General features: G+C 36.4%; 1 protein-coding gene across 2 annotated transcripts; it reads left to right on the forward strand.

Annotated features, from left to right (window-relative positions):
- Positions 1-22,760: 22,760 nt before the first annotated feature.
- Positions 22,761-79,263, forward strand: LOC141399556 (G-protein coupled receptor moody). Of its 2 annotated transcripts, none has more exons than XM_073978538.1 (6): positions 22,761-23,325; positions 58,942-59,126; positions 59,200-59,438; positions 59,501-60,038; positions 78,588-78,652; positions 78,723-79,263. In XM_073978538.1, the coding sequence occupies exons 2-6, from the start codon at positions 58,947-58,949 to the stop codon at positions 79,126-79,128; spliced, it is 1,428 nt and encodes a 475-aa protein (XP_073834639.1). In that variant the 5' UTR covers positions 22,761-23,325; positions 58,942-58,946; the 3' UTR covers positions 79,129-79,263. The 2 variants fall into 2 exon arrangements, with proteins under 2 accessions (XP_073834639.1, XP_073834640.1); XM_073978539.1 differs by lacking the exon at positions 22,761-23,325 and adding an exon at positions 57,731-58,399.
- Positions 79,264-110,505: the final 31,242 nt, after the last annotated feature.

Raw genomic sequence — 110,505 nt, forward strand, 5'->3', positions numbered from 1 at the left:
TACCAACAAAATGCTTGTTTCTTTTAATTGTTTTTTTATTCGCTCTTTCTCTCGTTGGTTATAGCCAACACTTAGTGTTGCCAGTAGTTTTGTGCATCGCCCACCAAAGTTCGGATTTATTTATCCCAAAAATTAAATCAAACACTGTTATGTGTCCTGGGGCTGGATTCTTGTTCTATGAAAATTAGAAATGAAAAATATTTTCTTTATAAAACTTTTCATTTGACATTTTTTGCATTTATAAATGTTTTCATTTCACATTTTCATAGAAACAGAATTGAGCCCCTGTATTCTTTTTTGTTATTTTAGACATAACCTGAAAAAAAGAGTAAAATAATAGATACTGCAGATTGGATACTATTTAATATATCTGAAAAAGAAACGCCAACTAAATAATTTCGCAACACCAAAAGAACGAACTGGGAGAAGTTTAAGAGCTTTGTTCCCGTACTTTTAAATAGTAAAACTCGTAAAAGAGAGAAAGAGAGAAAAATTGTTGTCACACAAAAGTTTCTTCAAAAAGTTCGGGAACGCAAAAATGAAAAAAAAACGTCAAAAAATCTGGAACAAATGTCAAAGTCGGCGTACCAGCCAATCAGACGCCGGCATCCATGTTACTATTTTTTACACGCTCAAATTTGTCGAGTAAGAAGTTTTTAAAGAGAGCGTCAATCAGCGCCATTTTGGTTAAAAGAGAAGTGAACATTTTACAACTTTTTTGTGTACGGGAACGGGTTTTCGGGTAAAATGTGTAAAAGTCGTAAATTGTAAAAACTTTTTAGTTCTGGAACAAAGCTAAGGTTTTAAAAGATCAAATACCCAGCATTCCACACAAAGGCGACACTACGGCATTTATTGACAAAGCTGTATCCATTCTGGAGAAATTCCTAGATGCAGCTTTTAAAGTATCATGCCCAATGACGCGATCGACAAAGCACTAACCACCATGGTGGACATCCAAGCTCTCTAAACTGCGTAAACAGTCGCGGAAAGTCTTCAGCGCCAGCTACCAAAGCGGATACTGACAGCCTTATAAGGATAAGCTAAAGGAGTACAAACAGCCAGAGCAAAAGAGCAATCATGAATTGATTTTTGCGGTTCGTCAGAAAGCACCAATGATACAGACAGACTAAGCAAAATTTATTATACCCTATACCACAATGTGGAAAAGGGTATTATAAGTTTGTTTTGATAAAAATTCATGTAACACCGCGAAATATTCGTCGGAGACCCCCAATGTGGTATACCAATCTTCATATTTCGACGAGATAAAGCGATTTTGAGATGTGTGTCCGTCCGTCTGTCCATTATAAATTGTAAACACGCTCCAGCCCGCAATTATGGACCGATCGTCACGAAATTTTATATGGAGGTCGGGTTCAGATCAGAATAGATCCATATTCTTATTGGTGATGATCGTGAATTATTTAGCGGGGGAAATGGACCAAAAACTTAATATTTATCCAATTTTCTAGCGGCTCTGTAGGTCTCAATAATAGTCCGATCAACGCGTAATTTGTAATAAGAGGAGAAGCTTGCAATTTGAGATGGCGATCGGATAATATTTAGGGGGTTAAATGGACCAAAACTTTTGTGTGAAAATTGTAAAAAAAATTATAATATACAGCTTATATCTTAATTCCTGGAAGTGACATTCCGGACAAGTGAGATATACTTGAAAGTGGAACGCTTGACCTTTCAATTGATGCCAATTATGTTGGTGTGCATGATCAGATAACAGAGTTACAGCTTAATATATTCCGTTATTTGTTTGTAGTGTAATAATAAACTCGCTAGAAGTCGCAATTATACATCAATAGTCACGAAATTTTGCACCGGGTAAGAGTATAGGTCGAAAAAGATGTCTACAATTTTGAATGATGATCTGATATTCTTTAGCGGGTGAAATGGACCATTACTTTTGTATGAAAAATATAAAAATTATATTTTTGGTCGATATTTTAATTCCTTGAGGACATATATATTTCGCAAAGTAGCCTACATATGGAAAAAACTACTGACCTTTCCTCTGATGTAAATTGCAATAAAGTGTTTGCTAGATAACGGGCCCACTGAATAATATATAATGGGTTCTGTGTAGAGAACCACATTTTTATCTCATGCTACATATTGACTCTCCAGAAGTTTATGTAACACCACGAAATATTCGTTCTAGACCCCTTATTTGGTATGCCAAAATTCATATCTCGACGAGATAAAGCGATTAAGCGATGTGTGTCCGTCCATTAAAAATTTTAAACAAGCTTAAGGCCGCAATTATGGAACGTTTGTAACGAATTTTTTAAGGAGGTTGGGTTCGGGCCAGAATAGAAATGATTAGGTTTTGGTGATGATCGTGAAATGTTCAGGGGATGAAATCGACCAAAAACAAAATTTTAACCAATTTTGTAGCGGCTCTGTAGGTCAAAATAAAAACCCGCAAAATTTTAAACAAATTTTGAGTTTATGATGAAGAAGAAGCGTACAAACCAACGTGAAGATCAGATAATACTTAGCGGGTTAAATGGACTGAAACTTTTGTGTGAAATTGGTAAAAATTTCAATAACGTAGCGGTTAAACAACGGAAGTAGTAGTTCTACATAAGTGGGTTTCATTACATTTTAGTTTGTGTGAACTAAATTTTCCTTTCCTGCTACAAAAATGTCTTTGTCATGCTAGATAACTTTTTGGTTTTGGTCATAAGTATTATACATTACATCTCTGATATTTGATAATTAAATTTTCACAATCATTGAAAAGAAGTTCCGTGGAGAGCGATTGTCCAGGGATAGTGGTATAGGGTATCCCATGGTCGGCTCCGTCCGAGTATAGACTTTTCTTACTTGTTTATTTATATCTTTATTGTTGGAAAACACAAAAATAAGGAATTCAGAATTCAATAAACAAAAGTTAAAATTCAAAAAGCATTTTAGGTCGCAAATATAAGCGGACAAAACTAAAGCACCCCCCATTTGAGGTACAACAAAAAGTATTGAAATCAATATTTCTTTGCGTATCCTCTATTCTGGATGAGGATAATAAATTATTAATTATTGCAGGGGAAATAATTGATTTAGCTTAAATCCTAAAAATACTGAAAATCGGGAGTTACCGTTATATGGGGGTTATACCCAAAAGTGGACCCATGTCCACAATTTTTGGTGGAAATATTTTGTGACCACTATAAACCCTAAGTACCAAATTACACCTGATTTAGTAGGAAAATGTGGCTTAGATACTCAAAATACCGAAGATCGGAAAGTACCGCTATGTGGGGGCTATACCAAAACATTAGCCGATATTGTTCATATTCATCCAAAAATTATGCTACAGCCTCTTCTGGTCAAATACAAAATCGCTTAGACTGAAAAATTAGCTAAAGAACAATTTACAGAAGAACGCTAGACGACGGCTTATTCAGTCGACGACCAGCAAAAAAACTTTCATCTTGACAAAAAATGAAGGAGCCGGACTAGAATTCTCCAAGACCCATCTGAAGTGGGGTATCCAAAAATGGAGGACTGTGCTGTTTTCCGATGAATCTAAGTTGTTTTTAAAGGATTCGGATGGCTTAAGGAATATATCAAATGAGCAACGGTTAAATCCTAAATATTGTAAGGGCACTGTATAACATGGAGGCAGAACACAATGGTCTGGGATTTTTTTATCCAATCCCTTGGACCAATTCATAAAATTAATGGAATTATGGATCGTTTCAAGTATCGTAACGTATTAAAAGGCGTGACGTTGCCTTACGCTGAAGAAGAGATGCCACTTAGATGGATACTCCAGGAAGATATCGAGCCAAACATGTACCGAAAGTATTTAAGGAGTTATTCCAAAATAATTAGACAGAAGTTCTCCATTGGCCCACCAATCACATGATCTTAGCTCTCAATTGGGGCTTGTGGGAGATCGTTAACTTAAAAATCATCCGAAAAAAATTGAAAAACCAAAGAAAATTTATTTGAAACCGCAAAAATAGCCTGGGAAGCAAATCGCCTGTAATAATTAATTATTTGATATCCTCTAGCCTAAACGATGTGCTTGCGTCATCCAGAATAAAGGATACACAACGAAATATTGATTTCAATAGCTTTTGTTGTACCTCGAATTGGGGGTGCTTTAGTTTGGTCCGCTTATACTTGCGACTTAAAATGTTTTTTGAATTTTAACTTTTGTTTATTAAATTCTGAATTCCTTGTTTTTGTACTTACCAATAATAAAGATATAAAATAAATAAAAAGGAAAACACAACAACAATTTTTCAACTTTCTTTTCTCAAAAAAATTACCATTTTAAAAAAATGTGCTGAGGGGGTGCTTTAGTTTTGGCCAACACTGTACATCACTTAACTCCGTTGCAATGTGTTGGAGACAGATAAATGTTGTCTTCATACCCAAAGCAGGAAAGCGTAGTCATGAAAATGCTAAAGACTTCAGGCCATCATTTCTACTTAAGACGCTCGAAAGACTCATCGACGTGCATATTCAAGAAAAGACGGACAACTCGAACATTATATCTTCTAGCTTATATAAAAGGGTGCTCCGCAGATACAGTCATACACGAAGTCGTTAGGACTATTGAGAAGTCCTTAGAGCACAAAAAATTTACCTTAGCTGCTTTCCTGGACATAGAAGGCGCTCTCAACAACGTTAGTACTACAGCAATAAAACAAGCTCTAGATAACTTCGGCGTGGAACCATTCATCGGTTGCTGGATAACTACCATGCTGCAAAGTAGAGTTATTAATGTCACACTGGGAAATAGTACGCTGTCAAAGCACGTAAACAGAAGAACTCCACAGGGAGGAGTTATCTCGCAAATACTTTGACTCCATGTCATTAATGAAATCTTTAATAAACTTGACCATATAGGGATTAAGGTGGTTGTCTACGACGACGTGGTAATACTCGTCTCTGGTTTGTTTCCGTCCGTGATAAGTGATATTATGAACGGAGCCCTGAAATAACTAGATACTTGAGACACTAGCTGTGGCCTGGGAGTGAACCCAGGGAAACTGAGTGCTATTCACTACGAAGTACAAATATGCAATCCCCAATCTACCACGAATACGAGGTCAAGGAATACCACCAACAGATCACGCCAAATACGTATCCTTGACTTAAATCTGGAAACGTAACATGGAACATCGCGCTCATAAAGCAACCGTTGCGTACTACATATGACCACTGGGAACCTCAAATGTCAAAATAATGTTAGTTCGATCCACCCTTGTCGCTAAACTCCTAACAATTGGCAATTTTTGGAGGAAAGTTTGTGTGACCACTTTGAACGTCCAATGTCAAATAACAGGTGGTTCGGACCAGGGACGTAGCCAGGATTTCATTTCGGGGGGGGGGGGGGGGGGCCCACATGACAAAAATTTTGAAAGTTCATGTTAGCGAAAATTTCTTATTTAGCAATGATGTAAACCTTATTTTAGACATATATTACCGATGAAAAAATTTGCATTACCATTTTTTAATTAAAATGACGTAAGACTTCTTGGCCAATTTACCCTTGTTTTCAGAACTTTTTTAACAATATAATAATATGTTCAAAACAATGGATATATTAATAATCGCATATATTTTTGGGTGCATCATTTATCAAATAACTCACGACTACAGTGAATGTTATGTAATTCAGTGAAGAAAGATTATATTATAAGAAAATCTTAGAAATATCTTAGCATTTCTTTTTTTGTTTACATGGAATGTTGAGAACATTTCCTCTGTTTCCTACTTCACAAAAGTTCAAAATCACGGCTTCAATTTTCCACTTCAAATTTTATTGAGTAATTTATAGATGGAAAATGGGATTAGTAGAGAATTTATTTATGCAGAGGAAACGTTGGATATCATGGCGTTATCCACTAGTATTTTTCATATTTACAGGTAGAATTTAGAATTTAGGCGCATGTCTTCTTTTTTTGGTCTCCTATCACGCTGCGATGTCAGAATATGCTCAATTTTTCAATTGGTGTCAGGTGCTCAATCGTTGTTATTGTCATAAAGAAATTGTAGTTATTTCCCTAAAGATATTTTGGTGTCCAAACGTAGATCTTATCACAAAGAATTTCTGAAGGCGATAGTGGTTTTCTCGATAGAGAAATAATGCTGAGCAATAGGGAATGTATCTATGATGAAATTTTAGCAACCAATCGCGAGTATGTAAATGACAAATTCTGTCGCCCAATCGTGCATCTGTCAATAGACTAATTTCGGCGTCCAATCGTCGGACTTCTCTTATAGAAATTCAGATTTCCTCTTGAAATTGATCAGGAACTAGGAAAACTCTGACAAACAGTCTTGAATTCTTTTAAACTGAAATTCTGGCGCTCAATCCAAGTTCTATACATGTATACATTCTTTTAGCAAAAATCCACTAACACAATTTTTTCCAATCTACATTTTTTATACTCTCAACCTTTAGTCCTCATCGAAATAATGGTTTTAGGGCCAAAGTGTTTTTGGAGGAAATCTATTTCAGAACCCTTGGAGTCGACTTAGCTATGTTCGTCGGTCTGGGTGGCAGCCTGGAGAACACGTAATTCTCGAACATATCAACCGATTCGGTCCAAAATTTGGCGATCGTGATATTTTGTCAAAATGTTGATCAATTTCGATCGACTATCGATCCACTCTTTCGGTAACCTTCCACAGAGTATTTCAAAATTTTTCAGAGAAGTGCAGTTTAAGACGTCTCTGGATAATTAGTAAATATATCTGTGTAAGCTTAAGACCTCAGTAGCCATGGCTTCACTTCCTTTATGCTAATAATTTAGTATAAGTAGAAATATGAAATAAATAAATTAATAAATAAAAATACCTCTCTGGAAAGGCTTTGCTTTTTTGCAACAAGTGTTCTCGGGGCCTCTATTACTATAGTACTATAGTTTTTTCAGGGGCAACTATAGTTTTTGTCAGGGACAAGTCCATACTTCCAGAGAAAATGGCCCGAAAGCTGTAAAGAACACCTACGGCCATCATGTGTAGTAGCTGGTGCGCACGACAACGTTCAAACCGGATACTGCGTTGGTCCAAACTTTGTTTATCACAATATTTCTGCGAGCCTTATATAAAGTTCGAAGATGGTGATTTTCCCCCAAATTTCAAGAATTTTAGTGAAAGTGGTATATGCGATTTTTCTTGAACGGAGCAACAGATTTGGTCCAAACTTTGGATTTAGTAATTTTTGTCCAGACTTAGTTTTAGCTTGAAAATGGACCATACTGTGTACATCCCTAATGTAATGTAGTTTAAGGTATGTGCGAGGATCCTTAGAAATTGTTACTGTTATTGTGTTTAGAGCGGTATTATGTTTTTCGTGGGTAAGTCCATATTTCCTGAAAAAACTGAAAATGAAACGTGACGAACTGAAATGACTGCTGGGCGCAATATCTTCTAAGAGGAATGATTCCCAAAATAAGATCTACTTCCGAAATGAACTATGTCGGTCCGGTCCATTTCTTCGGGTATCTCCACAGCAGCACTTGTGGTCAATGATAAAATCCATATTTTGTTGGCAAGTTCATACGTCCGAAAATGACTAAACAATTCTGAAAATCTCCTAATAGATAGCTATGGGTTAAAGAATTTTGGTTGTGTAGCCGCTATTCGATCTGTCCATAGTTGAAAGTTTCAATTCACACAGGCTCAGGGTATATTCCCGTCCGTAAAGACGACTGATACTTGTTGAGATTTTGACGAAGACGAATCTGTTTCTATAAGCTTTTTTTTTTTTTTTGTCGTCGCAAAGTCCTTTGCCGAAGAAGGCAAAAGGAACATTTCTAGAAATGTGCATCCATTGAAATTACTTCCCAAAATACAACTCAAAGAGTAATCGACAGAAAAATCCCTGAAGATGAAATTCAATGTTATTTCGAAATATTAGAAATAAATAAAATATAAACATTGACCTCAATCTCAATAACCATGATTTTATCAACATTCGAAAGGTCGAACAAAACATAGACATTTACTAATTTGTAGCAAGAAACCACTTTCAAATAATCTCAACGGACGACACTGCGTTGGAACAGAAATTATATCATAAAAAAAAGGTTGATATAGTTTTTTTTTTGCAAATTTCAAACATAATAAAGAATTTGTAATTGTTATGATGTTCAAAATAGTTCATTACAAAAACGTGTTAGAGACTCTATACAAAAGTATAAAACCACAAAGATTAAGCAACGATCTTTTATTGGTCTTATCAAAAATTTCAAAAGCCAAAGATCGGAAGAATTTTTTTCCAGATGTTGTTTTTAAGCCAAAGTATTGGACGTAATATGCTGCAAACGTTCAATAAATACAAATAAACGTCTTGTTCTGAACTCAGTAACACTTACAGTCAGCCTAAAATTACGATTGAACGCTTAAACAACACCTTAAAACTTAAAAACAACTATGCAGAAAATTGCTCAAAAAGCCTAACGTGTTCCTTATTTTTATACTTTCAAATATTTTGGACAATAATGTACACCAATGTAGTTAAATAATTCTCCGTAATACTTCCTCCAAATACTTTACATATTTCTTTAAAAATTTAAAATAGTTTATCATTTTACTCAAAAATTAAAAAAATGTGTAAGATAAGCTAATATCCTATGGGAACGAAAATCATTTCGGCTACGTCGGTGGTTCGGACAAAAAGTAGTTAAAATTCTCAAAATACCGAAACATAGACTTATGTTGACAATTTTTGGTGGAGATTCTTTGTGACCTCTGGGAACCTCAAACGTCAAATTACAGGTAGTTGGGTCAAAAAATGTTCCTAAAACCCTCCTGAAAATCGGGAGGTATCATTATATGGGGCATACCGCGACATGGAAGTATGTAGACAATTTTTGGTTGAGATATTTTGTGACCTCTGAGAACCTCAATCGTAAAATTACAAGTAGTTCGGTCAAAAAATGTAGCTAATATCCTCAAAATACCGAAAATCGGGAGCTACTTGGCCCGATGTAGCCCATCCTCAAACTTGACCTGCCGATGGAAAAAAGACACTCAGGTGCAAAAATACATCCTTCTAGCTCAATTATTGCGGAAGCTAGAGCGAAAAAACAAACATACTATGGTGGAGGGTATAAAAAGCTATACAGCATACAAAGATCCGTATGTGTCGGGGTAACAGGGGAAATGTGGATATGTCTGGCGAAAGCGCTCAATACAATGATACATATTCTGTCATATAAGATATACACATCAATAGAAATCGGATTTTGCATATTTTTTAATAATAAAGATAAGAAGATTCTGATTGGATCAAAATTCGTTTCAAAGAAATCTGAATTCAATAACAGGGTCATATTTTGTATTTTTGTTGCATATTTTCCATGTGCACAAAATATGCAAAATATGCAAACAGTTTTTGGCCGAAAATCGACATAAAAGTCGGAATATTTACAATTAAAGTTGAAAAAATAATCAAAAAAAAAAAAAAAAAATACTTCACCGTTTGACGTCGTTTTTTAGCAGATTATTATGTTATTGAAACCCCTTACCACCCTGTGGTGTAGGGTATAAAAATATGGTTATATGGTTTATTATTAAACTATTAAAAAATATAAATTTTGTTAAATTGTAATTTTTATGTTATTATTTGTAGGTAAGTCAAGCTTAATCTCATATTTGTTGTTTTCATAGTCTTACAGAATTACAAACAAATATATTTATTGAGGTGTAGACATCGGATTTTCGCATGTTTTTTATTTATTATCCGATTGGACTCAAATTTTGGATCTAGTCGTTTTAAGGGTAAATTTTTTAATATATGGGGCCATATCGAAAATATGCAAAATATGAAAACAGTTTTTGTCCAAAAATCGTCATAAAAGTCGTAAAATTGTCAATTAAATTTGGAAAAATCATCAAAAATCTTTAAAGTGTTCTAAGTTAAGATTGTTGGCCATTTAACGTCGATTTTTTTAGCAGATTATTGTGTTATTGAGACCTCTTACGACAGTGTGGTGTAGGGTATAAAAATATGGTATTATAATAACATTTTTTATTATTAAACTATGCAAAAATATAAAATTTGATAAAATTTCAAACATTTTATGTAAAATTCAATATTTTCTTTGTCTTAATTTGTAGCATTAGGCTGGTTTTAACTCAAAGGGAAGTAATCGATGTCGGATTTTTTAGGCGGGGTGCCGCCTAAACTTTTTAGTTAAATTAGATTTTAGATAGATTTTAAGATTAAGATTGCCAATTGAGCACAATTGGAATAAGTTAACACGTGCTACTGGGGCCTCGAAGTTATGAAAATTGGTTGTTTGACGACTTCGGCGATCCACATCTGTGGAACGGTTAAAGCTATTTGCCCGTATTATGCATTAAGTTAAAGCCTATTCTGTTCATTTTATGTTCAAAATGTAGAAAGTCAGTGCCCAGAAAAACTTGCCCAGAAGGTACGCCTTAAGGTGAGAACACAGTCAGCTCTTAGCTTAATTTTCCCGCTTAGCTTATTTCTTCACTAGGCCGCTTATTTCTTGGTATCACACATCGAAGCGTAAAATTCATGGGCGCAATAAACATAATTATTTCAATATATCAAAAAAAAAATAAGCAACAAAAATCCATTGTGTTCTCACCTTTAGCGCGAAAATGGAGCCTATCTGGGTACACCCGACTACTTGGAGAACGCATTGTTTTAGTTGTTCGTTCTTTGCACTTAATTGCTTGTAATCTGTGGTGAGCTCGACTCGGAGTTAATGTTTAATCTCTTGAGCAACAATAAGTCCCACTTTTACTTACGCCAGGTAGACCTTTTTTAGGAATTTCGGCAGTTGTTATTTTGTAAGTTTGGGTCGAATATTTCTGAAGAAATTTCCATCTTCGATTTGTTAAGATTTTTGTCGCCATTTGCCTCTTTACGGTGGTTTGCAATATCAGATCTAACAATGCCAAGCGAACAATTTCAGGAGTAAGATACCACAGGCGATTTATTATTTTGTTATTTCATTTTTCTGATACTTGTTTATCTATGTTTTCGTATTACAGTCGATTTTCAATGAGGTCTAGATCTTGTTTTGAGGCTAAACGCTTCGTAGAATCTGAAGAACCATCTGTCCCGAAAATAATCAACTCCTAACCATCAAATAGTCATTGCTGCTGGACCCCTGTAAAGTGTCCTATAGGAACGTTACTCGTATTATTTTGGCTACAGTAGAAGCTCTCGGAGAGGATCCCAACAAATATAACATCTCTAGAAGCTTTACCCGTGAACAGCGCAGAATAAATCCTGATAAATACACGCAACAACTTCAAGGAACGAGGCTATTTGCCTGCACTATTACCATATATTCCCAAAACAAATATAACATCTCTAGAAGCTTTATCCGTTTATTCCGGAAAATAAACAGTGAAAAATACTCGCAACAACTTCAAGGATATTAATATTAAACGACAAGCGTTTTATTTGAGAAAATCCATCATTAAAAATTATTTTCTAGTTTTAAGTGCTTTTTTAAAGAATTATTTTTTATTTCTTCCCATATTATCAATTTTTGGGAATGAAAACGAATTTCTTTTACATTTTGTTCATATTTAAATTTATTTAAGGGGCTGACATAATGTGGCTTTGGAGTCATCTGGGTAAAAATGACTAATTTGTGATGAACTAGACTCCTTGCTCTGCTATATCGTTCACAACTTTCAAGTTGTTTACCACCCTTTACCCCTCCTGGTTATATATGTTCTGTGGCCAATTTGCAGGATCTTTTTCAAGAAATTCGGAGTTAATACTTAATCTCTTGAACAACAAGCATGTATCCCTTGTAATTACGTCTGGTAGATTTTTACTAGGAATTTCGGCAGCTGTTCTTTTGTTAGTTTGGTTTTTCCATCTTCTTCTGCTTGCTTTGTTAAGATTTTTGTCGCATTTGGCTCTTTACGGTGGTTTCCGCTATCAGATCAAACAATGCCAGGCCAACAAGTTCAGAACCAAGGTACCACAGATGATTTATCATTTTGTTATTTCCTTTATCTGATATTTATTTGTAAATGCCTTTCGTATTTCAATAAATCTTCAATGCGGTTTAGGTGTTGTTTTGGACCTAAACAATATTTCTGAATTTCGTTTTCACTATTTTTTGTATTAAACTCAATCTAGCGTCTCTAATCCTTTTTAACCTATTGATTATGTTTACCCAATCTATCTTATATTATATCTATATAACATTATCTTGTTCATTATACTTTTTATAAAATCAGTAACCCACACGCTCTTTTTAACACTCAATTGATACCATGGCACAATTACCCAGGTAGTGGTATCGTAAAATTTTGAATGTGTTATGTCAACATTTTCTTTTCTTTATAAATAAACAAAATAAAAAAACGTTATGGGGGCGTTAAACCAGGCTCGAAAGATGAAAACACAAAGTGCTTCTACACTCTAAACTTTTTCTGCGACACAAAAATGCGTAATTTTCTACAGCTTTGTTATTGTAAGATTTTACGCAAAATGTGTTTAAAATTTACGCATTTTGAATTGCGATTTTAGACAAAATTTATTGTAATTTTACGCCCTTTTTTGAAAATGTATGCAAAAGTAGCCAAATAATTTCTGAATGTGTTTATTAAAACTATATTTTGTATACGGAGGAAAAATTGTTTTATTTATATAAAAACATAACTTATTTAACTTATTTAATTAAAATAATATAAATAAATTCAATTAATTCTGGTTACATGCTTCTAAACTTTAATTAAAATTATTTATGACACTAAAATATGTTTTACAGCTTTTTCGACTTTTAAGCACTTTAATAAAATTTTTATTGTCTTTTTATGTACTTCTTATTTTAATTGTCATTAAAAAACAAATTTCTTCACAATCTTTCTTACTTCTAATAAGTCTAAGTACGCAGGTATCAAAGTTCTCGACCTAACATCTGCTCAAGCTGATGAGACCCCATTAATCTAGGCATTCGTACACTGCTATGTCTTGTTTCTCCACGGAGCTACTGTCAGTTTTAGCAACGCCTAGGAGATGTTCTTTTCCCCATATCAGATGATAGCAGAACAGCAATCCATTCTTTCTGCTCTGTTTTGAGAATACCTGGCAATAGTTTTCCATTTCAATGCACGCAAATAGCGTTGTTTTTGGGTATCTTAACCCTTCCTTGAAGTTGTTGCGAGTATTTTTCACTGTTTATTTTCCGGAATAAACGGATAAAGCTTCTAGAGATGTTATATTTGTTTTGGGAATATATGGTAATAGTGCAGGCAAATAGCCTCGTTCCTTGAAGTTGTTGCGTGTATTTATCAGGATTTATTCTGCGCTGTTCACGGGTAAAGCTTCTAGAGATGTTATATTTGTTGGGATCCTCTCCGAGAGCTTCTACTGTAGCCAAAATAATACGAGTAACGTTCCTATAGGACACTTTACAGGGGTCCAGCAGCAATGACTATTTGATGGTTAGGAGTTCTTGTTGAAGCCGCGCTTGATTATTTTCGGGACAGATGGTTCTTCAGATTCTACGAAGCGTTTAGCCTCAAAACAAGATCTAGACCTCATTGAAAATCGACTGTAATACGAAAACATAGATAAACAAGTATCAGAAAAATGAAATAACAAAATAATAAATCGCCTGTGGTATCTTACTCCTGAAATTGTTCGCTTGGCATTGTTAGATCTGATATTGCAAACCACCGTAAAGAGGCAAATGGCGACAAAAATCTTAACAAATCGAAGATGGAAATTTCTTCAGAAATATTCGACCCAAACTTACAAAATAACAACTGCCGAAATTCCTAAAAAAGGTCTACCTGGCGTAAGTAAAAGTGGGACTTATTGTTGCTCAAGAGATTAAACATTAACTCCGAGTCGAGCTCACCACAGATTACAAGCAATTAAGTGCAAAGAACGAACAACTAAAACAATGCGTTCTCCAAGTAGTCGGGTGTACCCAGATAGGCTCCATTTTCGCGCTAAAGGTGAGAACACAATGGATTTTTGTTGCTTATTTTTTTTTTGATATATTGAAATAATTATGTTTATTGCGCCCATGAATTTTACGCTTCGATGTGTGATACCAAGAAATAAGCGGCCTAGTGAAGAAATAAGCTAAGCGGGAAAATTAAGCTAAGAGCTGACTGTGTTCTCACCTTAAGGCGTACCTTCTGGGCAAGTTTTTCTGGGCACTGACTTTCTACATTTTGAACATAAAATGAACAGAATAGGCTTTAACTTAATGCATAATACGGGCAAATAGCTTTAACCGTTCCACAGATGTGGATCGCCGAAGTCGTCAAACAACCAATTTTCATAACTTCGAGGCCCCAGTAGCACGTGTTAACTTATTCCAATTGTGCTCAATTGGCAATCTTAATCTTAAAATCTATCTAAAATCTAATTTAACTAAAAAGTTTAGGCGGCACCCCGCCTAAAAAATCCGACATCGATTACTTCCCTTTGAGTTAAAACCAGCCTAATGCTACAAATTAAGACAAAGAAAATATTGAATTTTACATAAAATGTTTGAAATTTTATCAAATTTTATATTTTTGCATAGTTTAATAATAAAAAATGTTATTATAATACCATATTTTTATACCCTACACCACACTGTCGTAAGAGGTCTCAATAACACAATAATCTGCTAAAAAAAATCGACGTTAAATGGCCAACAATCTTAACTTAGAACACTTTAAAGATTTTTGATGATTTTTCCAAATTTAATTGACAATTTTACGACTTTTATGACGATTTTTGGACAAAAACTGTTTTCATATTTTGCATATTTTCGATATGGCCCCATATATTAAAAAATTTACCCTTAAAACGACTAGATCCAAAATTTGAGTCCAATCGGATAATAAATAAAAAACATGCGAAAATCCGATGTCTACACCTCAATAAATATATTTGTTTGTAATTCTGTAAGACTATGTGTTATAGGAATGTGTGCAGATACGGACATGCGTGGTTCAAAAACTACCGAAAGAAATAGCAATTACTACTGATTATTGCGCTCCTGCAATGACTTTTAATCAGCCTTTTGTAGTCGAAATTCCAAGCAGAAAATAATGGAATAATGGATCGCCACTGACAGGTTATGACACTAAAGTACACACAGATGGCTCCAAAATTAAATGTGGAGTCGGATCGTCTCGGAAGAGCTAAACATATCTATATCCACAAAGTTACCTGAGGATTGCTGTGTTTTTCAATCGGAGATACTAGCCATAAAAGACCTGTACTAAAATCTTACAGCATCACACAACAAACTCAATAGGAATCTTCGTCGACAGTCAAGCCGCTCTCCTTGCACTAAAATCTAACTCTGTCACATCAAAGCTAGTGAAGGATTGTGAAGAAGAATTTGCCAAACCAGGGCGTCTGTCAAGAGTAGTTCTCACTTGGATTCCAGGCCATAAGGGACTTGTTGGGAAAGAAAAAGCAGACGTGCTAGCTAGAGCAGGTCCCGTCTCTAACGAACTCCCAAAGGCGACGTCGCAACACCAATGGGAATAGTTAAAGGGGATATCTTCAAATACTATCTATCATTGGCTGAAAGTAGATGGCCAAATATCAAAATCTACATAGCCGCAATACAACGCCAAACGCATAATGTTCCTGATCAGCCAAAATCTACGGAACCTGGCAAGACTTATTGCACTGTTAACCGCTCACTGGGCAATTTGTAACCATGCAAAACGCTTAAATCTACTACACAATGACCATTGTGGAAACTGTTGAGCACCTCCTCTGTTTCTGCCCTGCACAAATGCAACGACGATTCAAAGCTCTTGGACAACCGTTCCTTAATGATATCACCGAGATAACCGAAGTACGTCTAGGAGACCTTCTGCGATTCCTAAATCCATCAGGCTGGTTTAACTACCAACACGTTACAATGAAATAGCAATCTCTGAACGAGTGGTGTGGTTTTCAAAACTGTATTTCTTACATGCTAATTGAGGCTATAAAGTATAGCCACCACGTGAACCAACCAAGATCCTCCAGATCCTAAAGTCGAAGAATTTAAATACATTTCTGTAAAATCGGCTATAGAAAGAATCATATCATTGAATAAAAAGTTAGATCGAGTTGACTTCCATAGACATATGTATATATAAGAATACATGTCCTCAAAATGCAATATTGTCAAAGGTGCATTAAATGCTCTGAAATATCGCGATTTGATAACAAATTGGTACAGAATGGTTTGATGTTGAATTTAAAATACATAGATTAAAGCTATTAATGTTATTGCGAAAATCGTATACGTCATTATAACAAACAAAATCAATTAATTCAATACTGAACATCAATGGTTGGTGCGCGATAGAGAAAAAATGACACCGTATTTCGTAGTAGTTTTTCATGCTATATACGGCTATGCGGTGGTATTTTTGATATTTGCAAAAATTGTAGAAAAGTTATAACCCTAATGTACATACATACATATATAGTTCTGAAGACTATGTACTGAAAATGTATTTTAACAAATTAAATTTTTGTAGGAAATATTTACAAATTTTGTTGTTTAAAACTTTAGTATAATCTGAATTACTTCTTTATGCCATGTCATTATATTATCAAATAATAAAGGAACACGGAATTTCTTAATGAATATACTCTATATTTGTTATGACATATTTGAGCTATATAAAGGTCTCGAGGCTTTACACTCATCCTGTATTTAACGAAATTACGAGTTCAATATTGTACAAATGGAAACAAATTAGAAATTTGTTGCACTTCCTTCACCAAAATTTTGGTATTCTATTTTAGACACATTTTCTGCTAAACAGTTGGAGAAAATAATGAAGAAAAGTAATGGTTGTGCCCAAAAAGATGGCCCAATTCTTCGCGACACCTCACTAAAAAGCTTTAAAATACATCGCTAAATTGTTGCACATACTAACTTTGGTTCAAATCGATTTCTTGCAGAAATATATAAGGGGCCTAATTATGTGATTCGATATCGAGTTGTTTCGACATGAGTACTCAATGTTGGGATGACAACACTCGTTATCGAGTAAAATTATCGAATAATTGAGCATAAATTTGCGAGTAATTTCTCGAGGCCAAATTGCCTATCGTAAACAAATAAAATGAAAGATTTTTTATTGTCTTTTTGTTTAAAATGTAAAAATTATTGTTTGTTGTCGTTTTATAGAAGAAAAACGATGTTAGTAAATAATTGGCAGCATTTTTTAGACAATATAACATGAGAAATTGCGAAAAGTCCTTTGTAGTCGTTTTTAGAAATTGTGATAAATTTAGAATCAAAATGCAAGCAATCATTAACCATTAGTTTTGCAGTCATTAAAAAAGTTGAAAAATAAGCATTTTTGCAAAACAGAAAAAAATATTTAATATTAATAGCCTTTATTTTGTAAGTGAAGTACATTATAAACATTTCATCCCCCGTTGTTTACCAAAGGAAATATTCTCTCAGAGAGGCTAATGCAAAACACCCACCAAACTCTCTCTCATTTATTTTGAGAGAGGATTATTAAGGTAGATGTACTAGCAATCTGTTACTACAATGTCAAAAAGATTTTGCAAGAATTAATCATTTTCTTTTTTTCTTAGCACAACTTCATTCAGAAATTATTATTCAATGCATTGTTAAACAAACATTTACATTTTTCATTCATAATTTTGTTTTTATAGTTCTTGCTTTCAAACAAACACCATTTTTTACATCTACCTTCATAATATTCCCTATAGTCGAATCTCGTCATGCCGCTTTTTTATCGTGTCGAAATCTTTTTCACGAGCAAATACTCGATCGAATCGAATCACGTAATTAGGCCCAAGGTTTGAATAAGGATTATATCTCCGCCAAAGACGGTCTCAAGCAAAAGGAGGAGGGATCGTCACGAGGCCAGGAGGTGGACTGATTATTTCACTGTTCACAAGTGTCTAAAGAAGTCTGGTCACTAGGAATTCCCCCTCAACTAAAACGAAAGCCCTTGGTTGCAGTCTGGCAACATCTAGCCAGGAGCTGGTAGGCAACTAAGTGCAGTCAGTTCTGACACACTTCATCAATAAATTACAGAGACAGCAACTCCGACCATCAATGAGAATGGTTAACCTAGGCAAGCCAACAAAAAAGGCCATCCGACAATCGAAAGGCAAACTTTATTCTCGGCAAAACAAAAATCGTTGTGGAATACGAGAAAGCCAAAACCTCTTAAAACGATGATCGTTCACTTTCCTCCAAACGAGAACGCTCCCGGACAGAGGACAATAAGCCAGCTAAGAGGAAAATACTAAAGCATAACATCATGGCCTCTTCAACAATAAAACGTTTCTTCAATGAAGTCGTGAAGGAGAAAGCTGTTCCCTATCACCACTGCTGCAGAATGGGGCATATTAGAAACTAAGTTGTCTGAACAAGTTCTGGAACTGTGCATCTTCTACTTTCGACTCTAGTGAGGTGCATCGTGGTAACAGGGTAATCAAATGCGTGGGCGAGTTCTCAAAGGGATTGTTGGAAAAATGCATTGTAACGATAAGCGACAGCCTGCAGCTGAACCTAGCCCAAGAAATCCCAATAAGACCAGGGTTAGTTGCCCAAGATAGATTGCAACTACCCTAAACTACTGCAAGGTCTGGTGAAGATCAACAAGGATGTTCCAATATATTATGGATCCGTAATCACTACTGAACCACAGTTACAGCATAAGTTTGGTTATCTCGATAAAAGAGGCTGGAGTGGAGGCAATGGAGTGACTCAAAAACAAGCTATTCTTTAGCGTACGTAGAAAACGTCGACGATGCCTAAACGCTCTCTCTCTCTCCGACCCGAGGCAATTATTAGTGTTCTTAAGACCCGACCACGCCCACTTTCTTTTAAATATGTCATATCTCCAAAACTTCCAAACCGATTTCCATGTACATTTCAGATGATGTACAGCGATAGCCCTTGGTGGAAATTGGCTATACATATTGATGAATTTCGGAGGAGGGGTTATCCCCTGTGGCTTACGAACGTGCTCGTTTCCCCGACCCTGGGAACATATTTTAGGCATAAGACCCGACCCCACCCACTTTCTTAAATATGCTGCAAATCAATGGAAATGCAAGATATTATTATGCTTTGATCTTATTGAAAATCATGTGTTTAAATTAGAAGGCAACATATCACAGTCGGCCCTAAAGTTGCAACTGGGCATTCATTTGAATGAGAGGCACACATGCAATATTAAATAGAAGTTATCTGGGACGAACGTAGAAGCTTTAGATCGATTCTTGAAGGATTTAAGAAGCAATTCACGTTTACATTACAGGCAAACACATCCAGATATGCTATTGCAGCAGATGGAATAAATGCGTACCTCAAGTCATCAGTTCTTTGGCAACTGTTTGCTGTGCCGATATGTTATCGGGACGAAGAAGAATGGTTTGATTAAGCATTTGGGCTAGTTGAGTGGGCCATACTTTGTTACTGTAGTGTTATTTTAGGTGTGTTCGTTTACTCAACAATTTGTAAAAATTTGTACAACTCCAGTAACTTCTTGTAATCCACTAAGCTCTTTTGCATTTTACTGTAGAGTAAACGAACAACATCCAGTAACAATTTGTACAAATTTAGAGTAAACGAACACACATTTTATCAGAACGGGTGGAATATGCTGTTGCTGTGGGTATCTGTTGTGATTGCAGCTTACCGATATCCAAATTTCGTGTTGTGCCTGTTCGTATTTTATTTGCTACGTTTAACCGGGAACGTACCTTTGCTGCAAGAAGGTGGTGGTCCGAGTCCATGTTTGCTCCTCCGAACGAATGTACATCCAACACGCTCGATGAATGTCTTCCATCTATCACAACGTGATCAATTTGATTTCTTGTTTTTTTTTTGATCTGGAGACAGCCAAGTGCCCTTATGAGTGTCGACATGTTTAAATTTGATACTGATAACTACCATGTTTTTTGCCGCTGCGAAGTGTTTCAGCCTAATTTCATTGTCGGATGTTTTACTGTGGAGACTGAATTTTCGAACTTTGGCATTAAAATCGCCTAGAATAATTTTAATGCCATGGGCAGGGCAACGGTGATGTGTTTCTTCGAAGCGCTAGTAAAATATATCTTTCGTCTGTTCGCACCTGTCTTCAGTGGGAGCATGAGCGCAAATAAAGCTTATATTGAAGAATTTTGTTTTTATCCGTATTGCAGCAAGTCTTTCACTCACTAGGGTGAAACTGGAGACTAAATGTTTTAACATCCGACCAACTACAAATCCGTCACCAAACTCATCCTTTATGTCATGACAGCTATAATACAGTGTTGTTGTGACGCCTTTCCAAATCCATCGTATTTCCGGTATGACAGTACTGTCGGCCTTTTACTTTTCAAGTACATCTGTCAATGCGTAAACTACACCTTCTCTATAAAGAGTGCGAACATTCCAGGTGCAGATTTGCAGACCATGGTCCTTAAAACGTTTGAGGGGGTCGTCAGCTTTAGAGGGGCCTGTTTTCTTTTCTTTGTTTTTTCATAGTAGGATGCTGTTTTCTAGGGGAGGGTTACTAATTCGTCGCCCAAACCTAAGTTTTCATCGTTCTTATGGGCAAACGCGCGGCACATGTCGGGTGTTAAAGGCAGCTCCCACTGAGAGAGGGACCAAAATAAATCCTGAGCTTTGACATGTTATAGTTAGTACAAAGTTACAGATTAGCCAAAATTGACGGAACCTGGCAAGATTAATTGCGGTGTTAACCGGTCACTGGGCTATCTACTGGTAACCATGAAAGCGTGTTTCACACAACGACTACTGCCGCCAGGGAGACCAATGTGGCTAAAAGCTTTAAAATAGTGAACATCGAAAGGAACCGTTCTTTGAGGGCAAAATCAGAAAGTGGTCATTATCGATGGGAATGTTTTAGACCGCCCAAGGGAGACTAAATACCAAATTTTAACCATTTCAGTTAAATAGCGTGGCTAAAAGCTTAAAAATACCGAACATCGGGAGTTACTGTTCTACGGCGACTATAGCAAAATGTAGACCTATACCTACAATTCTCTATGAATGTTTCAAATCCCGATTTGAAGTAATAAAAAAGTTTGGTTTTTATGAGCTTTATACCTATTTAATGCGTTGAGAATATAAGATGTCCAATCCACAAACCTCTATTATTTACCTAATATTCCTTTTTACAGAAACTCGAAACTATGATTCCTCAGTCACAATGTACGTATTAACATCATACATATACATACATAAATACATACAGTTTGACAACAAATGTATTGCAAAGACCAAATTTGTAAAAAATTTCATATTAATTTTTCCCAAATACAATATTCCATTTAAATATGTAAACTTTATTTGCGATTTATAAAAATACGGTCAAAAATAAGAATTAACTGCTATTTGGGGGTGACAATAAATGTATTGCAATGGGAAAGTCATCATGGAGGGTCTTCAGATATGTAAAAAATGTATGAGACCATATTAACAATAAACTATGACGAATCGGCCACAGACAAGTATGCAAAGAATGAATATTTGACTCAATATGTATTGTCGGATAATGGACCAATGCAAAACAGTCCGATTTTGACTTTGAATACATACAGAGCTCGATTTCCTCTCCCAATACTATTGGAATGACTTAATTTTTACTAAATGGATAGATATTATACTCTGCTATCATAGTAAATCCCAAAAAGTGTACCAAATCTAATAAAACCCATCAAATATAGAAATTATACATCTTCTAGAAAAACTGGAATACCGAATTTTTGGGTACTATATTTTTTACCAAGCAAAAAGGTATGCAAAATCGGGTTCACGGACATAATAATGATTGGGAAGACATCCCCACTGACATCATTAGGAAATATGTATTTAATAGTCATTATTCTGAAAGTCGGTAAAACGGGCCCAAAAAGCTCAAACACGTTCAACTACCACCATTCCAAAGGCCAGATCATGACATATTAATCTTATTTGTGTAAGTTGCTAATGTAATATAACAACACTAAACTGATAAATACCTCGGGCCAAAATCCTGATATCAAGCATATAATTTGTTAGGGTCCAGTTTAAGAAAAAACTCGAAAATGGTCCTCCAACGAAGATCAAGATTTAATACCCTTAGAGTGCAACATGCCGAGCCTTAATTTTTGGTCTAACAAAGCTCATTAATGCCCCAATGAATGTCCAAACTCATTAAGGAACACACCTTTGGTAATTCTCCAAGAAGCAATCGATTTGGTAATTTTTGCCCCCCAAATAGTAGTTAATTCTTATTTTTGACCGTATTTTTATAAATCGGAAATAAACTCTGCATACCTACTTTAACGGAATATTGTTTTGGCGACCAGTAGCCAGAGATTTGCATAAAACCCGTATAGTTTTTACATAATTTGTTGCCATAAACGAACAATTAATGTGCATTTTTTACAATGTTGGCCTGTGCAATACATTTGTTGTCAAACTGTATTTAGATTACACTTTTAGCACGATTCCCTAGCAATTCCTATATGTTTTGTTTGGTTGCTATTCCAAAATAAAGCAGCAACAGCAACAATACAAATAAATGTATCAGCGCCATAGAACCACCAAAAACAATACAATATCGAAAATGTAAACAAATCCAATTCAAAATTACCCGATAAAGTCAATTGTTGTTATTGTATTCAATCGTTTCGCCTCTGATGCTCTTTGGGAAAATTGGGTAAGGAGGTGGGAAAATGAGGAAGAATTTCTCACTCTTGCCTCATTGCTCCCATTGAGACTTCATCTGTTTTCGTTGTTTTTGTTCTTTTCGAAACTTTTTCACTTTTTAGTCCAATTCAGATGTTTCGAGCGTTAATATATAAAAGTACAATTTTCCGATCGTAACGCCGCCGCGTTTAATTTGTTATACTTATGTATGTACTTACATAACACCCAACAATAGTAATTACAGAGAGAGTTTTTCCTATTGTCAATCCTTTGACATCGCGTTTTGAATACCGAAATTGACCATCGTAAAGTGTGGCGCGAAACTTATTGGTGACAGTCTCATTCGTAATGAAATCAAATGAACTTCATAAGAGTGAAAAACCATCACAGTGCTCTAATAGCAGAATAGTGGACTTCTCGTAAAAAAGATGCATCATCTAACGTGTAGCAATAATTCGAAAGTCCGTCCAGCCGCCGACGCAGAGTGACGAGCAAAAGAACAATCGATCGATCGAACCAAAAAAAATCAAAAGAAAAACACGCACAAAGTTCAATTTGAAAGAATTTCCCAATTTCTTTTGTGGATTCCGAGCAATCGACCGACCGACCGACCAACAGACATACAAACATACATATTTATAAACAAACTCGTCGTTTTTATATTTAATTTAATTTAGTAAGTGAATGAGATATAATCTCACGTACATACTAATGTATACATATGTATGTATGTACATATGTGTAAAAAACATACATACATATGTACCTCTGTATGTACATATTCCGCAACATTTATACGTATATAACAAAATAACAACAACAATTATATCGATCATAAATCATTACATTCCACAATGTATGTATGTACGTTTTCGAATGAAGAACAAATGCATGGTATCAATGAATTTCAATATTTTTGGAAGATACCATGGAAGTGTCAACTGAGTGAAAAATAGAACATGAGTGTCCAGGGTTCAATAACCATTTAACGATTTTGGATATAATTTCAATTTTAATCAACTGTTTTGATGTGTTTCGTATGTTTTAATATCCCATTTATATTATAGCTTTTTTCCGGGCTAACCTCCTTCGTGAGAATTTAATTCTTTAATCCGGTCAACTTTTTTTTTTAATCCGGCATAACTTCACATAAACTCTACCCAAAAAGTTACATCAGGTCTGTACGATAACTCAAAAGTTTGTACAAATTTGTACAAACTTTTACAAAATGCTGTTCGATGACAAACTTGTTCAATAAAAGAGAAATGAGAAGTACTTGCAAATACTTTTTATTTGCGAAGTTATCGAACAGGCCTAACAGTTTCTATGGGTTGTCCGTTAGATTTTGCGTTTTAATATACAGTGTTGGTCACACAATTAGCACACCCCACTACCAACATTTATTTTGCCTAAAAATACCATCAAAAGTAGTTGTATTTAATAAAGTATTTGTACTAATATATTCTCAGTAGTATGCTTAAAGAATACAACGTAATACAGAAACTGAATCATAACTGTCAATTTGAATAACCTCCAAAAATGTAAAAAATTTCCTAAATTCACTGGACACGTAATTAGCACACCTTAAAAGAATCACTAATATTGTGAATAGTTTCAATATTTTAGTCCATATTCAGTTTTAAATCCCTTTCGTTTGGGAATAAGTTCCAGTCTGCTAGTTATACTCTCCACCAGTCTCCGAAATTTCAGTGTCAGAAGGTAGTTATATGGGGTACACCTTGGGTCCCAAGGACTGATGGAAATTTAATTTTTTTAGTGTTTTTTATTGATTTTCTCACATGTAAACAAGTTCATTGAGGCAAGTAGTTCATAGAAACATCAAATAAAACATCATATTCTTGTTCATCTTTGTACATTTTGCGAATAGTGGGATGTACCCACCAGCAGTTTGCATCTGCAAAGTCCGTTTGACACAAAAATTTTCATTAAAAAACTGGAATATGATGCTTTGAGCTATTGATTTTATAAATACTTATCCATCTGGACTGAATTTTACCGATATGCTGTGGTGTATGCCACGATAAACCTGTGTTCATCTCTATGGTACCTACGCAAATTTCAATAATTTTCTAAACAAAAGGCAAATGGGAGATAGTCTAGTGAGACCGCAAGAACATATGTTTCCCGGAGCTTAAACCGATTAAATTTAAAATCAATAATCCAGAAAACATTTATCTTGAAGAGTATATGCCTACTTTCAGGGATTTTAACCAATTTCAGCAAACCTCAAAATCCTTTATGGTCAGAAAGGGGTTATACCATTAAACATACCCATGTGCTACGTGTTCATCTAGTGCTTGGTTGGCTGTTTTGTAATGATAGGTCCTTGGTGTTATTCAGACGTGTAATTTTGAATTACAAATGGTGTTATAAGTCGATCCTTCTTCACATAAGTGTGCATTTTATTGATCTTTTTTCTATAAACCCCATACAAATCGAAAATTTTCTTGAATGAATCATCGACCTTAAACACTTTTTGAAAAGTTTTTGTACTTTATATTTAAATTTCGGTAATCGGTTAACAATTCCAATAATTTCAGATCCTATTGTACATTTGTTTTTAAAGTTTCGGCGACTTTCTGACGTTTAAGTGTTCATTACGAAAAATGGTCCGCTATTGGGATATATTTTGAGATTCCGGGGTGATAAATTATTTTTTCTTTCAAAAAATGATTTGTTCAATACGTTTTGAATATGAATTAACTTCAATATAAATTATTTTTTGTATATTAATTGAACTAAATTAAAAATCTAAGGGTGTGCTAATTATATGTCCCCTTGATAATTTGGGCGTCTTCACAAAACTTTTATTTTCAAAAAACCACTGATAATACTATCCACTTATATCATTAAATATGTTAAATACATTATAGAAAAGGATTTTGTTTACGAAAATATTTCAATTTGACCTATCAAAACTCTTAGCCGACTGAAATCATTTTGCCCCAACGGGGTGTGCTAATTCTGTGACCAACACTGTACATATGTACATAAACAAGTAAAACATTGTTTTGCAGAGAATGAATGACATAAAAGGAAGGAACTTATGGGAACTTTACACGATATGTTATTTTACATATGAGTAGTCACTTTGCATATACATTTTGTATATAAATGATGAAAATGATTTGGATTCTCCTCCACAGCCGTAAATTTAATTAGGACATACTTAAGTGACCGCTTGCAGTCCGTTTGCATAGGCAACGTTAAATCCATGCCTTTGGTAGTTCCGAAGGGTGTTCCCCAAGGATCAATCAATGGGCCTTTACTTTTCTCACTATACGCTAATGATCTACCAACCCAAATTGTCAATAGCAACGTCGTTATGTATGCTGATGATGTTCAAGTCTATGCAAGTGGGTCTGTTGATAGAGTTGGCGAATGCATAAGTAAACTTAATGAAGATCTTTCCAGTGTGTACAGATGGGCTACAGGAAACGGTCTTTTATTAAATCCTCAAAAATCAAAGTGCCTCGTCATACATAAAAATAAAAATTTTTCCTTGCCAAACCTTAATATTGTTATTAATAATCAGAACATTGATATTGTTCCTAATGCCAAGAATTTAGGAGTAGTATTCAACAATACTTTAAGTTGGTCCAACCACGTGAATGCTGTTGTCGGGCAAACGTATGCTAAACTGCGAGCTTTATGGGTTACACAGTCGTTCACACCAATCAATATCCGCATACTTCTGGCGAAGAGTTTCCTAATTCCCGGGTTAATTTATGGATGCGAACTTTTCGCTAGCTGCGATTCATCCAGCCTGCGAAAATTGAACGTAGCCTTCAATAATATTATACGCTATGTTTATGGATTGAAACGAAACCAGCACATTTCTCACCTTACTAAAACTCTTTACGGTGTTAGTTTTAATCATCTTCTCAAGATAAGATCGTTAATATTTCTTCACAAAATTATTGAAGTAAAAAAACCAGAACATCTTTTTAAAAGAATAAAATTCACACGATCTGAGAGAGGCATAATCTTAATTCCATTAAAACAACGAAATCTATTATCTGATAGACACTTTTTTATAAATTCCATACGTCTTTGGAACTCTCTTCCCCATGAAGTTCAAACGATCAGCAACGCGTTTATCTTTAAAAAGCATATTTTCAAATTATATACAACTGAATCAAATAATCAATAATTTTCCTTTATTTATTTCTAATAAATTGCTTTATATTATTCTCTTTTATTATTGTAATAATTCTATTTTTTATCATTGTAACTCTTCCTCTTTTATTTCATTTTGTATTTAAATTTTTAAATGGATAATTCATAAAAACCAAACCTGTACTGTAATTATAAGATTTTTGTCTTGTTGTGCAGGTATTCATAAATAAATAAATAAAATAAATAAAATAAATAAATATAAAAATATGTCGAAAGAATTATGGTTTCACACATTTTCTTCGATAAAGTTAATAAATAAAAATAATATATGGGGATTTCTGAGTGAAATCGGACACTTTTTCAAGATGAGGTTTTTGATTTGCTTTATTTTTTGCTGTGGTGATGCTGCTGATTAACAAAACATTTTAGTATATTTTCAAATTTTTTTGACTAACGGTTCCAGAGATATCGCGCCTTGAAAAAGTCAAATTCTGTAAAAACTACATGCAAAGAAATACTCATAATTTCTTTAATATTTGTCCAAATGGGACCATCTTTTTTTTGATTTGTTTGTTTTTTTATCAGCTATCGAAAGAAATATATAAAAGAAAATTGCACAGTGGGCTTCAATGCAATTTTCGGGATTTAATATTTAAAATCAATTTTTAAACATGATTGCACCCTTCGATTTTTTCAAACAAATTATATGTTAAACTACGTTCAATTACAAAAATTTTAAGCCCTATGTGGTAATGGGATTCGGACGATTACTATTTTTTCTGAATTTTTTAAAATTTGTCAATACAATTTTTCCTTAATACCTTTGTCCAAAATTTGTATTTCCTGTATTTTTGAAGCTAAGAGTACATATTTATCACTATCTATATATATAAATGAGCTTGGTGATAAGTGATTGTCTGACTGACTGATTCATCATCAACGCCCAGCCAAAACGGCTAAAGCTAGGAGCTTGAAATTTTACCAGTGGGTCACTGTTGATGCAAATGTGCGAGATAAGGCCGGGTTTTAGAAAATTCGTTCTGGAACCACAAAAAATAACAACAACAAAAATCCTTATTTTTCATTATTATTACGTACTTATTCACTTAGTTGGCCCTCTGCAAGACATGTGTCAAATTAACAATGCTATAATTTCATGATACCGTAAACGACCACACATAATTTCAAATTTTGTAGTTTACTTCTAGGCGCACTTATGTTATTGTAAACCACTAAAAAATAGAAAGACAAGACATTTGTTATCTTCCATTGCAACAGATGTCGCAGTTGGTGATTATGGTATAAACATCAATTACGTGAAAAATACAAACCGATCCTGATTTAGTTTTCACATAACAGGTGTCGCACAAAAGATTTTCATTCGTTAAAATACAGTTAGAAAAGATGATTACAAACGATGCATTTGTAAAAATTTTGATTTTCAATTTAAAATTAAAACAAAAATTCTTTCAATATAAGATGTTGGGTTTGTTGAACAAATGAGTTGCTGTTGAAGACAACATTAGGGGAATAAATTCAGAAATCGGCCAGAAATAACAACAACTAAAAACTGTATGGACCTCACTTTTTGGTAATAACTAAATATTTGCAAATCAATGAAAGTGCAATAAAATTGTGCATATTACCACGATTTCTTTGCAATTAAGAATTTTATCGTATATGGAGATGTACAGTCATAACTATTCAATTTCAAAATCTGTAATTTGAAGAAATCGCTAAATAATTAATGAAATCAATAATAGGCTCCAGGAATATAGGAATTTGGTATGGAAATCAAGGTTGGGAAGTTGTACTGCTAAAAAGAAATGGTTTGGAAAATTACCAATCATGTGTACGAAAAGTACTAAATGGTACTAAATTTAGTACAATTTAGATTTGGGTGAACGTAAAGAGCTGGAAACCTGAAATTCGGAATTAAGGTTACTGTTGTAGTGTAGGATTGAGATATGAGGGTAGTTTTGGAAATTCGTGCTTATGTGTACGAAAAGTACTAAATAGTACTAAATTTGGTACAATAGGGATTTGGGTGAACGGATAGAGCTGGAATCCTGATATTTAGAATTGAGATTACTGTTGGAGTGTAGGATTGAAGAACTTTTGGAAATTCGTACTTATGTGTAGTAAAAGTACTAAATGGTACTAAATTTGATACAATGGGGATTTGGGTGAACGGATAAAAGCTGGAATCTCGAAATTTGGAATTGAGATTACTGGTGGGGTGTAGGATTGAGGTAGTTTTGAAAATTCGTACTTATGCGTACGAAAAGCACTAAATGGTACTAAATATATTACCATTTGGATTTGAATGAACGGAAAGAGCTGGAAACCTGAAATTTGGAATTAATATTACTGTTGAAGTGTAGGATTGAGATATGAGGGTGGTTTTGGAAATTAGTACTTATGTGTACGGAAAGTACTAAATGGAACTAAATTTTGTATAATGGGTATTTGGGGAACGGATAGCTCTGGAATCTCGAAATTTGGAACTGAGATTACTGGTGGAGTTTAGTATTGTGGAAGTTTTGGAAATTCGTACATAGGGTACGAAAAATACTAAATAGCACTAAATTTGGTACAGTTTCGATTTGGGTGAACGGATAGAGTTTGATTCCTCAAATTTGGACTGAGGATCACTGATGAAGAGTAAGAAAGATGCACCAAAGGGTTTTTGGAAACTTGAGTGTACGAAAAGTACTAAATGGTACTAAATTTAGTACAATTTGGATTTGGGTGAACGGATAGAGCTGGATTCCTGAAATTTGGAATTGATATTACTGTTGGAGTGTAGGACTGGGGAAGTTTTGGAAATTCTTACTTATGTGAATGAAAAGTACTAAATAGTACTAAATTTGGGACAATGGGGATTTGGGTGAACGGATATAGTTGGAATCTCGAAATTTGGAATTGAGATTACTGGTGGGGTGTAGAATTGAGGTAGTTTTGAAAATTCGTACTTATGGGTACGAAAAGTACTAAATGGTACTAAATTTAGTACAATTTGGATTTGGGTGAACGTATGTATGTAGCTGGAAACCTGAAATTTGGAATTAAGATTACTGTGAAGTGTAGGACTGAGATATGAGGGTGGTTTTGGAAATTCGTACTTATGTGTTCGAAAAGTACTAAATTTGGCACAATAGGGATTCGAGTGAACGGACAGAGCTGGAATCCTGAAATTTGAAATTGAGATTATTGTTGGAGCATAGGATTGGGGAAATTTTGGAAATTCGTATTTATGTGTACGAAAAGTACTAAATGGTACTAAATTTATTACAATTTGGATTTGGGTGAACGGATAGAACTGGAATCCTGAATTTTAAGATTTTAATTTTATTTATTTTAATTTAAAGTATGAATTTTAGTAAACGGAAAGAGTTAGAATTTGCTACCCGTTCGCGGTGGGCTATAGAGGTAGAATTTGGATTTGGGTGACGGATAGTGTTTGAGTCCTGAAATTTGAAATTAGGATAACTATTGGAGTGTATGACTGAGGTAGTAAGGGTACGAAAATTACTAAGTGGTACTACCTATGGTACAATTTGGATTTGGGGGAACGGATAGAGCTGGATTCCTGGAATTCGGTCAGATTGCTGTTGGAGGATAAGATTGAGATGGATGTAGTTTTTGAAATTCGTACTTATGGGTACGAAAGGTACCAAATGGTACAACTTGGATTTGAGTGCACGGATAGCGCTGGAATCCTGTTATTTGGAATTATGGTTACTGTTGAAGTGAAGAATTAAGGTTGTTTTGGAAAATCGAATTGTACAGAATTTGGTACAATTTGTTTTTGTGTAAAGGGGTTTTTGGAAATTCGTCGTAGAAAGGTACGAAAAGTGCTAAAGTGTACTAAATATGGAATCCATTGAATTAGGCAAACGCGAAGAGCTAGAATTCTAAAATTTTGAACGAGTGGTCATTGATGGAGAGTTAGGAAGATGTACCAAAGGGTATTTAGAAACTCGACCTATAAGTGTACGAAAAGTACTAAAAGTTTCTAAATTTGGTACCAATTGCATATTTTTAATGGATAAAGCCAGAATCTTCAAATTTGGTATGGGAATCAAGGTTGGGAAATGGCGTTGAAATAAGGATATGGTTTTGGAAGTTCGTATTTATGATTACGAGCAGTAATAAATTTGGATTTGGGTGAACGGATAGAGGTGGAATCCTAAAGTTTTGAATTAAGATTACTGTAGGGGTGTAGGATTGAGATAGTTTTGGAAATTCGTACCTTTGGATTCGGGTGAATTAATAGAGCTGGAATCCTGAAATTTGGAATTACGATTACAGTCGAAGAGTAGGATTCAGGTTGTTTTGAAAAAGCAAACTTATGGTACTAAATTTAATACAATTTGTATGTAGGTGAACGGATAGCGGTGGAATCCTGCAATTTGAAAGTATGATTATTGTAGCCCTGTTGCGTTGAGGAAGTTTTGAAAATTGGTACGAAAATTCTAAACTGTTCTAAATTTAGTAAAATTTTTATTTGGTTTAACGGATAGAGTTTGAATCCTGAAATTTGGAAGTAAGATTACTACTAAAGTGAAGGATTGAGGTAGTTTTGGAAAATCTTACTTATGGGTACGAAGAGTTCGACTTGATACTAAGTTTGGTACAATTTGGAATTGGACGAACGGATACAGCTGGAATCTTGAGATTTGGAATTACTGTAATTATTATGGAATTTACTGTAATTATTTTGTATTAATGTCCGTGTATGGCTGAGATATGTCGTCGAAATACGTACCATAAGTTTACGAAAATTACTTAATGGTACTCAATTTGTTTTTGGGTGTAGGGACAGTGCTGGAATTTTTATTTTTTGGAGTTAGGGTGTGTATCAGAGGTCCGCAAAATGCATATAAAAGGCACACTCTATTGCCTTTTCCCAAAAGCGAATAGTGCAGTGCCTTGCATATAAAAAATATGAATGTGCAATAAGCAGATTCACCCCAAAAAATGATTCACTGCTTTAGTGCATGCTTGCTTGCTTTTACATTTGTATTCACACGATTCGCAAATGCAGTATGCACAATACTGCATGCCACCACACAGTATCGTACCATCTTCTGTTTGAATAAATGAATACATTTGCCAAATTTCGCTTTTTCTTTGAGTTTCTTTAATAATAGGATACACTAAACTAGTAATTGTTTTTATTGTCTCAACATTAGTTTTTTATGTTTATTAACATGTAAATTTGACCAGAAATATCTACTGCTTTTTGTAATGCAACGTGCTTTTTCGAAGGCAGCGTGCAAAAAAAAGGCAACGACCTCTTGCAGTGTGTTGTGTGTGTGCAATTGGCACACACTCATGAAAGTAAAGGCAAAGCAAGCAATAGCATTAAACAGAGATGGCAATAGCAAGCAATGAAAAAAGCACGAAATCGCGAATATGCATTAAAAGCGAGTGGCATTTTCCGGACCTCTGGTGTGTATTGGTGTGCAACGTTGATCTCGCTGTTAATGTGTAAGGGTGAGATACGGCTGATCTTTTTGAAAATCGAACTTAAGGGGTACGTACAGTACTAAGATAAAAGTAAATATTGATTAAAATTGGTATTAGTGCGACCAAATTTTCAGTGTTTGTCATTTCCATATTATATATTATATATATTGTTTATTTGTTTTTTATATCCTTTCCGCATACGAAGTAGCGGGCATTTTGCTAGTATTATATATTTATCATAAAAAAATAGAAAAAAATCCACAGTGGACATAAATGGAATTTTCGCTGATGCATTTTCAAAATCGAAAAACGACGCAGTTTTTAAGATGTTTGAGATAAATTCATAAATATAAAATCAAAACAAATATTTATAAATGAAACTTTTAACTTTTTTAATAAAATAATAAATTTTGGACAAAGGTATAAAGGAAAAATTGTATTGACAAATTTTAAAAAAATCAGAAAAAATAGTAATCGTCCGAATCCCATTATCATATAGGGCTTAAAATTTTTGTAATTGAACGTAGTTTAACATATAATTTGTTTGAAAAAATCGAAGGGTGCAATCATGTTTAAAAATTGATTTTAAATATTAAATCCCGAAAATTGCATTGAAGCCCACTGTGCATTTTTCTTTTAAATATTTCTTTCGATAGCTGATAAAAAAACAAACAAATCAAAAAAAGATGGTCCCATTTGGACCAATATTAAAGAAGTTATGAGTATTTATTTGAACATAGTTCTTTAAAAATGCGATAATTTCAATAGGCGATATCTCTGTACCGGTGGTCAAAAAATAATTTTAAAATATACTAAAATGTTCTGTTGGCTAGGAGCATAAATTGAACCAAAAACAATTGAAATCAAAAATTAGTTTTCTCCGAACTGTCCGATTTCACTTGGAATTCCCCATATACATATTTAAATGATATACAAATTATTTAAACAAAAATCATCGGACTTCCACATTAATCCTCTCAATGGTATATGCAAACAGCGCAGTATGAAGATTAATCACAGGATCTATTAAACCCAATGGGTTAATTTTTATAAGTGCAAACAAGCTATTACGACGACCGTTACAATTCTTCCGCTTCATGAGTTTACCTCCGAATTAGCAAATATGTATGTCTTACGTATTATATTTTACAAAATACGAGGGGCACTAGGCTACAAGCAGTGTCGGTAGGCGTCATTTCGTCGGTGTCATGCTTAAGTGTTCCATACGCCATTTTTGACATTTTGAGATAAAGGTACCTTACAAGGTTTTGAACCATGCTATTTCAGATTTTTTGGTCGGTTTTTCTCTATCTCTTATAGTTTCTGAGATATTCAGATGCCAGTATGATCCATATCCGCTTTGTGACCCAAAAAATCTTGTCGTTTTGTTCCATATCCATAAAACCTGGCCTATGGAACAAAACAACTTTGAACTTTTTAGTTCCATATCCATGTCGTTTGGCATATGGAACAAAAAGAGACAAAAACGAATTGTTCCGCACCAAAAATGATAGCGTTTGGAACAAAAAATTGCCCATTTTTGCCAAGTTACGGAAAAGTGTGGCGTATGGAACAAATTGTTTTAAAGGACTTGGTTTAAAAACTGAAGAATAATAGTTTCTAAATCCAAATATTGTTGAATATCGTATTGTTATATGAAAACGAGAATGTATCAATCGTTTAAACAAAAAATCCATAGTTTAAAGACAAAATTTTGATGTAAGTCCACAAAAATATACGCAAAAACGTCCATTTGACTTGAAGCTAACCGACTACAAAAATTGTATTATAAGAAAATCGCGTTTAAATGCTTTATGTTACCTTAGAAATGCAAAATATCAATCCGTTTTGTCCGATCGAAATTTTTACCACAAAAAATAGTGATAAGTGGGGGAAATCCCTTAAATAAATGTTTTAATAAACCTATAATAATGGTCCTTATTGTATTTATATGAGAAAAATAAATGTTTCATTTAAAGTCCTGATTTTTAAACTCCACAGTAGCACTTCATATAAGGGAGGTGGAACACGATTGATAAAAAGTGTTTTGGTTGAAATGTGACAAAACGTGTTCCATGTGACACAAACTGCCAAAAACATGAAAAAAAGATTCCATGGAACAATTCATCAACTTTTTGTAATTATAAAAATTTGCCACAACTTCTAGAGTATCACAGATATCTGACTAAAATAAACTACTGAAATATTCTTTGAGTTTAGTTACGTAGAACTGAGCTCTTAAAGTATTGGATTATTGCACCATTTTTATCCTGTATGGCCTTAAACATTAACTTGAGTTTTTCTCGAATCAGGCAAATGGCGTATGGAACACTTAAGCATGACACCGACGATTTGACTTTTGTTTTTGAAAGTTTGACAGTTTTTAGTCTAAGCGTACTCAGAACAGTTTGACCATGTGTTGGATTGTTTACAGTGATTAATTGAGACACCTCCAAAACATGGCTTTTGAACGCTTTTACCAGAGTACGTAAAAATACTTTAAATAAAATTTCCAATCGTTTCGTATTTTCCATAGGAACAATACAAAACGAAACATAACCCTCGTTGGCCGAGCTCGCTGTTTAGTTTCGTTTTGTTTACATTCGTGAGTACGAACAAAACGAAAAGCGAAAAGTACTCAACTCCACAACACAGATAGAAAACTAAATAGTACTTAACACATGTGAATAAATCAAAAACGTTTGGTGGTTGATAAAATTCACTGTGGTATGCTGATGCTAACTTATAGGGTTGTTAAGCAATCACATGTGTATGTGTGTGTGTGTGTCTGAGTGTGTCATTGACCATAACGCATGGCAAACGTTTCCCAAAAATACTTGTCGTTTCGGTGGTGAATGAAACAACTCGGCAAAGCATAGCCGAAGTTACATTTCACCAATCGTACGGTTTCCATCTTTTTACGTTGAAAAGTTTGTGTTTTTGTTTTGGTTGTGAGAATGAAACGATTCAGAGAAGCTGAAAAGTTTGTGGCTTTGTGTGATTGGTACGGGAATCGTTTTGTTTCTTTCCGTTCATTGGCTTTTACAGCATCTTCTGGCGATTGCTGCTATTTTTCGGATTCATACGCATAGTTCCATGATTTATCACCTGGATCCATCTTACAAACGTCTTTTGAAGCAACGCGATCGAATATTTTCGAAATTTATTGCACCGATCACCACGGGATCCAACGAGAAAAACCCAATTTTTGCCGCCAAGTAAGTGTTCATGCAATATCAAATGTTAGTTGGTGGAATAAATGCCCAAGGATGCCTCTATCTCACGGTATATAACATGGCGGCGATGCATTATCCGTTCATACACGGCTTATTTTTTCTGGCACAACGGCCGTTTTTGGACAACTCTCACGAACTTCGTTTTGCGGCGGCCACGATTGAATTCATTAAACCAGTTTTTCATAGTGCTATAGGATGGTCCTTTATCGACATACAAAGATTTAATTTGATCGATGCACTCTTGTCGTGATTATCCACGTCGAAAGTTGTAAAAATTATCGGACGATGACGCATGGCACCACTGCCTAGGTCAGAAAGTTTTCTAGTCACCTCGTATAACTAAACACAAAAACTCATCTAAAGCTGAAAAAACATACAACGTTTGAGTAAAGTTTTGTGTCGTTTTGGCCGTTTTTACACTGTTGGGCATGATGCCGAAAAATTCAAATTCATTTGAAATATATGCCGGCAAACACATCAACGCCGGAATTTGATGTCGGCGTCGCCCTGTTGTTGTTTTTTTGTCAACGCCCAACGCAAAACTTTACTCAAACGTTGTATGTGCTTTCAGCTTAAGAACATATGTATGTGTCGTACCAACATCGTATCGAAATCGGTACGAAATTCGGAAGCTACGTCCGATGTCGAATTCGAAATCGTAACGATATCCTAACGAAAGTTGTATGAAGTGGTTGACATAATTTCGGAACGAAATGTCGGATCGATTTTGAAACGAAATCTGAAGAAAATCCTTGGAAAATTCGGAAAGGAAATTTTTTCTTCCGAATCTTCGGAAATCGGATGTACCTTCCGAATTTTCGTACAGATTTCTTAACGATTTCGGAATAATTTCGTATGAATATCGAAGAAAAAGATTCTTCTCTGACGCCATTCTTATTGACCAATTTTTCTTTATTATGTTTTTTTATTGGAAGATTACAATTTCAAACGTTTCTAATGATTTGCACTGTTGTTATCATTTTGTAGTTATGGTAGAACTTTGTGAACGAATATGTTGAACCCATTAGGACTGGTTGAATTATTATATTTAAAAATTATATATGCGAATTTTATAACCAACCACTTTGTTTTTGATAACAAACAAATAAAATTAACCCCTTGTTGTTGTTAGTTGTTAGATACATACTAGACTGGTTTTAACTCAAAGGGATAAAATCAGTGTCAGATTTTTTTATGCGGCACCCCCTAAAGTGTTTAGTTTTGTAAGATTTTATGATTGCCAAAGCTTGAGCACAATCGGAATTCTATGGTGAATTTTCACGAAACTGCTGTAAAGTCCACATTTATTGTCCAATCGATTAGAAAATTTTACCAGTTCATTGCTGTGGCTGGAAAAAAATCCTACAAAAATTTATGAAAATCGGGTACGATTTTGATATTGCGCCAATAGTATATTTGTCCAATTGGGGCCCTATAATATAGCCTTATATTAAAATCCAGCCGATTTTAACAAGTTTTTGTAGGATTACGAGGGCGGTTCGGAAACTTCTTCGCCTATGCATGAAAGAGAATAGTTCGTTTTTCAAAAATATTTTTATTTTTCAATATAATCTCCTGAAACTTCAATACACTTAGTCCAACGCTATTCTAGCAATTCCATCCCTTGATTAAAATAGTTATCCTCAAGGTCTTCAAAATAGTGGTTTACAACTGTAATTGCATCTTCATTTGAGGCAAAAAGCTTGCCTGTAAGGATTTTTTTAGGTTTGGGAACAAGTAAAAGTCACTGGGAGCTAAATCAGGAGAATAAGGTGGGTGGTCAAGCAACTCGTACTTTAATTCGTTGATTTTAGCCATTGTTAAAACACTTATGTGCGCTGGTGCGTTGCCTTGATGAAAAATTATTTTTTGTGTTGTAAGCCAGGACGTTTTTCTCGAATTTGTACATTTAATTGATCCAAAAGGTTGCAATAGTACTCTGAATTTATTGTTTTACCCTTTTGCAGATAGTCAATCAATAAAATACCTTTGAAGTCCCAAAAAACCGTTGCCATAAGCTTACCAGCCGATTGAATTGTTTTTGCCTTCTTTGGGGCACTTCCTACAGCTTCAGTCCATTGTTTGGATTGTTCTTTTGTCTCTGGAGTATAGTGGTGGATCCATGTCTCATCAACAGTTATGAAACGGCGCTTAAAATCCATTTTATTTCGCTTAAAACGATCCAAACAAGCTTGAGAAATGTTCATTCTTATGCGTTTTTGATCGACTGTTAACAAATGCGGCACCCATCTTGCAGAAAGCTTTTTCATCTGTAGTTCTTCATGCAAAATTAAATGGACTCGATCATTTGAGATGCCCATGATATTAGCAATTTCACGCACTTTTATTCGTCGATCATTTAATACCATATCATGCACTTTGGCTACAATTTCTGTTGTTGTTGCTGTTTTTGGACGTCCACTACGTGGTTCATCTTCAATGCTTGTACGACCACGTTTAAATTCAGCAACCCAATTTTTTACTGTTGCATATGAAGGAGCAATTTCACCTAACACATTCTCCATATCATTATGAATTTCTTGTCCCGATAAACCTTTTTATGTAAATATTTAATGATTTCTAATTTTTCCATTGTAAAAAAATTGAGGATGCGTTTTTTTGAACACCTGTTTCTATATGAAGGAGTTGCCAGATCGGAACAAAATTTAACATGTGTTCTTAACAGAGATGGAAGTTTCCAAAACAGTTAACTGTTTTCTGTTTATACCGCGCTTTTTGTGCTAGGCTAAGAGGGTTCCGAACTGCCCTCGTACTTGTTTAGTCACGGAAATGAACTATTAAAAATTTCTCTTCGATTGGGCAATAAATTTGGCCTTTAGAGCAATTTCGTGAAAATTCACATTTTGCTCCATACAAATTACTATGGAAACTTGGAGGCCTCAGTGGAACGTGTTAACATATACCGATTGGCAAACTTTGGCAATCATAAAATCTTACAAAAGTAAACGTTTTAGGGGGATGCCGCATAACAAAAAATCAGACATCGATTTTTTTTAAAAGCGGCATAATACATACACAAAGTGACGGTATACCGACAACGCACAGTGGCAAAAAATGTAGATCTAGCGTGCAGAAAATAAAAGTCTATGTTTCATTGTATGTTTATACATAATTATGATAAGAATAGCCTTAGATTGGCATTTTACTTCATTTATTGATATATTGGTTCGATTTGTATTTTTATATATATATTGGTATAACTCCCATGATGATTTTAGCCACATTATGCAACTGAAATGGCTGAAATTTGGTTTTAGTCTTCGTTGAGGGTATAAAATATTGCGACAGAGAATTGCCGGTACAAGTCCACTTTTTGATATAGCCCCCATAAGAAGGTACCGCCCGATTTTGCTAATTTCGAAGATTTTAGCCGAATTGTCCAACTGAAATGGCTGAAATTTGGAATTTGTCTACGACAGAGAATTATCGGTACAGGTCCACTTTTAAATATAGCCCCCATAGAATGGTACCACCCGATTTACGGTATTTTTAAAATTTCACCCACATCATCCAACCAAAATGGCTGAAATCTGATTTGAATATACACAATTTATGGTGGAGGGTGTAATAAGAGGACGGACTTTTTCATTTTGTAATTTCTTATCTGCTATGCTGTGAATAATTCCAATTGCTATCTGATCTTATTTATCAAAATATTTCCCATAATCGTAGTTTTATTTGAACAAAACTTAAAAATAACATCCTTTCCGAATTGGCATATTTCCTAAAAATTGCTATAAAACCAAAAGTCGCAGGTAAACATTTAAGACATTATTCTAGACAAGATACATAAAAAATTAAAAAAAAAAGAATTAAAGCTAAACTCGACTAGTTCCAAACATCTATTTTAATTGAAGAATTTAAGAGAAGTGGACCTTGCATTTATTTACTCAGAAACGTCTAAATTAAAACAACTTATGGGTTACAAAACTATTTAATTTATTTAAATACCATTACGTTATATCAAAAATACAAAAGATTCTGCAATAATATATTCACAAAATTCGCACGTCTATCGCAATTTTACAGCTAAAAAAGTTCATCGTTAACATTGTTAAAAATATCAATTTTAAATGTACCGTTATTCCGTTCTGACTATTTCTAATTATTAGATATGCCATTGAGTACAGTCGACACTCTAGTTCAATACTGTACAAGTGTTCCATAGTTCCCTTTAAGTCCATTTTTTGATTTTCTGCACGCTAGATCGGTACTTTTTCCTACTGTGCAACGGTGGTAGTTATTGTGAACAATTTTGCTTTGTCACAATTTACATTAGGCAAGTTTACTTGCGGCAAGTCTCTGTTTGTAGGAGAGACACGTAAGGGGAATGGAAATGGAAAAAAATTGCTCGTACCGGCAATTTTCAGGCAATTCCTTTTATATTTTACGTATTTGACATTATTTTTATTGTTTTGAAAACAAAACTTGTCGGAACAGAATTGCTCTTTATAAATGCAAGAGGCAAGTTTAAAAAGGAACGAGCAAAATTGCCGCAAGTAAACTCGCCTAATGTAAATAGGGACATTGGGTAAATACGTTCAAGGCAAAGTGTGCCAAAGTAGAAAACAAAAAGTAAAAAAACAAGTAAAAAAGTATCAGTCGGCTTTGCCGACAGAGATATACCCTCAGCCTGTGCAAATTGAAAAACTTTTTTCACAAAAAACTTATGTATTTAGGGGGTTTCAAAATTTTCGTCGTATGAACCGACAAAAATGTTGATTAGGATTAAAGTTCAAAAATTTTGCGGAAAAGGTACTTAAAGGAATGGACCGACATAGACCATGGGGTGCCATAGGGGGTTTATACACCCATCGGGCTGTTTCCTCAAGAAGTATGGACTTGACCCTGAAACAACTTTTACCATCGTAATTGAGGCAGCGAATGTAAGTTGCTTCAACAAAAATCAAAGTGATTCAATAGCAGGTCTTAAAGTGAACTTATCCAAAATTTTGTGTGGGAGGTACGGGATGGAGTGGACAAATATAGTCCATATTAGAACCTGATCTATATCTGGTAGATATTATGAGAATGTGGACCAAATCGGTCACTCCCATCAAGAGTTATCGTGCGCACAATTTTTCCGAATATATTCGAACTTTTGTGGGGTAGGTACCTGAAGGAGTGGACCGATATGGCTTATCTACAAACTTAAAGTAAGTTTGGAAACAATATTACGAAGACCAAATTTTGGCCGGAATCGGCATTTCCGTTCGAGAATTATCTGGCGCTTCCACCCATAAACATGGTGTCATAGGATTTGTTTTTCAACTTTCAGGCTATTTTTTCAGGAAGTATGGACTTGCCCCTGAGGAAACGTGTACCTTCGTATAGGGGACAGTGAATACAAGATGTTACAACCAAAACCAAGGCGATTCGAGAGCAGGTCCTAAACTGAACATTTCCGAAATTTTGTGTGGGGGGTACTCGAAGGAGTTTACCGATTGAGTCCATATTGGAACCTGATCTAAGTCTGGTAGAAATTTCATAATGTGCAAAGTATGGACCAAATCGGTTACTGCCTTCAAGAGTTATCGTACGCCCAAATTTTCCGAACATTTTCGAACTTTTGTGGGGGAAGTACCGGAAGGAGTGGACCGATATAATCCATCTTTGGACTTGAACTAAGTTTGGACGAAATATTACGAAAGCCAAATTTTGGACCGAATCGGTAGATCCGTTCGAGAGTTATCAACCACTACACACGGTGTCATAGGGTTTTTTGTAACTTTCAGGCTATTTTCTCAGGAAGTATGGACTTTCCCCTAATGAAACTTACAGCGTCGTATAGAGGACAGCGAATACAACTTGCGTAAACAAAAATCAAAGCGATTCGAGACCAGGTCCTAAACTGAACTTTTCCGACACTTTGTGTGGGAGGTACCAGAAGGAACCATATTGGAACCTCATATAAGTTTGGTAGAAATTACACGATGCGCAAAGTATAGACCAAATCGGTTATTCCCTACAAGAGTTATCGTGCGCACAAGTTGTGCGATAATTTTTGAACATTTGTGGGGGAGGTACCTGAAGGAGTGGACCTATATGGCCCATCTTCGAACTTAAATCGAATCTGGACAAAATATTTCGATACCCAAAATTTGAACCGAATCGATTGATCCGTTCGAGAGTTATCGTGCGCACCAGCCTGCCAGACAGACTGACGGACGGACATTGCTAGATCAACTCAAAATTGTCTGAAACGGATATCGTACAAACATACTTGGGGTCTAAAACCATTATTTCGATGAGGCACATTTTTTGTCGTATCAAAGTGTAAATACCCTCTTTAGCCTAAATGCTGAGGGTATAAAAATAACTTTTCGTAATTCTCGATAACTCGTAAAATTTGGCTGGTCCCTTGAATTACGAACTATCGCAATTCTACTGTAATTTGTTTTGATAGGGACATGGTACAATTATTTTACAGGTAGAGGCAAGAGACACTGGTATTTGTAAACAAAACATAAAAAGTGTCGCGAAAAAAATTAAGTACATATTGTCTGTTCTAAACGGAATTACATATTGCAAACATTATCTTAAATTGACACTAGGTTGATTAATGCATCATACATAAACATTGATGTAAAGTTATTCCAGAGCAAAGTCGGTCAATATATGCTACCTATGGATTTATTTATATATGGTCAGACAAATGACAGAGAAAAGCCCTGTTCGGCAAAAATATATTCTCTTAAGTTGTGCATATAAAAAAACAAGTGAGCCAAGGCTATAGTCGGGTCGGGGCCGGCTATGTAATACCCTACACCACTACCCCCGTTCATAAGCTTTTGACTAATAAAATTCAAAATATTAAAATTGGGATAGCTTAGCGCCTTTGCTCTGAATGTCTTCATTAACACAGGTCAATTTTTTTGAAACGCATTTAAGTGCATCGACAGTACAACCCAAATAAAAAAATGGAAAAGTGGGATGTATGCCAACCATCAATAGGCTTCTTTCTCTGTTAGACCCCCATCAACCCCCAACATTTCGTGAGGATCCGATCAAAATTTCGTAGTGTGATTTGACCACCTATGACAACCTACTTCACATCGTTGTAAAGGTGATATTTTCTACTTTCCTTGCCAGGTTTTGCTTTCGATATACCTCCTACAGAAGGGAGATATTAACTTTGAAATAAAACGTTGGTCTTTTTTCCAAATATTTTTTTCACATTCCGACCCCTGAATAATATCCGCCCATTATCAAAAATCAAAGGGTTTTTTCCTCTGTGGGACCCCCAATAACACCCAAAATTTCGTGACGATCCAATTAAAATTGCGACCTGTGGAAAGTGGAAAAATGGATGTATTACCGACTATTGCGATATCTCCGTTATTTGGATACCTACGCCAACCTACTTTACATCATTGTAATGATGGGATTTTTACTTTCATTGTCAGACTTTGCTTTTGGAAGGTCTCGAACCAAAGCTGTGATATTCGTCATTATTATTAAAACCGCAAAAATGAAAAGTTGTGTTCTATTAGCAGCTATTGCGATATCTTCGTTGTTTGATCACCTACGAGAACCTACTTTACATCATTATAAAGGTGATACTTTCTACTTTTATTGTCAGGTTTTGCTTTTGGTATACCCCGTATAGAAGCTGAGATATTTGCTTTGGAAAAAAACGTTTTCTTTTTATCCACATAAGTTTTTTGCCCATTCCGACCCTAAATATTATCCGACCATCATCAAAATCAATAGGGTTCTTCCCCTCCGGGACCCCCATCAACATCCGAAATTTCGTGACGATCCGATCAAAATTACGACCTGTAGCTTGATTACAAGGTTTAGATGGACAGACGGACAGACGGACGGACGGACTGACGGACGGACACACATAGCCAGATTGTCTCAGCTCGTCGAGACATTCATTTTGGTATATATAAGTATGGGTCTACGACCAATATTTCGATGCGTTACAAACTTTTTGGCCAAAACCAACTTATAATACCCTCCCCACATAGTGGTGTAGGGTATAATGACACAAATATGTTCATAATATGCAAGATCGCAGTGTGAGTATCAATATTCGGTATATTATTGTGTAGTCCGTCTTGGGCGTCAACTTTGCGGTGGCTAAAATCCCTCACGAAATTGTTCTGAAGAAACGTCCCCATATGTGGTGTCATAATATGTGAGGCAGTTCGTTCGGACTCGAAGAATCTTTCATTGATATGAGGGAGGTTTTTCAGTTTTATCTTCGGAGTTCTTCGTGGGAAACATTTTTTATTCCGAATGATATTTTGCTTACAAAAATATATATCCCTAATGTACATAGGAAATAGAAATAAGAATACAAAATGTATTTTTGAATTTGACACTAGTATTACAGGAGAATCAAAACAGCTGGCACTTAATTCTACCTGTAAATTATTGTACCATGTAATTGGGAGTAGAATCGACTTAGCAGCAAGGCATGGTAAACCAAACCAGGTAAACTAAGTACTACAACAAATACATTTCAACAACAACCACATAGAAAATTGTTTTTGTTTGTAACGTTAGTGTCAAAGATAAATGTTAACAAAATAAGGAAATGTCTATAAATTATTGGAATTCAAAAAAACTAATATTTTTTTTACATTTCATTGAATATTTTGGAAAACATGAATGAAAACTCGTTAGATTTTCAATTTGAATGTTTCCATATCATTCTACTAAATGCATTATTTCTCGCAGAAAGTATAATTCTTGCAAATATGTTTGAGGTCGCTTGGAATTCATTGAAAAAGGAGAAACTTTTTAATCTCTTGTTTGTGAAATCAGAAAACACATGTTTATTAGGGCTTTATTTTTTCAAACTTATCAAAATACCACACCATATTAACAAATGTTGTACCGCCTCTATAAGCGGCGTTTTAGTGTGCGGCACGTCGCACACTGTCGCGAGTTCATATTAACTGTGGCCAAAAATAGAAGGAGTTATTGTAGGTGCATCAATTTTGGTACACGTACCTATTATAGACTTACAATTTACAGGACAAAAAATTTGGATGATCGGTCCACGTTTTGATATAGCCCCAGTGTTGCCGAATTTGACGATTTATCGTCATTTTGACGATTTTTTGGCCCAAAATTGAAAAATGACGATTTTATGGTCCAAAATGACGATTTTTCACGTAAGCCTGAAATGCATGAAATAAAAAACGATAACAACATTTTGACACAAATTTTACGAAAGATTTTAAGAAAACAATGTTCCAAACTCGATTTTTGAGCTGTTTTAATGTTTTATAGCAATTTCTAGACAGACTAGCTATGTATATTTAGGCACACATCTGGAATACAGGTATTTTCATAGCTTTTGCCTCACATTCAAATTACATCAGCCGAAATTTTTTGTTAATGGATGAAAATCTTCCTTAAAAAGTTTTCGAGATAAAATATTAATTATATATTTTTGTTGTAAACAATATGAATCCAGCTTTACTAACTTCCTACTAATGCCCTCTTTAAGCTGTCAGCCACTTTTGAATGAAAAGTTTTATCGATTTACGACTGCCCAACAACTAAAATGTACGTGTACCGACAAACATGGACGGTCACACTGTCAAGCAAGCGATGACAATGTGTACCCAGCTTTACCATGCTGAATTACTGCAAACTCGATAACCATAGGAAAACCATCATCTTCTGAGAGCTGTTCTTTTAGCGGTATTTAAGTAATATTGGGTTAGATTTATTGCACAGTGTTGTATATGTTATGTTGTCAGTCTTATTCACAAAAATATCAGCGAAAAATCGCATTAAATGGTAGCCACACCGAGTTTTGGACCATGTTGACGATTGTTTGACGATTTTCCAAATTTTGTTGACGATTTGACGATTTTTTTGACGATTTCCGATCAAAAACTGTCGGCAACGCTGTATAGCCCCCATACAACCGTACCTCCCGATTTTCGGTATTTTGAAAGTTTTAGGCACAATGACCAACCGAAATTACTCAAATTTGGTGGTTAGTCTTCGGCAGAGAAATAAAACATTCCAACAGAGAATTGTGGGTGTAGGTCCACGTTTTGATATAGCCCCCTTAGAATGGTACCTCCCGATTATCGATATTTTGAAGATTTTAGCGTCATTATTACACAGAAATTGCTGAAATTTGGTATTTAGTCTTCGTTGGGGGTATAATACTTTCACCTTGAAGTTTGCCTGCATAGGCCCACGCCTTCATATAGCCCCCATAGGACGATACCTGCCGATTTTCGGTATTTTGGAGGTTTTAGTCTGATTATCACACTGAAATGGCTGAAAATTGGTATTAAGTCTTCGTTTGGGGCTTATAACGTTCCAACAGAAATCTGTTGGTATAGGTCCTCGTCTTCCTATAGCCCCCATAGAACCATGCCTCCTAATTTTCGGTATTTTGAATGTTGTGGCCTCAATATCCACCCGAAATGACTGATTGGCGTTTAGACTTCATATTTTTGTGAGCTTATTGAATACATCAAAATCTTGTCTATATATATGAGAAATTTCCTTTAAAAACATTTTTTGACCGATTATGGTCAAAAACGGTCCATTTTTTTGTAAAAAATCGAATTTTGAATTTCGCTGTTCACCATTTTTTTTTTTAAAATTGATATTTGTAAAAGTCTCTCTTTTAAAGCAAGATTATTAGGTACTTAATAAGCCCACAAACATATATGATTATCGGTTCATTCGTTTTCGTTTTCGCTACAGCCAACACCACAAAAGGCTTTGCTAAAAAAGGGGGTAACCCATGAGTGAGGTGGTCGCTGAAAAAGAGAAATAACATGTTCGTCTGCAAACCTCTGCAACCTTTATACGTTTGATGTACTCACTTTTCACAACTCAAACAGCAAATAATATCGATATACACTTTTATATAATTTTTTCCCCCACTCCACTTATTTTAAAATTTGGTTCACAAAATCGATTTGCTAAGTACCACAGACTTGAGTAGCTGCAAACACCATACGATCACTATTTACTCCCAAACAAAATTAAATCTATGTTTATTACATCCAAAGCAATCTTAAGAATTTATTTTAGAACGATAAATTACTTAAAAATATTTAATATTTTTTATTAAAATTTTGGAGCAGAATATTAAAATTTTGGAGCAGAATACAAGTTATTCATTTAAGTAAAATAAGGACAAAAATACAAATTTCTAACAATTATCGGATTTGAACCTTCACATCAACAAAACTACTTGACAAATCAATACCATAATTAAAATTCCTTCAAATTGAAATGTTTACTTTATATTCTCATCAATAAATTTTTATTCCGAAATACTTGGAGGAGGTTACATGTCATTTATATGAAAAAGTCTTTATGGGAAATAGTTTTTGTTTTTTCTGATGAATACATATTTTCTTCAAAAATATATATCTAATATACATCGAACATAGAAATAAATATAAAAAATGTCGTATGGAATTTGATACTAACATTACAGCCCAGTTAAGTCAGCTGGGCATTGCTGTTACCTTTTCTTGTTCTACCATGGCAGCAAGGTTTCATTTTTATTCAAAATTTATGAGTAAACGAGATAAACCCAAAGTTCCTTTTAGGGATATACATACATAGAATCATTTTCTGAGTCGATTTATTTTTGGCTCTGAGTCTATCTCCAGTTCCAGGAAGGTGGCTACTTCGATGTAACCACAGATCCACTGGAGTCAGATGAGTAGGATTGGCGGGGCAGTTGAATAGGTGCTTAGGTTAGGTTAGGTTAGGTTAAAGGACGCGCAGCTGTCGTGTTGGACAGCCACTCCACTCGGAGACCTTATGGTCCATTGTGTTCATCCTATAGTAAGGGTAGGAGAAAAGAAAAGAAATAATAGCATATCGAGTTTAGAAATAGGAAAAAGGAATAATTAAGTAAGTTAGAGGATAGTTGAGAATGATTAAGTAAGTGCTATGGATTGAGAGATTATTTGTAAGGAGAGAGAGAGAGAGAGAGAGCGAGTAAGGAGGTTAGCCGTATTAAGATGCTGTAGTTTGTTCGTTTTGAAGCCACTTCAGACCCTTGGCGAGAAGAAGCAGTGTTGTCGGCTCGGCTTGGCAGAATGTTGTCAGAGATGATAATGTATGTTCACCCATTGTTTGAACTCTCCTGGTCCTGAGCATTGGACAACGGCATAATAAGTGCTCAATCGTCTCTGTTTCTTCTTCGTCTTCGCATAATCTGCAGTAGTCCGTGGGGTCATCTCTATCCCATTTGCAGGTCATTGATCTTATCCTGCAGTGTCCCGTGATAACTCCAATCATTAGTTTTAGATCGGGTTTTCTCATAGAGAGTAGGGAAGTGGTCTTCCTTTTGGAGAGGTTGGGCCAGATTGCCTTTGATACCTTGCAGCCAGGTTCGTTATTCCAGATCTGACCAGCCTTCTCCCTGTATGTTTGTTCTAGGAGCCGCATGAAGTGACACAGGGGTGGCCTGATTGAGTTATCGATTTCGATGTCGTTTGACTCAGATCCGCGACGTGCCAGTTCATCCGCCTTTTCATTTCCCTCGATGTCGCAATGCCCCGGGACCCAGCACAAGGTAACGATTGATCGTAGGGCCTCCAAAGCTTTCCTGCAGTGCAAGACCGCAGCAGATTTGATTGAATGGGATCTAAGTGATTTTAGGGCCGCTTGGCTATCCACATAGATAGTCACCGGTCCGGCTATATCCCCTTCCATGTTTTTAATCAATTCTGCTGCTTTCGTGACCGCAAAGATTTCGGCTTGGAAGACGCTACAATTTTCGCTTAGCTTGTACGAGATCCGTAAGTTGAGGGTATCGCTGTAGACGCCCGCTCCTGTTCCCTTTTCCATCTTGGATCCGTCGGTATAAATCTCTATACCGGGTAGAGGTAGGGAGTTGTGGGTCCAGGCTTCTCTGTCAGGTATCCGAACTTCAATGTCGTCGAAGTGTAATTGTGGTGATATATAGTCACTGATTACCTCCAAACCCACCGATAGTCCAGATTGTCGTAAGATAGCAGCATGGCCGTAGTCGAAGTTACGCCATGAATTTAACTCCTTGAGTCGGAGAACACTCTTTGCTGCCAACTCCTGTACCACGAGATTCATCGGATGAAGATCCAGTAATACATTGAGAGCAGCCTGTGGAGTGCTTTTCATGGCACCGGTAATTAGAAGAGATGCCGCTCTTTGAACGACATTAATCTTACGGAGAAGGTATGTCTTACTCAAAGCATTCCACCATACCAATGAACCATAAGTTAGAATGGGGCGAACTATGGCCGTAAAAATCCAGTGTATGACCTGTGGTTTCAAACCCCAACTCTTACCAATAGAGTTCTTGCAAGAATAAAGGGCTATAAGTCCTCTCTTGGCACGTTCCTCGACATTCCTTTTCCACGTTAGTTGGTGGTCCAGGATAATGCCAAGGTACTTGGCCTCTAGGGAGAGCTTTAGGGCCACTCCATCCAGCGTTGGTAGGGTGAATGGTTTGACTTTTCTCTTGTTCGTAAATAGAACCAGCTCTGTCTTAGATGGGTTCACCCCAAGTCCATTGTTGTGTGCCCATCTTGATAATTTGTCCAGAGCTCCTTGCATGAGTTCCGATAGCGTTTGTGGGAACTTCCCGGTGATCATTATGACCACGTCATCAGCAAATTCCTTAAGTATTTCGTTAATCACCAGGAGCCACAGCAGTGGTGATAATACACCTCCTTGTGGTGTGCCCCTGGTGACAGACTTCCGAATGGAGGTCTCACCGATATTTGAATTGATTATCCTGCCGCTAAGCATTCCATCGATCCAATTGATCAGTGTAGTGGAAACACCTAAGTTCAAGAGTGAATTGTGGATGGATTCGAGTTTGACGTTATTAAAGGCGCCTTCTATATCTAGAAACGCTGCTAACGTATAGTTTGAGCCCATCATATTCCTCTCGATTAAACCAACGACTTCATTAAGTGCAGTCTCCACCGATCTGCCTTTGATGTAGGCGTGTTGGGCAGGACTAATAACACTGTTTCCAAGTTTGGACCTTATTCCTAGGTCAAGCAATCTTTCTAACGTTTTCAATAGAAAGGAAGATAGGCTGATTGGTCTGTAGTCTTTGGGAAGCGTGTGACTTGACTTCCCCGCTTTGGGGATGTATGTCACCGTGACCTCCCTCCACAGAACCGGTGTGAACGATAGACGTAGACAGGCCCTATAAATATGATCCAGGTGTGGTATCAACACCTCCAATGCATTTTGTAGCATAGCAGGGAAGATACTATCTGGACCAGGTGATTTAAAGGGCTTAAAAGTGTTTATCGCCCAAGCTATCTTTGTGTGACTTATGATCTCCTCGATGACACTCACTTCCCCTGTGGCTTGGTTACACATTGGTGGATCGGCTGAGCGATCTGGTGCATCCATGCAGTTTGGAAAGTGGTTTTTGGCCAGGAGATCCAGAGTTTCTAGACCGGAGTTAGTCCATGTGCCATCATCCCGCTTGATACTGCCGATGGATTTAGGGTCCTTCGACAGTACTCTACGAAACCTGGCTACATCCTTTACTCCCTCTATAGACTCGCTAAAGCAGACCCAAGATCTGCGTTTAGCCTTCTTTATTTCGCTGTTGTACTTATTAAAAGATACCTTGTAGTTCTCCCAATCTGTGGACAACTTCGTTTTGTTGGCTTTATTGTAGAGCCTTCTGCTAATCTTCCTGAGATTAGCCAGATCTTTCGACCACCAGACCGGTTGACATCTTCTGCCTGGGTAAGTGAGTGGGCAGGCGGTCTCATAGCTGTCCACCAAAACCTCTGTCACGTGATTCACTGCACTATTAACCTCTGTGGCTGTTTGGGGGTATCGTGACACTCCCAGCTTGGAGCTTACTAGTTCATTGAATTTGTTCCAGTCGGTTTTCCGTGGATTTCTAAATGGTGGCTGTCGAATGCCATTAACAGAGACTTGGAAGAATATCTTCCGATGATCCGAAAAGGAGCATTCTTCCGATACCCTCCAGTCACTGATAATAGATTCGTCTTTATTAGTGAGGGTTATGTCTATAACCTCCCCCCTGATTCTATTTTGAAAAGTGTATTCATTTCCCCTGTTGCATATTCTGAGATTATATTTTAAGATAAAATCGAATACGGACTCACCTCTGGCATTTGTGTCTCTGCTGCCCCAGTGGAAATGGTGAGCATTGGCATCACATCCTAGGATGATGAGGCAAGTGCTACCCATCTCTTTGACAAGCTTCTCCACGTCATTACCCGGTGGGTCAGGGCTCTCGAATGGCATGTAAATGGACGAGAATATGGTGGCTCCATGGGAGCTGCATTCCATCCTTACAGCCGTAATATCACCTCCGCTGAAATTAGAGAGGAATATTAGTTTAAGACTCTTCTTAGCAACTACACAGGTTCTTACCTTGTCCCCGTTGGATGTGGCGAAGGTGGTGTAGTTGCTATCGTTAACCCAGCAACCTTATTCTTGTATAAGTAAGGCTCCTGGATTAAGACGATGTCAACTTCAGACTTCTTGAGGGCTAGAAGAAGTTCAGCAGCAGCCGCTTTGCAGTGATGCAGATTAATCTGCATTATGCGAAGCGGCTGCTGCCTCCGTTCCTCCACTACTTTCGTCCTAGGCGGAATCTGATCCATCCTAGACCAAAATGTAGTTTGCCCTCACGAGTCCTTAAGTACTCTTGCCCCTGAGTGTCTATTGACACCCTGATGGCAACACCTCCATTTTCCGGATTGTGGCTGACCAGATTCCATGTGCTGGTCCGGAGATTGGGGTTTTGTCTGCCGAGTATGGTCAGTATGCGCGCGGGATCCACAGGTGGAGGTGGCACCCAAGCTGACAACACTCTTCTGAAAGGGACCTCGTTGACCCCAACGACTGCCAATTGACATCCCTCCCAGAGTTCGCCAAGACCCTCTATCGTGGAAGTGAGGAAATCCAGAGATTCCCTATTTTCACAACAGATGACCCTAACGCCTCTGTATGGAGCGGCACTGCCAAATTGGGTGTGTTTAGGAGGTTCCCCTTCTCCTGCGAACACGATGTCACGCAGACGAGTTTCGATAAGTAGCCATCGATCCTCTCTGATTATCCAATCAGGGTCAGATTTATCGATGACCGCTGCTCGCAACTCATCCGGCACCATCGGTCTGCTTGTTCTTTTTCCCCTGCTGTTGGTCTTGAGATGGGAACTGGAAGATTCCTTGTGGCCCAAGTTTGCTTGTGAGGCTGAACTGGCTGCGGCATCTTTCCTGTTCCCAGTCTTAGGGCAACCGGCTGGGGAGGTATGAATAATGGGTTGTTGACCTGAAGTGGGCCTCTTTGCACTGGGGAGTGGCTCCTCCATTGACCTGTCTCTCTTCACCGCGATTTTTGGTGGAGATGGATTGGGCTTGGTAGGTGCTCCCCCAGGTGCGGAGACCGGTGTTCGGTCGGACTTCCCAGATTTTGAACTCTAATGATGCGTCCCCTTCGGCTTGGCTGCCTTCTTCTTTGAGGTTTGCCCTGTCTGTGTGACGGGACATCCCTTTGAAGAGAGCTTTGAGGTCGAAGGAGGCGAATCATTTGATGGTTTACGGATCATGTCAACATCGCTCCCAGTTTGGCCCTTGGGGGCTGTGGGAGTCGATGTAGGCATTGACCTAACCTCTTCGTTTGCCGTAATAAGAGAAAGCTTGCTGATATCAGGTTTTCCCTTGGGTAAGTGAGGGTGAGATCTTTCGATCTTTTTCACTACCTTGAGATTAATCCTGATTAGCTTGCATTCTCTCAGCGTTATAGAGAGGGTTCCCTTTCAATGAACTTCCTGAGGAAGTGCATTGCTCTGTGGTACGCCTTCCTCTTTTTGGCCCATTTACTAGCAGAGCTATCTGAGGTGGTGGGAGCTTTCCCGGCCGGTATTTTGGTCGGAGCTCCTTCCTCAACAGCAGCCAGTCCTTTTGAGCCAGCAACATCGGCTGCGGCCGATGGTTGGGTAGCTGGTGCATCGGTTGGTCCAGAGTTCATGAATAGGTGCTTAGTATCGTGCGGGCCCATGCCGTATACTGCGCAGATGTCTTGCACGGTGCGATCAATTCCCGCCCAATAGGAATTTAGGCGACTGCAATATCCCGAGCGTAATTGAGCCAAAACTATTCACTTCATTCACACAATAATTGCTTATGGTCTTAGCAACTGTGTCCGTGAGAATGCTGTTCAAACTTGCCTGATATGCCTGCTGATCTAGAGGTTCTCTCCTACATTGGACCGCCGTCTCTAGAGCATGAATATCCTTCTTGATATGCCTGTGTGTATCGGTGGCCAGCGGATGGTGATTGGGATGACGCTCACGGTAACACCCGAGCAAGTACTGCAACGATAGCACCTCATTATGTTGTCGTACTGGAAGAATCTTTGCCTCCTCATGTACTCGTATATGGTCCACTGTAGATTTGAGGAGGCACCCTGTTGCTGTTCTCAGGGCGGCGTTCTGACAAATTTGAATCTTATCCCACTGCGTGTCACATAAATTCGGGAACTGGCGCTGCATAGCTTACCACAGACCGACCGATCGCGTTATACGTGGCCAACAAGGTTTCTTTATCTGCACCCCAAGTGCTGCCGGCTAGGGACTTGAGGACCTTGTTCCTACATTTCAGTTTATCGCAGATAGCTGTGGCATGCACGGACGACGTGAAAGTGGTGTCGAATGTGACCCCTAGAATTTTGGGGCAATTTGTGGTCGGAATTCTGCTACCATCGACCCAGATATTCAACTCTCTTCTATACTGCGCCGTCCATGTGGTGAACAGAGTGGCCGTCGATTTAGTGGTGGATATCTGCATTCGCAACATCATCCATTGTAAACTGTGGTGGTTCATCCTCAGAAGGAAGAGATCTAATGCGACGTAACACTCTTCTCTTCGCCCTGTCACTCTCGGGGTGCTCGACAAACTGTCCATTGAAGTAACTTGCACACCTCTTCGGGTCAGTAAACGTGACGTCGCCAAACTTGACAGAGGTCCTGTCATCCCTCCTTCCGGGTTTCGTTGCCGTTGCCCACAATTTACTTATACCGGCTCCAATGTTGCAACTCTTCAGATGATTTAACCACTTGTTCCGCTTATGTTCGCCGACCAGCCTGTTAACTTCCAGTGTCAGCTCCCTGACTCTGGGGCCGTCGGGGTTGGTTCGACGAAGCTCATCACGCATTTGCTAATCACGTCGCCTCTGCTGGGAAATTTGGTCTTACTTCGGGTATTCGACCAGCAGGTATATGGCGAGCGGCTGCAGCATTGATGATGTCTCGGAACGTCATTTCCGCTACCCGAACATCAGAAGGATTGGGCAATTCTCTGAACCGGCGATTGGTGAACTCTCTGAAACTCGGCCAATCATCTTTCCCATGATTGACGAATGTGCGGCGTTCAGATGTGATGAAATCGGGTGGTCTACTGATGGAGACAATTATGGGGAGATGGTCTGATCCAATGGAAGGGGCGGGTTGCCAGCTGACGTCATTTGTCATACCAGGTGACACGATGGTTATGTCTGGCGAACTGTGACACGCTCCTCTAATTCTGGTAGGGGCGTCCTCATTGACCGATTAAAACGTACACCTATCAATCTGCTCAGCCAGCGCTATACCCCTCTGGTCGATTCCGAGGGCCGAATGCCACAGCGGGCTAATGTCAGGCTTATAATCTGAGATACAGCTATTTCTCGGCGGGATGTGTACGTTCAGCAACTGTATCTCGGCAGTTCCACACCTGACTGCTACCCCCATACATTCCATGTACGGGTCGTTAGAGGCAGGGTCAAGCGAGATAGGTCTATATTGAACAGACTGGTGCAAAAGGGAAAGCTAATCCCCCACCTCCACCTCTGGTGCGATCCTTCCTTCCGCCGCGACCTTGATCTTCTTCCGATTCATAAAGTCCACTATTTCATCGATCTTACCTCGGAGTCCATTGCTATAAATTGCAAAAAGGATGCATTTTCTGGGACTGGAACAACAACGGCTGGTGTTAAATGTTGCGCGTGAGGCTGCTGTTGGGGGGACTGCGGGGGAGTTTCGTAATCCGACGACGAAGGAGTTTCGTAATCTGACTACGACGACTCACTGGGGGCTGTGTTCGCGCAGCCTGCAGCAACATAGTCCCTATCGTAGTCCCTCGCGTGGGCAAGTCCAGAGCAATCCCTTAAATCCTCCCAATCCTGACATCTATTGCATCTCACCGAAGAATGGATATGGGTAAAGATGCGGATGTGACAAACCGAGCACAAATATATTGGCCCTGGGTTTTCCTTTGTCCCGGCACGGACCAAAAGAATTCGGAGCAGGCATTCCGGGATATGCTGCTCCCAACACAGAAAAACGAAACAAATACAAACATACAGTGAGTGATGCATACATTCTTGATGAACTTTAAGAGCACGACAATAAACCCGTAACATAAATTCCATTTCGCTATAACTCAGAAGTTTGACCTATGGCATAACTGTCCTTCCGGGTTCATAATATTAACTTCATCCACTTTCATCGGCAAAAAGAATATTTCACCCACCTTTTATCTTCATACTTACGCGCAGTGATATTTTTCCTTAAAAACGGTTAAAGAATACCGGTTTTTTGTTTTAGCACCGAACTTAGGTAAGATGCTGTCAAAAAATGTACTTTCCCTGATTGGCAACTTTATTAGCTTTCTAATGGTATACATATAAGCTTAATCGGTTACTTAAAATCGGTACAAAATCCGGGTTTTATATCGCTATATCCGGTTCAAAATATTAGATAACCGGATCTATTTTCCAAGAAAATTTGTCATTAACGTGTTCAGCATATCGAGAGCTATATATGGTAAATATTTCAGATACATCCCATATGTCAAAATAAGCGATAACCAATGGGTATGTCTACCTACCAATACATAACAAATAACGAATATACAGAAAAACAAAACATAGGTTTTTTCTGAAAAAAAAAACCGGGTAAATGTCAAAAAAGACAATGAAAACGTGACAATATCGATTAGTTGTCAATGAGAACCGTACCTAAAATTCTCTGAGCAACATTTTTGTGGAATATTTGGATTCTGTAAAATCTCATCTTGTGGTACTTTTACTACGGTTCAAGAAAGAAAGGACGAAAAGGACATGAAAGGAATTGAGTTAGAAGAATGAAATGTTCTACAAAAAGATTCGCCACTCGATCTGATTGAAGACCTGTAATCTCAAAACGAAGCTACAATAACGGCAAACAGAGATATAAAGCTATTTTTTCAAGCATCATAGGCGAAAATTCAAAAAATTCATCGCGCGATATCTCAGAAACTGGACCTATGGGGAAATTTTCCTTTTGGGTTCTTAATATACTCACTAAGGGCTTTCATCTCCAAAAGGAATTTTCCACCGCACAGACCTTGAGTTCCAATTTGTGGCACAGTGTAATCAGCCCAATCATGAATATTCTTGCGGAATACAACTCTCGCGGTATAGATTTTTCTCAAGAAAACATTCCTCCTATCGTCAATAATGTGAGAAAAATAATCATTGAATTTTTCATCACTGAAGGGTATATTTCATACCTTGTGTGCCCTAATTGTTGTGAAAACAAAGAGAAAATTTTAAGTGTTTGTATTTTTAGACAAAATCAACAAATTTAATCAGATAAATTACACTTTTATACATCAAAGACATTCAGAAGATGTTACTAATTATGAAAAACATCAGATGTGATTGGAAATTTCTAAGAAGACAGTGCAATTGACTCCGTTGTGCTATGGAACTGCCACTAATCATGAATGTGTTAGAAACGAGTGTTTTTAATTAAATACTGGCAAAAATTGAAAAAATACGAATTCTGAAATAAAAATAATTGAAAATATGCTTTTATCCAGTGTTTTTTCAATAATTGTTGCACCAATTTTGTATGTCCAAAATTCTTTCATCCCACATCGTTGATCGGTACAAAAAGTGACTGAGTTTGCAAAGTGATGTTATATTGTAAAATTTGTTCAATTTTTAATAAATTTCCAACCACAAGTAAAACATTTTAGTATAAAATCCCAACAAAAGTGTTTATTGTGCATGTTTTGTACAAAGTTTGTGGGAAATACTAAGATTTTCTGTAAACTCCCTTCAGTTTTGCAAGGGAGATTTTTTTTGGAGGAAAACACATGTTTGAGAGCGTTCATGATACCTACTTTTTCTCCATCGGAATTTTTTCCGTGCGGATTTTTTGTTTGTGATAGCAAAGAAGGGAAAAGAGAGAAATTCCGCACGGAATTTTCATTCATGATTGGGCTGAATAATAACCTGCCATCTATGGTAAACGAACCCATATTAAGCAAATATCCAGGGTTTCGACCGTTTTAAGCAGCTTTCCTGAGAACCAAATTTACTTCTTAATTTTATTTTTCAGCGTAATTTAGGTGATATTTCCTTGTAATTTTGTAGTCTAAAACTTCTCTACAATCGGTGTATATTTTTTCAAAGTTTTCCTTTCAAGGATATAAACTTCTTAGTGAGCCTCTTACGACTTGTGATATAACTTCAGAATTCAAATGCACTCATGTCATTATGGTGAATATATATTTTAACCAGTTCTATGAACATTAGCAACTGACTTTACCTTGTCGTCGAAACCAAAAAAGCTATTGTTTTATATAAATGATATAGCTTACGAATAAGAGAATGGAATTTAAATCTATTGGTTTCATAAATACGAGAATACAATATAACAATCCGTAGTTACCGGTGATTTTTTATATCAAAAAATGAGCATAAAAGGAGTCATGCGTTTTTTAAATAATTTATTGCAATTTCTTTTGACTTTTATCGGTAACTCAAAAAGTCAGTTAGCTTTAAATGTTTTAAACATCTGTAGATAAAATATCATTGGAATACATTACACAATTCCAATGGACATTGTCACTAATCGGATGTCTAATGAACCAGTTCCCTTAGAGGAAAGGAACAACCAACATCGATTTTAGGGGAACTAGGCTACCCAACACTAGGTTTAAATTACTGTTGCTTATCATAGTCAGCCATCGATGGTTGAAGGGTAGAAAAATCATTCGACAGATTCAAATAGTTAATTCCATATTGACTGTATAGCTGAGTCAACGGTGGCTAGCCAGAAAGACGAGATTTGGACCGAAAAAGTTGAAAAACTAAATTTTTCTTATTTATACACCAATTGCTATTGCTACGAATGAAAACTACAATGAAATAAATAAGAATCTATTGCTCAAGAAAGGAAAAAATATTGATGTCCGGATTCTCGAGGTAAGAAAAATATGAGATGTACGGATTACCGAGTCTACAATGTAAAAAAATTTAGTGTCCAGATTACCGCGTTGTCCGGATTAACGAGTGTCCGGATTACTTTGGAACAATACAATAAAAATTTGTGAGATTATTTCGCTCTCTGCTCGATTTGATCATGCTAACTTCTGATTTGTAGCCGAAAACACTATACACTAGGCCCCGCGTTCGAATATTGAGGGTTGTTTAAACGCTAACATGTACCCTAACATCTGTTCTCATCCTGCGGGACTTTTCTCAATCGGTTGAAAAGGTCGTTAGCTATAAATGCATTACTCTACAACTAACTACAAATTGGTTGAAAAGTCATCTATAGATCAACCAGATTGAAAACTAAAAAATGGACAACTGACAATCTCTGCACTACTTTTCAACTAGTTATCAACCAGTTTGAAAATAGTCACATTTATACTATAACCAACTATAAATTAGTTGAAAAGTCATCTAGAGATCAATAGTGTGTTTTCGGCGCAAATAATTCGCATATACACATTCGTAATTATTTCGATATAAATGCAACATACAATTAAACAAGCTAGTTTTGATAGACTCGACATATCAAAAACAAGGAAACATAACTGAGAAATTATTTTAGAGGTATGTAGTTTATAACTAGTTTAAAAATAACCACAACTGGTTATTTTTCGATTATTTTCTATTACACCAACTAACTATTTTAACACGGAGATGTGCTAGGCAATGGACAATTATCCATATCTGCATTACTCTTAATTAGTTACAAACCAACTTTTTTTGACTAATTTATATCTAAATATTTTTTGACTTTTTATAGTCAGTTTAGCTCATCCTCATGTTAAAATAATTGGCGTATTGGAAAATAATCGCTCTGTGGCACTGTACTTTTACATAATATTACATAATGACTAACGGATCCTAATTTTTGCTGGGTAATACACCACTCTCTATATACATATGCAAAACTTTAATGCAAAGTATGTACTTTCATTACGGAAGAGAAAAAAATTTTTAATTTTTTATATATTTACAGTGGTGTAGGGTATCATATAATCGCCCGACATTGATCAGTTCTGGTTTTTTAATGATGTTTTGGATTATATTTGATCGATATTTGCAATTTAATTGTTAAGGGTTTTTAATAAATTTCTTCATATTTTCAGAGAAAATGCCATCAACGCTCAATGTTTCTACTCTGACAAATAAAATATCGGGAGAAACAAACGAACTCTTTGCTGCTTATTCAGATGAACTACTTAACATAGCCACCATAGGTTGTATACTATTTGTCGTAATCGGAGTGCCGGGAAATATTTTGACAATATTCGCATTATCACGAGGGAAACAGGTATGTTCGAAGTTGAAATTTGATATGAATTATTTTTAATTCTGACCGAGCGTCCGTTCTGTTCTTGTTGCAGAATCGTAATTCAACAGCTATGTTCATCATAAACCTTTCAGTATCAGACCTGCTGTTCGGGTGTTTCAATTTGCCGTTGGCAGCATCCACATTTCTGCGGCGGGCATGGATTCATGGAGATCTGCTGTGTCGTCTATTTCCACTGTTGCGATATGGCCTTTTGGCGGTATCACTTTTTACCGTGTCCTTGATTACAATTAATCGTTATGTAATTATAGCACATCCTCGTCAATATACCAGGTTAATTTATTCGATTTGCTTTGAATTTGAAAATTGGAAAAAAACGTACCCTCTCTTTGTAGAATATATCAGCGACGATATTTGGCGCTAATGGTCCTTGGAACTTGGTTGTTAAGTTTTACCATTATGATACCCACCTGGAGGGGAGTATGGGGAAAATTTGGACTTGACATTTCTATCGGTTCGTGCTCTATACTGCCAGATGACAACGGTCACACACCTAAAGAATTTCTCTTTGTCTTAGCCTTTATGGTACCGTGTCTTTGTATTGTGTTCTGCTATGCACGAATTTTCTATTTGGTAAGAAAGGCAGCAATTCGAACTAGGGATCCCGCTTCTAAACCAACAGCAGCAGCATCGGCAGCAGTACCACCAATGCGTCGAAATGAATCTAAGACACAAGTAGACTCAAATACGGAAAATTCAAAGGGCAAGGATGTTGTGGCAGGTTCCGAAGATTTACCATTGCGCCCGTTTAGTGTCAACGAAGACATTGAGTATATCGATGTTAATTGTTCTCTGGAAAATCTGCCAATTTCCTATAAGAATTCCAATTTAAGAACGGATAGTACACAGGATCCTTCCTCGAGAATTTCACAGGTGAGAGAAAAAGGCAAAACTATTATTATTTGCAGAATACGATGGTTTTCGAAAAGACCTTTTCACTTCACTTCATTTCATATCATATCCTCAACATTATCAACATTAAAAACTTTGTGTCAAATCGTGGGTGCCACCGTGATGCAATGGTAAGCACCACCGTCTGCAACATCACATATTCAACTGTGGCAAAAATACCTCTCAGCTGGCGACATTTCCTGAGTAGTTCTGTCATGTAAACCTTCTCTATAACCCTGCGTTTACACATAACAGGACAGTTGAGTTCATGTATTAATTGTCAAAAACCCAAAACTTGCCTGTGTGACGTAGGCGTCCAGACAACTGCAAAAGAGTTGTAAAATTATGAATTAAAATCATCGATTCCTTTTCGTTCTCCGTTCACATATTTTGTTTTTGTACATATTCTTTTGTTTTCACCACATTTGAATTATCATCTCACTTCTTTTTCACTAAAATGTCAAAAATTTGTTAACCCGACTGTCTGTGAAAAACTGATGGACAGCTGGAAGACAGCCGACAAATGTATGTATGTGTTAGTAGATCAGAGTTGTATTTGAAGACAAACTGTCTGGTGTAAACGCCTAGTTAGTGGTGTCATAAGACACGCTGTTCGGTCTCGGCTATAAAAAGTATCATATTGTTACGAATGTAACTGATAGATTTATGTTAAATTAGTTTAATTTCCGTTAATTTAAAAATTTGAATTGTAACGTAAAGTTTTATTACGCAGTTACTTTATTTAAGCAACAACAACTACCATGTAGAATTATCTTCATCATTCTAGTTCTTTACATGTTACTAATGTGCCTTTGTTTCCATTTGTTTTGCCATAATCGTTCAATTATCGCCCAGTATTTGTTTTTGTTGTACTTTACTTTGTCCATTACGTCATGTCTGTATTATGTGTTTGTATCCCGTATATGTGTGTTGTTGTTGTTCGCTAGGTGCGAGTGTGCGTCTGTGTGTTTGTTGTTAGTTGGCTTCTCGATGTTGCCAGATGCATGCTCTAGATACTTCCAAACGACAAATGTGGGCATATAAATATGAGATGCCGGGCAAACAGTGAGCAGTTGTGAACTTTATACCGAAGTGTAAACATCGACTAGTAAAGAAGTAAAGTAAAGCTGTGTACTTAGCTATAACAGTCAGCTCCGAATAAGTGTGATCAATTAATTAAAGCATTGTAGAAACGTAATCTGAAACGAACCCTGTTTTATTTGGTGCAAATCGTATCGGGAAATAAAACAACGTCTACACGGAGATTAGTTAAATCTAATTCCGTAACAATTGGTGTCAGGAAGTGAGATTGCGATCATCCTACAATGAAGTTTAAGGATCTACGAGTGGAAGACTTGAAGAAGGAGCTAAGTAAGTTGGAGTTGTGTTCTACTGGCAACAAGGCCGAACTACAAAAACGCTTGTTGGAAGAGTTCGAGCGCCGTGGAATGAACATCGATGAATATGAGTTCGACGATAAGGAGGAAGTCGAGTTACCGGCAAAGGGCGAATCCACTGTTGAGGAAGTTTCATCGGTAGCTGCCAGGGGTGACGATTTGAAATCAATGCTGGCTATGATAATGCAGGAAATGAATAAGAAAAGTGAAGAAAATTCCAAAATGATGGAGAAATTAGATGCTAAAATGGACGAAATGAAAGCAGAAAATTGTCGAATGGTTGAAGAAAATTCCAGAAAGAGTGAAGAATATTCCAGGAAATTAGAGGAAAAATTAGAGGTAAATTCTAGAACAATTAACGAGAAACTCGAGAACATCACGATGGTGATTGAAAAGAGAGTAGAAAACGTGGAGGTACAAATTAAAGAGTTGGATAAAAAGATTTTGTCTGTTGACGAGAAATTTCTGGCTCAAGATGAGAAGATTCTGGGCATAGAAAAGAAAATGTCGGAACTGGAAATTAAAGGCGGTCCAGTGAGAGCTATCCATAACGCGTTAAAAATTAAGCCTCCAGTGTTCGACGGCTCTACCTCTTTCAATGTGTTCAAATTACAGTTCGAGACAGTGGCTGCTAGAGATTCTTGGAACGACAACGAAAAGGCGGTATCACTCCTTATGGCATTGAAGGGTGATGCTGCTGACGTATTACAGAGTATTCCCGCCGCTTCTAGAAACAGTTATGGGGATATAATGGCTGCACTCGAACGTAAGTACGGTGGCGAACATAAGCAAAACATCTACTTAATGGAATTAAGGGGAAGAATACAGAAGCCAAATGAGACCTTACAGGACTTCGCAACGGAGGTAGAACGTTTGGTGCTAATGACGTATCCAGGAGAAAACCATCCATTGTTGGACCGTATGAAAATCGAAACATTTGTGAATGGTATACGTGACGCCGAGATCAAACGTGCAACGTATGCGTCACCAAAATCGTCATTTGCTGAAACCGTGTCGTACGCCCTTACACAAGAGACGGCAAGAATAATCACCAATCCCCAGACTCACAAGGTCCGCAAACTGGATACCGAGTTCGATGAACCCAAATATCGTGTTAACGAGATCGAGGCAGCAATGAAGCGGGTATTACAAGGAAGGTATACGGCAGCACCAACTAAGGCCAAGGGTAGGTGTCACAATTGCGACAAAATGGGTCATTTTGCGCGTGAATGTAGAGAGAGCGCAAGCGATCGAGGTCATCGTCACCATCCCCGTCAAAAGGAAGTAAAAGAGTGGCTCAACGTTCTGCAAATGAGTCACCGTTAAACTAAATCGAGCCAGTCCAGCGGGGCGTGAACTGGCTCCCATCGACGACGGCCCCACAATCTCCATAGCGATAGTACAACAGAAAAACCACAACCTTACAACAACTGGTTATATCAATGGCAACAAGCGAATTCTGACCTTGGATACAGGCGCATCAAAGTCCATCATCAGATCAGATCTGGCCAGGGGAAAGATAACGCCACTAAATGGAGTCAGACTGCGCACAGCAACAGGGGAGCCTGCGGCAGTACATGGAAAGATAACCGTGAGACTAACTATTGTCAATAAATCGGTCGATTACGAGTTTATAGTTGCTGATATCGTAGACGAAGTTATAATAGGCGCAGATTTTATGATTGCCTTTGGTCTTAATCTGGATATGAAAGAACGTGTGATGACATGGTCCAATGTGGAAATTCCATTAAATATGGGTTACGAGGAAAACACACCTATTAGACGTCTGACTATGGAACATCCAGAGATTATACCGCCTTGTGCCGAAACATTGATATGGGTACCAATGGATGGAGATTGTGGAGTCGGGAAATTGTGGGTGGTGGAACCAGCAGAGAACAAAAATAGTAACATCTTAATAGCGAATGCCCTGGTGAAAAGCAACGACGATGGATTGATTCCAGTTAGAGTTTTGAACCTGTCAGATAAGCAAGAACAAATTTGCCAATTTTCCGACTTTGGACAATGTACACCAGCCGAAGCTGTAATCAATTTGGAAAATAACACCGAAAAATCAGCAGCCACGGAAAAGAAGCACCTCGATGGTTACATCAAAGAGTGGACACACAACTTATCACCTTCCGAGAAGAACAAGGCCAAGCAGTTATTATGGAAACATGCCTCTACCTTTGCGTCTACAAAAGGGCATCAAGGAAGAACATCGGTGGTGAAACATGAAATAAACACAGCAGACGCAAGACCAATAAAACAGGCCCCAAGAAGCGTTCCACTGGCAAAAAGGGACGAAGTCCAGAAGTTGATAAGCGAAATGGAGGAGAGTGGTGTGATCGAACCGTCGTCGAGTCCCTGGTGTTCCCCAGTAGTACTGGTCAAGAAGAAAGATGGAAGTACCAGATTTTGTGTGGATTACAGAAAACTAAATTATGTCACCAAGAAAGATAGCTACCCGCTCCCAAGAATCGATGACACACTAGACACCTTAGCCGGGACGTCATGGTTCTCTACCCTCGATCTGCAGAGTGGTTACTGGCAGGTAGAGATAGCCGAAAAAGATAAGGAAAAGACTGCGTTTGGCGTTAACGGCGGTCTCTGGCAATTTAATGTCATGCCATTCGGGCTCTGCAACGCCCCGGCCACCTTTGAAAGGCTGATGGAGCGGGTGCTGAAAGGGTTGCAGTGGAAGTCGTGCCTTATATACTTGGATGACATCATAGTCATGGGACAGACCTTCGACGAACACCTCACGAATTTAAGGAATGTACTCCAGCAGCTATCGTCTTCGGGTCTAAAACTTAACCCGAAGAAGTGTAACCTCTTCCAGCGAGAGGTGAAGTTCCTGGGGCACCATGTGACGACGGAGGGCATATCGACGGATAGCGATAAGATTAAAGCCGTCAGAGACTGGCCGCAGCCTCGAAACCTCCATGAGCTGCGAAGTTTTCTGGGTCTCTGCACCTATTACCGTCGGTTTGTCCCCAATTTTGCCAGCATTGCCGCAAGCTTACACCGATTGACTCAAAAAGGGCAGAAATTTCTGTGGAGCAACGATCAGGAAGAGGCATTCCAAAAACTCAAAGACATGCTCTGCACAGCCCCTCTTTTGGCGTACCCTGTACCGGGCGGTAAGTTTGTGTTGGACACTGACGCCAGTGCATACGGGATCGGTGGTGTCCTTTCCCAGGAAATAGACGGCCAAGAAAAAGTCATCGGGTACTACAGCCGAACATTGTCAAAGCCTGAGAGGAATTACTGTGTGACGAGGAGAGAGCTGCTGGCAGTTGTGGAGAGCATCAAACACTATCACAAATACCTGTATGGACAGCCCTTCCTGCTAAGAACCGATCATTCCGCTCTGCGATGGCTGCTCCAGTTTAAGAACCCGGAAGGTCAATTGGCCCGTTGGATAGAGAGGCTTCAGAGTTATGACCTAAGTATCGAGCACAGAAAAGGTGGAAAACACGGTAATGCTGATGCCCTGTCTCGTCGGCCATGCAAAATTGACTGTAGACATTGCTTGAAGGCTGAAAGCAAAGCAAGTATCGTCGATGTCTGGCTACTGCAGGTTGAGTCCGGCGAGGATTGGTCGGCGGAACAAAGAAAAGATCGCACCCTAGGCAAAATAATTTCTGCTATGGAAATGGGCGAACGCCCTAGTCGCAAAGAAATAGCGCCCGAAAGCCCCCTTTTGAAATCTTATTGGGCCCAGTGGAACAGTCTACTTATAATAGATGGGTGCCTACATCGTAAGTGGGAGAGCGGCGATGGAAAAACACACCGTAACTTGATCGTCGTACCAGACTCCAAAATAAAAGACGTGTTGTCAGAGTTTCGCGATGGGCTAAGTGGAGGACACCTTGGTGTAACAAAGACTGCTGAAAAGATAAAGCAGAGGTTCTACTGGGTCGGCTGTCAGAAATCCATTGCAGACTGGATTGCCAATTGTGAGAGGTGTATAAGAGCTAAAGGTCCAACCCGGAAGAGTCGAGGCCACATGCAACAGTATAATTCAGGAGCTCCATTTGAAAGAATCGCAATGGATGTGGCTGGACCGTTTCCAATAAGCAACTCTGGGAACCGGTATGTCTTAGTGGTCATGGATTACTTCAGCAAATGGCCAGAGGTTTATGCCATTCCCAACCAGGAAGCTAAGACAATAGTGGATGTGTTCAGCAAGAACTGGATTTGTCGCTATGGTGTCCCATCCGAGGTTCATTCCGATCAAGGAAGAAATTTTGAGTCAGCGATCTTCAAAGAAATGTGTGACACCTACGGAATCAAGAAAACGAGGACAACGCCCCTGCATCCACAATCAGATGGCATGGTGGAAAGATTTAATCGCACCCTGGAAGAGCATCTACGAAACTTGGTAGATAGCGGCCAAAGAGACTGGGATGAGCATATTCCAAAATTCCTACTAGCCTATAGGACGGCCATTCATGACTCCACATCTCGAACCCCAGCCAGAATTTTGTTCGGCAATGAATTAAAGCTGCCTGGTGACCTGATCTTCGATGCCACACCAAACCCCGAAATTGATAACGATGAAGACAGTCAAAACTCTTTCAGTGAAGTCCACGATGCAGTACGCCATCGGATAAAAATGGTCAGCAATCGCATGAAGGCGAGGTACGATCGAGCGGCAAATACTGATGGGTTCCAAGAAGGGCAACTGGTACTATTGTTCAACCCACAACGGAAAAAAGGACTATGCCCCAAATTACAAACGCACTGGGAAGGCCCCTACAAGGTAGTCACGAAAATAAATGACGTCGTGTATCGCATACAGAAGAGCGACAGCCCTAGATCGAAGATGAAGGTGGTACATCTAGAACGGTTGGCCCGCTATGGAACGAGAACTGTGCCAGGTCATGAGGAACAGGCTTAAGCGGGAGGCAGTGTGTTACCAATGCCCATACCACAGAGAGGGAACTGTGCCTATTCGGGACGAACAGGCTTAAGCGGGAGGCAATGTTACGAATGTAACTGATAGATTTATGTTAAATTAGTTTAATTTCCGTTAATTTAAAAATTTGAATTGTAACGTAAAGTTTTATTACGCAGTTACTTTATTTAAGCAACAACAACTACCATGTAGAATTATCTTCATCATTATAGTTCTTTACATGTTACTAATGTGCCTTTGTTTCCATTTGTTTTGCCATAATCGTTCAATTATCGCCCAGTATTTGTTTTTGTTGTACTTTACTTTGTCCATTACGTCATGTCTGTATTCTGTGTTTGTATCCCGTATATGTGTGTTGTTGTTGTTCGCTAGGTGCGAGTGTGCGTCTGTGTGTTTGTTGTTAGTTGGCTTCTCGATGTTGCCAGATGCATGCTCTAGATACTTCCAAACGACAAATGTGGGCATATAAATATGAGATGCCGGGCAAACAGTGAGCAGTTGTGAACTTTATACCGAAGTGTAAACATCGACTAGTAAAGAAGTAAAGTAAAGCTGTGTACTTAGCTATAACAGTCAGCTCCGAATAAGTGTGATAAATTAAATAAAGCATTGTAGAAACGTAATCTGAAACGAACCCTGTTTTATTTGGTGCAAATCGTATCGGGAAATAAAACAACGTCTACACGGAGATTAGTTAAATCTAATTCCGTAACAATATCATTGAGCTAGTATACATCGGGGTGTACTCATTGATATGAAAGAATTCTCATTTGTCCCTACTGGATTGTTTGGGAACATATCGCTCATTTACTCAAAGAGTGGCATAACTCAAAAATGTATATTCTGAGTTAGCAATTAACATTTTTTATACGACTTTTACTTCTGTATCTCTTGGGTCGTTTCCAGGTCTAAAGCAGCGATAGGCACCAAATATTATTATTGCATACTTTTGGGGGTGTTATTGTGCAAGTGCACGCTTTTTCAATTAGTTGAATTGTGTGTGTGTGGACAGAGAACCGCCCTGTCGGACTTTTATTAACCAGTTGATAAAATGATTGATAATAGATCGATAATTTTTAAACTGACTAAAAACTGGCTAAAAAATTATCTAGAGATGAACCACTTTGAACAGAAAAAAATTTCGGCAATTGTCCATGTCTAGATAACTTTTCGACCAATATAAAGTTAGTCGAAAAGTTATCTAGAGATTAACCACTCTGAAAACAGAAACATGTACCGTCTGCAAAGTATTTGTGTTTGTCGAAGAAATAAGGCACAAATGTATAAATAATTCGCACTTGCTTTTTCTTAATATTCTTCGTATAAATGCAGCATCCAGTTATAGAATACAGTGTTGATGGACTGAACATATTCGTACATATTACTCATATTATTCTGGAATTAAAAAGGAACACAAAGGAAATATACAAATTTGCCCCTTCTACTCTCTAACAAAAAAAGAGAGACAAAGAGAGGGAGAGAGAGAATATGAAAAGTCAAAAAAAAAAAAAACACACAGAAACAAAAATTGTTTTTTTTTTTACATTATGTTTTAAACTGACTAAAAATTGGCAAAAAAAGTTATCAGTCGAAAAGTTATCTGGCGTTGGACAATACTGACTACTCAGGCGCTCATCGCCTTGTAAAATTAGTCAGTTGGCATAAGGCAAAATTATCGATAAAATGCCACGAAAAGTTATCTGGCGTTGGACAATACTGACTACTCAGGCGCTCATCGCCTTGTAAAATTAGTCAGTTGGCATAAGGCAAAATTATCGATAAAATGCCACTTATGTTTAAAAAAAGCTAGCTTTATGTTAGCTTTAAATCGGCCACAGTCCCTACAGGGCGTTTACTGAGAGCATGTGTGAGCTCTCTTGCCTGACGCTGGTCTAAAGCAATGGTAAGCAAAATAGGAAAAGAGAATATTTAAGGGAGAATTATTATTTAATTTTTCTTGTTATTTCTTTACATATTTCTTCCAAATTTTTAAGCATTAATGTTGTCTATAATCGTTGTACAAATGAATTATACAAAAAATACTTAAACGCTAAAGAGTTGTAGAATTAATTAAATTAAGAGTATTTTAGAGCATCCACCAGTGGATGGCCGTGCACACGTCTGGTCTAAAACAATGGTGAGCAAAATAAGAAAAGAGAAAATTTAAGAGGGAATTAATATTTAATTTTTCTTGTTGTTTCATTACATATTTAGACATTTTTAAGCACTATATTACCTAAAATCGTGCTACAAATGAATTATTAAAGAATTATTACAAAAAATAATTAAACGCCCAAGTGTTGTTGAATAATTAAACTTAGAGTATTTTACAGAAACCACCAGTGGATGGCCGTGCACACCATTGGTCTAAAGCAGCGATAACCAACCACTACGAATGCAACCGCTTTGTTTGTGTGCTCACAAACACGAGATTTTCTCTCCCTCTCTCGATAAACATTGTGTGTTAATTCATTGTTAAAATTGAAAATCACGAAAACAAGCGACAGCACCACCTTCTTCATTGAAAGCTATGCTGGCACTGAATGTTTTTTGTAGTTAGAAAACAAAGAAGATGATCGGTGGTGAAATTAACGTTGAAACTCACCACAAGTAAGATTGTGTTTGTGCACTCACCAAGCGCCAAGATTGTGTTTGTGCACTCACCAAGCGCCCGAGGGCGCCGTGGTGGCTGAGGCAGGTCTAATTTCGCATTTGTATGCTCCAATCATTTCATTGACCATAGACTTTAGTCCAGTGTTCACCAGCAACAACATATTCAACCGCTGCGTTTGTGTTGGGCACACACACGAGATTATCTATCCCTCTCTAGATAAACATCGTGTGCGTTAATTCATTGCTAAAACAAAGAAGATGATCGGTGGTGAGAGTAAAGTTCAAACTCACCACAATTGAGATTGTGTGTGTTCACACAGACACGGCTCGCGAGCCTAGTGGTGATTAACACTGCTTTAGTCCAATGGTCTGTCTTCATCACAGGGCTCGCGAGCCCATTCTGTGTGAACACACACAATCTTATTTGTGGTTAGTTTCAACGTAAATCTCACCACCGATCATTTCTTTGTTTTCTAACAAGAAAGCAATGAACTAACGCACACGACTTTTATCGAGAGAGGGAGAGATAATCTCGTGTGTGTGCAATTGCATTTGTAGTTGTTGGTGAGCTTGCTCTAGTCGTTCACACAATATCCCAGACCCTTTCTTACTCGTATACGCAATAGATTGAGCACACAGTCATATCTCCTTTTTTGTGAACGGGACTTAGGATGCTCATATTCCAATCATCGGGTACTCGCTTCTCCTGTCTCAATAACATCTTTTGGGATTGGAACAGTGGTATCTTCATTATCTTCACTAGTACCAATAGTTTGGAAGAATACTGCTTTCATATCCCGAGTACATTCTCTGTATATGTTACCAGATTACCTTGCTCGTCTTTGCACGAGGATGTGCATGTACCAAAGTCATTAGATTGATGTTTCATTCTTTGGTAGAATATTCGGACTTCATTCTGATGTTTCTCCTCTCTCCTTTTCTCCCGGTAACTCTCTCAAGCGCTACGAGTTGCTACTGATTGTATGCGGCATTCTTCTTTTCGGTAGCAGCTCGACCATGACCAAGGAACTCATGGTGGTCTCTAGGCTTTGCGGCTGTTTGCATCGAGTGCGTAATAATTTTAGACTGTTTTGATATGTAACAGCCGCAAAATCCGGCCAGTTGAGTGGAATACATTGTGACTATCTGTTGTGTTGCATCGAACTTCCCGTGTTGTCTGTTCGTACTTTATTTGCTACATTTAATCGGATATGTACCGTTGCTGCAACAAGGTGAGGATCCGAGTTGATGCCTTTATGAACGTGATGTTTAAATCTGGCACTGCTAACTACATAGTTTTTTGTCTCTGCGAAGTCTATCAGCTTAATTTCATTGTCAAACGTTTCACTGTGGAGACCGTTGGGCCAAAGATATTCTCCTTTCCAATTTTGGTATTAAAATCTGTAGAAAAATATAGTTTTTAACCGAATTGTAGCAAATCATTTACCGGATGTTTCAACCTCCGACTAACTACAAATCAGCAACCAAACTCATGCTTTATGTCATGGCAGCATTAATACTGTGCGTTGCCGTTAGTTGTTGTGACACTTTTCTTAATCTAACGTATTTCCTCTATGACAGTAATATTGTTACGGAATTAGATTTAACTAATGTCCGTGTAGACGTTGTTTTATTCCCCAGTACGATTTGTACCAAATAAAACAGGGTTCGTTTTAGATTACGTTTCTACAATGCTTTATTTACTTTATTACACTTATTCGGAACCGACTTTAATTACTAGCACACAGCTTGTCTCTAGTTAGCACGCAGCACTTCTTTAACCGATCTGTTCAGTTCAACGCTTAAAACACAACTCAACTCAATGTTGCCATTCGTAACTCTATTTATACCCAAAATCTCCTTGGTCTAGAAATATCTAGAACATATGGCAACCTCTCGAATCTGAGCAGCGAACACACAGACGCACATTCGCACTAAGCGAACAACCATACTCACATACATACAAGTAGACAAGCACAGTAATGACGTAATTACAACAACAAACAACTACACGAAATACAAGAAGTAGGAACTAAACGATAATTACATTATTATGGCAAAACGAACAAAAGAACATTAACAAAAGGTAATGTAACGACTAGAATGATGAAGAGAGTTCTACATGGTAGTTGTTGTTGCTTAAATAAAGTAAAAGCGTAATACAAACTTTACGTTATAATTCAAATTTTTAAATTAACGGAAATAAAACTAAACTAACATAAACCTATCAGTTACATTCGTAACATTGCCTCCCGCTTAAGCCTGTTCGTCCCGAATAGGCACAGTTCCCTCTCGGTGGTATGGGCATTGGTAGCACTGCCTCCCGCTTAAGCCTGTTCCTCTTGACTAGACGCAGTTCTCGTTCCGTAGTGGTGGCAACCGATTTAGATGTACCCTCTACTGCGTCAGCTCTGGACTTCTGCTCTTCTGGACGTTGCTTTCTCTCCAGGAATCTTGACGTTATACCTTCTTTCTTTGTGGTCACCTTCTTAAGTGTCACCTGGTCTTCATCGGACTTGTCCTTCCTTGTTGTACGGTCGCTTTTCGATGGACGTTTCCTCGACGTACATCTTCGCTTTTTCCTCCTCGTTGCGAGATTTTTCCGCTTTCGTACTGGCCATTTTTCGGCGGCTTCCACCTTCAGCGTACGGACATCTACAGCGATTTCGTCAGATTCTGCGCTAGGGCGACACATGCTTTTCTTCTCTTTGTAGCCCACATTAATCGGTATTTCCACATTGGACCATGTCATCACACGGTGCTTTATGTCCAGGTTAAGACCAAAGGCAATCATAAAATCTGCGCCTATGATAACTTCGTCTACGATATCAGCCACTATAAACTCGTAGTCGACCGATTTATTGGCAATAGTAAGTCTCACGGTTATCTTTCCATGTACTGCCGCAGGCTCCCCCGTTGCTGTGCGCAGTCTGACTCCATTTAGTGGCGTTATCTTTCCTTCTGCCAGATCTGATCTGATGATTGACTTTGATGCGCCTGTATCCAAGGTCAGAATTCGCTTGTCGCCATTGATGTAACCAGTTGTTGTAAGGTTGTGGTTTTTCTGCTGTACAATCGCTATGGAAATTGTGGGACCATCGTTTTCATCCTCTGCCAGCGGCGTCTCGTGATTGACGGAATTCACTTTATTTGATTCACCTGATGTCCCTCTTTCCAGATTCTTGGCCACCAGTTGGTCTTCGCTTTTCAAAGGCGGTGAGGCGGATCTGGTCCTTGGTCGTTGCAATCTGCATTCTCGTGCAATGTGTCCAGCTTTCCGACAGTTGTAGCAGGTCCTCCTCGTTTTGCCAGCCCTTCGTTTCACTTTATCTATTACCTGCATTAGTGCATCTTTCATTAGTTCGACAACGGTCTGAGGATTGTTGTCCTCAACTTCCAGCTTCCGCACATTGCAAGCCTGAGGTTTCACCATTGTCTCTTGCTTATGTCCGCCACCGTACTTAAGTTCAAGAGCAGCCATTATATCTCCATAACTGTTTCTAGAAGCGGCGGGAATATTCTGTAATACGTCAGCAGCACCGCCCTTCAATGCCATAAGTAGTCGAACCGCCTTGTCGTTATCGTTCCACGAATTTCTCGAAGCAACCGTCTCAAATTGTAATTTGAAGACATCAAACGATGTAGATCCGTCGAATTCAGGAGGCTTGATTTTCAGAGTGTTATCAATAACTCGCACTGGTCCTCCTTTGATTTCCAGTTCAGACATTTTCTTTTCCAGATTCACAATCTTCTCGTCGTGGGCCAGAAATTGCCTATCCAATTTCTTTAAATGGTTTTCCATAACCTCGAATCGCTTTCCAATAACTTGCGTAATATTATCGAGTCTTTCGCTGATTTTTGCCTCTAATTCTTCCAATTTTTCGTCGAATTCCTCCGTCAGACATTTGAAGCTTTCATTTATTGCAATAGATTCCTCTTCCATTCTCTTACTAAATTCCTTCGCCAACGTTGCTGTAATCACTTCGGCAAGCTCCGTATAACTTGCAACCGCCTCTGAAGTCTCATCTCTAATATCAAACTCATATTCGTCGATGTTCATTCCACGGCGCTCGAACTCTTCCAACAAGCGTTTTTGTAGTTCGGCCTTGTTGCCAGTAGAACACAACTCCAACTTACTTAGCTCCTTCTTCAAGTCTTCCACTCGTAGATCCTTAAACTTCATTGTAGGATGGTCGTAATCTCACTGCTGACACCAATTGTTACGGAATTAGATTTAACTAATGTCCGTGTAGACGTTGTTTTATTCCCCAGTACGATTTGTACCAAATAAAACAGGGTTCGTTTTAGATTACGTTTCTACAATGCTTTATTTACTTTATTACACTTATTCGGAACCGACTTTAATTACTAGCACACAGCTTGTCTCTAGTTAGCACGCAGCACTTCTTTAACCGATCTGTTCAGTTCAACGCTTAAAACACAACTCAACTCAATGTTGCCATTCGTAACTCTATTTATACCCAAAATCTCCTTGGTCTAGAAATATCTAGAACATATGGCAACCTCTCGAATCTGAGCAGCGAACACACAGACGCACATTCGCACTAAGCGAACAACCATTCTCACATACATACAAGTAGACAAGCACAGTAATGACGTAATTACAACAACAAACAACTACACGAAATAAAAGAAGTAGGAACTAAACGATAATTACATTATTATGGCAAAACGAACAAAAGAACATTAACAAAAGGTAATGTAACGACTAGAATGATGAAGAGAGTTCTACATGGTAGTTGTTGTTGCTTAAATAAAGTAAAAGCGTAATACAAACTTTACGTTATAATTCAAATTTTTAAATTAACGGAAATAAAACTAAACTAACATAAACCTATCAGTTACATTCGTAACAATATATGCGTATGGCAGTGCGTAAACTGTACCTTCTCTATAAAGTACGAACATTCCAGGTGCAGATTCTCAGATCATGGTTCTTTAAACGCTTGCGGGGGTCGTCAACATTAGAGCAGGTGGTCTTTCTTTTTCCTAGTTTCTTCATAGTTTTTTTGAAGGGTACCCAATGCCCAACCAAAGTTTTTATCTATTTCTAATATTGACTGTTAGGGCAAATATAATTTAATATTCATTTTTATTAATCTCTCGATGGAGTTGAGCTGAATGATTGAAGATTTGTTACATATGAAAAAAAGAAAGCTGAAGAGATTCCCACACAACCAACAAATTAAGCAACCGGCTTCGCTGTTAGTTACGCAGCTCGTCAGGCTTATCGTTGTGGTAGGTAGTGGCGTCTCTTGGCAATGCACTATAGGTAATTTGGCCTATTAATAGCGGTTGACTTACGTGCTTTTTATTCATTTTTAATACTTTATGTATATGCAAAAATAAACTAAAACAAAGAATTACACAGTAGAAAGGTTATTAGAAACTACGTTTATAACGAACAAAGTTTTGTGTTCCCAAAGAATTTATCTTACTATTTGTACACACATTCAACTTCTTAAAATGACCACGATTATAACGAACAAAATTTTGGTACTCCGCGAATAAAATTTATTACAATTTGTTAGGATTTAAAAGTAAGCTTTAATAAGAATATTACAGACGAACACGGTTTTAACGGACGGGGGCTTTAACGAACAAATTTTGTTGTTCCTACCCCATATTCTTATTTTACCTATTTTATTCATTCCAACCCAATGAATGCGGTTAAAACCAAAAAAGGTTATAATGAACTAAAATATTGATCCACCAAAAGATTTTTATATACATTGATATGTTTAAAGTATTGATTCGCGAGCAGATCTTTATAAATATTATTTTTTTAAAAGGGCCAACTAAGCCGCGCAATCATTATCCCTAGTTATTACAGATATAATTACAACAAGTAAGAAAAGTGTTAAGTTCGGTCGGGCCGAACTTTTTATACCCTCCACCACAATTTTCAGTCATTTCGGTGGATTAATGTGGCCACAACCTTCAAAATACCGAAAATCGGAAGGTACGTTCTATGGGGGCTATATTATGGCGTGGACCTATACCTACAGATTTCTGGGGGAAAGTTTCATACCCCCAACGAACACTAAATACCAAATTTCAGCCATCTCGGTGTGATAATGAGGCCAAAACCTTCAAAATACCGAAAATCGGGAGATATCGTCCTATGGGGCTATATCAAAATGTGGACCTATATAAACGTTTTATGGTAGAAATGTTTCTTAGCCTCTGGAAACACAAAATACAAAGTTACAACCGATTCTATTGTCAAATGGGACTAATACATTCAAAATATATTAAAATGACGCGTACTTTATATGGGGCATTATATGGGGGCTATACCAAAACGTGGACCTATATAAACCAACTTTGGTAGGAATGTTTTTTGGTCTCTGGAAGCACAAAATACCAAATAACAACCAATTCGGTGGTTAAATGGGACAAATATCTTAAAAATTCCTTAAAACGACGACACGTCATTTTGTATGGGGGCTATACGAAAGCGTGGACCTACATAGCCCGCTTTCAATACCAAAAGTCCTACGTACATATAATAGATTTACCCAAAATTTCACCCACCTACGTCAATCCGTTCGGACGCTAGAGTGATTTCCACAGACGGACGGACATGGCTATATCGATGCAGAATTGCACGCTGATCAAGAATATATAGTTTGTTTGGCTACAATGATTATTTCGAGTAGTTACAAACGTAGTGACAAACTTAATATACCCCCATCCTATGGTGGAGGGTATAAAAATGTTGACCACGACACCTCTGAACATTTTACAACACATGGTGAATATTTCTTTAAAGAAAATATCTTTTTAGTTCAAATCAGATGCTTTTTTGTGTTTAATATTTCGTCACCAAAAATGCCCGAAGACGTAACCCACAAATTCAAAACTTTACAGAATATCAATCTTATAAGGGCGAATATTTGGAGTATTATCAATCCTGTACGAATGGGAATAAGTAGTGAAACCAAAACCGCTGAAGCGCTTGGTTTTGGGATCCTCCATTACAACGAAATCTGCAATGGCAGCTCCAAAAAATACAATTCTCCTAACTTGGAATATTGTCTTGCCTTGTTGCAAGACGTGTAACCTTTACACCGTTCAATTCCCCGGTCACTACCGCTATTATACTTACCCAACACAAAAAGTTTGTAACACATCGAAATAATTGTCGAAGATCTATACTTATATATACCAAAATGAATGTCTCGCCGAGCAGAGTCGATCTTGCTATGTGTGTCCGTTTAGAGTTAGATTCTAAAGTTTAGATTAGATTATAATTAGATTTAGATTCTAAACCCTGTAATCACGCTACAGATCGCAATTTGAATCGGATCATTTTGATGGTTGAACGGGGTCCCCCAGATGAAGAAACCTATTGCTTTTGGTGATGGTGGGATAATATTCAGGGGTCGAAATGGGCAAACAACTTATTTATTCCAAAGCGAATATCTTTGCTTCTATAAGGCGTATGCCAAAAGCGAAATGAAAGTGAAAGTAGAAAATATCACCTTTAAAACGATGTAATATAGGTTGGCAGATATCGCAATAGCAGTTTATCCAACACAATTTTTCATCTTTGCAATTTTAATTGTAATGACGAATGTCACAGCTTTAGTTGGGGACCTTCCAAAAGCAAATTATGACTTTGAAAGTAGAAAATCCTACCTTTACAATGATACAAAGTAGGTTGGCGATGGTGATCAAAGAACGGAGATATCGCAATAGTCGGTAATACATCCCATTTTTATACCCTCCACCATATGGAGGGTATAATTAAATTTGTCATTCCGTTTGTAACAAATTGAAATATTCGTCAGAGACCCTATAAAGTACATACATTATTGATCAGCATAAAATTCTATGTCGATTTAACCATGTCCGTCTGTCTGTCTGTTGAAATCAAGATACAGCTCGCAATTTTAAAGATAGAGAGTCAATATTTGGTACAGAAGTTTTTATTACTGCAGGATGGTTGGTATTAAAATGGGATATATCGGTTCACGTTTTGATATAGCCCCCATAGAAATGGCTGAAATTTGGTGCTTAGTCTACGTTGGTGGTATAAAACTTTCCCCCAGAACTTTGTCGGTATCGGTCCATGCCTTCATATAGCCCCCATAGAACGGTATCTCCCGATTTTCGGTATTTTGAACGTTGTGGCCTCAATATTTCACCGAAATGGCTGAAATTTGGTATTTAGACTCCGCTGGGGGTACTCAAACTTCCCCTTTAAATTTGTCGGTATAGGTCCACGCCTTCATATAGCCCCCATGGAAAGGTACCTCCCGATTTTCCATATTTTGAAGGTTGTGGCTTCAATATTCCACCAAAATGGCTGAAATTTGGTATTTAGTCTTCAATGTGATATAAAACTATTTGCCAGAAATTTGTCTGTACAGGTCCACGCTTTCATATTGCCCCATTTCCGACTAAAATTCGTCGGTATATATCCACGTTTCGATATATCCCCCTTAGAACGGTACCTCCCGATTTTCGTAATACTGAAGATTGTGACGTCAATATCCCACCGAAATGACTGAATTTCTTTATTTAGTCTTCCAAGAGTTAAAAAATATTCCAGAAGAGTTTTATCAGTATAGGTCCACGTCTTCCTATATCCCCATAGAAGCGTACTTCTTGATTTTCGGTATTTTTTAAGTTGTATTTAGTCTTCTTTGAGTCTAAAAACCTTCCGTCAAAAAATTGTCGGTATAGATCGACGTTTTGAAATAGCCCCCATAGAACGGTGACTCACATTGTTTTACCGAAATTACTGAAATTTAGTATTAAGTCTTCTTTACACACGAAAGGAAACTAATTATTCCATTTTACTTCAATACAACTTGTGGTGGAGGGTATAACAAGTTCGGCCCGGCCGAACTTAACGCCGTTCTTACTTGTTTCATTTTTTTTTTGTAATCACGCTACAAATCGGAATTTGAATCGGATCATCTCAAAATGTTGATGGTTGAAGGGGGTCCCCCAGATGAAGAAGCCAAATTTATTTTGGCGATGCTAGGTTGGCGTAGGTGGTCAAACAACGGAGATATCGTAATATTCGCTAATGCATCCCATTTGTTCTTTTTTTTTTTGTAATCACGCTACGCGTCGCGATTTTGATCGGATCGTCACTTGGTGGTTAATGAGGGGGGGTCCAGAGAGTTTTGGATTTGGTGTTGGTCGGATAATATTCAGGATTCGGAATGGACAAAAAGCTAATGTGGAGAAAATTCAATGTTTTATTCTTATGCGCTGAGGCATCATTAAAAATGTAATATCCTTAATGTAAATAAAGATTAAAAAACTCTATTAGGGGTATTCCAAAAGGAAAGCCTGTAAATGGAAGAAGAAAAGATCACATTTACAATAATGCAAAATAGGTTAATGTAATGTAAAATAGGTTAATGTTCAATTTTTTATTTTGAATTGTATTGCTGAATATTCCAGGTGTGGTTGGGTGCATTTTAACAAAAGTGGCCTATATTAATAAATCTAACTTTTTGAGTTCTCCTCATTTTCAATAATCACTTTATGTAAGATCCCTTTCAAACCCTTTTGGCAAACATACTTATGGGTGCTAAATAATATATTTTACAGGATGCGGACAAATCTAATCCATCACAACAGATAGCTAATAACAACCCGCCCAAGGAAACAACTCGGTAAGTAAACGCACAACACATAAAACATCTGAAATGAATGTGTGTTATAGTTCTTCTTCCTTTATTGCAGAAATAAAAATCCCATTAAAACCTCCATAAGGACATCGTTCACCCGCTTTAGTCCACGTAAAAATCATTATGTTTCAATGGTAAATACATCAAATGCCTCTGCTATTTATCCAGGACGTATGAGTCAGAAGGATCGCCGTCTTTTGAAAATGATTCTCGTAATATTTGTTTCATTTGTGATCTGTTATTTGCCAATAACTCTAACCAAAATCTGGAAGGGCTTGTCCGACAATCATGTCTTCAACATAAGCGGCTATTTGTTGGTTTACATGACGACATGCATAAATCCCATTATATATGTGTTAATGTCTTCAGAATATCGTCAGGCCTATTGGAATTTGCTCAGATGTCGATGTGACGGTAGTAATTCCTTAAATAAAGAATTTAATCGTAATCCCAAGTCGTAACATAATGAATTGTGCAATATTTAATGATAATATTTTTAATTTGTATATTTTTTACATTTTTTGTATACTACACACACAAACACACACACGCGTATTAAGAATATAAAAATAAAAAATAAGAATACACACACAAAATAACTTTTTCATCGTTAAAATCGGTTAAATACCCCTGCGGGAAAATAAATTAGTTTAAAAGTAGTATATAACTTGTTTAAAAAATAACCACAAGTGGTTATTTTTCTATTATTTTCCATTACGCCAACTAACTATTTTAACAAGGGATGAGCTAGGCAGTGGACAATTGTCCATCTCTGCATTACTTTTAACTAATTAAAAACCAACTATTTTTGACTAATTTATATCTAACTATTTTAAAGAGAGTTAAAAAAATATTTCTTATTTATTATATTTTATTTATTTTTAATTTCTTTTAATTTTCTCTTTTGCTTTTATCTTTGACTTTTTATTTTGACACCAGTTGTTTCTCAGTTATGATTCCTTGTTGTCCCTCCTTCCGTATGTCGAGTCTGTCAAAACAAGCTTGTATAATTGTATGTTGCATTTGTATCGAAATAATTACGAAAGTGTATATGAGAATTATTGCGTCGAAAACACACTATTGAACATTAAACGTTTTCCACTGGTTGATCTATAGATGACTTTTCAACTAATTAATAGTTGGTTGTAGAATAATTGCTTTGTAACTGACTATTTTCAAACTGGTTGATAACTATGCAGAGATAGTCAGTTGTCTATTTTTTAGTTTTCAATCTGATTGATCTATAGATGACTTTTCAACCAATTTGTAGTTAGTTGTAGAATAATGCATTTATAACTAAATATTTTTCAACCGGTTGAGTAAAGTCTCCCCTGGACTTTATGAAAAACTAGCCGATCCGGTCCGCGTTGCTGTCCCTTGTTTTATGTTACCTTTTATTAAATCATCAATTATATTTTTCTTGCATCGCTAATTAGTGACTATACATAAAAAATCTTCAGAAATGTTGGTGTTGATATGCAATTTTAACATACCACCAAAACTGATGACTTGAGGCATACATTTATTTCATCTGCTGCAATAGTATAACTGGAAGAGTTTGTCTGAAATCTAAACGTGATTTTCTTCTTAAATCCTTCAAGAATCGATCTTTAGGCTCTAAAATGAGTACCTAGGGTCGCAGATATAACCATTATTGCCTCGCAAACTCACCGATACGTTTGTCAGTTTTTCTAAAAAGGTGTTTTCAATAAATAGGGCATTGGGAAGATACCCCGCCCCCTCCGAAATTCAACAAAATATATAGCCTATTTTCACCACAGGTCTTCCCTGCACATTCTCTGAAATGTATTTAAAAAGGTGGGCACGCTAATATTGCGTTTTTTTAAAAATAGGGGATAGGGGAAGGTATCCCGCCCCCTCCAAAATTCAACAATATATGTAGCCTATTTTCACTACGGGTGATCCCTGCACATTCTCTGAAATTTTCAGAATATCGGTTCAGCCATATACAGTGTTGGTCACATAATTAGCACACCCCTTTGGGACAAAATGATTTCAGTCAGCTAAGAGTTTTGATAGGGCAAATTGCAATATTTTCGTAAACAAAATCCTTTTCTATAATGTATTTAACAGATTTAATGATATAAGTGAATAGTATTATCAGTGGTTTTTTGAAAATAAAAGTTTTGTGAAGACGCCTAAATTATCAAGGGGACATATAATTAGCACACCCTATGATTATTTAATTTAATTCAATTAATATAAAAAAAATTAATTTATTTATATTGAAGTTAATTCATATTCAAAACGCATTGAACAAATCATTTTTATACCCTCCACCATATGGAGGGTATAATTAAATTTGTCATTCCGTTTGTAACACATCGAAATATTCGTCGGAGACCCTATAAAGTATATATATTATTGATCAGCATAAAATTCTATGTCGATTTGACCATGTCCGTCTGTCCGTCCGTCCGTCCGTCCGTCAGTCCGTCCGTCTGTCTGTCTGTTGAAATCAAGATACAGCTCGCAATTTTAAAGATAGAGAGTCAAAATTTGGTACAGAAGTTTTTATTACTTGCAGGATGGTTGGTATTGAAAATGGGATATATCGGTCCACGTTTTGATATAGCCCCCATAGAACGGTACCTCCCGATTTTCGGTATTTTTAAGGTTTTAGCTTCATTATCCTACCAAAATAGCTGAAAATTGGAACATAGTCTTCTTAAGGGGTATAAAACTTTCCCCCAGAATTTTGTTGGTATCGGTCAACACCTTCATATAGCCCCCATAGAACGGTACCTCCCGATTTTCGGTATTTTTAAGGTTTTAGCTTCATTATCCTACCAAAATGGCTGAAATTTGGTACTTAGTCTACATTGGTGGTATAAAACTTTCCCTCATAACTTTGTCGGTATCGGTCCATGCCTTCCTATAGCCCCCATAGAACGGTACCTCCCGAATTTCGGTATTTTGAAGGTTTTAGCTTCTATGTCCTACCAAAATGGCTGAAATTTTGTACGTAGTCTTCTTTCCCCTAGAATTTTGTCGGTAACGGTCCACACCTTCATATAGCCCCCATAGAACGGTACCTCCCGATTTTCGGTATTTTGAAGGTTGTGTCTTCAATATTCCACCGAAATGGCTGAAATTTGGTATTTAGACTTCGTTGGGGGTACTCAAACTTCCCCTTTAAATTTGTCGGTATAGGTTCACGCCTTCATATAGCCCCCATGGAAAGGTACCTCCCGATTTTTCGTATTTTAAAGGTTGGGTCTTCAATATTCCACCAAAATGGCTGAAATTTGGTATTTAGTCTTCAATGTGATATAAAACTTTTCGCCATAAATATGTCTGTACAGGTCCACGCTTTCATATTGCCCCATTTCTGACAAAAATTCGTCGGTATAGGTCCACGTTTCGATATAGCCCCCATAGAACGGTACCTCCCGATTTTCGTAATACTGAAGATTGTGACGTCAATATCCAACCCAAATGGCTGAAATTCGTTATTTCGTCTTCCAAGAATTATAAAATATTCCAGAAGAGTATTATCAGCATAGGTACACGTCTTCCTATATCCCCATAGAAGCGTACTTCTTGATTTTCGGTATTTTTTAAGTTTTAGCCACATTCTCTTACCTAAATATAGGAAATTTGATATTTAGTCTTCTTTGAGCCTAAAATCTTTCCGTCAGAAATTTGTCGGTATATATCGACGTTTTAAAATAGCCCCCATAGAATGGTGCCTCACATTGTTTTACCGAAATTGCTGAAATTTAGTATTAAGTCTTCTTCACACACGAAAGGAAACTAATTATTCCATTTTACTTCAATACAACTCGTGGTGGAGGGTATAACAAGTTCGGCCCGGCCGAACTTAACGCCGTTTTTACTTGTTTCAAAGAAAAAATAATTTATCACCCCGGAATCTCAAAATATATCCCAATAGCGGACCATTTTTCGTAATGTACACCTAAACGTTAGAAAGTCGCCAAAACTTTAAAAACAAATGTACAATTGAATCTGAAATTATTGGAATTGTTAACCGATTACTGAAATTTAAATATAAAGTGCAAAAACTTTTCAAAAAGTGTTTAAGGTAGATCATTCATTCAAGAAAATTTTCGATATGGAAGGGGTTTATAGAATGAAGATCAATAAAATGCACCCTTATGTAAAGAAGGATCAACTTATAACACCATTTGTTATTCAAAATTACAAGTCTGAATAACACCAAAGACCTATCACTACAAAACTGTCAACAAAGCGCTAGGTGAACACGTAGCACATGAGTATGTTTAAAGGTATAAGCCCTTTCTAACAATAAAGGATTTTGAGGTTTGCTGAAATTGGTCAGAATCAATGAAAGTAGGCATATACTATTCAAGATAAATGTTTTCTGAATTATTTATTTTAAACTCAATCGTTTTAAGCTCCGGGAAACATATTATCTTGCGGTCTCACTAGACTATCTCCAATTTGCCTTATGTTTACAAAATTATTGAAATTTGCGTAGGTCCCATAGAGATGAACATAGGTTTATCGTGGCATACATCACGACATATCGGTAAAATTCAGTCCAGATGGATAAGTATTTATATAATCAATAGCTCAAACCATCATATTACAGTTTCTTAATGAAAATTTTTGTGTCAAACGGATTTTACAGATGCACACTGCTGGTGGGTACATCGCACTAGTCGCAAATTTACAGAGATGAACAAGAATATGATGTTTTATTTGATGTTTCTATAAACTACTTGCCTCATTGAATTTGTTTACATGTGAAAAAATCGATAAAAAACACTAAAAAACTAAAATTTCCATCAGTCCTTGGGACCCAAGGTGTACCCTATATAATTCCCTTCTGACACTGAAATTTCGGAGACGGGTGGAGAGTATATCTAGCAGACTCGAACTTATTCCCAAACAAAAGGGATTTCAAACTGAATATGGACGAACATATTGAAACTATTCACAATATTAGTGATTCTTTTAAGGTGTGCTAATTAGGTGTCCACTGAATTTAGGACATTTTTAAATTTTTGGGGGTTAGTCAAATTGACAGATACGTTTCAGTTTCTGTATTGCGTTGTATTCTTTAAGCATACTACTGAGAATATATTAGTACAAACACTTTATTCAATACAACTACTTTTGAAGGTCTTTTTAGGCAAAATAAATATTGGTAGTGAGGTGTGCTAATTGTGTGACCAACACTGTATATTTAATAGCTGTAGACTTGGTCTATTCCTTCCCAACTATATGTACTTCTGTATATAATGATGACTTCTACTGACTTCAAAATTTCATTGAAATTGGACATACGTATCAAAAACATAAAATCGACCGAAAATATATATGAGAGCCATATTCCGATATGAACCGATCTCGCTATAATTTGGCACATTTCCTTTTAGACTAAATCCCGTCTCACATTCCAAATTTCATTCATCTGAACCGATTTCTATATAATTTGGCACATTTATGTCTAGACTAAATTCCGTCACACATTTCAAAATTCAGCGAAATTGGACATATGTATATAGCATGTTTGGTACATCAAATACAAGAAATAGGGCGAAAATACATATGGGAGCTATATTCAAATCTGAGCCGATTTCGATATAATTTGGCACAATTATGTCTAGACCAAATTCCGTCACACATTCCAAATTTCATTGAAATTGGACATACATGGCGCGTTTGGTGCATGAAATAAGGAAGTCGGCCGAAAATATACGTAAATAGGAGTTATATCCAAATCTGAACCGATTTGAAAATCATTTGGTAAATTTATTTCTACATCAAATTCCATTACATATACCAAATTTGAAGATTGTATCTGTAACAGTTCTAAGGATATTTGCATACAAAATCAAAAATGTAGGAGGTACCTCCGGTTTTGATGCTATATCTCCAGATCAACGCGGAATTTAAAAAAAAATGATATATTTTCATTCCAGGCGATGTAGCAATATGCTCTACAAATTTCAGGAAGATCGGTTCAGCGGTTTTTGAGGCTATAAGCACAAACAAACGTGCAAACAAATATATATATTATATATATATATATATATATATATATATATATATATATATATATAGATTTAAAAAGTGGGCGTGCAAAAATAGGTTTTTTAAAAAAGTAGGGCATGGGGGAGGTACCCGCCCCTTCCAAAATTCTAGCCTATTTTCACCACGGGTCCTCCCTATACATTCTCTGAAATTTTCAGGAAAATCGCTTCAGTAGTTTTGGATATATAACATATTTATGAAGTGGGATTGCTAAAATAGCGTTTTTAAAAAAGTAGGGCATACGGGGAGTACCCCGCCCCATCCAAAATTCAAAAAAATATATATAGCCTATTTTCACCACGGGTGTTCCCTGTAAATTCTCTGAAATTTTTAACAAAATCGGTTCAGACGTTTTTGAGTCTATACGGAACATACATACTAACATATACACATTGTCTTTTATATAAGATCCCAGCAAACCAAATGTCTGATGTCCGACACGTCTGAACAATTTCGGAAGCAAAGTCGTTCAGATTTCGTTCCGATTTCTAAACGATTTTTCAGAGAGGAAATAGTTCAGATTTTGTACCGATTTCGTTCAGATTTCGGAACGAATGTCGGATAGAAATTTCCTTTCCGAATTTCTTAAGGATTTTCTTCAGATTTCGTTACGAAATCGGACCGAAATCGATCCAATGTCGCTGCGACATTTTGTTCCGAAATTATGTCAACCACTTCATACAACTTTCGTTAAGATATCGTTACGATTTCGGACGATACGTCCGACATTTTGTTCCGATTTCGTTACGAAGTCGGTACGATTGGTTTGCTGGGATAACATGTCATTATACGTATATGTATAAGTGTGACTGAGCACTTAAAATTTTCTAACTGAGAACATCACTTAGCAAGAACAAAGCTACACCTAATATCGTATGTTGATTTCCAGCACCATCTGCCGAAGTATAGTAACAATGGCATTATTTCAGAATGAAGTCAATTCACGAACCCGCTTCACTATATTCCCATTCACGAACCCCGTTTTTCCCTATTTTTATGTCAACACGAACATTCACAATAGCACTTTTAGTCAAGACACACACTAATCGTTTTTCCGAAAATACACGTTCATAGACTAATAAATTAATGGACAGAGAAATTGTATTGTGCTTGTTTTTGTTGGGGTCGCCCTAACACGCACTACGCAGTGTGTTCACTAAATTGTATTTTGTTTTGGGGTAAATTGCAAGATGTAGATCCGGCCAAATGCTCTTTGCTCTTTTAATGGGCAATATCCATTATGTTATTTGCGCTTTTAATACGCAATGCCCATTAAGCTCATAGCATAGACTAATGAAAAGATAGACGACGGAATACTCAATTTTGCGCCGTCAAGCTACTCAAACAAGAAAACTCAAAAAAGTTCGAAGACGATTTTTGCGAAAAATGACAATATTTTCATGTATATTTTTGTCTGAGGATATTGTTCCCATCAAAAACTAACCCCAAGTTGTCTTTTGCCAGAACAAAATATTTATTAACTTGTATTTTTTGCCATTTTATTTTGAGTTGCGTTTTCAACATACTCAATTCGAACATACTCGGTGAGAGCATTCCTTCGTCTATGCTTTTATAACAGACCGCATTAATTAGGAGGGTTGGCGTTTTTTGTTTGGGATGACGACTTCTATTTTGTTTTTCAAAATAGTCTGGCTTAATCCCATAGTCGTTGTTTTAATATTTTATTAAAACAACTTTAATTTATTAGTGGGAAAAATTGGCGATATTTACCAAGGGGTAAGGCAGGGAATACTATAGTTTCAGATCTCGCCACAGATCTTCATCAGTTCCCTTATTTCTTGTTTTCCCACTAATAAATTAAAGTTGTTTTAATAAAATATTAAAACAACGACTATGGGATTAAGCCAGACTATTTTGAAAAACAGACCGCATTAATGTTTAAAAAAATGATGAAATAAGTAATGAAACATCAAGAAAAATTAAATATTAATTCTCCCTTAAATTTCCCTCTCTCTCCATTTTGCTAAGCCCTCCTTTTATTAGTCTATGGCAATGCTGAGCAAAATAATAAAAGAGAGTATTTAAGGGAGAATTGACATTAAATTTTTCTTGATGTTCTATTCCTTCTTTTTAATATATTTGTAACATAAATGTTGTCTAAAATAATCCATGAAATTATTATTGCCCATGTGCTAGCACACAGGCGTGGTCAGCCCTGGTCTATGGTCTGTAATAATGGTAAAAGTGGCAAAAGTAGTAAAAGGTGTGAACTGCTCTCACATCAATTGTATGCTTACATCAAGTAAGGCAACACTTTTCGAGTAAAAAGTGGTAAAATTTGAAGATTCTTGCGCGTAAAGAACAGAGCTTGTATAAAATCTATATATATATATATATATATATATATATATATATATATATATATATATATATATATATAAAATTCTTCGAGTCTGCCATGATGTTCGAAATTAAACTCCTCCGAAACTGCTGGACCGAATTCGATGAAATTTTGTATGTGAAGTTTTTAGGTCTGAGAATAGGTTTTTAGCTACTTTTCATAGTGGTCAGTGGAGTGACCAGGGTACCTCCCCCACAAAATTTTTTAAGAAAACGTGAAATTAAGGATATTTTTGAACGTATTGTTTTAAAATTACTTGCAATACTATGGTAAATACTGCCTCGATCCTGAATGGTCATCTCGGAAGTGCAATATCGCTGTCAGCCCAATTTTACAAAAATTTATTATTATAGATAATATCTTTAATCTCAGTAAGCGTGACTATACAAACGCTATAAACACTGGCTTTAATAAGTGGGAAAGCGCGATCAACCCCACATTTTGGAATACAGTACAACCTCGATAATGTAAAATGCTGCGTGATCGAAATTCCAAAAAAATTGATTGAGAAATCAGGCAAAACGTAAGATAGTTAAATAACTGGAACGTCTAAAAATTTTTGAAAAGATTCTTCATATTGCCACATTCTCGCCTCAAACTTACGGCGCATTGAAAGTTTGTTTCCCTTCATGGATAAAACTTCTTTAATTTCTTCCAACAAACCATCGACATCTTGGGTAATAAAGTTCGGTTTGTTGTGTAACCACGTCTGGGCCTTTCCTTTTAGTTTGCTGAACAATAGATCCTTTGTGGTTTTCTCATTCACATGATAAACTTCGAGGATTCCCCGGAATTGGCTTATCCATACATTAGGTTGTACACCGCCATCATAATCAGGAACAATATCCTTAATGATTCCAACCATAGAATCGACTTTATCACCATCTTGGTTTGCACTTCCAAACTGCTTCAAGCTAATGTCTTTTTGTCCAGCACCTTCAAAATTAGCGTATGTTTTTTTATATTCCATCACTTTTTTCATAAACTCATTCTCACGATTCAGAAGTTCGTTCTCTCGCTTCAAAAGTTACAGTTCTTTCTTCATTATATTAAATCTTGAAGCTTCATTTCTCTCTTCAGCCATTGACCCATTCTGTCAAAAATGGGGTTTTTGAATCAGAATATCGCGATTGCGTCCAATTTTTGAAAACTTTATTCTTTCTGATAAGATACACTAATTTAATAAGGGGGCAGCAAACACGCCGTAAACATTAACTTTAGGGCTTGAAATACTGCAGAGTCTAGATAAATTCAACTAGCATTTTTAAGTCATTTTTTATGAATCACCGATGTTTCATGTTTAAAAGTGCAAAATAATAACGTGCTCAATAAAACAGCACTTTGCTAACAACAAGTAAAAACTACGTTAGCCACCAGAATAAATTATATTGAAATCAGGTTTCACACATTTCGGTTGAAAAAAATCCCCAAAAATCGGTAGGTATCGTTTTATGGGGGCTATATGGAAACGTAGATTTTACCGACAATTCTCTCCTAAAATATTTGATACCTCTAAAGGAGACTACCGTTAATGTTTTATACCCATAATGGAGACTAAACACCAAATTGAAGCCTTTTCGGTGGAATAATGACTCTAAAAACTCCAAAATATTGAAACTCGGGAGGTACAGTCCTATGGTAGATGTATTAGAACGTGGACCTATGCTAATAATTTTCTGCAGAAATGTTTTATACCCCCAAGGGAGACTAAGTACCAATTATAGCCACTTCGTATGAATAATGTGGCTATACACATACAAATACCGAAGGTAGAAATCTGGCGTTGACTATTTAAAAAACCTAGACCTGTACCGAATATTCTATATTTTATACCCACACTGAACACTTAATACCAAATTGTAGCCATTTCTGTGGGTTTACGAGACTAAAACCTTCAACATATCGAGACTCGGGAGGTACCGTTTTAGACTAGCTCTATCAAAACGTGGACCTATGTCGATAATTTATTACAGAAATATTTTATGTCTCCAAGGGAGACTAAATACCAAATTATTGTAAGATAATGCTGTTAAAACCTTGAAAATACTGCAAATCGGGCGGTCAGTGGTATGGCGGCTGTATCAAAATGTGGACTGATATAATAACTTTCCAATACCAAACATGCTACGAGTAATAAATAGAAACTTCTGTACCAATTTAAAGAGTTCTATGTTAAATATCGTGAGCTGTATCTTGATTTCAACAGATAGACGGATATCGTTATATCGACTTATTTTTTATGTTGATCACAAATTTATACATACTTTATAGGTTCTCCGGCGAATATTCCGATGTGTTGCAAACAGAATCACAAAGCTAATTATACCCTTAAACATCGTATGGTGGAAGCTATAATTTAAGTAACTTTCTATTCTACATCTGGAGATACCATTGTATGAGGGTTATACCAAAACATCGACATATCGTCAATTCGGTTCGAAAATCTAGAGGTATCAATATTAGATACATAAATTGTTGATAGATTACTAATACTTACATGGAAATCCAAAACGACGGGCCAGCAACGCGGAACCGGGTCAGCTAGGTCCCTAGGTAAGTAGGTCTTCTTTACGAACAATTATGACAGAGAAAACCAAATATTGCCAAGGACTACAGTCGAATAACTAATCACAATGTAATTTTTCTTTTCAAAAATTTTAAGAAGTAACCATTATTATTCAGCTTGCTGGTAATGCGGAAAGTAGGGACTAAATTGTAGCCATGACGGTGGGAAATCTTCAAACTGTTCTATGGCACCTATATCAGAACGTTGACTTAAGGTAGAGTTAGGCAAATATTTGCTCCAGCGACCGGCAATGTGCGCTTACTGAGAGCAAGGGAGCATAAATTCAATGTATTACACTGTGCAACATTTTTAAGGTGATCTTGTGCAAACAATTCGAACTGAAGATTTTTTGAAAGTACAGACCCAAACGCCAAGAAACCCTAGTTGGGTTTTGTTGTGTCAGATCCAGCTCGGATTTTATGGCCGCATCTAAACATGGTTAAATATTGAGTTTTTAAAGAAATTCGGGGCTATATCTCTGAAACCAATGCGAATCTTCTTCTGACATCTGAAGCAAATTTGTAGATAAGGACAAAAAAACAATATTTGGAGAAATAATGAACTCGAAAAACTACATTTATTGACTCAAATTTCAAAATATATGCAAAAATACCACAATTTTTATACATTTCGCGTATCTCCAAAACCGTTAATTTTTTCTGAATATTTTCTTTTGGAAAAATATTCCCTGGAATGTAATACACAACTCTTCAGAACATGTCATTGTTGTAAAATGCCTCTGTCCCGTTGTTTTCAGTACATTTCTCAACGACGATTTAATAAAAATGTCAATAATGTAGTGAAATCCGAAATGCGAGAATAAACTGTTGGTGTGAACTGTGTTTGAAATACGTGTTATAAAAGATATGATGCGAAATACCGCTAAAATAATATGATGTAAGCATTTTAGAGTTTCAGAATGTTCTAAAGAATTGTTGAGAACTTTATTTAGAAGATTTTTGCAAAAGGTTACTTGGTTTAACTCCCAATAGTTTAGCCGATACTGACAAGAATTTCAGCAAATATGTAAAATTTTCTATATTTTATTGATTTTGATCCCCTAGATGGAGTTTTTCTTATGTGGTTTCTTCAAAAGATAAGTTCTACTAGTTTATGGCTACAATATTGCTAAAGACAGCAAGGCCAAATTCCTATTCGTTTCTGAGATAAAGGCCTGATAAATGCAAAAAAGTGTAGATTTAGCCCGGCTTAGATGAGGCCATAAAATCCGAACTGGATCTGACAGGACAAAACCCAACTAGGGTTTTTGTAGTCTAAATATGTACTTTCAAAAAATCAATACTAGAAGTTGTTTGCATTTTCAGTGTTGCATAGTGTTATTAACACTCACTTGATCTCAGTAAGCGCACAATGCCCGTCGCTGGAGCAAATATTTGCCTAATGTGACCTTACCTTTATACCGACAAGTATCTGCAGGTATGTTTACGACCCCCGACGGAGACCACAACCATTTCGGTGGGAAAAAAAGACAAAACCTCTTTACTATAGAAATTCATGAGGTATCGTTCTATGGGAGCTTTATCAAAAAGTGGACCTGTAGCGACAATACTCTGCAGAAGTACTTACGACCTCCAACAAACCAAATTATAGCCATTTCAGTTTAATAATTTGGCTAAAATCTTGCAAATACCCAACATCGGGTGCTTTATCAAAAAATGGACACAGAATGGGAATGCTAATACCCAAAGGAAGACTAAATCCCATTTAATGGTGAATACCGAAAATCGGGTGCTACAGTTCCATGGGGTTTATATTAAAACGTGGACCGGTATAACCCATTTCCAATACCGAACATCCTAGGAAAATTTTATTACAAAGTTCAATGTTAAATATTGCGGGCTGTATCTTGATTTCAGCTGAAGAACATCGCTACATTAGCTCATTTTTATTCTGATCAAAAAAATTCGAAGTCTTAGAAAGGGAAACAAAAAGTTAGTTATACCCTTCATCTTATGGTGGAGGGTATGATTAAAAGAATTTTCTATTTTAAATCCGGAGATACAATTACATGAGAGTTTTGCTAAAAATTTTATACTATGAAGTTTCAAGTTTCAAATAGTTCGAATTACAAGTAAAATAAGTCGAATTACAAATGGAATAATTCAAATTACAAATAGATAAATTCGAATTACAAATGGAATAATTCGAATTACAATTGAAATTTTTCGAATTACAAATATGTAGATGGGTTATAAATGTTTACACGGAAAACTAAAAACGGGCCAGCAACGCGGACCGGGTCAGCTAGTATAAATATAAAATTGACACTCCCCCAGTATTATAAGTCTTCTTTTGTTACAGTTTGGGTAAAAGTGAACATTAAATTTCATGGAGGACCTTCTTGGCATTAACTTTTAACGTTAAAATTATATTTTTAATTCCTCCAAATTGGTTTATTTTGCGTCTTAAAATTCATCCAATAGTAAAAGAACACTAATAATAATGGCCCATATTGTGTTGAATCGTTATCCTTAAATGGTAAAATTATCCTTACGTTATTGTTCGAAATACAATTAGAAGATTTAGCAATTTATTGTATAGACAGAGTAAAGTATAGCACACATTGGCCAACATGAATAACAGTCATCGAGGTATATTAATATCTAGCTGAATAATTGGGTGAAGCAAGGGAAAAAAGATACCAAGCAATGGTCCTGGCAAAGCCCAGGACGGTAACATGGCAAGGTCCAGGCCTTACATTGGTATCTCCTTTATCTCAACTAGACATTGTGCCGCTCTTTCACCCATAAGAACGTTGAAAACTTGGGTTTGGCGTTGGACTGGCTAGTAACCGATCCCTCCAAAAAGCAACCTACTATGAAAAAAGTTAAGGACCATGATCTGCGAATCTTCACCTGGAATGTTCGCACCCTTTATAGAGAAGATGCAGTTTACGCATTGGCAGATATACTTGGAAAATATATGGCCGGTATTACCAGACATACAGGAAATACGAGGGATTGAGAAAGGCGTCTCAAAAAACTAAAGGTGAGGCCCTGTTTTATAGCGGGCTGTCATAACTTAAAGCATTAGTTTGGTTTCGGATTTGTAGTTGGTCGGAGGTTAAAACATCTGGTCTCCAGGTTCACCCCAGTAAATGAAAGAAACACATTTTACCACATAAGCGTTATTTGCGCTCATGCTCCCACAGAAGACAAGGATGAACAGATCAACGAACAGAGGAACTTAAAAATAGCTACGAAATTGTAAAGCATATTCATAATAATCAAAAAGAGGAGTTTCGTGAACGCCAGAAAAAACGGACTGATATAGTAATAAACGGCATGCCTAATGGTATTAAAGATCTAAGGCAGCCTGTGGTTAACATTGCGCTAATTTGAGAGTCGAACTAAGCCCTGTTGATATCCAGCACTGCTGCTATTTTCTTAAAGGAAAGTCTGTCTTAATTAAATTCAATTGTATTTATATACCAGATTTAATTATGGCCAAATATTATAAAGCAGATCCTCTACGACTGTCTGATGTGACAGGTGGTGACATTAACAGCCTGTTTCACTATGTAGAACGAAAATGAAAACGAAAGAAAAACAACTAAACTCGTGTATGATTTTTAAATTTTGTAGTTGTTGCTATAATATGAATCTTTCAATAATCCACAATTCTTTACCGACTCATTATGACATTAGTTTCGGCTCTACCTCGCTTATAGATTATTTTCTGCTGCCATGCACTGAATTTCGCACTATTCGTTTATCTTTATTTCATTAAATGTTGAAAAGATATTAGCTCCACAATATTACGAGTTTGTTGACTACAGCGTTTTGGACCAGGAAACACTGGAAGATGCGTTTTCATTGATTGATGCCCAATTGTCAGTCATATATAGCAATTTGGCTGACATACATACGCCTACACGTAGGCGTAGACAAATCGTAAAGATGAGTGGTTTAGTTCGCCGGACATTAAATACGTTTTATCTCTGCGTGCGGATGTTAATGAGTTGAATTATATGTTTTCGTCGTTTCAAGCCCCAGATTCTGATACTTCCTCTATGCATAATCCATCATAGAGGAAGTATCCATCATAGAGCAGTTTCAGTTTTCGCTCCGTCACGCTGAATGAAATGTTTGATGCATTTTTGCTGGTAAGAAAGCTCAAGTCCTTCTATGGTTTTTCTATTTCTGCCTGTGGTCTTATCTCATCCTATTTGCATTCTAGATTTCAATACGTGTCTTCAAATTGTGTTACTTCTAGTATGTTGTCTGTCACAAGTGGTGTTCCTCAAGGTTCCGTCTTGGGTCCGTTATTGTTTATACTTTTTACAAATGACCTTTTTGAAGACATTTCCTCGCCTAATTGTAAACCATATGCCTTTGCGCACGATATACAACTATTGTTCAAATGTATTTCGATTTTTCCTGATGTTTTCCAATCGGTTATTACTCATTCAACCTCAGTTTTCCATGAGTGGATGGCATTGAATAATCTGACCCTTAGCACAGCTAAGATCAAAGCAATTAAATTTAGCCCTGATATGTCTGTTTTTATTCGGATAAGCAATATAGACATTGAGTTTGTTGATCATGTTAAGTGTTTGGGGGTTATAGTTGATAGAAGTTTACATTTTTCTCAGCATGTTAATTCAGTTGTCTCTAAAGTAAATTTCCTCTTAAGAAAACATTTTAATATAGAGCTTTCCCTGTCTTTAGAGGTAAAGAAGAAAGCAGTTTTGGCCATGCCTGTCATTTTGTATTGTGTTGAAGTCTATTCAGGAACATTAGCATGTGTATACAGGATGATTCAGTTGGTGTTTAATAGTTTGATTCGTTTCGTTTATGCTTCGAATGTTCGTCAGCATGTTTGTGATTTTATTGGTTGCAAGTTTTTAAATTTCGTATCTTTGCGTTGTATGCTTCACTTTTATAAAGTAATGAAATGTCAAACTCCATTGTTTTTGGTAGATCAATTCACATTTTCGAAATCGGTGAGGAATCTTCAAATAAGAATTCCAAAAATTAAAATCGTTGCTTGAGAGGTCGTTCCTAGTAAGAGTTACAAGAACGTCCAATTAATTGCCTGTTGGGTTGAGAAACTTTCATATATTGCTTAGTACATACAAACGTAAACTCTGTGTGTATTTTGAGACAGCCCCACCTATAATATAATTAGTTATTCATCTCCCTTTTTACATTATTGTGATTCTGCCTGTTGGCAGTTTCCTAAGTAGTCTTTCATTCTGTCAGTGTGTTTTTATACTATGTTTTATTTACTTTATGTTATTTTTTCTTTTTTTACCTTAATAACTTTTAAATTAATATTTTTATTTTATCAATTTAGTTGAGTAGTACTTTTAATTCTGTTCCCTGTGAAAAATTGTATTTATACATAATTGAAATTGTTAGGATTGATGCTCAAATTCTTTAATTTTATTGTTTTTATACCCTCCACCATAGTATGGAGGGTATATTAAGTTTGTTTTTCCGTTTTCAACGCATTGAAATATTCATACTATAAAGTATATATATTCTTGATCAGCGTAAAATTCTGAGTCGATCTATGCATTTCAGTCCGTCTGTGGTAATCACTCTAGCATCCAAAAAAATTGAGATAGGACGCTGAAATTTTGGGAAGATGTGTATTTTGTTTGCAGGCAGGTCAAGTTCGATGATGGGCTATATCGGCCCACGTTTTGGTATAGCTCCCATATAACTGTACAGCCCGATTTCAGGTATTTTCACATTTTTAGTCACATTTTCACACCGAATTAGCTATAATTTGACATTTAGGGTTCCTAGTGATCAACAAACTTATATTCCAAAGGATATAGGCTTAGGTCCACTTTTTTGGTATTTTGAGTATTTTAGCTACAATTTTTAAACAAATTAGCTGTAATTTGACATTTGAGGTTCTCAATGGTCATGAAACATCGTCAACATAGGTCCATTTTTTTGGAATAGCCCCCATATAACGGTACCTCCCGATTTTCGGCATTTTGGGATTTTTAGCAACAATTTTTAACCGAACTAGCTGTAATTTCACATTTGAGGTTCTCAATTGTCATGAAACTTCTTCACCAAACATCGTCAACATAGGTCCATGTTTGGGTATAACCCCCATATAACGGTACCTCCCGATTTTCGGTATTTTAGGAATTTTAGCTACAATTTTTAACCGAACTTGCTGTAATTTGATATTCAGTGGTCATGAAACGTCTCCACCAAACATCGTCAACATAGGTCCATGTTTTGGTTTAGGCCCCCGATTTTCGGTATTTTGAGAATTTTAGCTACAGTTTTTGGCTGAAGTAACTGCAATTTGACATTAAAAGTTCTCAATGATCACGAAACTTCTCCACCAAAAATCGTTAACAGAGGTCCATGTTTTCGGTACCTCCCGATTTTCGGTATTTTGAGTATTTTAGCTAAAATTTTTTACCGAACTAGCTGTAATTTGACATTTGAAGTTCTCAGTTGCCACGAAACTTGTCCACATCATATAACGGTAGCTCCCGATTTTCGGTATTATGAGGGTTTTAGCTAAAATTTTTACGGAACTAGCTGTAATTTGACATTTGAATTTTCAGTGGTCACGAAACTTAAAATCATCAACATAGGTCCATGTTTTGGCATAGCTCCTATATAACGGTACCTCTCGACTTTGGGTATGTTGAGGGGTTTCGCTACAATTTTTAATCGAACTAGCTGTAATTTGACATTTGAGATTCTCGGTGGTAAAAATCGTCAACACCCATGTTTTGGTATAGCGCCCATATAACGGTACATCTAAATTTTCAGTATATTGAGTATTTTAGCTAAAATTTTTAATCGAACTAAATGTATTTTGACATTTGAATTTTCAGTGGTCACTAAAATTCGTCAACATAGGTCCATGTTTTCGTATAGCTCCTATATAACGGCACCTCCAGATTTTCGGTATGTTGAGGGTCTACATTGTTTGATGGAACTATCCTCAATTTGACTTCTGGTTTTCCTGCAGTTATAAAACTTTTCCACCAAAAATTATAAAGATAGGTTGACTCTTTGATATAGCCCCGTAGGTGGTACCTATCACCTAGCTGAACACATTTTTTAGATTAGATTAGAAAATTTAGGCAATTGAGGTATCTATCCAGGTTCGAAAAATTGTTCCACCTAAAATTGTGAAAGGAATTGTGGTAGAGGGTATAAAAAGTTCGAACTTAACGACTTTTTACTTGTTTACATGTAATGTCGTGAGCTATTGCTGCTCGGAAACCGAGTAGTTTCTTAACCGGATTGTGATTTATTCAGTATATACCGATACTTTCACTAGTTCTGTTGTTAATTAGTGAAAAGTAGTTGTGTATTTGAAGTTTTATATGTTTTTTTATTGTGCCTATGTTGAGCATCTCTCCAATTAATGTTTTTATATCCTACACCACACAGTGGTAAGGGGTATTATGTCTTTGTGCATTTGTACATTTGTATGTAACATACAAAAGGAAACGAAATAGGCCCACAGTTCCTTTTGGGGATATACATATAATCACTTTCTGAGTCAATTTATGCGTGTCCGTCCGTCTGTCTGTCTGTCCGTCTGTCCATGTATTTTTGTTCGCAACATACAGGTCGCATTTTTTGTCCGATTTAGCTAAAAATTGGGGACTACAACTTTTTTAGCCATAGGAAGAACGCTATTGCTTTTGGTGAAAATCGGTTCAGATTTGGATATAGCTCCCATATATATTTTCGCCCGATTTCACGTATTTGCTGCACGAAACACGCTATATACGTCCAATTTTGATGAAACTTTGAATGTGTGACTGAATTTTGTCTACAAATAAGTGTGCAAAATTATATTGAAATCGGTCCGGATTTGGATATAGCTTCCATATATATTTTCGGCCGATTTCACGTATTTCCTGTACCACACACGCTATATATGTCCGATTTCGATGAATTTTGGAATGTTTGACTGAATTCGGTCTAGAAAAAAGTGTGCCAAATTATATCGAAATCGGTTCCGATTTGGATATAGCTCCCATATATATTTTCGGCCAATTTCACGTATTTTATGTACCAAACACGCTATATTTTTCCGATTTTGATGAAATTTAGAATGTGTGACCGAATTCAGTCTAGAAATAAATGTGCCAAATTATATAGAAATCGGTTCAGATTTGGATATAGTTCCCATATATATTTTCGGCCGATTTCACGTATTTTCTGTACCAAACACGCTATATATTTCCGATTTCGATGAAATTTGGAATGTGTTACTGAATTCAGTCTAGAAATAAATGTGCCAAATTCTATCGAAATCGGTTCAGATTTGGATATAGCACCCATATATATTTTCGGCCGATTTCGTGTATTTTCTGCTCCAAACACGATATATAAGTCCGATTTCAATGATATTTGGAAAGTGTGACTGAATTCGGTCTGGAAATAAATGTGCCAAATTATATTAAACTCGGTTAAGAGTATTGTTTGGAGGCGTCGATATAACAACGGACTCTAAAAGTGGCATTTACCATACTTCCTCCTCAAATATCAACATTATGCGTAAAAGGAACATGTTTTCTATTTAATAATCAAAAAAGATTCTAAAATTTACAAAAAGAATCATATTCTAGCCCTTAATTGAAGTAGGGTCCTTGAATTTAGGCATAAAAATGAAATTTTTGCCAAATTAGATAGGTTTAGCACAATATTTGATTTCAACTTCACATTATAGCGTGGTATATCAATAGCATAAACAATTTAAGTTAAAGCTGACATATTTCTCACATTAACCCACAACACCCCTATCATGGCGTAGCCGCCCCACCCCCTACATAGTTCATAATATGAATATATTGACATTTATAATTACTTTTATTATGCAAATTATTTGGACTTATATTCTTCAGTAGTTGCCTATTAACGGCATAAAATATAATTTTGATATCACAAAAGGTATACAAGATATCACAAAATATACCTACCATGAATATTTTTCGCAATACCCCAAAAACATGAAACTGCGTGCATCAGCAATCATATATTTGATAGAAACACCAATTTTTGGGAGATGAAAGATCTTCGTTATTTATGTTAGAACATTTTTTTCATGGGTGGAGAGAGGATGTTTGTCAACGAGAGTAATAACAGTGCTCTCGCGGCTGTGGAATGCTGTTTTATAATGAAGCGAAGAAGGGGGCTTTGGTGGCATGTATGCGTCAAACTCGTGTGTTTCTTGTTTTGTTGTTGTTAACCAACTTAGCAGGAGAAGAAGAAAAGAAGAAATTATATGAATTATATTTTTTTTTTCTTTCTTCAGTGTTTTAGATGCCTTTGTAGAGTCAAGACGGTAAAGTGAGTGAATAAATCAGTGTTTTGTGTTTTCTTAAAGAAATTGTGTTTTTAGTAAATTAAATGCCCAATACATTTTATAATTGAATCGGAAAGTTGAATGGAATTATTTTATTAGACAAGGAAGAAATCGCATTTAATATGGGTAATTACCTACATACTTATGTATATTTGAAATATGGCATATTCATATTTATTTATTACATTACATAATCATTTGATTCTAGATGCCGATTCCCCGCTGATGATTTCAACTACGTTCAACTACGTTTCTATATATTTTTCCTTTTTAAAAGTGTGACTATTTACAAATTATTTCAATCAGTTTTTCTTTTATTAAAGTGTGTTATGTATCTCTTTGGAATTTTGTATGTACCTATGTGTTTGTTGTTCTTTTGCCTCTCACTAAACAACCTCAACATTTGTGTGTATACTATAGAGCAGCCAAGATCACCCATATACGTTAACGTGACTGCAACAACAACATATGTTCTCTTTATTCTCAGTTGTCGTGGTTTAACAAAGGAAAGACTTGCTCTCAGTAAGCGCCCACTGGTGCATGTGTTTGTTTTTTTTTGTGCCTTTTGGGTTTGTATTTTTTTGCACCCAAACCGGTGGTGCTCAAAATATTTTGTACATTAGTCTCTCTGAGCGAATCTTTCCTTTGCTAAACAACGACATATGAGAATAAGGAGAACATATGTTGTTGTTGCAGTCACGTTAACGTATATGGGTGATCTTGGCTGACCCAAATATAAAATTGTTTCCACCCAAACATATCTTTGTTTGCACCCAAACATATATTATGTTTGGGACTGTTGCAAACATATATATGTTTGCTGAAAAATATGTTTGGGACATATGTTAGAGAGACCGTTTTTTTGCGTGTAGTAATCACTCTAGCATCCACAAAAATGGAGATAGGACGCTAACATTTTGAGAGTATGCGTCTTTAGTTTGCAGGCAGGCCAAGTTCGATGATGGGCTATATCGGTTAACGCTTTGGTATAGAACCAACATAACGGTACTTGAGGTATTTTGACATTTTTAGTCACATTTTCAAATCAAATTAGCTATAATTTGACAAGGGCAAAGTTGTTGTTTTATTACAACATTTTCAATTCAACGAATACAAGTTTTTATGTAAACTAAACTCGGTTGGCAATAATTACCCAACACCTTCAAAATATTTCAAATGTGTGACCCCTCATATTGGAGCTATAACAAAACGAGAACCTTCGTTGCTAATGTTTCGCAAAGGGGTTTTCTAACTACGAAGAACAAAAAATACCAAACAACACACAAAAAGGTTTGTAAATGTGCTTGGAACCATTAAAATATGTCATATCTGCCGGTACCGCTCAATGGGGACTACACCGAAACGCGAACATATATTGACAATATTTTGTACAGGTGTTCTCCATTCACTGAAACCCAAATATACCAATTTGCAGTAAAATCGGTTGAAAAATGAACCTAACCTGGGGGCTATAAAAACACAAATATAAGAAACATTTTTGGAAAATTTTATTAACCTACGTCCTTTACATTAAAAGTTATGAGTGAAGTTCCTTGAAGAAATACATGGCCGTTGTCCTGCCCATGACATTAAAATTATTCTATTCTATTTTAATGCCAAATTGTAAAGGATAATATATTTGCCCTACAATCGGGCAATTCAGTGAAACATCTGCCAATGGAATGAGGCTGATAGACTTCGTAGCGGCAAAAAACATGGTAGTTAGCAATGCCAGATTTAAGCATCTCGACATTCACCTGGCCAAACAGCAAGAAATCAAATTAATCACGTTGTGATAGATGGAAGACATTCATCGAACGTGTGGGATGTACGATCGTTCCGAGGAGCAAACATTGACTCCGACCATCACCTTGCTGAAGCAAATGCACGTATCCGATTAAACGTAGCAAATAAAATACGAACAGGCATAACACGAAATTTGGATATCGGTAAGCTTGCAATCACAACAGATACCCACAGCAAATTCCACACGTTCTGATAAAATAACACCACAGTAGCAAAGTATGGTCCACTCATGCAAACAGCCGAAAAATCCACACTTGGATACCAAAACCCACCGCCGAGGAAACCTTGGCATGACCAGGAGTGTCAAGAAGCTACCGAAGAGAAGAATGCGGCATATAGGGCTACTCTACAATCAGTAGCAACGTGTAGCGCACGATATAGGTATCGGGAGTAAAGGATAGATGAGATACGTCTTTTCAGTAGAACAGAGAATGGTAAAAATCGAAATGTACTGGAGCCAGAATGAAAACCGAAAATTCTACCAAAGAGATACATAGTGTGCTCAGAATATGGAAGGAATATTTTTCCAACTGTTGGAATCCAATGCTAGCGAAGACGATTATGACGATTGCGAGGTGAGCATTAGGAATTTTTTACAACCCCATGTCCCTGTATCATAGCGTGATGAGTTTCTACATAAGATTACATAAAATCTTAAATATAAGGTAATTCGGTGAAAAAACCCTCACGCACAAAATGTTTTTAAAATTTGAATTTATCAGAATTATGGGCAATTTTTTTAAGTCATAGATATATGTATAATTGAAAATAAACTGTAGAGCCACATGACATAACCAAACTGACATAAGATTTGTTTCTCACTGATTTTCTTTAATTCTGAGAATTATAAAAATATCATAAACGCTTTTTACAAAGAAATAATTTTTAACAAAAAAATTTAAATTTTTCCATAGTGGTTTGTGCATGACCATTTTCAATATTTTTTATGGAATAGATGTTATTTTAGTTATTAGTAGGGTTATGTTTATTCATTCCAAGGCGAATTTAAAGAGGTGATCCAAAAGGCGAATTCAGGCCTTATAGCCCATTTAGATATGACTTCATTAGCCGGATTTAGCACTTTACCAGGTTTTATTTGCTAAATCCAGCCAAAATCTACCAGATTTCCCATACAAAAATAAATCCTCGTTTAGTCTTCATTTGCTGTCAAAATTGTTTGCGCGAAATATCCACAAAAGGTAAGAAAACGGTAGAATATTCTTTGAGAAGCTTCAATAAAGATGTCTTTATAGAAGAGAAATATTTGTTATTTATTTTTGATTAAAAATAGGTTTTGACAGCAAATGAAGAAATCAGTTTGTATTATTATATCACATTCTTTCTTGCACCATGATTCATTCGTGAAACAGGGAATCATTTTTGAGAATTTTTTTTTCATTTCATAAATTTAAATTTTAAATCGGCTTGTGAGTGAAATTTTTTTATATTTCAATGGAATAAACCATGGTGTAATAATATAAGGTGTTTGCATGAATTACAACAACTAACAATTTTACAAAATAATTTTATGGGAACTAAATGTCAACGGCAACGTTTGAATACTAGGGTCTTTCCAAAATAGTTCAGAAAAATTTACAAGAAATAAATAAAAAGATTTAAAATTTAATTTTAATTGTGTGCCACCGTGGTGCAATTGTATGCACACCCGCCTTGCACACATAAGATCGTGGGTTCGATTCCCCGGCCAGGCAACATCAAAACACTTAATGTTGGCGACATTTCCTGAGTATTTCAGCCATGTAAAACTTCTCTACAGAAGTGGTGTCTTAGACACTCCGTTCGGACTCGGCGATAAACTAATTGAGCTAATATGAATCGGGGTACACTCATTGATATTAGAGAAGTCTCCCTTGTCCCTTATGGGATGTTTGTGGAACAATTATATTATATGGTCTGTCTGGTTACTTTCCCAGCAAGAATTGACCAAGAACTTTCTCAGAGAGTAAGGAGTTTTTATTCTCTTTTGCTAGAAAATTGTAAAAAGTAAACAGACAACTCACCAGCAGAAACCAGCAAGCAATCAGATGACTTGCCAAAACAGAAGAAAGGAAGCAAAAATGTTGTATTTTATTAAAAATAAAAAAGAAAATGAAACAAAAAAGTATTTTCCACTTTACAAAATTGTTCTCCATAAAACAATACAATTAGACTATGTTATTTCCACAATAAAATTGTTTTTAATGTTCACAAACATAAATCAACAAAAAACTAAAAACCCCTGATTGATTGTTTTCAGGAAGAAGAGCTTGCAAGTGCTTGCTAGAAGAAATTTGTCCAGCAAGAATTTGCAAGCTCTCAGTGAAAGAACTGTCAAAATGTCTCTCTCGAATCGCTCTCTTTTGCTGGTTTTTTGTGTTAACAGACGACTTCCAGCAACAATTGGTACAAATTTTTACAAATTTTAGGGTAACCAGACACAGCTAATGTTGGCGACATTTCCTGAGTATTTCAGCCATGTAAAACTTCTCTACAGAAGTGGTGTCTTAGACACTCCGTTCGGACTCGGCGATAAACTAATTGAGCTAATATGAATCGGGGTACACTCATTGATATTAGAGAAGTCTCCCTTGTCCCTTATGGGATGTTTGTGGAACAATCATATTATATGGTCTGTCTGGTTACTTTCCCAGCAAGAATTGACGAAGAACTTTCTCAGAGAGTAAGGAGTTTTTATTCTCTTTTGCTAGAAAATTGTAAAAAGTAAACAGACAACTCCCCAGCAGAAACCAGCAAGCAATCAGATGACTTGCCAAAACAGAACAATTTGTCCGCCAATGAAGGAACCAAAGGAAGCAAAAATGTTGTATTTTATTAAAAATAAAAAAGAAAATGTCCCAAAAAAGGATTTTCCCACTTTGCAACTTTGTTCTCCAAAAAAAGCAATACAATTAGGCTTGCTATTTCCACAATAAAATTGTTTTTAATTCTCACAAACATAAATCAACAAAAAACTAAAAACAGATGATTGACTGTTTTCAGGAAGAAGAAGAATTGCTAGTGTTTGCTAGAAGAAATTTGTCCAGCAAGAATTTGCAAGCTCTCAGTGAAAAAAACTGTCAAAATGTCTTTCTCGAATCGCTCTCTTTTGCTGACTTTTTGCGTTAAAAGACGACTTCCAGCAACAATTGGTACAAGTTGGTACAAATTTTGGGGTAACCAGACAGACTTATAATTGGCATCGAAATTACTCTATACATAATGTGATACATTCTACACTTCATATATTTATTGTGCGGCACTGAATAGAACAGATTGGACATCTATTTATTAAATGTTGGAATATTCGGGGTAGATCCTAATATATTCTGACAATTCAGTTTATAAAAAAAAAGTTCAAAGCCGTATGATTGTCACTTACACCTTATACTATTACACCATGGGAATAAACGTTATTTTAGTGATTAATAGGCAAAAGTTCATTCATCCGTGCAACAGGAAATCATTTTGGAGAGAACATGTCGAAAAGTCATAACCCTAGTGAGGATCCTATGTCCCGTCCACAAGAAATTATAGGGGCATAAGCCTGTTCCCTATTGCTTATAAGACAGTGTCAGGGATATAATGACGAGCGACTAAAGCCTATGGTCAACAAAATAATTGGGACATACAAATGCGGCTTTAGACCTGGCAAATCCACCATTGACCAGATATTTATCCTGCTGCTAATTCTGGAAAAGATCCAAGGGATGCAGATCTATACTTATCATATTTTTGTCAATTCAAATGCATTTTAAGATATGCCTGAATTTGGTAACCCCGCAAAGCTAATTCGGCATTGTAAGATGATTGTAACTGATACCCGGTCCTCAATGAAATAAGAACAGTTTAGTAATAAACAAGTAAAAACGGTGTTCGCCTATGTTATACCCTCCACTAGAGTTGTGTCGTTCATGAACGAACCGGTTCCAATGAACGATTCCGTGAAAAGAACGAACGGATCCGTATCCAGCACATTGGTTTATATCGTTCATTTAGATCTCTGATGCCCAAGACATTGCTACTTACAAAATTAGCAGCAGAACCACCATAATTAGTTTTACACACAAATAGTTTTACACACAGGCTGCGTTAGCGCAAGCATCATAAATTTGCACACACAAAACAATCAATGATTCAGTTAGCTCATATCGTTCAGTAAATCATATCGTTCATCTCGTTGTTTTAGCTTCCTTCGTTCATATTCAAACCACCACCACGTTCAGAAAACCAACTCCATTTTTATGCACACAAACTCACACACGCTGCGTTAGCGCAAGCATCACAAATTATCACACACAACACAATCAATGGTTCAGTTAGCTGATATCGTTCAATAGGTCATATCGTTCAGTAGCTCATGTCGTTCAGTAGATCATATCGTTCATCTCGTTATTTTAGCTTCTCTGGTTCTTTTTGCTTCTTTCTTTCATATTCAAAATCACCACCACTAAAACCACTACAATTTTTTGCACACAAACTCACACAAGCTGCGTTAACGCAAGCATCACAAACTGACACACACAAAACAATCAATGTAGAGAAGAGGAACCATGAACGATTTTTGAAAGAGAATTATGGACTAAATGTTTTATTGAATGTAAAAGAGCCAACGAACGAAGTGAAAGACCCGGATCTTTTTGGTGAACGGAATGAAAAAGATCGATCCGCTAAATGAACGAGATTGCCCAACACTACCCTCCACCACGAGTTGTATTGAAGTAAAATGGACCAATTAGTTTCCTTTCGTTTATAAAGAAGACTAAATACCAAATTTCAGCAAGTTCGGTAAAACAATGTGTCTAACTTTCAAAATACCGAAATTCGGAAGGTACCGTTCCTAGGGGTCTATATCAAAATGTCGATATATATCTACAAATTTCTGGTGGAAAGTTTTTAGACTCAAAAAAGACTAAATACCAAATTTCCGATATTTCGGTAAAATCTTCAAAATACCGAAAATCAAGAGGTACGCTTCTATGGGGGATATAGGAACCCGCGGACCTATACTGATAATTCTCTTCTGAAATATTTTATAGCCTCATAGAAGACTAAATAACAAATTACAGTCTTTGGGTGGTATATTGACGTCCCAATCTCCAGAATTACGAAAATCGGGAGCTAACGTTCTATGGGGGCTATATCGAAACGTGGACCTATACCAACGATTTTCAGTCGGAAAGGCTTTTATCCCCAACAAAGACTGAATACCAAATTTCAGATTTTAAATTTCTGTGGCCACAACCTTCATAATAGCGACAATCGGGAGGTACCGTTCTGTGGGGGCTATATGAAGGCGTGGACATATACTGGGAGAACGTTTTATACTCCTAACGAAGACTAAGTACCAAATTTCAGCCATTTCTGAGGAATATTGGAGCCACAACCCTCAAAACGCCGCAAAATCGGGAGGTACGTTCTATGGGGGCTATATGAAGGCGTAAACGTATACCGACATATTTCATATGGAACGTTTAATGCCCCAAATTTCAGCCATTTCGGTGGATTATTGTAGCTACAACCTTCAAAATACCGAAAATCGGGAGGTACCGTTCTACGGGGGCTACATGAAGGCCTGGACCTATACCGCCAAATTTCTGGGAGAAAATTGTATACCACAACGAAGACTAAGTACCGAATTTCAGCCATTTCGTTGCGATAATGAGGCTAAAACCTTCAAAATACCAAAAATCGGGTGGTACCGTTCTATGAACGTACACCGATATAGCCTATTTGCAATACCGAACAAATATACCACATTACAGAGCTCCATCTTAAAAATTGCGATCTGTATCTTGATTTCAACAGACGGACATGGTTATATCGACTTAGAATTTTACCCTTATCAAGAGTATATATCATCACCATAAATGCCCAAAGACGTAATTAACAAAATATTAATTTTACAGGAGAAGCAAAAAACGTTATAAAATGAAAAACTGTTTATCTTATGAGGGCGAGTAATTGGGATATTATAAATCATATAGGAATGGGAGTAAGTAATGAAACCAAATCCGCGGAAACTGTTGGTTTTGGGATCCGTCATTACAAGACAATCTGCAATGTTATCCCATTTTCCGAAATGCCTTTCCGATCCATTCATTGAATATGATCGTTATTTTTTAACATAGCAGTTTGAAATTTTACACGGACAAGAGTATTTTAGTCTAGATTCAATCAAAAAACGAATTTTGATTTTTATGGAGATACGTCTTCGGGCATTTATGGTGACGATATACTTTATAGGGTCTCCGATGAATATTTAGATGTGTTACTAACGGAATGACACATTTAATTATACCCTCCATATTATGGTGGAGGGTATAAAAAGGTTTTAGACGTCTCCTTGTCTAGTCTCCTTTCGTGTGACCTATTTCTTCAACATTCTGCTGGAAATCGTTACATGAGATGTAAAAGTTAAATGAAATGGCACAATATACACCAAATAGGCACATGTTACTTGCTTATTTTGATGATAGTCTGTAAAAAGATCTTTAAAAGATGTAACTGATAGCCTAAGAAGGTTGAAGGAGATTCCGCTAATGCGGGTCTTGTGGCAAACGTGATAATACCAAGTTGATGGTATCGACGCGCAATGAGTCCACACTTTTGGAAGTAGTCAAAGACTGAGCGATGTCCGTCCGCAACCTGCATAATTATAATAATTATATCGGCAATATTTCAGCTGGCATAACTATGATTTCAAAATATATTAATAAAGATTTAAATAAGGTTTAGAATTATTTTTTTATTTATTTTGCAATAATTTTTAGTTCATTTGTTTTCAAATTGATTTATTGTTTATTATTCGTTTTAATTACCATAATATTAAAGTGTATAAATGCATTTCAATAATTGATATTTGTATTTTTTTTTCATTGTTTTTATATTTATTATCAATAGTAATTATTATATTTTTTTTTATATTTATGGTTATTTTTTTAATATATTATATATTTAGTATAATAATTAATTATAATATTATTGTTATCGTTCGTAAATTTTTTTCAATGCTAATCAAAAAATTTAACTAGAATTTAGTAACACAACTATGTTTCATTGTTTGCAAGTAATTTTGGGCTGGCCGTTGTTTATTATTATTAATATGTACTATTATTATTTGCTCTTGTTATTTTTTATTCTTTGCCAATCGAATTGCAATTGAATTAGTCTAATTAATTAATACATTTTTTTTTTTTCATTTAGAGTGTGTAATAGGAATTTTATAAAAAAAATTAGACAATGTGTTTTTCTTATTGTTTGTTTTAGACATTGAAGGATTCCAAAGCGGATACTTTTCTTTCAGCTTTCAAGCTGATTTCATTCAACTTTGATAACTATAGAAGGGCCAAACTTTTTTGCAATATGTAGTGTATATTGTTGCAACTTTATATATGTATGTACGCAGTACATTTTAATGCATTTGTTTGCTATTTGAATAAAGGGACTTCAACGATTCTAATCGGTTCTAAACTAATTAACAAATTTATTAAAATATGTCGCTGTGGGAAAGATTGGTTATGATGTACATTGTTTGATTATCATTTTGTCATCGTACTATGCGTTGTATGTTGTGTGTATGCATATACATACATACATATGTATATTTTAAGTCATTTTTTGTTGCATTTGTTGATGAATTTACAAACATTTTGAGGCGGACTCTTTCATTATCGGTATGAAATGTATGTAAATGACTTGTCTATAGAAACATACATATGTGCATACACATGTATATACATATAAATATATGAATTGATTTATGGTTATAATGCAATAGAATTTGTAATATTTGTATACAGTTATATTTGTTTATGTATGTATATTGTTGTACATTCGTATTTAATTTTTAATAAGTGGCTATGAAATTGCATATTTCTTGTAAATGTTCCATTATTGAAAAAATTATATAGAATAAATAAAAATTAAACGACCAAAAAAAAAACAAATTTGATTGGAACTCCTTACCCTCTATTTTTTCCATTTGACCAAAAAAAACTGCATATGAGAAGTTTTATGGCGATCTGTTAACGTTAACCCGTACCACCAAAGAGATCTTTGTTTCCATATTAATTTGCATGTGGCCAAAGGAGCATTTTCATGAAAGGCCGCAATTTTCATGTTGAATCGGTTAAAAATCTTTACCAGTTCATTGTTGTGGCTTTTTAAGCCCGTCCTACAAACATTTGTGAAAATAGGAAGACCAAAGATGTTATGAATCGAGAAGCTGATAGAAAGTACTTCGTTAATATTAAAAAAAGAATGAAGAAAATGTTATACCCTATGCCACTACGTAGGAGTTATAAAGTTCGTTTTTTACCTATGTTGATAAATACTTCGAAATTATGGAACTAGATACGCCTTCTAATTGCCATTATATTTGTGTCTAGTATTTCTAACACCATTTGAAAGAAGAACGTCTCAGCTTTAAAATTATGTACTTGGTTTCGGTTCAAAACATTACAAAGATATGGAAGATATCGAAGACCTGTTTAAAATGTCCGTTCGTCCTTCTGGTCTGCATCTAAACCTTGTAATCAATCTATAGGTCACAATTTTAGTGATATGGATTCAAATAAATTTTGCGTACAATTAGGTCTCTCACTAACAACGGTTGGTATTGAATAAGGCTAATATAGAAAAATATTTACGGGTCAAAATTTACTAAAAATGTTTTTATGTAATTCGGTGAATTTTCTTTCTTTGGTCCTAGTCGAAGTTTTGAGACAATTTTTTAAAGAAGAAAAATCCGACAATTACACAGAACGCAAAGTTTTGATTTAGCTACACATATCTCGGATTTAAAAAAAATGAATTTTTGGAGAGCAATATTTTAGAGGTCATAACTCTTGAAGTAGCCGTTACATCTTAGTAAACTGACTTGATTTTGATAGATTGGATAATTATCTTTGCAATGATATATAAATTCCCCATATCGGTTAGGATAAATTCAATTCTGAAATGACTTAAATTGTATATTTATATCCTACACCACTATGTTGGAAGGTATTGTAATGGTCGTAGACCTATACTTCCATATACCAAAATGAATGTCTCGACGAGCCAAGTCGATCGGATCTTCACGAAATTTTGGGGTTGTTGGGGGTACCAAAGGGGAAGGTGCCTACTGATTGAATATCTCCGCTTCCATTAAGAGTATTCCAAAAGCATATTAATGAAAGTAGAAAACTTTACCTTTACAATGATGAAAATTAGGTTGCCGTAGGTGGTCAAACAACAGATATATCGCAGTAGTCGCTAATCCAAACCTATTTTTTATTTCGGGTATTTGAATTGTAATGATGAATATTACTTTTGGGCGCGTATCGCTAATCCAAACCTATTTTTTATTTCGGGGATTTGAATTGTAATGATGAATATTACGTTTGGGCGCATATAGTTTTACTGCAATCGGACCAACAAAAATATATGATGATCGCCCAGCCGTATTCGAGCTGCAGTGGACATCGCAAAACGCTTTTTTTTAAAAACAGTGTTTGGTAAGCGGTCATTTGTCAGAAAACTATACAATATTTTTCCATAAAAAAATTACCGAAAACAGTTCATATGAAAAAAGTTATATAATAGCTGCCTATGAACAGCAGGATGCACATAAAATCGTTGCTTTTCTCATAACAGTTATGTGAGAACTTTTGTACAATACGGATCTTGACTATTAATTACACATTTGATATTTATGTAGCTCCCTATATAGAGCCCGTTATAATA

The sequence above is a fragment of the Musca autumnalis genome, unplaced genomic scaffold (genome assembly GCF_047663935.1).
Source record: "Musca autumnalis isolate F117 unplaced genomic scaffold, ASM4766393v1 scaffold_3, whole genome shotgun sequence".
NCBI lineage: Eukaryota > Metazoa > Arthropoda > Insecta > Diptera > Muscidae > Musca > Musca autumnalis.

Coding starts and splice junctions, on each gene's coding strand:
- LOC141399556 (XM_073978538.1), top strand. CDS start 58,947: ATGCCATCAACGCTCAATGTTTCTACTCTGACAAATAAAATATCGGGA. Junction 59,439..59,500: donor CATCCTCGTCAATATACCAG/GTTAATTTATTC, acceptor CTCTCTTTGTAG/AATATATCAGCGACGATATT. Junction 60,039..78,587: donor CTTCCTCGAGAATTTCACAG/GTGAGAGAAAAA, acceptor TATATTTTACAG/GATGCGGACAAATCTAATCC.